The following is a 144,179-nucleotide window of genomic DNA, read 5'->3' as shown; positions in this document are numbered from 1 at the left end:
AACAAAATTATTTTAACGCATCAACAAAAACTGACCATATTTGCACTTTATTATGTATATCTGTAAAGCCACATAGTAAATCAGCAATATCTTGTTGTCAGGATGGATTGTATAACACAAATGACAGCAAAAGTGCAATACAATGACAACAAAAATTTGTCCTGATCAATCTAGATAGCCAGCATGACCTCTTTTATTCAAAATATTGTCTCGCAAGAAAATTTCAGTAGTTTTGATACCTCAGGCTGACTCGTATAGCAAAATTATTTTAAAGCATCAACCAAAACTGACCATATTTGCACTTTATTATGTAAATCTATATAGCCGCATAGTAAATCAGCAATATTTTGATGTCAGAATGGATTGTATAATACAAATGACAGCAACATTGCAACACAATGACGACAAAAAATATACCCATCAATTTAGATAGCCAGCATGTCCTCTTTTTAATTAAAATATGGTCTCGCAACAATTTTTCAGTAATTTTGATACCTAAGGCTGACTAGTATAACAAAATTATTTAAACGCATCAACAAAAACTGACCATATTTGCACTTTATTATGTATATCTATATAGCCGCATAGTAAATCAGCAATATTTTGATGTCAGGATGGATTGTATAATACAAATGACAGCAACATTGCAATACAATGGCAACAAAAATTTGTCCCCATCAATCTAGATAGCCAGCATGTCCTCTTTTTATTCAAAATATTGTCACGCAACAAAATTTCAGTAGTTTTGATACCTCAGGCTGACTCGTATAACAAAATTATTTAAACGAATCAACCAAAACTGACCATATTTGCACTTTATTATGTAAACCTATATAGCCGCATAGTAAATCAGCAATATTTTGATGCCAGGATGGATTGTATAATACAAATGACAGCAACATTGCAATACAATGACAACAAAAATTTGTCCCCATCAATCTAGATAGCCAGCATGTCCTCTTTTTATTCAAAATATTGTCTCGTAAGAAAATTTCAGTAGTTTTGATACCTCAGGCTGACTTGTATAACAAAATTATTTTACAGCATCAACCAAAACTGATCATATTTGCACTTTTAATATTATGTATATCTATATAGCCACATAGTAAATCAGCAATATTTTGTTGTCAGAATGGATTGCATTATACAAATGACAGCAACATTGCAACACAATGACAACAAAAATTTGTCCCCATCAATCTAGATTGCCAGCATGTCCTCTTTTTATTCAAAATATTGTCACGCAACAAAATTTCAGTAGTTTTGATACCTCAGGCTGACTCGTATAACAAAATTATTTAAACAAATTAACCAAAACTGACCATATTTGCATTTTATTATGTAAATCTATATAGCCACATAGTAAATCAGCAATATTTTTATGTCAGGATGGATTGTATAATACAAATGACAGCAACATTGCAATACAATGACAACAAAAATTTGTCCCCATCAATCTAGATAGCCAGCATGTCCTCTTTTAATTCAAAATATTGTCTCTTAAGAAAATTTCAGTAGTTTTGATACCTCAGGCTGACTTGTATAACAAAATTATTTTACAGCATCAACCAAAACTGACCATATTTGCACTTTTAATATTATGTATATCTATATAGCCACATAGTAAAGCAGCTATATTTTGTTGTCAGAATGGATTGTATAATACAAATGACAGCAACATTGCAACACAATGACAACAAAAATTATCCCCATCAATTAAGATTGCCAGCATGTCCTCTTTTTATTCAAAATATTGTCTCGCAACAAAATTGCAGTAATTTTAATACCTAAGGCTGACTAGTATAACAAAATTATTTAAACGCATCAACAAAAACTGACCATATTTGCACATTATTATGTATATCTATATAGCCACATAGTAAATCAGCAATATTTTGATGTCAGGATGGATTGTATAATACAAATGACAGCAACATTGCAATACAATGACAACAACAATTTGTTCCCATCAATCTAGATAGCCAGCATGTCCTCTTTTTATTCAAAATATTGTCTCGCAACAAAATTTCAGTAGTTTTGATACCTCAGGCTGACTCGTATAACAAAATTATTTAAACGAATCAACCAAAACTGACCATATTTGCACTTTATTATGTAAATCTATATAGCCGCAAAGTAAACAACAATATTTTGATGTCAGAATGTATTGCATTATACAAATTAAATGACAGCAACATTGCAACACAATGACAACAAAAATTTGCCCTATCAATCTACATGTAGATCATGTAGATAGCCAGCATGTCCTCTTTTTATTCAAAATATTGTCTCGCATGAAAATTTTAGTAGTTTTGATACCTCAGGCTGACTTGTATAACAAAATTATTTTAAAGCATCAGCCACAACTGATCATATTAGCACTTTATTATGTCATGTATGTAAATCTATATAGCCGCATAGTAAATCAGCATATAGCCGCACAGTAAATCAGCAATATTTTGATGTGAGGATGGATTGTATAATACAAATGACAGCAACATTGCAATACAATGACAACAAAAATTTGTCCCCATCAATCTAGATAGTCAGCATGTCCTCTTTTTATTAAAAATATTGTCTCGCAAGAAAATTTCAGTAGTTTTGATACCTCAGGCTGACTCGTATAACAAAACTATGTTAAAGTATCAAACAAAACTGACCATATTTGCACTTTATGATGTAAATCTATATAGCGCCAGCCGCATAGTAAATCAGCAATATTTTGATGTCAGGATGGATTGTATAATACAAATGACAGCCACATTGCAATACAATGATAACAAAATCTTGTCCGCTTTAATTTAGAGTGCCAGCATTTCATCTCTGTATTCGTTATATAAAACTGTCACTAAAGTCAGTATCAGTATCTGTATTTCCCACTTCCATGACTTCTGAATATGGACGGGTACATCACAGATTCCTTTTGGGCTATTGTGTGATGGGTTGGTCTGCGCATAAATTAGTCGTGCTTGCTGAGGTGTGATGATTTAAACTCAGTAGTTCAGGATGGTTTGTATAATAAAACTATTCCACCTCATCATCCAACAGTGTGACTGACATGACAGATTTCATTTGTACTTTATAATGAAAAGTATGAGAAGTTCTCTTCTAGGAAAAGTATACTGTTAGTATATTATGTCGGTTGGTTGATTTTGTTGGTGGCTAAATATCAAGTGGCAAATATTTCATTCCGTTTCACATAAGTATATTTTTTCGGACGTTCAAGATATCATTTATAATCCGTAAAGACAAATCTAACGAAATTGACGAGATTGTTCATAATTATACAACACCTTATGTGCTATAAAACTGTACAATTTTCCTTTGAACATTTTTTGGAAAACAGAATCGTAAATCCAAGGCAAACATAGGTGAATGACGATAAGATATTTATAAAGAGACTGTCAAAAGTGGGGAACGAAGCAACTTTAAAAATGATGTTGATAAACCGTGATATAAAAATACTGTTCCGATGCGTGGATAACCTTTCTATCCGCCTTCTAGTTTAAATAAAATCCTTTCTTTTATGATAACTGCATGTGATCACAAGTGTGTAATTTTAAAGCCATTGTTTAATGTAAATAAGAATATGAAAAAAAAAGATTTTTTAATATGTGTATATTAAATATATATGACATAGAGTCTAACGAGTAAAGTAATTTGCTTTACTGGGAAAAAAGAACAATAGGATTATTATTATTGTTTATGTTTACAATCCGAAAAATTAAAATAAAATGAACTTCGGTTTCAACCAATGAAATGTCGTACACCATTCATTCACACCATTCCCGATCGCACGTTTCACAATCACACCATTCCTCATACACCATTATACCATTCCCCTTACACCATACACCATAGCACCATACACCTTCTACCATTGCACCATATGCCATACACCATTACACCATACACGTTATTTTGGGAAGTTTACACCATCCAAGGACTGTATTAAACTGTTAATTTTTAACTTAATATACTCATGGTATCTGAACACATCATTAATATTAACTATTAACTGGTTACTTCATATAATCATAGTATGTAAACGCATCGAAAATATCATACATTATAACATATAATAATTTCAAAGCAAATAATTTCTTTAGTATTAATTTATTCTAAAGTATGAATTAAAATTAATAGGAAGAAACGGCAGAGACGGACGGCCTGGTAAGTTCATAATCAATATACCAAATTGTTTTCTTTGAACACATTGCATATTTTCACTGTGACTACAATTTAAGAAAAATCTTTTACATTCAATATATAACTAAATCATGATTTTGAAGCTTTGTTAACATGGTTTTAAGCTGATAGAGAAAATCTGTCTTTTTTTAAAGATATATTGTTTTATGATTAAATCTATTAAAAATGTGCTTTACTACGGCTGCTATCTAATGAAAATAACACGTTATAAATTTAAAGACAACCAGCAGTTCTATTGACACTGTGTCACAAAATCCGAACACTTATTACATTTTGGATTGATCATGGAACTTTTCATCTCGAATTTTCATCAACAGAAATACATCAATCTAAAATGATATAACATAAGAATTTAAAGGTATTTTTTGTGACTTGCTTTTTGTGATTGGTGCATTGTGCTTTGTGCTTTGAATTGATCCGAAACGTCAAGCCTTTTTTCAGCTGATTTTTAACACTTTGAACTTACGTTAAGCTATTACATCATAATTCCAAGAAAGGGAAGGAATGGGCGTTTAAAAGCATTTCAAACCACGTCACATTAAATGAATGTGCCTATCCAAAGTCATGATGCTTTAATTTAGTAGTTGTTGTGCTGTATAAATTATTTGTTTTTCGTTTATTGATTTGTATATACAAAAAAACATTCAGAAGCAGAAACTAAGATTGGAAAAATGGGTTTAACTGTAGTTTCAATGAACACATTTTTTTTAATACATTTATCAAAGAAACTGTTCGTACTAACCATTATCATTATATCTTTATATTGTTAGGACCGTTAGGAGGAAAAGGAGACAAAGGAAATACCGGTAAGTAAAACTACATAAAACATTTAACAGTGTTTTGTAACCTCCAATCTTAATGCAATGCAAGAATAATGTTTGGCTCCTCAATACTTTTCCACCTCGTAGTTTATTTGGCCTTTTTATCTTTTTTTTTATTCTCACGTCACTAATAAGTCTATTGTCTATGATGAGTTTATTATACAAACATTTGGTAATAGACAAAATAAGATCTTCTCGCATTCGTAGAGGGATCAAAATAAAGAAATTAGTTGTAGTAGGAGTTATATCAGCCTATTATTCAGAAGCTGCACACATTTCTCTAGTATCCTCTGGGGTGATCAATCGAACATGAGTGTATATCCTTACATTTCAGTTGATAGATTGGAGACCCTCGTAAAAAAATTATTTCTATGTTAATAATTATGCAACATTAAACGGATGTTAAAACTTTGTCAATGAATTTTTCGTCGTTACACATCTTATAAGAAAAAAAGGATCTTCATGATCTCTGGTTCGGAGAGCAACTTGTTTGTATAATTGTTGAGTTTTTTTAAAAAAGGTATCATGTCCTTTCTTATTCAAAACATTTGTAAATAAAATATTTTGAAAGTAAATTTTCTTTTAAAATGTGAAATATTTGTTTATTGCAAATTATGATTAGAACCGAGTTTACACTGCACAAAATCTGTCCCTGTAGTACTGTAATTTCAGTAAACAGACAAAGTTGACTTTAGATGAATTTGGCTATTTATTTAAGTTATTTTTGTCATATAGCTCTTCAACGGTTTCGGTACTTATATATTCTCGGATTTCAAATGTTTGGCTTTGAGCGTTCCTGATGAAGGTGAATCAAGAAAAGCGCTTTGGACGCATGAAATTATTAAACGTGTTGTTTTCAATATTTTACATCACTGGGTCGATACCTCTGCTGGTGGACTATCAGTCCCCGAGGGTATCATCAGCTCAGTAGTCAGTACTTCGGTAATGACATGATTTGACAAACTTTTCTAAAATTGTCCGTTTCTAAATTTTTGAATTATTAAGAAACTAAGTCTCAACTCCCTCAGACGAAGTTTACCTAAGATGAATTTGGCTATTCATTTTAGGTATTTTTGTCATATAGCTCTTCAACGGTCTCGGTACTTATACATTCTCGGATTTCAAATGTTTGGCTTTGAGCGTTTTTGATGAAGGTGAATCCAGAATAGCGCTTCGGACGCATGAAATTATTAAACGTGTTGTTTTCAATTTTTTACATCACTGGGTCGATACCTCTGCTGGTGGACTATCAGTCCCCGAGGTTATCATCAGCTCAGTAGTCAGTACTTCGGTACTGACATGATTTGACAAACTTTTCTAAAATTGTCCGTTTTTAAATTTTTAAATTATTAAGAAACTAAAGTTTCAACTCCCTCAGGCAAAGTTGACTTTAGATGAATTTGGCTATTTATTTTAGGTTTTTTTGTCATATAGCCCGTCAACGGTTTCGGTACTTATACATTCTCGGATTTCAAATGTTTGGCTTTGAGCGTTCCTGATGAAGGTGAATCCAGAAAAGCGCTTCGGACGCATGAAATTATTAAACGTGTTGTTTTCAATTTTGTTCAGTTAAAATCAAATATGTAGCATGCCCCTAGTTGAGCGATCCTGTAAATTTGCATCTTCTTTCAGATGATGCCTCTTTATTTATCCCAATAATGCATACGGGACATAAGTAACTCTAGCATAAGTATTTCAAAGCCTAATTATACATAACCCACAGTAGTTAACATAAATTAAAATGAGCGAGATTACAATCTCAATGATTTTAAAACCTTCTCTGAGTAGTATAATTACCAGAAATGGACGTATTAGATAATAGTCATATCCACCAAAGGTCAACTTTACCTGTGAATGTTAAAACTTTATCCGAGTACGTCGACTACGTAAGATATGTTTTCTCTCTTTCAGGACCACCAGGACCAACAGGACAAACGGGCATGACCGGTATGTATTTGTTGAAATTATTTGAATTTGATTTGCGTTTAAAAATTATTGAAAATTTATATCAATTAAACATATGTACAGAAAGTTTATAAATTTCAAAACAGGTTTGAAGAAGAAGGTCAAATTGAAAAGGAATCAATATCAGACATAACGATGCTTTTTAAAGATAAATTTTGAACGATGTCTTAGGCACTTTAAAGACGAAGAAACGTGTTGTGTAAGGAATATGTATTTTTGATATTCAAAAGAACGGAAGCAAAACTAAATTCTTCATCACTGGTTGAAAATCATTCTAGGGGGAATATGGCAAATATAAAGATAGTTTTGTCTTTGTATAAGCTATATATATATATATATATACAAGTCTAAATTGAAAACAACGTTCAAACCTATGAATGCGTTGGATAAAAACCGCAATTGTATACGTGAGCATGCGAAACAAATTTCTTGGTAAAGGGGTCTAAATACAGCACATACAACATTTTCCAAAAGACCAAAAAAGTGACAGAGTATATTTTAACAAAACGCATTTGACTAGCAGGTCGAACAACGGATGTTCTTAAACCCTGCTGACTGCCATTGGCGATTGCGAAATAAAATGATCACCAGATGTAACAAAATAGATCTTAAATATTAATTTAATATCAAACAGAAAACAATAAACTTGCGGAAAAGATGGTATACCGCAAACAAAAGGCGCAAAAATTAGTACACCATATCCGAATTTCGACAATCAATGTTTCTTCAGTGGTGTTAGGAGTCGAAACGGTATTTGGAAGGCCAGATAATTTACCTCAATTTAGGATAGACTCTTTAATTTTGACAGTCGAAATAGGATGAACAGATCATATAAACCCGAAGGCAAATATAATACAAGCCCAAACGAAAAAATATAAACAAATCTAAATTTAAAACAATGTTCAAACCTATGGTTGCGTTTGATAAAAACCGCAATTTTTATATGTGTGCATGCAAAACAAATTTCTTCTTCCGTAATGGCCGAAACGTATGGAAAACTGTGTTATAGTTTTTATTATAGACTGATATATTGTTTTATGAATTGATATATTACTGAATGTAATTAAGTAAGGCTGCTATATAATGAAAGTGATACGCTATAAATTTGCATACCACAAGTAGTGGTATTGACACTGTGTTACAAAACTTAAAATTTGACATTTTTTATCGATCATGAAACTTTTTATCTGGAATTATCTTCAACATACATACATAAATGAAAAAAATTATAACCCTAGAATATATAGACAATATGATTGGTACTTTTTGTAAGTTGTTTTTTATGCTTTTTGCTTTGTGCTCTGTATTGATTTGATGCGTCCAGCCTTTTTTTAACTGATTTTTTAGTTTGATCTTATGTTTAAATGTTATACCACAATACAATTTAAGGAAAGAATCGGACGTTCATTAACATTTGAAATCCCGCCACATTAAATAAATGTAACTATCCCAAGTCATAGGCCTTTTATTCATTAGTAGTCGTGTCTTGCTGTATAAATAATTGATTTTTCGTTTATTGATTTGTGCATACACAAGGCTGTTTGTTATGTTGTTTGAATTGTTTGACATGTTGGTCATGCCTTGAATAACTGGCGATTTGGTATGGGTTTTGCTCATTTCAAAAGGATGTGTGGTGATCGATAATTGCTCATGAATACATCATTTTGCAATCACAACTGCATATTCTTATATGTATATTGATAACATAAAAGACCACAATGGAACATAAATGAATTGACAATCGAATCAAACATACTATAACTTTCTATTGATTTGCTGTCATTGAATGTAAATGTCATCCTTGTTTATTTAAGTATAATTGTCTGTCAATTAACGTCACAAAAATACATTCAGAAGCAAAATAGTTTCAATCGAACGCATTTTCTTAATTTTTTTATCAAAGAAAAAATTCGAACTGACCATATTATCTATATACATTTAGGATTGAAAGGAGATAGGGGCTTTAGAGGATATCTAGGTAAGTAAAACAATATACAACATTTTAGCGTCACTGATGAGTCTTTTGTACACGAAAAGCCCGTCTAGCGTACACATTTGTAATCGTGTTATCTATGATGAGTTTTTTATACAAACATTTGGTAAGAGTGAAATTCCTCTAGTATTTTGTAGGGTGATAAACCGATATGAATATATATCTTTACATTACAATGGATAAATAGCTCGTAAGATAAAATTATTACCATGAAATAATTCTACAACATTAAACAGATATGTTATCTTAAAATTAAGTTATCTTAAGTTATCACAGATTCTAAAAAGAAATACGTATCTTTTATCTTCAGGATCTCCGTTTTGGAGATCAGTTTGTTAGAAACATTGTTGAGTTTGTTTCTCATAAATTGTTATACCCTTTTTTAATCAAATCATGTTTTGTTTCAAACAATTTTAAAGTATCTTCATTTAGAATTTTAGAATGCAAAATATACATATTTTAATTAAAGCCGAGTTTGAAGTGCACACACTCTGCCCCCTTCATTACTGTCAGTACAGTAAAAGTCAAATCGATAGCATGTTCCTAGTTGGGTGATCAGTAAATTTGGATCCCGACTAAGATACGACGTGGATGACTGTAATCATCAACATAAAGCAAACGAGGCGTAGGTAACTCTATTCAAAGCAATATAAAGCCTAATTTTACATTACCCACAGTGGTTGACAACAATTAAAAGGAGCGAGACTACAAACAGTTTTAATTATTAACTATATCATTAGAACTTGTAGGCTCAAATTGTTGCTATTTTCAATTTTTACCGAGAAAGACCTAGTTGAAATGTTCAATAAACGAACACGTTTAACAAACACATGCAGTTTGGAATTGATATGGTTATCAAACTGTTAATTTGTTTTTTCTTTTATTAATGGTATGTAACGACATCTTAAATATCAACTGTTAACTTGTTAATTCATATACTCATGGTACTTTATAGTCATCGAAACTTTCATAAAATATAGCATGTGCAAATTTTATACCACATTGTATTATTTGATAACATTGCATATTTTTAATGCGACTGCAGTTTTAGAAAAATGTTAATTATGGAGAATTTAAGATTAGTTCATTGCATAGCAAGGGTTGTAAAGGACTATTGTAAAGACGAACAGTCGAACGTCGATGTCTTCCTTGTTCATTTTACTAGAGTTATCTGCCAATAAAGCCATAAAAGCCTTATACAAATCAAAAGCTAATAATGTAAATATGCGTTCAAATGTGTTTCAATCGAATTTTAAAATAAAATTGAGAATTGAAACGAGGAATGCGTCATAGAGACAACAACAAGACCAACGAACAGAAACAGCTTAAGGCCACCAATGGGTCTTTAACACAGCCAGTACATTACACACCCATGAGCGGGCTTCAGCTGGCCCTTAAACAACGATTGAATTATATAAAAAAAACAGTTCGTTCGAACCGTTATATTTGTATAATTTTAGGATCGAAAGGAGACAAAGGAGACAGAGGTAAGTAAAACAAAGTACATGTAAACTGTATAATTATAGGTATATTAAAACCCTCAACATTCATAAATTGCAAACATAACGTTTGATACAGATATTTGGTCAACGACTTACACAATGTGTCATTGTCATATTCCTAGCTAGATCAAAATAAATGAATCGGTTGCAGTTGGAGTAGTATCAGGTTATTTCAAGAATCTTCACACATTCTTCTAGTATTCTGTTGAATTATAACTTCATATAGTTATTGTATGTACGGATATCGTAATTATCATCTGTTAACTTGTTACTTCATATAAGCATGGTATGTAAAGCCATCAAAAATATCAACTGTTAACTTGTAACTTCATACAATCATAGTATGTAAAGGCATATCGTAAATATCAACAGTTAACTTGTTACTTCATACGATCATGGTATGTAAAGGATATCGTAAATTCAACTGTTAACTTGTTACTCCATACAATGATTGTATGTAAAGGCATCGTAAATATCAACTATTAACTTGGTACTTCATATAATCATGGTATGTAAAGGCATCGTAAATATCAACTGTTAAACCGTTACTTCATATAATCATGGTATGTTAGGATATCGTAAATATAAACTGTTAACTTGTTACTTCATACAAGCATGGTATGTAAAGGCATCGTAAATATCAACTCTTAACTTGTTACATCATATAACCATGGTATGTAAAGGCATCGTAAATATCAACTGTTAACTTGTAACTTCATATAATCATGGTATGTAAAGGTATCGCAAATATCAACTCTTACCTTGTTACTTCATACAATCATGGTATGTAAAGGCATCGTAAATATCAACTCTTAACTTGTTACATCATATAACCATGGTATGTAAAGGCATCGTAAATATCAACTGTTAACTTGTTACTTCATATAATCATGGTATGTAAAGGCATCGTATATATCAACTGTTTACTTGTTACTATATATAATCATGGTATGTAAAGGCATCGTAAATATCAACTCTTAACTTGTTACATCATATAATCATGGTATGTAAAGGCATCGTAAATATCAACTATTTACTTGTTACTTTATATAATCATGGTATGTAAAGGTATCGTAAATATCAACTCTTACCTTGTTACTTCATACCATCATGGTATGTAAAGGCATCGTAAATATCAACTGTTAACTTGTTACTTCATACAATCATGGTATGTAAAGGATATCGTAAATATCAACTGTTTACTTGTTACGTCATATAATCATGGTATGTAAAGGCATCGTAAATAGCAACTGTTAACTTGTTACTTTATATAATCATGGTATGTAAAGGCATCGTAAATATCAACTGTTTATAAAACCTCAATATTATAACAAATCATCAAAACACAAGAAGGTCACATATCAGTTTCGTGAACAATGGACAAATTTATTATAATATAATCATTTAATGCTCTTTTCTCTATTTCAGGTTTTGCAGGATCACCTGGTAATTTTCATTTCTTATTTACGTGTACATGTGTTTTGTCAATTGTCACCTCAAGATTTTATACAATACGAAAAAACATAAATAGCAAACGCATATGTTATCTTCCATTAGTGACGTCCATTTTACAAAATGTATATAATCGTAATTTAGTTTGTTGTTGACGATGAAACTTGGTTAAAATTTAATAATCACAATTTGATCAGCTAACGTCTTCACCGAAAATAACTCGAATTTTTTTAGAATGTGATATAATTGTCGGTCGCCAGTTATAATCAAAGCTGAATAAACACCGCACAAACTGTGCCACCTACAGTACTGTAAGTTTAGTTCAAGTCAAATATTTAACATAATCCAAGTGGGGCGTTCATGGAAAATTGCAGCCTTTTTTCATATAACGCCTTTGTATTCATCCCTATAACGCAAACGAGACATAAGTAACTCTACCTTAAGCATTCCTAAATTTATACATATCCAGACAGTGGTTAACATAATTCATAAGGAACGAAACTGCAACAAGTTTGAATCATTTTTCTATTTCATAAAACTATTGATCTCAAATTGTTGCTATTTTCAACATGTAACTTCATATACTGATGGTATCTAGAGACATATCGTAAAAATCAACTATTAACAGCTTACTTCATATACTCATAGTATGTGAACGAATCGAAAATATCATCTATTTACTGTTTATATCCTATACTCATAGTATGTAAACGAATCGAAAATATCATACATTATAACATATGATAATGTCACAGCAAACAGTTTCTATAATATTAACATATCCTAAAATATACATTTTCATTAACAGGACGAGACGGCAAAGACGGACAGGATGGTAAGTTCGTTATCAAAATACCATATCGTTTTGTTTGAACACATTGCAAATTTACGCTGTGACTACAATTAAAGAAAAAGATCTTACATCCAAACTTAACTAAATTATAATTTTGACGTTTTGCAATAATGATGGTTTTAGCTGATAGAGAACATGTATGTATCTGTTTTGATACAGATATATTGTTTAATTATTAGATATGTTATTTAATGTGTTTAATATCGGAATTCCAATGGGGACTAACTGTGCACCACTTATTGCGGACCTTTTTTGTATTGCTATGAGTTACAATTTATGACAAAAATCAGCAAAGACCCATCGAAACAACATCTGATACACAAATTTAATAATACTTTTAGATATTTGGATGATATTTTGGCTCTCAATAATGACGACTTCAGTATGTATACTAAAGAAATTTATCCTGTTGAACTTACTTTAAATAAAGCTAATACAAACAATGACCACTGCCCTTTCCTCGATCTTGATATCTATATCATTAACGGAAAGCTTAATACTAAAATATATGATAAAAGAGATGATTTTTCATTTCCTATCGTTAATTATCCATTTTTAGATGGTGACGTTCCCTTGTCACCATCTTACGGTGTTTATATATCTCAACTTGTACGATTCGCTCGTGTATGTAACAATGTTTTAGATTTTAACGAGAGAAATTTATGTATTACTGAAAAATTATTACACCAGGGTTTTCGATATCACAAACTAGTCAAAACATTCACTAAATTTTATCATCGGTATAAGGACATCATTCGTAAATATAGCTCAACATGCAGACTTCTTATACGTTCAGGTATTTCACATCCAATTTTTTATGGAAATATTCTTTATAAAGCACAAAAATGTCAGTATTCACCTCTGAAGCTAACAAAACCTTTAAATAGACTTAATAAGAAGGGATATAGTTACGATACTGTTGTCAGGTCATTAATTATTGCATATTTTGGCGTTAATATTGATTCACTTATAGGGTCTTTGCATCGGCAATAAACACATTTATTTAAAAAACCAGTTGTTGGCATGACACGGGTTATGTTCTTCTCATATATGTTATGATGGTATGATACTAAACCCCTAACGGGAAAGATTGTGCCTGATATTCATATGATGAAGACAAAATCTTTCAATCAGTTTAATTGAAGTCTGGAGCTGGCATGTCAGTTAACTGCTAGTAGTCTGTTGTTATTTATGTATTATTGTCATTTTGTTTATTTTCTTTGGTTACATCTTCTGACATCAGACTCGGACTTCTCTTGAACTGAATTTTAATGTGCGTATTGTTATGCGTTTACTTTTCTACATTGGCTAGAGGTATAGGGGGAGGGTTGAGATCTCATAAACATGTTTAACCCCGCCGTATTTTTGCGCCTGTCCCAAGTCAGGAGCCTCTAGCCTTTGTCAGTCTTGTATTATTATTTTTAATTTTAGTTTCTTGTGTACAATTTGGAGTTTAGTATGGCGTTCATTATCACTGAACTAGTATATATATTTGTTTAGGGGCCAGTTGAAGGACGCCTCCGGGTGCGGGAATTTCTCGCTGCATTGAAGACCTGTTGGTGACCTTCTGCTGTTGTCTGTTCTATGGTCGGGTTGTTGTCTCTTTGACACATTCCCCATTTCCATTCTCAATTTTATTAAGTGCGATTACTATATAGAGAAAATAACATGTTATGAATTTGCAGACCACCAGCAGTGATATTAACACTGTCTTACAAAAACCGAAAGCTTACTTCATTTTGGATCGATCATGAAGCTTTTTATCTGAATGATTATAAACAAAAGTGAACCAATCTAAAACGGTATAACCCACTAATGTACAGACAATATAACCTGTACTTTTTGTGCTTTTTGCTTTTTGCTTTGTGTTTTGTATCGATATGATGCGTCAGGCCCGTCTCAACTGATTGTTAACAATTTGAACCTATGTTAAGCTGTTACACACCATCCCATGTAAGGAAAGGATAGGGCGTTCACCCGTCACATTAAATAAATGTAACTATTCCAAGTCATGAACTGCTTATTCAGTAGTAGTCGTGTCTAACTGTATATATATTATTGATTTTTCGGTTATTGATTTGTATAAAGCTGTTGGTTATGTTGTTTGTATTGTTTGACATTTTGTCATGCCTTTTATTTCTTGCGATTTTGTATTAGTTTTACTCTTTCAAAATGCTATATGGTGATCTATAATTGCTAACATTTACGTCATTTGGTCTCTGATTGATAGCTGTTGCATCTGTTTTAATAAGTATATCGATGACCTAAAGGATCACATGGGAACTTAAATGAACTGTCAATCATATAAAACATGCTACAACTTTCTATCGATATGCCGTCATCAGGAATGTTTTAGTACCTAAAATTGAACGTAAATGTCACCCTTGTTTATGTTACTATAATTATCTGGCAATTAACACCACCCAGAAGCAAAATCTAAGAATGTATTCATAATTTTTATTGTAGTTTTAGCCGAACGCATAATCTTTAATACTGTTTTTAAAGAAATAATAAGTACTAACCATATTATCTATATACTTTAAGGATCGAAAGGAGATAAAGGAAACAAAGGATATCCCGGTAAGTAAAACAATATATAACATCTGAGCGTCACTGATGAGTCTTTTGTATAAGAAACGCGCGCCTAGCGTACACATTTGTTATCGTGGTATCTATAATGAGATGAGTTTATCATACACATATTTGGTCTTTGTCTTTTAATCTTTCTTTATTTTTTGCCATGTCGTTGTCCTTTTATTTTCAACTAATTAGTTTCCATATTCAATTGTTATCTTTTGCCTCTCTTTTGCAGTTTGTCTACTTACTTGGATTAGGCAAGAGTTATGTGTAACATTTTGTTGAATTATGGGGTATATTGGAAAAAAGTAAAATCACAAAAATACTGAACTCCGAGGAAAATTCAAAAAGGAAAGTCCCTAATCAAATGGCAAAATCAAAAGCTCAATGACATCATACGAATGGATAACAACTGTCATGTTCATGACTTGGTAGTGTATCTTCATTACATAAAACGAATTTATATTCACTTGATCTTACTTTTTTTTTTATAGGAAAAGATGGTAAGTATCAAATTTCGTATTAAAGATGTAATTCGAAACCCTAAAAAAAAGACAAAAAAAGGTAATAGTAGGTAAAAGCAAAACATGATCGTTCAATGAAATCTCTTCATGCATCTCGTTTCATGTTACATTGCATTTTAGGAGGCACTTATTGGAATTTCAACTCAAAACCATATATTGCGTTAAGTAAAATAACAGATATGATATGTTACGGTTCTTTATTGTCTCGATACTTATATTTTGACATTGCACAAGATAATGTTGGTCTCTGAATGTTTTTGACATTTTTACTCTACATTCATTGGATATGTTACGCTTGTATTGCCGGTCTTAAGAAGACACTCTCAAACAACAGTAACTTTTTAAACTGTTAATATATTAATAAATTGTTAAATAAAAATATAAAATATTAATAACGTTTATATTCAATGAAATACAAATTAATAGGATGATTTATTGAAAAAAGAATTATATCATTTATTTTCAGTAAATTTCTCTTCTTATCATATTTTCAGGGAAATATGATGTACGTGTCCATTTGTATGGGAAGAATGGAAAGATAAGAAAAATAGACCAAGCTAGTAAATACTTAATAATTTTATAAAACCAATAAGAGTAAACGTATATGCCAATCTTTATTTTGGGAAAACATCATTTATTTATTTGTTAATGGCTTTGAACTACTCTTGTAACTACGAGTACATTTATATCAGTATTTTGTGTCTAATGTTTTATGTTAGTTTGTTGTAACTTGCGTGTGTTTCGTACCGATCCAATGATTTAGATCTTTTGCAACTGATTTTCAATGTTTGTTCGTTTGCTGCGCTGTATTTGTTTTTCATAAATTGTATTGTACAAATTATGTCTCAGTTTTCTCTTTTGAATTGTTTCACAGTTTTCATGTCGAGGCATTTTATAGCTACATGTTACTATAATGGAATTTTCTCATTGTTGAAGACCATACAGTGACCTTTGATTGCTTTTGCTTTTTATCGTTTTTGTTGGAACTCTGATTTTTGTCTCATTTGCAATCATACAACACCTCCTTAATTTTGTATTATGAAGGATGTTCCTTCAATGTTGATTTTAAAAGTATGAGAAATGTTCAAAAAGGGGCTGATGTCATTTGTATGTGATGAGTTATTAGATACAGTCATGACGCCTTCCATTAAAAAAAAACTCCAAGTAATTCGGCATATTCATACTGATAAGTAGGTTTTGTTCTTCGTATTGATAGATTTAATTGTAAAATACCAACAAATCACAAGAGTCGTGTATTAAACACACGTTTCGAAAGGTTTAAATTACTCAAGTGAGCGGCCATAGTCATGAAGATAAGAAAAACCGTATGTGATCTCCTTTTGTTGTGTTTTTTTCCCTAAAGTTTACACACACATTACATCTGTTTAATACATTTTTTAAAACTTTTGTTTACCTTATGATTCAATCCCATTCTTATCTTATTTCGTTCTTTTTTCAGGAAAATATAAAATAAAGAGTGCTGTAAAAGCTTTTATTTATAACAAAAATAAACATCCAGGGACAAAACAAACGCCAAGGTACTACAGATATGCCTATTGGAATAAGGAAAGACAACAACCTTAAAAAGTGACTCGTTAATGGAAGTTAACTATCCGTATTTGCCTGTTACTCATCGTTATGAAGAGAAGATGAAGGGATTTGTTAACTTATCATATTGAGTAAACTATTTAATTGTTAAAAATCACAATAATAAATGCATCGTAATATAAAAGAAGTAGTTTTTTTTTCTAATTTCTAAATGACAAAAAAGATTTATATGGTATATGTATCTGTTTGATTGATTGATTGTTGGTTGCTTAACGTCCAGTGGCAAATATTTAATGCATGCTCAATACAATGTAAATTCTTGAGAAATAAAAACTAATTTTTTGCTTAATCGTTTATACAAGTAAGGAATTAAAACAGAAACAGCTAAAATCTACCATCTAAACACAATTCTCTAAATACCCAAAACTCATTGTGACATGCACATGAAAGTGTGGCAAAGTTCACGAAGTAAGACTTTTTTAACAGAAAGTATAAATTAGATAATGTTGAGATAAACCAGTTTTCATCTAACAACAAAGCAAAATAAGTAATCTCTTGATTTATTCAAAACTTATAGAATATTGCATGGGAAATTATGGGCATAAAAATCAATGTCACAGCATCCTTACAACACGAGTTTAAAAGATCGCACAATCGACAAACGATGGCAATTATTTTCCAATAAGAGAAAGGCGAAAGATACTAGAGGAACATTAAAAGAAACCCTCATATATCGAAAACGAACTAACAACGCCAATATATGCATATTAATCACACACGACTTTGAATCAGACTTAAAAGCGATAGTGTAAATCGAAAAAAGACATGATGATTTTTCTTTCCCGATTGTTACTTTTCCTTTTCTGGACGGTGATGTTCCTCGGGCACCATCTTACGGTGTTTAAATATCCCAACTCATTCGGTATGCCCGTGTCTGTAGTGACGTTTTGGATTTCAATGAGCGTAATCTATGTATTACTGGTAAATTATTAAGTCAGGGATTTCGTTACCACACATTACTTAAAACCTTTACTAAATGTTTTCAAAGATACAAAAATTTGGTTTGTATGTTTGGATGTTCCTGTAAAAAAATGTACTTCAGACGGAATAGGACATCCTTAATTTCTCGGTGATGTTGTTTACCAAGCCCAGAACTTGATATACGATCCGGGTAAACTTATCAATCCTTTAGATAAACTTATTTTTAAAGGTTACCAATTCAAAGCTGTAATTAGATCTTTGAATATTGTTTTTACTGGTATAAATAATGATTTTGTTATCAGTCAATCAAAACCATACTAATAGTTTTATTATATATGTATGCAATTTAACGGTACTATAATCTGTCAATCGTTTGGCATTTTGACATTGCAGATATTTTCTGGCATTTAATGACGCCTTTACACTTAATCCTTTGGATGTTGGATGTGTACTGATATTTTAGTCTTAGATACATGACTTTTTTTATTAGTTTTTATTGGCTTTGAACTAACTGTCAGTAACTGCGAGTACTCTCAGATCTTTACTTAGTGCCGTTTTTGTTGTTAGGGAGGAGGGATGCATAAATATCCTGCCATGTCCGGTCTGTGTTTGTTTGATGTTGTTTTCTGCTTTGTATTGATCTAATGAGTTAAGCCTTTTTTAACTGAACTCTATCCAATGCAAACAGTCATGGTATCAAAATTTAAGAATGTATTTACCTTTGAACTGAGGAAAATTCTACTGCTTTGATAATTTTTAATAATCTTATTGAAATATATTCAATATGAGAATGGCAGTATGCTTTTATCAATGTGAAAATTGCATCGGGATAGGATTGAGGGAAAATTGCATTTTCCTGGATATTTGATTTCGTGGTTTTGCCAAAATCTGTATAAATGCCAATAGAAAATATATTCTTCGTTGAGCATTTAATTTCGTGGTTTACCTATACCAACGAAATCCACAAAAATTGGTACCCAACGGATGATAATGAATCCACAGTATATAAGAACAACAAAGTTTGAATCATCCAGAATGGCTGATAACTACGGAGAACTCTCATTGATTTTTTTTTTTACAATTGCAGTTTGAGCTATATGAACTGGTATCACTTAGCGTCTGTCATCTGTTGTCTGGCATAATCAGTTAATTAAAAAAAAAATCTTTTTCGAAACTATCTGACATATTTCAACTAAACTTAAACCACAGTCGTGCTTAAAAAATGTGTTCAGTGATCCAGCCTGCCATCAAGCATGACAAACATAACTAAAAATAAAACATCGCGGTATTGTCTATTATCTTGAAACCCTTGTAAATTAAAGATAGGGAAAATCTTACAATTGCAGATTCTGAAATGTTAAAAATGTCAAAATCTAAATACCATGCATTTTGTAAAAATATTGTCAGACGATCTTTTATAGGAGTTATTGCCATAAATGATGATTTTTGCCAATATGTTGCATTTTTGCCTGTTTTTTTTTAATCTTTTATTGTAGTAACTTTAAAACTACCAGCTGACAAGATCTACAAATATGTCACCATAGATGGAATCCTTGTTGAACTTTTGTTAGTCCAGTCTCCATGATGAAATTTTAAATTTACAGGCCCTGAGCTCATATTTTTGAAAATTTGAGTTAGATTCTGTTGGCCTGTAGAAATAATGTCCGAAAACAATTTTACAAGACTGTGCTGCTAGGCCTGTGGCTAAGCATGAAAACTGTTAGTTCAATAGAACTTTTCCACGTGTTATTTGCCTTATTAATGTCTCAAAATTTTAATCACAGACTGTTAAGCGTTAATGTTACATTTTGAATGCAAATAAATAATTCCAAAATCAGTAACATGAAAGTATAGTGCATTTACAAATATTTTACACGACAAATACTTACAGAAAGTTGGTTTGACTTTGACATCCTTAGCGATTGCATTACATTTCCTTCCTTTTGGATATGAAATACTGAACTGAGGTCTTCCCTGTGATGTCATGGACTGACTCCTACTATTAAAATATATGTTGGATTACAAATCATGAGGGTAGAATCCCATTATTTCATATAAACAATTTGAAGTTGGCTTCTCATGTATAAGCATGAAAATCAGACAGAAACATAATATATTTTCCAAATCATAAATACATGTATATCTTTGTCGAGAATCTAAGAAAAACAGGCATACAAATACTAAAAAAGGTACTGTGTGTCTTTTGTCTTCTTTTCATTTGGTTGTATTTTCTGCTATGTGCCGATCTCATGAGTCAAGCCCTTATATAACTGTCTGTTTTTATACCTTGTATTTGTTAGATTAGGCAGGGGGTGTTAAGGGTGTTTACCACTCACAAACATGATCAATTAGTATATGACTGTCTTTAGCCATGAGCCTGTAATTCACTGGTTAATAGTCAACTGTAGTCTGTCATATTTGACTTTAGTATATAAAGTTGCCCTTTTGTCACAGCAACTGAGGAAATGATGTTTACCCAATTATGAAAACATAAGATTTAGTCAATCAACCATTAAACAGTGCGTAAAATGACGTAAAATCTAATGAATCTGGTCTATATGTTTGTTAGAATACAATTTGTGTAGTATGCATGTACTTGTAACTTGGTAAAAGTATGCTAAAAAAGAATGAAAAATACGCGTTATAAATTTCATGCGTCCAAAGCGCCTTTCTGAATTTACCTTCATCAGGAACGCTCAAATCCGAATATGTGAAAGCCAAAGATGTATAAAAATAGAAACAATTGAAGGGTTATATAGCCAAACCAAAGTAGTCAATTTTTTTACAAACCTTGCCCTCATCTGCCAGAAGAAAACATGTGTTGAAGATTGATGCCAGATAGCAAAAAAAGTTGTAGAACGATTCCAACCTAGATGTCTGTTCTGTTGGAGATAACCTCTTCATGTCTTTTAACACAACATTTGCCCACAGATTACTTTCTCAAGTTCTTTTTACACAGCTGATTCAATATTAAAAATAAAACTGTTAATATTTATTAACAGTATTGTCATTCATATTTGAATACATGTACTTCCTTTTGCAGATGTATTAGATCTATAAGAAAGAAGCACTCAATTCTTTAAATAGTATTTTGATTGAATTAAAACAGGAAACAAACAGTTATTTCTTTTTAATATCCCCACAAAATTTGTCAAGCCTAGGTCCTCATTTCTTTCATTGATGAGTATTTATTGAGAAATCCAAAAAAATTATACCAACATGCAGGTGTCTGTGACGTCATCATTAAAGAATCCTTTATCATAAAAAAAAAATATGCATAATGCTTAATGCTGCTGCTGAGCTACATGTTTTAATATACGTTATACTTTTATATACGTTTATATGATTGGTCGAGAGGGCTTCCAGTAGTGTATCTTGAAGCAGGAACATATATATTGACATATACTGTTCCCAGCTTGAAGTTATCTATGTTTGGATAAACGACGTTGACGACTACTTTTTTTTACCAATGTAAACAAGATGGCGGCGATAATAACACAAACGGGCTGAACGTTTAAAAAATCTATTTTCACTTCGCTTTCATCGTTGAATTAAATAATAAACACAAAACATTCATTTGAATGATAATAAAATATTTTTGTAGCTATTTTTTCAGCAGAAAGCAAATTTCATGGAATACATTTTTTTTCGTTATCCAAAAGATATATTCATGGGCAAGGCCAATTCAATGACACACATATACAATTTACGCGTGATAGAGGTTACGGATGGGGAAATTAAGTTTACTATATCCAATTTTAAAGAATTAGAAGGATTAACATTTTTTTTGAAGGAATTAATTGGTGTATAAACTAGACCAAGTCAATTACAAACATATCATAAAAATCTTTTTATTTGTTTGTGAATGAATTAGTTCAGTTTATACACCATTACAAACCTGTTCGTGCATTTTTCATTGTTATTCAATGCAAAATAATTATCTAAAATACCTGGGACGATCTCATTTTTCATAAACAATCTCTTTTGTTTACTTATTGTACCTCAAACTTATTAACCCGGTGTAGGTCTTTAAATTGAGGTTCAATTTACTTAAAGTTAATCGGGCATGACTAATTAGACACACCCTCTCAGAATCAGGGGGTCCAAAATAGGATCGGGAAAAAAGCCAGCGAAATACCACAATTTACAATTTCAGAGAATCCACGTGCTTTTGATTGATTATCTCCGATCAATAATCAGACGGTGTTTGAGTGGAAATACAAACCTGTCCGAAACCGGGAAATGTTTATTTATTTTTTATATTTTTTTCTATCAAATTATTGTTCATCTTACATTTTATTTGGTCTTTCCACTTTTCTGTGGAAAGACCTATTGGTTTTCTTCTGATTATTATTAGGTCTTTCCATTTTTCTGTGGAAAGACTTATTGTATTTGTCTGATTATTAGGTCTTTCCACTTTTCGGTGGAAAGACCTATTGTATTTGTTCTGATTATAAGGTCTTTCCACTTTTCTGTCGAAAGACCTATTGTATTTGTTCTGATTATTACTATTATTATTTTTCTCAATTTTGACTTTTCCTTGTTTTTGCATTTTTTCCAACACTTTTAAAGATATATATGAAAGAACAAGTGCAAAATGTTTGTTTTATTGTAATGAAGATATGTTACATTGGTTTAAAAACAATCTAATGGCATCTTATAGGAGTAAGTGCCCCTGAAATGTCTAATTATAAGGTTAATTGATTATTACTTCATCTTGGTTCATTATAAAACCATATAACCTTTTACAAAAGGTTTGGTGATATATGACCTTGAAAAATGTCAACCGGAAGTGACCTTGAGAAAACCGGAAGTAGCCTTTTTTGCACTTTTTTCATAAAAAGTTCTCAGAATCCATATATTTTGTAATATAAATACATAAACTTATCACTAAAAACCAGAAGTGACTTTCGATAAACCGGAAGTGGCCAATTATCTCCTGTTTTACATAAAAAAGTATATAGAAACTATATATTTTTGGAATCAGTGTAAAAGAAGCTATCAAATGAGACCGGAAGTGATGTTTACTTCACCGGAAGTAGCACATTTTCTCCCTTATTTCACTCAAAAGTATATAGAAACCATTCATTTATTGCATCAGTTTGAAGAAACTTATGATTGGATACCAGTTTTAACTTTGAGTAAACCGGAACTAGCTTCTTTTCAATAACTTTGAAAATTAATGTGGAAAGACCTTCAATTGTTCTCTGAACAATTGGTTTTTAATTTTTCTTCTTCCGCCACATACGGTGCTTTGTGGTTTCGCAAGATGTCGCTTAGATTTTTTACATATGATATTGAACAGTTATTGCGCTTTTGAAACTGACCCTCTTTAGCCGTACTCTTTTTATTGTAAGAGTTATCTCCCTAAACACTGTTTTTTTTGTGTGCGCATCTCCTTCGCAACCGTTAAAGATTTCGACAAAATTATTTCACCAATTTGCTCGTTATATCCTTCGGATCTTAAACATAATTTTGACCGAAGCGATCTGGAGACTCCATATGAGAGTTATTTCCCCTTCTGTATTTAAAATAAGTAAAATGTAATTGTAACTGGTTAACCATAAGTGATAGAGACCTAGGGTCTTTTGATTTGAGGTCCTTGGTCCAAGAAAAGAAAAAAATGGTCAAGGTCAAAGGTCAAGGCCATATTCTAAATTTTGTTTTTGGTTTATTTTCACTATTTTCAAACACGGTATAAGGTATCGACAACATATATTTACTAAATTGTTAGTTGCGACATGTCGTAACACATACATTTCGGTTTAAAGGGTATGCTAACATTAAATTAGTGTTTTCTCCACTCGTGTATTTAAAATACGCGTATGGTGATATAACTCATTAACCATATATAATTCAGACCTCGGGTCTTTTGATTTGAGGTCCTTGGTTTATGACCTTGATATTGAGGTCATAGGTAAATTTGACGTTCTAGATTTTGACCTCGCTTTTACCTCACATGTATACATGATAAAGCCATGGGACTTTTAGCATTAGGTTGCAAGCCATTTGACCTTGGAAAAGCCAACCGGAAGTGGTGACCTTGTGTAAACCGGGAGTAGCTATTTTTTGTACTTATTTGATATAAAGGTATATAGAACCATATATTTTTGGAATCAGTGTCAAGTAAACATTCAAATAATTCTTGAAGTAAAAATGTTCAAACCGCAAGTAAAAAATTCTCTCCCTTATTCAAAAAAAAAAAATGTATAGAAACAATATATTTTTGGAATCAGCGTACAATAAGCAATCATTTGATGCTGGAAATGACATTTTAAACCAAATTTTTCTATTTTCATATCAAAATAGATCTTTACTGGTGGAAAGACCTTCAATTGTTCTCTGAACAATTGGTTTTTAATTCATGCTATGTTGTTTTTTTTTTTGTCACTCAATCATATCAGTAACCTTAAGGTAAAAATAAATTATTAAATGCCCAAAAAGGCGCAAGCCAGGGCCGATCGCGCAAGACCCTCACGGGTTAGGGGGGGGGGGGGGGGGGGGAGGGGGGTAAGAGTTTAACTTACGATTTTGATAATGGTTAATTTTTATTCTAGTACGGCATACGTTTTACCTCTAGCCAACGCTCTATCTTATAAAAATGTCGCTCTAAAATTAATATCATTTCCTTCAGGTCGATCCATTTTGCATCTCGTCGTGAACGTGCATGACATATTTGCCACTGGACATTAAGGGAGCAATCAATCAGCTTCATTTAGTGATGTACAAGCAATATTCTTCAGTTGATAATTGTCTCAAAATGTTTTTCAATTTTTATATATTTGATTTTTATTTATATTTGATTTTAAGTGTAAATTTTATCATTTCTCTCCTCTTTTTTCTCTTTGTATTTTTTTCTAACATTAAATAACATAATTGATAATGTCCACATCAGTGGTTACATTGGATCCTATCCAGACAAAATTGGAGGAAAGGAGTAGAACAGAAAAAAATCTTCATTGAGTGGCGATAACACATATCTTGAAGCGCACAACGACGGCATTCTCGTCTAGGTGACATAATTTGCTGTGTCGAGTTTTTTTTATATCCGGTATAATTGTCATAAAAGCAAAAATGGATAAAAAAATGTTGGCAACAATTTATAGAAGGATTAAACTTATTTTGGCCGTTTTATTTATTCTTTAGATATTGTCTTACTGGTAGCTTTTGTTATTTTTAAGTTTGTTTCTATCTTCAATTGTCCTTGCAAAAGACGCAAACAATGTGCTAAAATCAGCCATGCGACTTATTTGAATATTTAGCTGACCTTTGTTGTTGTTAAGAGATTTCAATCATATTACTTGTACGTGGATCGTATTTCCCCCTCAAAGAGTTATTCAAATGGTTCTTTAACGTATAGATAGCGTGAAACTCTCACTACACTAGGCAATGATATGCGACATTTCTATTCAAACCGGACAAAGCTGCGAATTTATACATCAGAACAGTCAAACGGACATTCCCCTGTAGCAAGGGTGAATGTTACTATACCCAAGTCAATCCTTTGGTTTTGAATCATAGGAGATAAAGGTATACATTAATGTGACAGCAACTCAACGACACAGACAAATCAAAACATTAAGAGTCAATATACAGTCTTTTGTAATAGAAAGATGGATATACAGAATAATAAGCTCAAAACCGAAAAAGCTAGAAAATACGGAGTAAATTTGAAAATATTTACCGTCAAAGATATGCTAACAGACACAAATGTTTGGTTGAATAATATCACCTGCTTTTTTTACTTTCGATCAGTGGATATTAAAGAAGGTGTCATATAAATCAGTAGAAGAAAAACATTTCACTGTTTAGTAACGATAAAATAAATGATGATAATATATGACGTCCAGCGGCAAATTAAATGCATATTGATTCAGGACGAAAACATGTAAATGTTATATGAATATTAATCCCGCTTTAAACAAGACGACACGCTGAGCCGGACTTTTTAACGTGTAACTCACAAGCTAACAGTTCACAGGAAAAAAAGTCACTCTACCCGGACACATTTCTAACTCCGAGCCGACCAGTCTGTGCTCTTACTCTGATATGCCGCGTGTTTAGCGTTGAAACAACAAATACCAATTTTAAGGGCTTTGTTTGACCTGGTGTGGATTCGAACCAACGACTTCCCGCTTTCGAGGCAATCACACTCCCATGAGACCAACGAGGCGAGCGGTAGTATAGAATATCATACCGAAAACTCAAATTCAATAAACAATAGTTTCACAGAATTATCACAGTTACTAAAGCGAGCTAAAAGTATCTAACCTTAATTAGATGCCTTAAATGATATTGGAAACTACATGTAAATACTGATGGCCGACTTCATTGATTTCATTGATCAACGCTCTCTGCAAATTAAAAATTCTTGTGCCAATTATTTGAGGGGTTCGGATGTTGCTAGCTGTTGCAAGGCTAATTGCTGTCCTTATTCAATATATCCTCATTTTCCAGTGATATTCCAAGTTTCACGTCCAACCTCACTGTCGACCTCCTATTGCAAGACCTACTTATTGTATTTAAAATTGATGCGTTCTCGTCATGAACATGCATGAAATATTTGCCACTGGACGTAAAGCAAACAACAATCATTTAATTTCATAAATTATTCCATGTACATGTTGCACGAAGACAAGAGCTTGTAAAATGTTGTAATGTAAAATTTCCATTCAAATCACTCAATAATAGTGCAAAATGTTTTATGTTTTTTTTTTGTTTGCCAATTTTTGCAATTTACTGCAGATAGAACACTTATATTTTTTTTAATATTTCTTTAATATGGTTCTTATCTTTTGTTTTATTATAATATATTACATATGGTCTGATGTTTCTTGATTCTCATTGGTATATTTGGTCACGTGTTTCCCAATATATTTTCAGACTTCGTCCTCGGTCAATATAATCTGACCAAGTCCATATATAACGTATCGACCTCGTAAAAAGCCAATATTGATAATTATAATATATGATTTTGTCAGGCGATTATAAAACTAAGCAAGGTAAAAAAAATTGTTAAAGGTGTTTATGCTTCATTTAGACCTGAAAAGGGAATGATGGACGACTAAAAAAATGGTATTTGTTTTCATATAATACATTGTATTTAAATTTAAGAATGATGATCAAACTTGCGAAAATATCTTTATTAAAAAAAAATCCATCTAAAACAAAATTTATCAATTAATTGGACTGAACAGTCTACACTAATTATTTTACATTTGCGTGTAACGTAGTGTAGGAAAATTACAGAATCAAAACCAAAATTAACAGTAACCTGAATATGGTGAAGGACCTTATGCATCTAGGTCTGTTCGATTAGAAGTTTTGAAACAAGCTAATTAAAAAACTTATTGTTAGAAGAGTTTACTTACTGTTTTCATATGGTCTGGTCTTTACGAATCTATTTTAAGATTACTGACAGATTAAAAACATCAAATTTATATAACAAGACTTTTTTGTACAGGACATTCAGTTACAAATGAGGTCTGTATAGGGTTTTGATTTACTCATTTATAAAATAAAAATCGTTATTTTAAAAAGTTGGAATTCAAAAATTTAGATTAACCCCTTAATTTCATAAAACTACTCTATGGTAGTATTTTGTTTCTTAACAAATTTATAATGAATAAATAGATAAATGATGTACTGCCATTTAATCGGTCCGTTTCCAATGCAATTTGGTAACTGTTAATTGTATATATCAGTCTGAGTACTGTTTAACTATTATTTAAGTTGAATATATTCAGACTTGTCTAATTCAGGGGAATTGCTCCTCTGCAAGTGTTTTTTACGTTCTTTTCTTATGTTTTTGACGGTTTGTAAGTCAGTAAAAGTTCAATGATTAAGTTAATATTGAAATTGAAAGACCTTCTCACAAAAAGGACTGCTTAAATACGCTCGCCCTGCGGGCTCGGGGGTCTCAACATCCCTTTTTTTCGGAAGTATTTTAATGTCAATCAATAACTTATCATTGAACTTTTACTATTACAAACATTCCTTTAAATAGGCATTTAATCCTATAATAGGTGCTTTATAAAGAAAAAGCCATGCACTGTACCAAAATAATGCTCAAAACAGAATAGAAATGCTTTATTTTCTAGTGTCGATCAATTTAATATTTTGATACACTCACATTTTACGAGATTCCATAAATTTATAAATTACATTGTAACTGTTAACCCGGTTTGATCAATTCTCTGTCTTCCAACGGTCCATATATTAAGCAATTTGGAAACAAGTCACCATGGCATTGTTTGTTTTTTTTTAGAAAGTTCAAACTTTTCAATCCCTCTTGTTCCATTACATAGCTATTTTTCACCTTATTCCTTTGAAAATATAAATAAATAAAATTTTAAAAATAAAAAAAAATCTAAATGTATTTGTACCATAATTAATATTATGATATCAATGTGACATTTGGCAAAATGTGAATTATAAATTTTATCAGTAAACATTGTTAATATGTAAAAAGTCCAGGAACTACTTATATGCATTACAGTAAAACAGATCAGGTACAAAGTTTTTCATTGTTTTGTAATAAATATAACGGCTTTGGTTAGTTAATGTGCTCAAAATTGATTGATTGATTGATTGATGTTTGCTTAACATCCAGTTGCAAATATTTCATGCATGTTCAGAACAAATTTGAACTAGTCAGTAAATATTGTACATGGTAGATGTATAGTAGCAATGGAATTTTCCCTAGTTTGGCTACGTGTCTATCAGGATTTCACATTTTTTCTTTAAAAATGACAGTTATGATCAAATAAACTCTGCCAGACAGACATGTTCACCTTACTATCATTACATATGGTAATTGCAATGATTTGTATACTCCAAATAAAGTTGACTTATTGCTCACTACTATCATAAGTGGTGCATAAAAAATGTTAAACGTTAAAGATGTTGAACAGAAAACAAAGAGTCACGACATAATTGTTTAAGCACGAATCAGTTATTTTCTTTTCTATTTTTATTTGTAACATTTATAGCTTGCCATATGAGTTGGCTCATTCTAAAAAGCTGTACATATATCCTTGTTGTTTTGGATTTGCATCCAATCTATTAAATTCCAACGTAGCGCATGTCAACCAACTTGCATACATTAGCTCCCATAATTAGAAGTACTATGATGAAATAAATCGAGGGAAAGTATGTCAGTGAAAAGTGTGGTAAAAGAGAGGCGAAAGATACCAAAGAGACATTCAATTTCATAAGTCGAAAATAAAATGACAACGCCATGGCCAAAAAAGAAATAGACAAACAGACAAACAATAGTACACAAACACAACATAGAAAACTAAAAACTGAGCAACACGAACCTTACCAAAAACTGGGGGCGATCTCCGGTGCTCTGGAAGGGTAAACAGAGCCTGCTCCACATGTGGTATACGTCGTGTTCCATATGTTAGTACAAACCCGGTGATAGGTCTAATTCGGTAGGTCACATTCGGATGAAAGGGGACGGGATTGTTGTTACGACAATTAGAACATATACGTTGTCATCGGTTAAACGGATATTCCGTAACGGACAACCAACTCGTGATTGCGTCCTAAAAATTTAAGAAGGGATGATTTCAACTTCACCACTTAGAACTATTGGTTTAATAGCTTCTTTGTAAGCAGCAACAATCTATCAAGGAAATCATGATAGGAAATACAAGCCCTAGAATATCGTATCAACAGGGAGATATGTAATCCGTATGCAGGCGCTGGAAAGTTGATGGAACAACGCTTTTGTTTGTGTTACTGGAGATTAATGTTTTAATTAAAGTAAAAAGTAAATCAAAAACAAAAAAAAAAAACAAAAAAAACAAAAAACAAAAAACAGAAAAAAAAAACAAACCGAACTCCAAGGAAATTTAAAAACGGAAATTCCTTTATCAATTGGCAAAATCAGAAGCTCAAGCACATTAAAAGAATGGAAAACAACTGTCATATTCCTGACTTGGTACAGGCATTTCCTTATGTAGAAAATAGTGGATTAAACCTGGTTTTAAAGCTAGCTAAACCTTTCACTTGTATGACAAGTCGCATAAAATTTCATTATATTGACAACAATGTGTGAAAAAATACAAACAGACATAACAGGTAAAAACGTCTAAAATAGGGATACAGCAGTCAACATTGTGTTATTATCTTAATCACTATAAAAACAAACAAACATATCAACAAAGAAAAACAAAATGGCACATAGACAAAGCACATAAGCAAAAGGTAAAGACAAGAATACTAACATTGACCATAGCACAATGACACAATGACGGGATGTATAAGTACCGAGCCACTCCAAAGGGATATTACCAAAAATAGACTAAACTGTAAAGGTAAAAATTTGCAAAGACAAATAAAAAAGCACTATAACAAGATGATAAATAACGTCAGTACCTAGAATATATACTTCAAGACCATCATGTATTATCTATGAAGTTGATACGGAATATTTATCAACACGGTCTTAGTATCTTCCGATGAACTTTGTTTAGAAAAAGGACTAGACGTTCTTTGACATAACCCTGGTTCATAACTTTCTGCTCAGACAATGGTGACGTTTTATAAAGTCTGAGAAGTAGTTGCAAGCTCTTGAATACCGAATGATTTGGAAAATGTATATCCCATATGCAGGTGAAGTTGGTATATTGCTACTAAGGGGGGAGAAATTGATAATTTCGAAATTAAAATCGTCTCGTTATTCATAGATTCTGGTACTGAGATGACCGCTTATGTCAAATTCGAGGTATAAGTCTAAAAATGAGACGGAGGAATCATATTCCGTTTGGCGTTCACAAAACTGAGGATCACCCAAACTTTCCAACTTGGAATCCTTGTAGGCAGCAATCCATTATCAAGGAAATCATGATAGGAATTGTTAGCTCTGGAATATCGAACACACTAGGAGATATGCCATATGTATTACCTGGTTGAAAATTGCTACATAAAATTAAGTTCTCTTATATCGGTAAATTGTATTTTTAGTGTTAGCTATGCTTTGTGTCGATAAAACCAGAGAAGTCCCTTTAAGCTGAATTTGATTTTTTTCCTTAAATCTTTTGTGCATTTACGTCATTGCCCCGGGTACAAAGAGGGTTTAGTGTCCGCAAGCATGTTAAGCCCCGCCTCGCTTTCAATGTGCTTGTTGCAAGTCAGAAGCCTGTTATTCAGTAAATATCGTTGGTTGCTGTTTTTTATATTTGTTGCTCGTTTGTTGTGCTGTACATTTATCAAGCCCTTGGTATACTTTTGAATTTGTTTACATTTGACCATGCCTTTTGTAGCTTGCAATACAAAAGGGTTTTGTTCATTGTTAAATACTGTAAGGTGACCTATAGTTGCTTTCATCTACGCCATGTTTGGTCCCTTGTGATGCATAATTGTCCCATTCGCAATCATACAACTTACTAGTAGCTAAATATGCGACAGACATGTATTGCCCAATGTATGTAAGATTTTATACAGGACATTTAGTGTTGCTTAGTTTTCTGCGTATTATGACCGTAAAATGTTGTTTATCTACGTGCATTTGTCTTTTCCTTTTGGCCATGATGTTGTTTCTATTCAAACCAATATTACTACTGCTCAATTAACGCACAAATAACATAGTAGATATTTAAAGAAACACTCTCCCTTCTTGCTTTTTGTTTTTGATTAAATGCTAAAAGTAATGCCTGTAATTCCGTATGCAACAGAAAGTTATATGCTGCAAACAAGCTAAACTCAGTGCATTAATTGATTCCATTTCGGGATCTGAAACAGCTGACGAGTTTGAAATCAAGCCTTTCCAGTTTTAAAAATGTAAATTATCTGTCGCATTTATCATAAATGGTTTGTTGATAGGTCTATTGTTAATATTTCAACTTATTTTATATATAGAGAGTTGCAAAGTATATTTGAGTTACTTCTGTGTTGGTATTGATATTCAGGTATTTTCACAGTTCTAAATCCCGACGATAATTGTACATGAGTATTGCACAATATCATATTTTTAGACAGCTTATGACGTTTTAACATTTAATACATTGGAATCGACTGCCGATCACTTCAGTCTCAAACATTCTTTAGTGTATTTGTTTGTTGAAATGAGACTTTGAACTAGTAGCTGCATGAACTATTAGATCGGTGCGTGATGTGTTTTGTCTTTTGATTATTTTTGTTTGTTTTTTAATCATGTTGACAGTACCACCCTGTTGTGTTGTTACAAAATTCAAATACAAAAACAAACCGCTTTATTTCTGGGTCCGAATAATGCTACTCGCAACCTCTTTACAAATTATCAACATCTGTTTTATAAGGTCTGAAACCCAGGCTTCAAAGTAACTCTATTCTAAATATTAAAAAAAGTTTAAGAAAGAGATAAATCATAATTTGTAGAACACCACTCTTATTCATGCAAAACAATAATTGATGCCGAAAACAGCAATATTTTTAAGTTTCTGATTGACATCATATTTGTTATGTTTAGAGGATGTGGTTTTGAACAGATAACCGGCAATCCTAATGGAAACAACTGTCCTCTTTTTCTTGCTTCTTGATTTGTTCCTTTATCCTTATTGTCACAATCACATTCTAATGCTATATTTCTCGATTACGATATCACCAAATTATCACTTATCATTCGAAATAAATAACTTGAGAGTTATAGCATTTGAACACTAGCAAACATCAACTTATTGATATTAACACACCATGTGAAATAAACTTTATCCAATTCAGAATTTCGTCAGTGGTTGTTGATTTTGTTTAAGTACCTAATAAATATATTGCCATTTGGGGAATTTGGTACCGTTTGCATATTTCATTACTTTTTGTCATATTTGTTAATATTTTCTAGACTGATTTTTGTAGAAAACCTTTGTTATACCGTAGATGTACTTTAGTTTTTTTTTGTGTTGTTGAATTGTTTTTAAGTGAAATATTGTTCTAATCAAGGGTTTTGTGTTTCGGGCAAGTACTTTATGTACTGAATTCAGCCTCGCTCTAAAGACTTTTTTCTAAACGTCTGCATGTACAACAACTCAATGATATCTATGTCAACAGTGTCATCGCACTAAATCATTAAAGATGTGTGACTATATTAAAAGACATAACTCAAGGATCTAGAAATAATGGATACTGCAGATACAGTTAAATTTGCCGATTGTATTTTGACCTTTATTTACAAATTGACAATGACGGATTATTATGTATTACTGATAGTTGAGATCAAAACAATACGACAAAAGAGAGGATTCCAGCTTTTCCGTTTTTATGTAGCTACATTCCCATATCACCTGCATACGGAGTATTTATCTTTCGATTGATGCGATATGTAAGAGCTTGCAGATCTTATAATGATTTAATTGAAATAGTTTACAGAATTTCATCCATTTTTTTTCGGTTGTGATATCACCAATATTGCATTGCCAAAGCATCTGCGTATGGAGTATTTAACTGTTAGGTAATGCAATGTGCCAGAGCTTGTCTTTCCTATAATGATTTTCTTAAAAGAGTTTACTGTTTTCAAGGAAGCCATTAAAATTCTAACGGTGAAGTTATAGTTAACCCTGCAATATTTTTACGGATTATGGAATATTTGTTTCACCAAGAATAATCTATGTTAAATTTGTCGCATTGAGAATCCCTTCCTCTTTTTCTCGATTGTGATATCACCAAATTATAACTTACAACGCGCAACACGACGGGTGCCTGCGGAGCATGGTCTGCATTCCCTTCCGGTCACCATGAGATTAACCCCAATTATTGGTAGGCTTTGAATTTCACAGTCTTTGATTTTTCGTGTGGTGTTGTGTAGACTTTTCACTTGAATGTATTGTTTTCGTCTACGTTCGTTTTATGCGCCGGATTTGTTGATTTCTTTTCGACTTTTGATTATCCATTTGGCTTATTTCGCCTCTATTTTATTCATATTTATTTTCTTCGACAATTTATTTTCTTCGACAAACAATAATATAAAAAATATCTTGTTCGTTGTCACAGATTGCATTTATTAATCAAACATCTAATTGTTTAACAAGAAAGTATTGATTCGAATAAATTACTGTTTGGTGTTAATGCACTTTTAATTTACGTACATGGGAGACCACCTTGTATTCACCCACCAGGAAAGTCCTTTTTGGAAATATCAACAAATAAACATTGAGAATTAGAAATTGTCGCAAAGACCGGAGATGATTAATGAAAATCTAAATAAGAACCAGAAGGCTATACCAAGTAGAACAAGGGTTTTTTGTACAAATCAAACTCATTTTTAGATACAAATGTCCATTAATTATCAATTTTGCAAAATGTATGAAAAGTTCCATACAATTTTTATAGAAATTGTTTGCGAATGCAAGTTGTAGGGATAAATGATATCTTGATTTTATGATATGACTGTAAATCAATGTAGTCAAAGTCCGAAGTTGTAAATAATTCGGGAGTTATAAAATAGTTGAATATCAATTTATTGATACTAACACTGCACGTCAAATAGATTACCAAATTAGGTGTGTTGTCGATAGTTGGTGCTTTAGTTCATGTACCTAGAAAATAAGTTGTCATTTGGGGAATTTGGTACAGATAGTAGATCTTCATTTACTTATTCTATATTATAATATTTTCTTGACTCTGGCCTGCTTTTGGTTGAAAATCTATGTTGCCCCATATTTGTACTTTGGTTTTTGTGTTGTTGGGTTGCTTTTTATGTGACATATTGTTCTTATAAACATCAGAGTTTAGTGACTGGATCAAGCATTTTATGTACCGAATTCAGCATCGCTCTGGAGGTTTTTCACTATGATTGTTACCTTCGCATGTGTACACTCTCACTGATAGCTATTGCACTAATGTCCTCGCCTTAAATTATTCAAACATTGGTGACTATGTTAAAAACATTTAACTCCAAAAAATTAGAAGTAACGGATAAAACAGATATAGTGAAATCTGCCGAATGTATATTGACCTACATTTACAAATTGACAACGAGGGAATATTTTTCATGGCCGATGGTTGAGAAAAATACAAAACGACAAAAAAAAAAAAAAAAATAAAATAAAAAACCTTCCTATTTTTTCTCGATTGTGATATCACTGAAAAAATACTCACAATCGAGAAAAAAGACGGGTGTAGCCATGGTCTACATACCCTTTTGGTCCACATGAGATTAAACCCAAATTATGATAGGATTTGAGTTGCACATTCTTTGATTTTGCATGAAGTGTTGTGTAGACTATTCACTTGTTTTTTGGTGTCTGTTTTCTTTTTTGTTCAACGGTTTTGTGGTATTTTTTTCCCTTTGGAATATTTCGCCTCATTTTATTTGTTTGTTTTTTTTTATTTTTGTCGAATAAAATTGACATGCAAATATCTTGTTCGTTGTAACAAATTGTTGTTCAAAAATTTAATCGTTTTTTACAACAGCGTATTGATTTGAAGAAAAAAACCTATTTGATGTTTATCATGTGTTAATACTTTTAATTTAAATGTGTGTGCGGAAAAAAAGTTAGAGTCAAAGATCCTGTATTTGCTCATAATATTATTTGACGAACAATAATATGAAAATATCTTATATATACAGTTTTTACACGAAAGAACTGATTTGCAAAATCTATTTGGTGTGTACATATGTTTAATTCACGTTCTTGAGCGAAAAAGTTAAAGTCATAGACCCTGTAATCACCCACAGGAATGACCTTCTGGAAGTATAACCCCCTCCCCCTCCCCCTTAACCCCGAACAAAAAAAATAACAATGAGCATAGTATGTATACTTCAAGGTCGTTAAAGCATATAAGTCATACAATTAAATAATTATTTAAAATTGTGATTTTCTACAGAGGATGAAAACAGCAATGTTGACACTGTTCGGCAGATTTTTGTTCGTTTTCACATATTGAATTTGTTAATCAATTAATAATTAATTGTTTTGTACAAGAAATAATTCATTTGCAAAATCTATTTCGTGTTACCTACTTTTAATTCACGAATGTGGGCGAAAAAAGTTAGAGTCAGAGACCCTGTTTTCACCCACCAGGAATGACTTTTGGAAATATCAATCCCCAATCCCCTCCCCGAACAAAAAAATAATGAGCATAATATGTCCACTTCAAGGTTATTTGGGTCACCCTCCCCCCCCCCCCCCCCCCCGCCATTTGATTGCCTCAATTTCCGCGTTATCTGTTCAATGGTTTATTCAAATGTTCCTAATAAATATTAAATACTCAATATCAGTAAACAAATATTATAGAAAAAGAAGACATATTTGCACATTTTATGTCAAGATAAGTATTAGTACATGTAGTAATAGTAGACCTATAGAAGTCTCAATTTGTGTAAAACTATCGATCCTAAGTTTTTGTATGCTGTTACACAGTATTCTAGCAAAAGAAAAAATATTGGCACCTTATATATTGATGCCGACAACATATTAAGCAATTTTTAACCTAAAATCCTTCCCGTCTTCATGGTAATGTCAAGCAATCCACACAGAGATATAAAAGAAAAGAAATTATCAGGCCATGCCCAAATATTAGGAAAAAAAAGAAGAAATATTGGCACATGTTATTGTAGTCGACATAACATGTCGTAACTTTAGACTTAAAGAACTCTAAATTTGTATATACTTTACAACCGGAGGTACCAAAAGAACAAAGTTTTAATGATGTTACATAATATTCTATCAAAAATGAAAATATTGGGACTGTATATTGATGCCGACATCTTAAAATCCTTGTTTTTTTTTGTGAAAAAAAATGTTGATGCCGGTACAGAAAAACCAAGAAAAGGGGAAAATACTGGCACCTTATATATATAAATACCACAAGTATAGCAATTTGTAAACTAAAATTCTTTCTCTTTAATGTCAAACAATACATCTTTAGGTACAAAAAGTACCCAATTATCTGACTAGTTCAAGAATTTTATATATATAAAGAAAGAAATATTGGCACCTTTTATCGCTGTCGACATATGTTTTACTTATCATAAACTTCTAGATCTCTTAATTTGTTCACAACTGTCCATCCTGAGGTACCAAAAAAACACAATGCTAATGCCGTTACATAATAATTAAGTGAAAGGGAAAATATTAGCACCTTTTTATGAATGTAGACAACAAATGTAGCAATTGAAACTAAAATTCTTTCCATTCTGTGTCAACTCATCCATCTTGAAGTATAAATAATACTCAATTATAAGGTCAGTACAAAAATATTATAAAAAAAATCGTATTTGCACTTTTATTGTAATATCCATATTTATTAGAAACCGTAGACTTAAAGAGATCTCACTTTATGTAAAACTGTCGCTCCCGAGGTACCCAAAAAGATGAGAATTGTCATGCTGTTGCAAAATATTCAAACAAATGGAAAATATTGGTCCCTCATACTGATACAGACAACAAATTTGCAATTTAAACCGAAATTCATTCCATTCCATGTCCAACATCCATCATTGCGTATAAAAGAACTAATTTATCAATCAGTACATGATTTTTATAACAAAAAAGAGAAATATTGGCACTTTTTATTGCTGTCGACATAATTTTCAATAACGGTAGACTTAAAAATTTCTCCATTTTTGTAAAACTATCCATCCTGAGGTACCAAAAGAATAGATTTGTAATGCTGTTACAAAATATTCTATCAAAAAGGAAAATATTTGATATGTGGACCTTATATTGACATGATTGATGTCGACAATTATTTTTACAATTTTAAACTAAAATGCTTCGCTTTCTGTGTCAAACAATCCATTCTGCAGTATACAAAGTGCTCAATTATTAGGCCAGTATAGGAATATCATAAAAAAACAAAAAATATTGGCACTTTTTATTGTTATCGACATAAGTATTAGTAATCGTAAACTTATAGAGCTCTTATTTTGTGTAAACTATCCATCCTGAGGTAATAAAAGAACAAAATATTAATGTTGGTGCATAAAAATCAAGGAAAAGGGAAAATATTGGCACCTTATATGAATGAAGAATTTTTTTTTAACAATTTGAAACTTAAAATCTTTCCTTTCTGTCTCAAACAATACATCTTGAGGTATAAAGAGTATTGCATTATTACAGCCAGTACAAGTATGTTAAACAGAAATATTGTGACAATTTTTGTTGTTATAGACATAACTTTTAGTAATCCGACACTTAAGGGGCTCTCAATTTATGTAAACTGTCTATCTTAAAGTATTTAAGAAAAGAATGTTAATGTTGTTGCATAACATTCAAACACCATAACATTCAACAAACTGGCACCATATATTGAAACAAACAACTAAGTTAGCAAATTTAAACATAAACTTATTTTGAAGTTACCCTCGTTATGAGTTAGAAATAGTAGGTCTTTCGTTTCTGGGTGTCTGGTAATTTGAGAAATCTGTAGATACCGTTTGGTCAGAATAACAGCAAATTACCGTGTTAGCTCCCATTTAATGGTAATTTCTAGTGCATATCAACCAAATAATATCTTCAAATACCAGCATTATTATACATTTTGAACTTAAATTATTGTAAACTTGAGCGAGTTTTTGTTTGTCATGATTTCACCACTGCCTGATTCTTAGCCAGATTTGCATTTAATTTTTAAAAACATTACATAAATTGAGGATAGACACTGAAGCAACTTTAACCCGACTGTTGCTGGACATACTGTTTAAAATTAGCAGTTTCAGAATATAATGGGTAATTTCATTGTTCGTACCAAAACAAATGAAATCATAGTCATGTCATCGGTTGTATTCAAATTGCTTGGGACGTTGTTAGCCAATTACGGTGTTCTGGTGTACGCTTTTGAAATTGATACTCAGAATGCATTACATTCTAAAACAGCTAATTACTCAGAATGTGAATCAAAGTTCATGTGTATGGCGTGATGTATAAAGCAGGGAAGGGATTGAAGATGCTGCAAAAGCTAGGTTTACTAGAGAATTACGGTCTATTGTCTTAGAAAGGGTAATTTGCATATTTCAGGTTCGATGATAGGTGTCAAGCATCGGTAGTAAGTAGTCCAAATGAGATTTTGTTACCATAAGACATTTACAGGTAAGCAGATATTCTTGAAAAATAGATATGTGTCTATAGCTATAGAAAATATCGAACTCAATTTATTTGCAACGAGTCGAAAATAAAGTATCTAGAAGACTTACTTTAAGAATTAGTACAAATATATTTAACGTGTCTTGAAATGTAAGTAACAGTTCCATTTCGGATCGGATATATATCTTAACATGGTGTCTGAGTGAATTTCTACTTAAACATGTTAAAGTTAATAATCATAAGTCTACTAACGATATAAAACATGTAATTAACATAATAAAGTGTAATTTACATAAGTTATTTTCATTTGAATAATATATGCATACAGCTGTACCATGTAAGTTGTTTTTTATAATATATGCATACAACTGTACATTACGAATTCTCTTAATTATTATAATAACACATTTGTAGAGTACAATTGTTCATGTACTTATAGATAGGTACGTAAGATATAGTGTTGTATTAAGTTACAATTTACCAATCATCATGATGCAATGGACCTTTTATAGGGGCAGGGGAGAGGGGATTGGTTGTAGGTCGTGTTGACCAGTTTTTAGCGTTCTCTGCAGTCATTTAAGATTGGCTTGTCATCCTTATTCCTTCGTCGCGGTTATGTTTGTATGTTCTCGACATATTTAGATTGATAATTTCGTAATAAATAAGAACATGCTGAGTAAAGATTCCTGCTCATTGAACATGGCCTTTTAACCTTTTTATTCGAGCGTAACTGTTGAGTGTTTTGTAAACGAATCCATGTCTGGTGTACAAAATGTATTATAAGCATGGAATCTTTGATAAGTGTTTTACACTTTTAAAATAATAGGGTGAACGAAAGGCATAAGACACAAACGGAATTCTCAATCTGATAAACCAAATATAAACTGAAAACGCCATGACAAAAAGAAAATGACAAAGGACAACATGACAGACAACAGTCTACAAAACATAACATAATATACTAATGACCGAACAGCATGAATCCATACAAATCCGAGGGTAATCCCAGGTGCTCTAGAAGGGTAAAGACCCTGTTCAAGATGAGGCACTCGTCACAACTGTCATTTAAAATATCAGCGTATAAAGCATTTTGCTCGTCATTTCTCACTTTGTTTGGTTCATTATAATATCTAATAAAGTATTTTGTTCTTTGGTGTAGTTTGGATCAAACATTTCTTTTTTTATAAATTACAATAAAAAAAAAAATGATCGGAGTAAAGCTTTTTACATTTAATATTGAAATAGTGAGTAGTTCACATCATAATCTGGCAATCGATTAACAATGACATGGCATTGCTAAATGTGTTGGCAACTGTCCTATCAAAATTATTTGCGATAATTCTCAATCTCAAGCCACTCGACTGAGAATGATTGATGTCGTTCGAATAGACTGAAAACACGGTGTCGTCATAAGCCATCTTCATATACTAAGTGATACACAGATTATGTACGGCCCTTTTACTCGAGGACGTTTATCCATTTACATCTAATTCGTTGGGAAATGTCCTTTGATGATATTGAAGCAGAATAACCATATCTCTATTAAACCTGTTAAAGAATAAAAAATAGTCTATAATTGCATGATGAACCAGCATCATCTGGATGATGAAGTTATAAAGGTTTGTTTTGCTTACAAGAAAAGTAATAAAAAAAATTACATTTTGGTGTCTTACATTCTACAAAGCCAGCAACCGTATCGATGTACTCTTTATTTTGACTAACTTTGTTCGATGAAACCACGACATGTAGCTATACATAGCCCCTTGTTACAGTTTTTGTGCGGTCCCATTGATACAATTATTACTGGAAACGACCGGTAAAATGCTTGTGAGTATTGGCAATTGTAATATTATTATAATCACAGAACATGTGTTAAGATGATTTTTCAAACAATTATATTGTCTTTCTTTCATATTTCTAATTTTAAATCTATAAACACTTTTTTCAGTTGCATTGCTAGCAATCGTTTTCACTTAAACGGAATATGTTATTTACTAAGACACCATCTGTTGCCTGTTTTAATACGTTTTTGTTAAAGTACTTGTTACTTAACCCACATGAATATCTTATTGGCTGATATGAGGACTAATGAAATGGCAACTTTTACGTGTCTAGCTAATTTTGAGGTATAAAATTAGCCACATCGTCATGATTAGTAGAGACAAAAGTATAACCCACTTTTAGTAAAATAACAACCAGAATATAATCAAGGCATGCATGTTCCATTTTCAGCAGTGATTTACGTTGCTGTAATATCCGGTCTATTGGATAATGTGATAGGTAAGGAAACTTATGATTATGAAGTTAAATTTCTTATATTAAAATGAAAATAATTAAGTAACGACTATATGTAGATGAAAAATTGTAACAACACTAAACACGGGAAAGTTCTTACCTCTTTCAGCAGCAAATCCTGCAGGCGTGATAAACTAACTAATGCAGTTAAATTTGTTCTTTTTTGTATCAAAATGTTTTATAATAACTGTTATAATGAGATGTAAAGAAACATGTTAAGTGTGTTACTGAATTGTATGCTTTCTAGAGAGACAGAATACAATACAAAAAAGATGAGTTCCTTGGATTGCTTCATGTAGAAACGAGTACATTTTGACCCCGATTTCCCCCAAAAAATATGACCTTTTAATGTTTGTTTCATATAAGTGTAATTATATAAGTAGCCGTTCTGAGGAGATGTTTTTATTTTACGACTCATTGTTTAGATAGACAATAGAGGAGCTTTATGTTCACGGAGATATTTTTACTTCTTTCGTCATGTAAATATGATGAAATATGCATCATAATGAATTTGCTTTGTTATGAATGTGTAACATCTTTAACAATCATAACAAAAATAAAACAATAGCTATAGATATATTCATTAGCTTTATCATTTTTGTTTCTATTCTTTTGTCTTTTAAGTTACATGTCAAGCTCGTTACGATATAACCCTTTTCTGCTGATGCGGTGTAAAACAGTCACCAATCAATCAATGTTACAAGCACCTTTATGAGTCAAAGTTTGGTTGAATTAAGTGTTCGAATTATTATTGCCCATGGTCAAGAAAATTAACTTTGTGAAAATCAGTATTTTACTCTTTTTTACCTCTATTATTTGTGACATACGACGCATCATATGAATTACATAGAATTATTTATGTCACGGTCGTATTGTTTGAACAATGCCCACACGGTCGAGGTATGTGTGCTTATAATCTGTCAACACGTAAGAAAATAACCAGGGTATGTCGTATGTGATAACTTTGATAATAATAGTGTGTATTTAAAATTGAAAAAGTCCTGGTAAAAGTTCGCAACTGGTATTCAGTCGAAATCATCTAAAGATTGACATATTTTGTAGACAATCTTATGTTGACGGCGTTTGATTATTTGTGTTGTTGATTTGCGTATCTATTGCATCTCCTTTTATTCATAGAGTGTTTACGTATATGAAAGCGACTTATTGTCATTGACACAGTATTTTAGAAAGACAGATAGATATACGATCGCATAAATCAAGGATAAAAGTCGTACACATTATTGCAATATAAGTTTTTCTGAGATCAACAGGTTTCATTTGTTGTTAAACGTGTTCAAATTTCTATAATCTATTTCAAAGAGGGTTAATGCATTTTTTGGCAGTTTAATATAAATTCTGGTTACTATTGACAGTGGCAACACAATAACTTTGATTTTCAAATTATCAGTGTTCAAGCATCATCGCACACAGGTTTGTCTAATAGGACAGCTGATTTGATAAAGGTGACGGATTGCCACGCCTACATTAAACTGATGTTTAATCAACTGCATATAGGTTACAATAAACTATTAGATTTTATGGGCGCAGCCATTTTATGAAGATAACATGGTATTCAGAATTAAGAGTATGGCTAATCCTGATTGGTCGATATGTGCGCCCGTTTGTTTTTATTATTAGAGACTTCGTGCACTCTGCATTATACCAAAGGCTAAATAAATTATTTTCCTTAGCCCTAACGGAACTGAGATGTCTTTTCAACGCTAGGATAAGACACGTGTTTTTAAGTGCAAAATAGATAGGCATAGGAGAAAATTACAAATTTCGTTAAGAAAAGCAACGGGAACCTATATTTTTTGGACCAAAAAATACTGTCCGAATAATTTGTCTTTAATTCTAGCAAGGTTTCGTTAAGAAAAATCAACTTTCTAAATCTGTATCTCGAACAAGGCTATCATTGTCGCCTATGGGAAAATTAATTGATTATTACAATCGTTAGAAACCTGTCAATAACAAAATTTATTCAAACACGGATGAATTAGAGATTTGGTTGCGTATTCGATATTTCCAAAAAAGTTTATATAGTAATTATTTTGTAATGAAAAATGTTTCAATATTAGATTGCGAAGGAAAGGTCGTGCACCACCCACCTCCCTTCTCTCTCACTCTGTAGCCTTTTCGGACTCTTTATTCAATCTAAGAAATGCAAACATATGACCCTATTGCAAGTTTGCGATTTTACAAGAAAGCGACTTGTGATTTCAAGGATCATCAACTTTTGAAGATTTGACAAAGCTCTGAATGAAAATGTTCACCTACCTAATGTAGTAAAAACCCACCAAATTAAATTATGTTTGAACACGATTTAGAATGGTTCTATATCCGTACTTAACATCATCTGCAATTACTTAAAAAAACAACAACACATCTTTCTTTTACCTGTATGCAATAGAAACGCAAGTATAATTTTTAGTCTTTTATTTATTTTTAATAGACGAATAATGCTCCTGGCTTTTATGGCAGTCTAAGGGTGAAATACAAGTGTGTACTACTATCTAGGGAAATGAGTTTTTCATAAAGTACTTATTTCTTAATTCACATCCGCTCATGTGCATGCACAACTCATGATTCATATTTGCTCTGTTCCTGAGAGATTATAAAAGACAAATCTTCAAAACAATAACTTCGATGGTGTTTGCAAAAATGAAACAAAAGATGTTTTTTTTTGTAGACAAGTAACAGATTGAATTTGGAAATTTGATGGAATGAATGAATGAAATAAGATTAAAAAAATAAGTGCTCATATTTTTTAATAAAGTTGCATAAAGCACGCAAATAGAGTTAGGTAAATGAAAAAATAATTATTTTGATGATAATTATAGTGCCAATTTTATAAATTAAAGGATTAAACTATCAGACATACGATTTGTGAGTTCCAATGTACATATATTAATACAAATTTATTTATTTTTATATATAAATTGCATTGGTGTTCGTCGTCCATTGTTGTTGTCTGTCGCTCTTTAACTTTTACAAAAATTTTCGCCTCTGAAACTTCTGGGCCAAATTTAACCAAACTTGGCCACAATCACATAATGGGGTATCTAGTTTAAAAACTTGGCTGATGACCCTGCCTGTCAACACACATGGCCAACATAGCTAAATAGAACAGAGGGGTAAAATGCAATTGTTGTGTATTATTTTAAACCGCTATAAATAGAGAAAATCTGACAGTGACACAAATGTTCAGAATGATAAGATCTACATTCTGTCTATTGACATCAAAACTGTCAGACGACTTCTTATAGAAGTTATATTATTACCTTTAGACGATGATTTTTACCAATTTTGTTTTAAATTTTTGCCCATTATCTTGAAAACTGTAACAAATAGACAAAAAAAATGATGAAAACGACAGCATCTATATATAAGTCAAATGATCGAAATCGTCAGTCGACACCTTATTGAAGCTATTGCCCTTTAATGACAATTTTTCCAATTTTTACAATCATGCGTATTATCTTGAAAACTGTATATATAGATGGAAACGTTTTGTATCGCAAAAATGATAAGCAGGACAAGATCTACAAATAAGTTATATTAATCAAAATAGTTAGTAGACTCTGCGTTAAAGTTATTGTCCTTTATTGACGATTTTTTCCAATGTTTTGTATTTTCGCCTTTCATCTTGAAAACTATAATAGATAGATAGAAACTTTAAACAGCAAAACCGATCGGCAGAATCTGATCTACTAATATGCCATAGTGGCCGAAATATTCAGTCACCTCCCACATTAATGATGATTGTTACTAAAATAAAAATAAAAATAGTCTATTTGGAATATGCAGCCTCTAGTTTTTCTATTGATTCCATACTGAGTTTACTGAAACCTTGAATTACGAGCTTTGATTATGATGTTGACCTAAGAGATTCATTGAACACCACATTTAAATCGCATAATCCAAATATCAATAGATCGATCATCTTCAGCTTGAAGTCATTACCCAAACATAAAATTAGGAAATGTTGTATGATTGCCAATGAAACACTTATCCATCAGAGACAAAATTAATTATATTTAACTATAGGTCACCGTTCGTACGGCTTCAACAACGATTGAAACCTATACCGCACACCAAACTATGAAATACGCATTCAAACTTACAAACAAATAACAAAATGCGTTCTGTTTATTGTTTTTTATTTATGTACGTCATGATTGATGAATCTATAATCCTTTGATCAGTAAATTAGATATAATATTCGGTTGCACCCTGTTGGTCATCTATCTGTCTAAATTCTTTACACATTCTACACATATTGTGTTTATTTTGCAATACAAGGCAGACGTAATCTGGTTTACGTATGTCATAATTACATGGATATATTTTTAGAGTTTAGAAATTTTTTTTTTATACATATAGTACATATAGAACTTAGTATGTTCTTTCTGAGATAAAACAAAACAAAGTATCCTCCTGTTTTGTTCGTATGTATAGGTCAACGTTTTAAGTCTTATGATTGTAAGACAATAGGAAAGTGTGAAAACAAGTATCGTTTTAGTTAAGGTGGTTCTTAAATTGAATTTGATATTTGTCAATTTATATTTATCAATGAAATTTTCTTAGTTCGTGCTTTATCTATTATCTTTTGTAACATTGTATATTGAATTAAAATAAATTTACAATATACCATTTCATAAAATGAAATGAACAGATGCTTACAACATCTTCGGATTTTAATGCAGTCAAATGCAGTCTGATATGGTTAACACAATATGTCGTTACTGAATGATATAATTTGTTACAAGTCATCTATCGGTAGAATTGCATGGGATTACACTTATAAACAAATAATTATTGGCATATGTGCCACTGTAAATTATGTCAGTGTTCATTGATTTCCTTTTCCTTTTATGAACAAAACCATTTCATTCATGGTTGTTGTCGCTCTTTGTGCATAAAGTGTATGTTCATAGAGATTGCTACAGTACAACATTGTTTATTGTTGTTCATCTATATAATCTGTCATTGGTAATCTGAGGGTTGTGAAATAATATAAATTCGTTTCCATCGTTCATTACAATGATATGTTATCTCAGTTAATAAACAGTAGACTCTTTTGACAGTCTTGCAACATAACTTTGGTTGTTATACCTTCAAATGTTTTTTTTTAAGTATTTGTCTTCTCCAACATTCGGGTAAAATAAACTTGATAAAAAAAAGTTATTTTAATACAAGAATCAAACGCTCTAAATTGATATATGTTTACATTAAACCATCTTCTTTAACTGTGATTTTTTTATGTGCGTTAAGCACTAAAGGTTGACTGGGGTATATAATCTGGTCATCCTTAACCTTCTTCTGTACGACGGTGAAACCTTTGCTAAATAGGGTGTCCGATTGGCTGTTCAGGATGTATAATAATTAAGTAGCTACCTATGGTCGGAAAGGGGACATTGAATCAGATGCTTACCGCATAGCGAGTATTACGCTCTGCACGTTCAAGAATTTTTGTAATGACTCTCTTAATGATTCGTAAGTGACCTGTTGCAAGGCTAAATTCCTGTCCCTTTTCAAGCATTCTTTCGTTTTCTAGTGGTATTTTCATTGTCAAGCAGAAATCAAATTCAACGCTAAGCATATTTCCCTCGTTTTGTGTATTAAGTCAATTACTGAGAAAATATTGAGAATGTCTTGATGAGAATTACAATATTGGCAATAGATTACAGGTAAAATCAAAGACGGTTGAAAAACTTATTTTTCGTTGTTGTTGTGGTTATTCTTTTTTGGTAGATTAACAACAGTTGAGGTATCAATTTAATAAATTTTCCAGCATGCAGAATTTTTTTCGTGCCAGAATAAAAACAAAGCTTTATTAAAAATATGCATACCATTTATTGTCATTTATTTTTGTTACAATAAATCAAACTTAATTCTGCGTCTGATATTTTTAGAAAGTGCATGTACATTTCCATCATATTTAATTGGTGAATGGACTGATGTGGCCAAAGGTGCAAGCATAACATTCCAGACAACCTCTCCAGAGCTACGAGGATGGGAAGCTACTGGGTGAAATTTTTGAGGATCACACATGTATTCACAGCACCGGAAACGTCTTTGTTTTTGAGTATGCATATTTATCAATTATGTCGCAATGCAATTCTTTAAACATACTTGAAAAAGGAGATTTTGCTTCATAGTTTTTTTTATTGTTATTCTTGAATTGACATATGTGAAATAATTTTTATAAACTGCTATATACATATAGGAAGATGTGATATGATTGCCAATGAAACAACTATCCGGCAGAGACCAAATGACGTAAATATAAGTATGCAATGTTTGGCTTATGTTTGGCTTGGCGAAGTTTATATGATTTTGTTTCTTTTCAAGTATCAAAGGGCAAAGGGCAGGCTTATTGTCCGAACTTCATACCCGCGTGTTAAGTTGTTTAATGTTATTGATGTTCGCCTACATGTTGCTATTCAATCAACAAGAATTATTCAGACTATTACAGGAAAGATAAGGATATTTGTAATAAAACTTATACTGATTTATATTAGCAATTATATTTAATAGTTTATATTTCTAGAGGACAATATTTTGATGCTAATACGTTTACCACACAGTACTACTATATGTGTATGAAGATCACAAGGTTATCTGATGATGAGCTATATTACTATCTCCTGTCAGGTAAGACTACTTAATACATTTGAAAACGAAAATACACCAATAACCAAGCAACACAGTCACATTCTTAATGTCAACATTCAGTGTTTAAGTGTCTATACTATACTCAAAATCCAAACAAGATAATAAATACAACGGAGACAAAATAACAAATACAGTTAGGTAATTATACAATGCTAAAATGAGCATCTAATAACTATGACTAACCGCGTATTATGTTCTGTTTAGTTAATTCAATATTGTGTATCGTATGTTTTAATATTTGAACACATTGAGACAAAACCAGACATTTAATGTCATTATACGTACGCAAATACCTAAAAATGTTTCCTTCATTCCTTAAAACATATTTAAGAAAGAAATAAACTTGGAAAATAAAGATTTTTTAAAAATAAAAAAAATTGAAATCTTGGCAAAACGGTGACTTGTGAACAGATGTTGATATCAGTCGACGAATACATCAGCTTGGAATTATTGAAAACAGTAAAACTTAACGAAGGAGATTTTCAAAAACCTTAAGTCTAATAAGTTAGACAAGTTGAATGCTCAGCATCATTATAAATAATACAAGTAAAAAAAGGAACTTTAAAAACTAGAATGTTGCGCAATTATTCCAATCAGAACCCTATGAACTCATATCAAGTAGGTTAAGTATACTGGTCCCTTTGCTTTATCTCTTTGGCTCTAAGGTTAAGCAACTCTTCTTCAATACTTACTTTAATTGCGTTCTTTGCAGCAAGTTCAGAAATTTATTAAACGCAACCTTCGGTAAATTAGGGGCAGAAAAAAAGTAGTCAGATCTAGCAGTCCAAAGATATCAAAATCACCATATCAATACATTAGCTTCGTTTTCAGCACTATAAGCCTTGCGCTTGATTGCAGATCCATAATGGATACTTTTACAATTGGAGTCGTATTGTCTAAATTGTTAGTTATCGTGCGAGTATCAATTTCTATGTGTGAGTCACGATATCAAACAGTTCTAAATGTTTATATGGTATTTTATATTCCAAGTGCAATGTGAGGCATTTGATTAACATAGTCATCAAACGACGTATTTTTATGTTAAAATACATTGTCAATGGCAAAGAATAATACAAGTTTCTTTTTATTTTATCGTAATAGGCTACTGTAAGAATCCGGCGTTTTACAAAATATGTATATATATAATATGAAGCTACAAAGAGAATCCCAATCCGTGTGGAAAATCACAACACGTTAGCAATACGTTATCAGCAAAAAAATCCACCGTATTGATGCTCTAAGTTCAAGATGACACAATTTTTGGTCTGCCCAGAAGCAAGCCGCTTGTACATAATGATCTGAATAAAACATGTTTGTAGAATATATTCTCTAAGTTGATAGAATATTCCAGAGCTTGTTGCTTACAAGAGAGGAGAAAGGTACCAAACAGACATTATAACTCATAAGTCGAAAAAAACTGACATTGCCATGGCAAAAAGAAAGCAAAAGACTGAAAGGCAAGCAACAGTATACAAAACACTACACTAAACACTGGGCAACACGAACCCCACCTAAAATCGTAAGCCGATACTGCTCCACATGTGGCAACCCCCGTGTTGCCTTTGTAAATATAGGAGTGACACAACAGGGGTCGCATGTGGAGCAGAATCTGCTCACCCTTCGATTGCACCTGAGTTCACTCAAAGGTTTTGGTAGGGTTTGCGTTGTTCATTTTTTAGTTTTCTATGTTGCGCTTTTGTATTGTTGTTTGTCTGTTGGTCTGTTGGTCTGTTTGTCTGTTTGATCGTTTTCGTTTTAGCCATGGCCTTGTTAGTTTATTTTTCGACGTATGGATTTGAATTTCCTGTTGGTATCTTTCGCCTCTCTTTAGGAACATATTCTGCATCATCTATGAAACAAAGAAGCTTTTGAACAATGGGTTTTTAGTAGTTAAGTCGAAGTCATCCAATTGAAAATTTACAGACGCCATCTGATCTGATTAATCGTAAGGACATATCTGTGTCACAAATGACCATTGATATATTCAAATGTATGTCTCCAACATCTTTTCTCTTTTCCTCGATTGTAACATAGCCAAGTCAGACTTATAACAAAACGACGGGTGCAACATATGGAGTAGGTACTGAATACACATCTGCAGCATCTGAGATAAACCACGGTTAATTATAAGGTTTGTGTTGCAAAGTCTTTGGTTTTATATGAAGTGTAGTAGACTGTTGTTTTTCTTTCGTCGTTTTTCTTTTTTTACAATAGTTTAGTAATTTTCTCTTCGCCAAAGTTGACCGTAACAGTTTTGGCTGCTAATAATTGTTTTTAATTTTGTCTCTGTAGAAATTGAATTAGAAGTGTCATGAACTTGGAAATCAGTACCATACGTTTTAATCAATCTTATTACCTTATGGCTACCATTAGCTTGCATGATTTTGTAGCTAGACTTGATTCACGCCGATCTCGGAAAAGTCACTTTGATAGAAGATCTGAGGCCAGGGTTTAATAGAGTCCACGAGTTTTATTGACCTATCATCAAGTATCTAGTAGAATGATATAGTAGATATTCAATAAACCGTAATAATTTTAGTTATAATAGTTAAACTACATATCATTATGTGTGGGTAAGAAACATGACAACTAATCCACCTAATTACCATTAAATTTTATTCATAATTTTGATTTTAGATACAAATCAAAACGCAAATTCTGAAAGAATTTACACACCGATCCCAAGGCCAGATGTCAGTACTACCCCGGCATGCGATTACTGCCAGTTTACACAGACGATACCTGACAGCGATTTCCGGGAACTAAGAAAATCTGGTATGGATTTATATATAAAAGTTAACAATTGGTACTCAACTTCAAACTCTTTGTGTGTCACAGTTTGTAGACATTGAAAATAGTCACAGACATAGTGATATATAACGATATGTTCCTGGTAAGCTTCTTAACATCAATATTAAGATTCGTAATACTATTCCTACTAAGGACAACTAAAGATAACTTCTATAGATTTTTGGAAGACACATGTGTATACTATCGCCGACAACTGCATCTATGAGATGAGAACAATTTTAAATATTTGTAGCTGGGTGCTTTGATGTTCTTTGACCCCTAAAGTTTTTTTAGTCTGTTTGGAATACGGATTTTTTTGTTATGCTATTGTGAACATCTTCATTTGTATACTGTCATAAGAAGTTTGGCCATTTTTTCCTCCATCTCAGTTAATTATTGATTCTGTGAAGTTCCTCTTAATGCTGGACGGGAGTTCATAAAATATCCACTCCTTTAAATTAGCATATGTGCTGTTAAGTACAAATATTACATAGTTCTTGATATCCAAACGTTGTTCTATCATTGAAATAAGTAGAATGGACTTCATATGTTTGTTCTTTATATACGACAGGTTCAAAAATAGAAAAAAGCTAAGAATTATTACTGTTAATCAAACAAATTCAGTCAGTAAACTTATGTTCTGATATATAATACATGAAGGTTTTAAGAAATCTTATATAATCACTCAAGAAAATGTAAACACATTTTTATCAATGAAATTTCTTTTTCATAATTAAAACAATACTACTGTCAATTTTAATAAAATTGTATATACCATGGCTTCAGTAAGAGTTCAATATAAAAGTTATAGTTGTAATTCTTTTTCTACTGTTTAAAGTTTTTGATTATTTTTTACCATTTCACAAAATCTCTACTTTATCTTAGCATAATATGATAAATATTTTACCAGAAAGTATTATGAGTCATATAACGCGCGTCTGGCGTACACAATTTTAACCCTGGTATCTATGATGAGTTTAACTAGTTTCTTACAAATAAGATTACAATGAGATGTGGGGTATGCACCAATGACACGGCATCTCAACGATAAAAAGACAATTTTGAAGTATTCATACACACAATCAAGCTTTTGCGGATGTTGGCTCCTATGTTTCAACTTAACAAGCTTTTTAAAAGGCTGTTCTAAATTGATCGTACACAAATAACGGAACTAAACAAGCAGAAAAAAATGAAGGATCCTTGTCCTTGTTTTCAAGATATTGAAAAAGTGGGTGGGAATGATTCTCTCTAGATTTTTCATATACATTGGCACCTTTTTTCTTTAAAAATCTTTGAAACAATATCAAGGACTTTGTTAGATTTTCAAATATAGCTTTTTAACATATATGTAATAAAATTATGAAACGTAAAAGTAGGGGTTAGCGGCCAACATTTTTAATGGCACTTCATGAATAGAACATGAGGATTCCGAATTTCTAACAAAAATTCAAAAACAAGTGAAGTTTGAACATCCTTAATCGACTCTAATGAAGAAAAATTATAAATTACAAGAAATATGACAGATTATCATATTTTAAAAGAAATCTTAAGTTGTATTTTGATGATATAGAATTGCCAAAAAAACAAAATATTAAGTTGGCTTGTGCAAGCGAAAAAAAAAAGATATTAATTTGGCTTGTGCAAGCGATTGGCATGTCTTTTTCATTCTTTCACTGAAATTATATTGTACAACCAAGTTCACTTTAATGTTATTTATTCAAGAGTATACGCTATTTTGTAAGATATTGTTATCCTATGTCATCTTTTTAAGGTACAATTGAAACGATAACCTCTGATCCTGAACTCTGTCTGCCATGTGAAGCAACGTGCGACGCAGGTAGGTTAATGCTGTTCTACGTTAATTTTGCTATTTACTTATAAAAAAATCGTAAAAATAATTTGCATTTTCGGTGTATTATCTTTAACAGCGCGGCAGACCTAAAAATAAAAGTAAATCAATGAATGAAAATAAAGTTGTTTTTGATAGATAAATATATAACATTTTATGTAATAGCTGTTTCTTTTTTAAGATTTGTCCTTTTCTCTTATAAAATAATATAGCTGACATACAATCCTGTCGTGCCTATACCAACAGTCAGCTTCATTGTCAATTTAAAAAGTATGAACGTCTTTTAAACAAGAAACAAAAATCTAGATATTTATAAGCTCCCAAAGAAGAAATATGCCAAATTTTAAAGTAATCAATAAGCATTAACGGGATGCGTCAATGCCAAGTTTATTAATGCATTATGAACAAGTCCTTCCGCGGCGACATCAAACCATCAAGATCCAAATTATTACAGTTAACGGTATCAAAGTGACAGTAATGAAATAAACGGTATTTTAATAACTTCTGACTTGAAATGAAAAATAAAATATATTAAAATATGGTATTTTATCATTTCTATACTTGAATGTCTCAATGAATTCTGAAATAAAACACTCTGAATACGAATAAAAAGGGGGGTTAGTCTTGAACTTATATTTCAAACTCCAGATACTTGATTGTAACGCTTTCATAAGCTCAAGTTTATTTTTAATTTTGAATAAAATTAACTTACTTATTTACAATAGTCATATGGTCTTTACGGCTTTTAGATGACGAACTGCAAAAAAAGTCTTTATAAAACAACAGATTTTCCGGATTAGAAAAGAAACCATATAACTGGACCTTCTGTATTGAAGTATAAAATACATTGAAATTAAAATGGATCAGAAAGCGGTCAAATGTGTAAAGGATCTTTTTAGAAACCATATCTGCTTTGATGTAGAATTGTATCATGTTAAATTTGAGAATGGAAATGGGGAATATGTCAAAGGGACAACAACCCTGCCAAAGAGCAGATAACAGCCGAAGGCCACCAATGGGACTTCAACGCAGCGAGAAAATCCCGCACCCGGAGGTGGTCCTCAGCTGTCCCCTAAATAAAAATGTGTACTAGTTCAGTGAAAATGCACGTCATACTAAACTCCAAAACATATAAATGAACTAAAATTAAAAACATACAAGACTTAGACTAACAAAGGCCAGAGGCTCCTGACTTGGGACAGGCGTAAAAATGCGGCGGGGTTAAACATGTTTATCTGTTTTATATGCATCATTAATCCATAGTATATTAAAGACATTTAATCAAATTATTTGAAAGCAAATTAATTGGTCCTGATTTAAAACTAACCAAAATAATATTTAACTAGGTAAATAAGAACTTGTTTTTATATTGTTATAAAAACCTTATTAAGAGATTTTCTAAGAGAGGTATAAATATTGGTTTATTTGATAAAGTGAAAACCTTAACTTCTTCAGTTCATTATCAGCATCAATTACGAAATACATAATGTTGATATCAAAAGTTTCATTAAATCTTCTGATTCTTCATTTTCATTTTCATCACACTTAAATGTCAATAGCATTGCTCTTATCACCATGTCATAGTGATATTCAACTGGTAATCTTTATTACAATCAATACAGTACTTTAAATTCTTTGTTTTCCATGAACCTCAATCATTGTAGATATATATCATCCTTTTAAGTTTCATTTGGTTTTGTACTTGACAAATCTGTATTCCTTAAATCTCTGCAAAAGAATAAACAATAGGAATAAAAGGAGACAAGATAAATATTGATAAGAATTAACATATCAAAATTTATATCATTTTGATATTTAGAACAAGATGATTTAATACTTTGCTAGAATGCATCAATAAAAAAAATGTTGAGGAACACTTTTTAGCTGATCAGGACTATACTATATTAACTTTAGTTAATATAGTATAGTCCTGATCAGCCAAACATTGTTCCTCAACATTTTTTTTATTTTTATCATTTTGTATCATTTTGATATTTAGAACAAGATGATTAAGTACTTTGCTAGTGTGCATCAATAAAAAAATGTTACGAAACAGTTTTTAGCTGATTAAGACTATACTGTTCAAACTTAAGTTTATATATTCAATTTCCTAAGGCAGATAATCTTTTTGTCTAGTTGCAATCCGTATACATCAATGATGTCTTAAGTCCCTTACTTTTATACTATGTGTGTATCACATAAAAAGGGTACTTTTCGATTTAAAAAGGTGCATCATTTGCAAATATAGTTATCAATGCTTGAAGCTGAATGTGAAACCCTATACTCAATATCTTCAGTGATAAAATTGAATTGGTATTTAATGAATGATGTTGTATTGCACAGTAATATTACGCGCATTATACATATATACAAAGGAGGTGAGACACTATAGGATACTATGATATATATATATCTTCCTGGTTATCCTTGATTTTTTTAAATCAAGTTATCTGTAAACTCAACTTCTTAGCAGACAATTTCCTGAAAACGATTCAATTAACAACAAATATAGTACTATTGGTCAGGGCTGAACTGTTCAATATTAACTTCATTTAGCTGTTAGTGGAACCTTTAATCGATCATCTTAATTGTTAAAATGTAATTGGTATTTAATGTATAGCCAGAACAATGCTCTTTTAACCGACAACGATTACTGTTTGCTACATTCAACATATAAAAATCAACTGTATTTTAAATTACAGGAACAACAGGACCGAAGGGAGATAAAGGAGACACAGGTAAAAACTAAATTATTCAAGTTTCTTTTATACTACAATTAAAGAAAAGATTGTAACACTTATTGGAGCAAAGACTAATTTTAAATTAACAGTATGATTCAGTAGTGACTATATTTCCTGTATCATGTGTATGAGAGAGATATTCTAAGCGACGTCAGAGCTGAACTTAAATCGTTATTTAATTTATAATGTTCAACTGAAGAGTAGCAATACATGATTTATTATGCATTCGATGTTTTAATTTCAAATAATTGCTACTTTTGTTATGTTACATATGATAGAATCGCCTGTATTTTCAATCACATAAATAAAAGGAGATACTGGTGAGAAATAAAATTAGTCAAGTTTGTATCATTATAAAAGAAAAAACACTATGGTCAAACATATCTTCTTATTTGTCCTTGCTTTATTAACCAAATAACTTATCGAATTAATTTGTTATCACATATTTTTCTAAAAAGGATTTATATAACAACAAACCTCATTTTATTTTATATCAAAACCAACAGAAGCGAAACTTAATATAAATGAAAAATCTTTAAAGACGGACTGCTTCAAGACAGTTTATATTAATGATTTCACCATTAGTCTTACGGGCATCAAGATAAAAAGAAAATCAGAGTATTATTTAGCTGGTCAGGACTAGATTGTTCAAATGTTTATCTTCATTTGTTTGGAAAAAGAATCTTTTTGGTAAATTTATCTAAAATTTATATATAAATGTTGAATTTGTTATCCTATATAATTCAAGATCGACTGTGTTTTCAATTACAGGAATGAAAGGAGATCCTGGTGAGAAATAATATTAGTCAAGTTGATATTATTTAACAACTTAACACACCAATGTACAACATATCTTCTTATCCTTCCTTTGTTTTTTTTAAACATTTTCTAAGAAAAGGTTTCTATAACTACGATCAATATTAGATTTTGATTTCAAAAAAAAAAAAAAAAGAAAAAATATACAGTAAAAAAGCTTCTGATTCTTCATTCATTAATTTTTTTTTTTTTTTATCACACTTCAATGTCAATAGCATTGTTCATATCTCCATGCCATAGTGAAATTTAACTGGTAGACGTATATCATCTTTTTAAGTTTCATTTGTTTTTGTACTGGAAAAATCTGTATTCCTTAAATCTCTGCAAAAGAATTTACACTAGGAATAAAAAGAAACAAGATAAATATTGATAAGAATTAACATATCAAAATTTTTATCATTTTGATATTTAGAACAAGATCATTAAATACTTTGCTAGAATGCATAAATAAAAAAATGTTACGGAACGCATTTTAGCTGATCGGGACTATACTGTTTAAACTAAAGTTATTATATTGAAAGTTTTTATCATTTTGATTTTAGAACAAGATAATTAAATACTTTGCTAGAGTGCAGCAGTAAAAAAATGTTGCAGAACACTTTTTAGCTCATCAGGACTAGACTGTTCAAACTAACGTTAATATATTCAATTTCCTCAATGAGATACTCTTTTTGTCAAGTTGCAATCCGTATACATTAATGATTTGTATAAATGAGTCTTAAGTCCGTTGCTTTTATACTATGTGTGCATCACATAAACGGTTAAATTTCCATTTAAAAAGGTGAATCATTTGCAAATATAGTTATCAATGCTTGAAGCTGAATGTGAAACCCTGTTCAATATTAACTTCATTAAGCTGTTAGTGGAACCTTTAATCGATCATCTTAATTGTGAAAATGTAATTGGTATTTAATGTATAGCCAGAACAATGTTCTTTTAACTGATAACGATTACTGTTTGCTACCTTCCACATATTAAAATCAACTGTATTTTCAATTACGGGAACAACAGGACCGAAGGGAGATAAGGGAGATACAGGTAAAAATTAAATTACTCAAGTTTCTATTATTAAAGAAAAGATCCTAACACATGTTGGAGCAAAGATTAATTTTAAATTAACAATATGATTCAGTAGTGACAATATTTCCTGTATGAGAGAGATATTCTAAGCGACGTCAGAGCTGAACTTAAACTGTTATTTACTTTATAATGTTCAACTGCAGAGTAGCATTAAAATTGAGAATGGAAATGGGGAATATGTCAAAGAGACAACAACCCGACCAAAGAGCAGACAACAGCCGAAGGCCACCAATAGGTCTTCAATGCAACGAGAAAATCCCGCACCCGGAGGTGGTCCCCAGCTGCCCCTAGCTAAAATTGTGTGCTAGTTCAGTGAAAATGGACGTCACACTAAACTCCAAAACATATAAATGAACTTAAATTAAAAAACTTACTAGACTAACAAAGGCCAGAGGCTCCTGACTTTGGACAGGCGCAAAAATGCGGCGGGGTTAAACATGTTTCGTGAGATCTCATCCCCCCCCAACCCCCCACAATACCTATAGCCAATGTAGAATAAAGAAACACATAGCAATACGCACAGTAAAACTCAGTTTAAAAGGAGTCTGAGTCCTATGTCAAAATAGGTAACAAAAGAAACTAAGCAAAATGACAATGATACATAAATGAACAAAGGATTACTAGCAGTTACTGACATGCCAGCTCCAGACCTCAATTAAACTGATTGAAGGATTATGTCTTCATCATATGAAAATCAAGTACAATCCCTCCCGTTAGTGGTTTAGTATCATAATATTACATGAGTTATAATGCATTCGATGTTTTAATTTCAAATAATTGCTGATTTTGTTATGTTACATATGATAGAATCGCCTATATTTTCAATTACAGGTATAAAAGGAGATACTGGTGAGAAATAAGATTAGTCAAGTTTGTATCATTATAAAAGAAAGAACACAATGGACAAACATATCTTCTTATTTGTTCTTGCTTTATTAACCAAATAACTTTTCGAATTAATTTGTTATCACACATTTTTCTAAAAAGGATTTATATAACAACAAACCTCATTATATTTTATATCAAAACCAACAGAAGCGAAGCTTAATATAGATGAAAAATCTATTAAGAAGGACTGCTTTAAGATAGTCTATATTGATGATTTCACAATAAGTCTTACGGGCATCAAGATAAAAAGAAAATCAGAGCATTATTTAGCTGGTCAGGACTGAATTGTTCGAATGTTTATCTTCATTTGATTGGAAAAAGAATTTTTTTGGTAAATTTATTTAAAATTTATATATAAATGTTGACTTTGTTATCCTACATAATTTAAAATCGACTGTGTTTTCAATTACAGCAATGAAATGAGATCCTTGTGAGAAATAATATTAGTCAAGTTGATATTATTTAACCACTTAACACATTAATGTAAAACATATCTTCTTACCCTTCCTTTGTTTTTTTAAACATTTTACTTGCCAACTTAATTTCTTATCAGATATTTTCTAAAAAAAGGTTTCAATAACGACGATCAATATTAGATTTTGATAAGAAAAAAAAAGAAAAAATATATAGTAAAAAAGCTTCTGATTCTTTATTCATTTAAAAAACGTTTTATCACACTTAATTGTCAATAGCATTGTTCATATCACCATGCCATAGTGAAATTCAACTGGTAGACATATATAATCCTTTAAAGTTTTATTTGTTTTTGTACTGGAAAAATCTGTATTCCTTAAATCTCTGCAAAAGAATTTACACTAGGAATAAAAAGAAACAAGATAAATATTGATAAGAATTAACATATCAAAATCTTTATCATTTTGATATTTAGAACAAGATCATTTAATACTTTGCTAGAATGCATAAATAAAAAAATGTTACGGAACACATTTTAGCTGATCGGGACTATACTGTTCAAACTAAAGTTAATATATTGAAAGTTTTTATCATTTTGATATTTAGAACATGATAATTAAATACTTTGCTAGAGTGCATCAGAAAAAAATGTTGCAGAACACTTTTTAGCTGATCAGGACTATACTGTTCAAACTAACGTTAATATATTCAATTTCATCAATGAGATACTCTTTTTGTCAAGTTGCAATCCGTATATATTAATGATTTGTATAAATGAGTCTTAAGTCCGGTGCTTTTATACTATGTGTGTATCACATAAACGGTTAAATTTCCATTTAAAAAGGTGAATCATTTGCAAATATAGTTATCAATGCTTGAAGCTGAATGTGAAACCCTGTTCAATATTAACTTCATGAAGCTGTTAGTGGAACCTTTAATCGATCATCTTAATTGTGAAAATGTAATTGGATATTAATGAATAGCCAGAACAATGTTCTTTTACCTGATAAAGATTACTGTTTGCTACCTACTACATATTAAAATCAACTGTATTTTCAATTACAGGAACAACAGGACCGAAGGGAGATAAGGGAGATACAGGTAAAAACTAAATTACTCAAGTTTCTATTATTAAAGAAAAGATTCTAACACATGTTGGAGCAAAGATTAATTTTAAATTAACAGTATGATTCAGTAGTGACTATATTTCCTGTATGAGAGAGATATCCTAAGCGACGTCAGAGCTGAACTTAAATCGTTATTCAATTTATAATGTTCAACTGCAGAGTAGCATTAAAATTGAGAATGGAAATGGGGAATATGTCAGAGACAACAACCCGACCAAAGAGCAGACAACGCCGAAGGCCAACAATAGGTCTTCAATGCAACGAGAAAATCCCGCACACGGAGGTGGTTCCCAGCTGGCTCCTAACTAAAATTGTGTGCTAGTTCAGTGAAAATGGACGTCACACTAAACTCCAAAACATATAAATGTACTAAAATTAAAAAACATACTAGACTAACAAAGGCCAGAGGCTCTTGACTTGGGACAGGCGCAAAAATGCGTTGGGGTTAAACATGTTTTGTGAGATCTCAACTCCTTTACCTATAGATAATGTAGAATAAAGAAACACATAGCAATAAGCACAGTAAAACTCAGTTTAAAAGAAGTCTGAGTCCGATGTCAAAATAGGTAACAAAAGAAACTAAGCAAAATGACAATGATACATAAATGAACAAAGGATTACTAGCAGTTACTGACATGCCAGCTCCAGACCTCAATTAAACTGATTGAAAGATTATGTCTTCAGCATATGAAAATCAAGTACAATCCCTCCTGTTAGGGGTTTGATATCATAATATTGCATGAGTTATAATGCATTCGATGTTTTAATTTCAAATAATTGCTGATTTTGTCATGTTACATATGATAGAATCGCCAGTATTTTCAATTACAGGAATGAAAGGAGATACTGGTGAGAGAAAAAATTAGTCAAGTTTGTATCATTATAAAAGAAAGAACACTATGGTCAAACATATCTTCTTATTTGTCCTTGCTTTATTAACCAAATAACTTGTCGAATTAATTTGTTATCACACATTTTTCTTAAAAGGATTTATATAAGAACAAACCTCATTATATTTTATATCAAAACCAACAGAAGCGAAGCTTAATATAAATGAAAAATCTATTAAGATGGACTGCTTTAAGATAGTTTATATTGATGATTTCACAATAAGTCTTACGGGCATCAAGACAAAAAGAAAATCAGAGCATTATTTAGCTGGTCAGGACTAAATTGTTCGAATGTTTATCTTCATTTGTTTGGAAAAAAGAATTTTTGGGGTAAATTTATCTAACATTTATATATAAATGTTGACTTTGTTATCCTACATAATTTAAAATCGACTGTGTTTTCAATTACAGCAATGAAATGAGATCCTCCTGAGAAATAATATTAGTCAAGTTGACATAATTTAACAAATTAACACACGAATGTAAAACATATCTTCTTATCCTTCCTTTGTTTTGTTTTAAACATTTACTTGCCAACTTAATATCTTATCAGACATTTTCTTAAAAAAGGTTTCAATAACGACGATCAATATTAGATTTTAATAAGAAAAAAAAAAGAAAAAATATATAGTAAAAAAGCTTCTGATTCTTTATTCATTTAAAAAAAGTTTTATCACACTTAAATGTCAATAGCATTGTTCAAATCACCATGCCATAGTGAAATTCAACTGGTAGACATATATAATCCTTTAAAGTTTCATTTGTTTTTGTACTGGAAAAATCTGTATTCCTTAAATCTCTGCAAAAGAATTTACACTAGGAATAAAAAGAAACAAGATAAATATTGATAAGAATTAACATATCAAAATCTTTATCATTTTGATATTTAGAACAAGATCATTTAATACTTTGCTAGAATGCATAAATAAAAAAATGTTACGGAACACATTTTAGCTGATCGGGACTTTACTGTTTAAACTAAAGTTAATATATTCAAAGTTTTTATCATTTTGATATTTAGAACAAGATAATTAAATACTTTGCTAGAGTGCATCAGTAAAGAAATGTTGCAGATCACTTTTGAGCTGATCAGGACTATACTGTTCAAACTAACGTTAATATATTCAATTTCCTCAATGAGATACTCATTTTGTCAAGTTGCAATCCGTATACATTAATGATTTGTATAAAGGAGTCTTAAGTCCCTTGCTTTTATATTATGTGTGTACCACATAAAAGGTTAAATTTCCATTTAAAAGGGTGAATCATTTGCAAAAATAATTATCAATGCTTGAAGCTGAATGTGAAACCCTGTTAAATATTAACTTCATTAAGCTGTTAGTGGAACCTTTAATCGATCATCTTAATTGTGAAAATGTAATTGGTATTTAATGTATAGCCAGAACAATGTTCTTTTACCTGATAAAGATTACTTTTTGCTACCTACCACATATTAAAATCAACTGTATTTTCAATTGCAGGAACAACAGGACCGAAGGGAGATAAGGGAGATACAGGTAAAAATTAAATTACTCAAGTTTCTATTATTAAAGAAAAGATTCTAACACATGTTGGAGCAAAGATTATTTTAAATTAGCAGTATGATTCAGTAGTGACTATATTTCCTGTATGAGAGAGATATTCTTAGCGACGTCAGAGCTGAACTTAAATCGTTATTTCATTTATAATGTTCAACTGCAGAGTAGCATTAAAATTGAGAATGGAAATGGGGAATATGTCAAAGAGACAACAACCCGACCAAAGAGAAGACAACAGCCGAAGACCAACATTAGGTCTTCAATGCAACGAGAAAATCCCGCACCCGGAGGTGGTCCCCAGCTGGCCCCTAACTAAAATTGTGTGCTAGTTCAGTGAAAATGGACGTCACACTAAACTCCAAAACATATAAATGAACTAAAATTAAAAAACATACTAGACTAACAAAGGCCAGAGGCTCCTGACTTGGGACAGGCGCAAAAATGCGGTGGGGTTAAACACGTTTTGTGAGATCTCAACCCCCCCCCCTATACCTATAGCCAATGTAGAATAAAGAAACAAATAGCAATACGCACAGTAAAACTCAGTTTAAAAGAAGTCCGAGTCCGATGTCAAAATAGGTAACAAAAGAAACTAAGCAAAATGACAATGATACATAAATGAACAAAGGATTACTAGCAGTTACTGACGTGCCAGCTCCAGACCTCAATTAAACTGATTGAAAGATTATGTCTTCATCATATGAAAATCAAGTACAATCCCTCCCGTTAGGGGTTTAGTATCATAATATTACATGAGTTATTATGCATTCGATGTTTTAATTTCAAATAATTGCTGATTTTGTTATGTTACATATGATAGAATCGCCTGTATTTTCAATTACAGGAATGAAAGGAGATACTGGTGAGAAAAGAAATTAGTCAAGTTTGTATCATTATAAAAGAAAGAACACTATGGTCAAACATATCTTCTTATTTGTCCTTGCTTTATTTACCAAATAACTTGTCGAATTAATTTGTTATCGCTTTTTTTTCAAAAAAGGATTTATATAACAACAAAACTCATTATATTGTATATCAAAACCAACAGAAGCGAATCTTAATATAAAAGAAAAATCTATTAAGACGGATTGCTTTAAGATAGTTTATATTGATGATTTCACAATAAGTCTTACGGGCATCAAGATAAAAAGAAAATCAGAGCATTATTAAGCTGGTCAGGACTGAATTGTTCGAATGTTTATCTTCATTTGTTTGGAAAAAGATTTTTTTGGTAAATTTATCTTAAATTTATATATAAATGTTGACGTTGTTATCCTACATAATTTAAAATCGACTGTGTTTTCAATTACAGCAATGAAATAAGATCCTCGTGAGAAATAATATTAGTCAAGTTGATATTATTTAACAACTTAACACACCAATGTAAAACATATCTTCTTATCCTTCCTTTGTTTTTTTTTTTAAACATTTTACTTGCCAACATAATTTCTTATCATACATTTTCTAAAAAAAGGTTTCTATAACGACGATCAATATTAGATTTTGATAAGAAAAAAAAGAATAAATATACAGTAAAAAAGTTTCTGATTCTTTATTCATTTAAAAAAAGTTTTATCACACTTAAATGTCAATAGCATTGTTCATATCACCATGCCATAGTGAAATTCAACTGGTAGACATATATCATCCTTTAAAGTTTCATTTGTTTTTGTACTGGAAAAATCTGTATTCCTTAAATCTCTGCAAAAAAATTTACACTAGGAATAAAAAGAAACAAGATAAATATTGATAAGAATTAACATATCAAAATTTTTATCATTTTGATATTTAGAACAAGACCATTTAATACTTTGCTAGAGTGCATCAGAAAAAAATGTTGCAGAACACTTTTTAGCTGATCAGGACTATACTGTTCAAACTAACGTTAATATATTCAATTTCATCAATGAGATACTCTTTTGGTCAAGTTGCATTAATGATTTGTATAAATGAGTCTTAAGTCCCTTGCTTTTATACTATGTGTGTATCACATAAACGGTTAAATTTCCATTTAAAAAGGTGAATTATTTGCAAATATAGTTATCAATTCTTGAAGCTGAATGTGAAACCCTGTTAAATATTAACTTCATTAAGCTGTTAGTGGAACCTTTATTCGATCATCTTAATTGTGAAAATGTAATTGGTATTTAATGTAAAGCCAGAACAATGTTCTTTTAACTGATAAAGATTACTGTTAGCTACCAACCACATATTAAAATCAACTGTATTTTCAATTACAGGAACAACAGGACCGAAGGGAGATAAGGGAAATACAGGTAAAAACTAAATTACTCAAGTTTCTATTATTAAAGAAAAGATTGTAACACATGTTGGAGTAAAGATTAATTTTAAACTAACAGTATGATTCAGTAGTGACTATATTTCCTGTATGAGAAAGATATTCTAAGCGACGTCAGAGCTGAACTTAAATCGTTATTCAATTTATAATGTTCAACTGCAGAGTAGCATTAACATTGAGAATGGAAATGGGGAATATTTTCAAAGAGACAACAACCCGATCAAAGAGCAGACAACAGCCGAAGGCCAAAAAAAGATCTTCAATGCAACGAAAAAATCGCGCACCCGGAGGTGGTCCCCAGCTGGCCCCTAACTAAACCTGTGCGCTAGTTCAGTGAAAATGGACAGCACACTAAACTCCAAAACATATAAATGAACTACAATTAAAAAATATACTAGACTAACAAAGGCCAGAGGCTCCTGACTGGGGACAGGCGCACAAATTCGGCGGGGTTAAACATGTTTTGTGAGATCTCAACCCTCCCCTAAACTTGTAGTCAATGTAGAATTAAAAAACACATAGCAATACGCACAGTAAAACTAAGTTTAAAAGAAGTCCGAGTCAGATGTCAAAATAGGTAACAAAAGAAACTAAGTAATATGACAATGATACATAAATGAACAAAGGATTACTAGCAGTTAGTGACATGCCAGCTCCAGACCTCAATTAAACTGATTGAAAGATTATGTCTTCATCATATGAAAATCAAGTACAATCCCTCCCGTTAGGGGTTTAGTATCATAATATTACATGAGTTATCATGCATTCGATGTTTAAATTTCAAATAATTGCTGATTTTGTTATGTTACATATGATAGAATAGCCTGTATTTTCAATTACAGGAATGAAAGGAGATACTGGTGAGAAATAAAATTAGTCAAGTGTGTATCATTATAAAAGAAAGAACACTTTTGTCAAACGTACCTTCTTATTTGTCCTTGCTTTATTAACCAAATAACTTGTCGAATTAATTTGTTATCACATAAGTTTCTAAAAAGGATTTATATAACAACAAACCTCATTATATTTTATATCAAAACCAACAGAAGCGAAGCTTAATATAAATGAAAAATCTATTAAGACGGACTGCTTTAAGATAGATTATATTGATGATTTAACCATTAGTCTTACGGGCATCAAGACAAAAAGAAAATCAGAGCATTATTTAGCTGGTCAGGACTGAATTATTCGAATGTTTATCTTCATTTGTCTGGAAAAAGAATCCTTTTGGTAAATTTATTTAAAATTTATCATGAATGTTGACTTTGTTATCCTACATAATTCAAAATCGACTGTGTTTTCAATTACAGGAATGAAAGGAGATCCTGGTGAGAAATAATATTAGTCAATTTGATATTATTGAACAATTTAGCACACCAATGTAAAACATATCCTCTTTTCCATCCTTTGTATTTTATAAATATTTTACTTGTCAACTTAATTTCTTATCAGACATTTTCCTAAAAAAACAAGGTTTCAATAACGACGATCAATATTAGATTTTGATTAAAAAAAAAGAAAAAATATACAGTAAAAAAGCCTCTGATTCTTCATCCATTTTAAAAATTTTTTATCACACTTAAATGGTCCGGGAACACAGTTATCGTCCGTTGATTTTCGTTGTCCACAAATATAGTCCCTAGTGTGGACAGTGTGTTACTTACCATTTGTTTTATACCTCTTCCAAATGTATTTCTTCATGTTTTATGCCTCGAATAGCACGTAGGGGGATGACATTAGTCTGTAAAAAAATTTGGGTCATGAATTTTAAAGTAAAGTATTGATTTGGTTCTGCTGAAAAAGGTTAAAAATTAGCACTTTGGAAGCTGTCAAAAGATTTCAAGACCCCGTTAACATGAAATTGTCTATATTTTGAGTTAGAGTCGATGAAGTTTTCTATAATTTTGATACAATTTGTCCAAAAAAGTAGTACAACACACTGCAAAAATATTATTGAGAAAGCGCAGGTTGGATTTTTTTTTATTTTCATTTATTGTCTAAAAGAAATGCACTACGAAATAACTGTGTATTCGGACCAAATGGCAATATCATTGTTCATATCACCATGCCATAGTGATATTCAACTGGTAATCCTTATCACAATATATACAATACTTTAATTCTTTGTTTTCCATGAACCTCAATCAATGTAGACATATATCATCCTTTTAAGTTTCATTTGTATTTGTATTGGAAAAATCTGTATTCCTTAAATCTCTGCAAAAGAATTTACAATAGGAATAAAAAGAGATAGGATAAATATTGATAAGAATTAACATATCAAAGTTTATATCATTTTGATATTTAGAACAAGATGATTAAATACTTTGCTAGAATGCATTAATAAAAAAAAAGTTGCGGAACACTTTTTAGCTGATCAGGACTATACTGTTCAAACTAAAGTTAATATATTCAAAGTTTATATCATTTTGATATTTCGAACACGATAATTAAATACTTTGCTAGAGTGAATCAGTAAACAAAATGTTGCAGATCACTTTTTAGCTGATCAAGACTATACTGTTTAAACTAACGTTAATATAATTCAATTTCCTCAATGAGATAATCTTTTTGTCGGGATGCAATCCGTATACATTAATGATTTGTATGAATGAGTCTTAAGTCCCTTGCTTTTATACTATGTGTGTATCACATAAAAGGAAATATTTCCATTTAAAAAGGTGAATCATTTGCAAATATAGTTATCAATGCTTGAAGCTGAATGTGAAACCCTGTTCAATATTAACTTCATTAAGCTGTTAGTGGATCCTTTAATCAATCATTGTAATTGTGAAAATGTAATTGGTATTAAATGTATAGTCAGAACAATGTTCTTTTAACTGACAACGATTACTGTTTGCTTCATACCACAGATCAAAATCAACTGTATTTTCAATTACAGGAACAATAGGAGAGACAGGAGATAAGGGAGATAAAGGTAAAAACCAAATTACTTAAGTTTCTATTATTAAAGAATAATTTAATTTTGGATGTAACGCGTCTTCTGATTGGCTGACGTTGTTTTGTTTATCAGCTCATAGACATAATTTTGTCATGTGACCGTGACGTCATCAACGTTTTTTCATGGTTTACTCCGGTTTAAAATGGAATTTAGAATTAAATTATAAGAAATGACTGTAATATTTTTCTGTCTATTCGAAATAACATAAAAAATGTGGTGCACACTTTAAAATAACGCGCTACGCGGGTTATTCAGTGTGCACCACATTTTTGATGTTATTTCTTCATAGACAGAAAAAATATTACAGTCATTCCTTAAATAGATTGAAACACTATTGGAGCAAAGATTAATTTTAAATTAACATTATGATTCAGTAGTGACTATATTTCCTGTACGAGAGAGATATTTTAAGCAACATCAGAGCTGAACTTAAATAGTTATTTAATTTATAATGTTCAACTGCATAGTGGCATTACATGAATTATTATGCATTCGATGTTTTAATTTCAAATAATTGCTGATTTGGTTATGTTACATTTTATAGAATCACCTGTATTTTCAATTACAGGAATGAAAGGAGATACTGGTGAGAAATAAAATTAGTCAAGTTTGTATCATTATAAAAGAAAACACACTATGGTCAAACGTATCTTCTTATTTGTCCTAGCTTTATAGTGTTAATATTGCTGCAAGCTATGAATGAAACCTTTACTCGAACATCTTCAGTGCAAATATATACTCGGTATTTAATGCATAACCAGAACTATATATTAACTCAAATTGATTGCTTTTTATTACATTTCACATCTTAAAATCCACTGTGCTTTGAATTACAGGACCAACAGGACAAAAGGGAGATACCGGTAAGAAGTAAACTTTTTCAAGTCAATATAATTTCAAAATTTTGGAAAAAATCGAAAGCAATTGGGTCAAAGTTTGAATTTAGATTTAACAATGTGATCCTTTATATTTCACAAAAAGTTACTATATCTCTTCCAAAATGCATGAGATAACTATTCTCTGCGACTTCAGAACTGAATTTATCGTTATATATCCAACTAGAACAATGTATTAAGTATGATAAATGCTGTTAGTTACATTAAAATTCTGAAAATCCAATGTTATTTAAATTACAGGATCAGCCGGAAGTGATGGAAGTCCAGGTAAGAAATAAAATTATTTAAGTTTATAAAATATGCAATTTAGGAAAAGATTGTAACAACTATAAGATCAATTAAAATACACCTGTGACGGAAATCATTTGTTCAAACTCTCCATTATTTTTCAGGAATGGAGAGCTATTTTCTATTGTTCATCTTCATTCATCCAGACGGTTTGTCCTTTGAATATTTCCATGGGCACTTTCTTGAAAAGTTACTAAAGCTTCATTATTATATACTTTTTAAGAAAAAACTGCTGGCCAAAAAAAAAAAAACATTTTTTCTAAGATGGCTGCTGTTTCCAGGTCGAAAATACTTATTTTTCTTGAAAACTGTTTTTCTTTAACATCCTTTTATTAAAACATTATCAAGTTTGGTTGCTACCTTCCTTATATACTAGAAGTGAATAGCTGACAAATTCAGGGTTTGCGCATGCGCGAAAATGTTACAAAATTCACACAAAAACTGTCAAACTATTGGCTATTAGTGTTTTTGTATTTTTAAATATATAAAAACCGATTTGCGCACACTACTATGCAGGGTTTACTGATGGTTTTACACGGCATGGGGTCCATTGTTAGCTTTTATTCTAAAGTTTCCCAAATACTTTATAATTTGCCCCTTAGTTGAAGCCATAAAGTCATACCTGAACCGACAGGATGTGCCAACGCGGGATAGTCGAGCCAAGAAGGAATGGGCATTAATCCTCCGGATAGTGTACAGATCGCACGAGTTAAATGGCAGTGGATGAACGATCGGGCTGGGTGAAAATACAACATCAACGAACCCAGTCGAATCCCATACATTAAAGTGCAGTTTCAGGTGGTAAAAGGGTAACCCCTCTGCTTGTTAACAGTATTTTTCCAAATATTTCTATAGTGACATTTAGAAAAGGTTTAATTTTGATTTGTCAGGAAGACACAGTTGAAGCGTTAAAATCAAATGCCGATGGTTAACAATGTTGGCTACAAACATTCCTAAGTTTCACGAAATGAATACATATTAGAGACTCAAAGAAATAGTGATGGGGCCAATACATTTAGGCTTGCAGATCTTGCAAATGTGTATGAAAGAAGAGTTCAGCAGTTGAGTGAGGGTTCACATCCAATACACAGGACACGACTCAAAGAAATGCTTCTTGTAAAGATACCAGATCTTCAATCATACACTTAAGGTATAGAGGTGTTGTTGGCTTTTGAAAAAGATGTTTGTCCAGCAATAACATTGGCATTTAATTAAGACGACACCATACATATTGGAAAAACCACAGTTATTATTGGGGCACAAATAAGGGAATACAAGACAAAATTTTCTGGTTCATTTTCTGCCGACGAAATTCAATCAAGCATCCCCCATCACTTGAACTAGTGTGTATGATTGAACATGGCCTATATTCAATCCCAAATAGAAAACAGTGTATGCAAGTCTAATCTAGCCATTGCTCAGCTGGTAATGTACACCTATCATGCAAAAACACCGAAAATATAGGAACAACAGCGGCATGCAGTAGATCGTGAAACTCCTTTTTGTATCTATCATTGTCTATATCTGTCTTTTAATTTTTGCAAGGATCAGGAAGCGTCAATTGATCGATACCTTATTTCAGTATGGTTTATGTATTTCATATCACCGGGTATTAGAAATATCAACTCATCTAGGAGAGGCTGTGGTTGAACGCTTTTTGTCCGAAGGTTTAGTATGTCCACCTGTTTTAAAAAAGGGCTTTTCACTACAGCTGCTGTTGACAATATTGATCACAACCATAGTTCAACAACTGCAAAATCATCCTTTCATGGGACGGTAATTTCTTTTTCTCAGCACCCGTCGGATGACAATGGTGGGGTTGAACGTGGGGACTTAATACTGAGAAATAGACCAAGTTCAAGGCAAGAAACTTCTCTTCCAGATACAAACGCCAATATCAAACCTGCCTACTTAAAGACTAAATCTACACCTCCAAATACCCCTTATACCATACTAAAATTACCAGATCAGGATTATCTTGGAAGAAAGCCTCCAGTGTGAATATGAATGGCTATACGTAGTTCATCTAAAAGACGAGTGTTTGGATTTCGAAAACATACATGTATCTTGGTCGTCATTTCATTCCTCTGAAAATCGAGGCCCTTCTTTTCAAGTAAGTTAAACTTCTTTGATGCCACTGTTTGCAAAACAAGCCCATTCAGTTGCAATGATCAATCATTCGATAAATAAGGTGAAAGAGATGGTTAACTTTCTTAATCCCGAACAAACGCCAGTTATAACTGCAGATCAGCCACTTTTTGTTTTGGCAAAGCAAATTCAGTGGGAAATGGCCAGACTTCTACGGAGAAGATAAGTTTATCGTCATGTTTGGTCATGTTTACACATTGAAATGGCTTGTTTTATTTTGCGTGATAGCGGATGGACAAGTGCCCTCACTGAAGCCGATATTGCAACACCTGGAACGGCAGATTTTTTTCTTCTATGTTCAAATATACCTAGGTCTAAACACGCGCATCAGATAACTGCATGTGTTTTGTTTGAATTGTTAATGTCGGCTTATGAAAGCATAAACGCAGCAAATATAGCTGATGACTCTGTGACGTTTGATAATTTGATAGACTGATGTAAGGAAAGAGAGTCATCTCGACCACAGTTTAATTTCTGGCGTTCAATTTTGAATTTAGAACTCATGATCTGTCGGTAGTACGCTCATTTCGTGAGTCAGATTTCGTACTGTACAAAAAGTCCATATCAAGCATACTACCGAATGTTTGGTCTTGATCGTGTAAATTATGCTCGATGGTTACCAATCCATCTCCGAGATATGGCTTCCCTTCACGAACATCACCCTCAGACGCCAATGTAATTTGCAAATGGTAATTTCACTGTACGTAAGACCAGCAAGTTGTTTTCTAATATCGAAATTGATTAGGCACATGAAGAGAATAATGCAATTGTGAAGTGCCATGGTGGTGCCATGGGTTTAACCGAAGATCCCACAGCTTTGAGACGATGAATGGTAGCTGAACCAAAAGTCAGTAGACTGGTAGATGAATTTGAAAGATCAAGTGGTTTGAGTCACAACAGATGAAAGACACCAAAAAAACTTTCCGAAAACACAAAAGGATTTCTTCGAAAAGGTTCAAAGGCTTTCTAAAGTGATGAATGTGTTTGGAAATCAATTTCTAGAGGAGTCATCTGATTTGTACAAAATTGACTCTAAGGACATTGTTGATTCGGAAGCAGGTAAGATATGTAACCTCTAAGATATTTGGTTTAAACAATACGAAGATCTTTTGAAACAATTGCAAAACGAAGAAGAATCGGTTTTTTTTTACCCGATTAAACAGAACAAGTTCCTATTATTTAGCCGAAAAACGAAACCGGAAATGTTTTTTGTCAAAAACAAAGCTAAAGAACCTGCGATCTCTTTTCTAGACTTTTCATTTCATGTCAAAGTAGACAGTGTGACTTGGAAGATTTGTTTACCCATGAAATCCAAACTGCTCCACCGTCTTTGTCTCAGGATGGCAATTTAAGCAGGAGTATTAAGTCGCAGCTAATGGATATACTTCATTCATTCTGCGATTTAAAAAACATTTGATGATTATGCAAATGATGTCATACTACCATACATAAAATCTTGCACCGATAAGAATTCAAGAGTAGACATTATATTTGACGTTTACTTGAAGAATAGTTTAAAGGCCGTGACGAGAAGAAAGCGAGATGCTGGTGCTAGACGGAAAGTTGTTGGTTCTGGTAGAAAACACCAAGGGTTTGGAGTAGTTTTCGCCGTAAAGATGGGAACAAAACGGAATTTTTCAAGTTTCTCGCAGACATAATTGCTTCTTTAGAGACTAATAAAAACGTTTATGTTACTCAAGGTGAAAATGTTCTAAGCAATTTCAATACGGATACTTCCAAGCTATTCCCTTGTAATCATGACGAAGCAGATATTTATATTTGGAAGGAATGAATACTTTTGATGGTTTCCTGTACATTGACATATCAAATTCGGTAGGTCCTCGTGTAGCTGCTTTTCCTTTCTTCCATGCATTCAGTGGATGTGACATTGTGTCGGCATTTCGTGGGAAAGGGAAGAAGTCCGATTGGCAGATATGAGAAGTTATTTCAGATTTAACGGCCGGTTTCCAGCTTGAGTATGACACCAAACTCTATTGAAGACACAGACATGGACATCGAAGAAGCATTTGTTTGCATTCTGTATGACAGAACAACAACATTTGACAATCGAGGCACTATTTGAATTGTTTGCCAGGAAGTAGCGGCCTTATGATGCCATTCAGCCTACCAGAGTTACCTTTCTAAAACTCACCAAAAGAGCAGCATATCAAGGCGGACATGTTTGGGCTCAAACGGATATATGCATTCAACAGGTAACAAGTCCTGAACACTGTAGTTGGATGAAAGAAAAAGCAATGACAGTTGTAAACCAAAATGGACTTTATTGCCTGCTGTCACATCCTCGTGTCAGGAACTTTTGAAATGCGGATGCAAAAAATCCATCTGTGTTGGTAACTGTAAATGCTACCGTTCTGGCCTTCTTTATACGGGCTTATGTATATGCAACTGTCAGTTAGATAAATATTAGATCTAACCAAATTAGACATTTGAACTGACAAAAATAAGTGATATCTCTTGTTAAGTTGATGGAAATGATAAAAAATGACATTTTTGCCATATTTGCCGCCATTTTGGAACCGGAAGTTACTTTTTATCTTAATTAACGTATTGTATCATCGTATTTTAGGAACTGTAAGTTACTTTTTATCATAACTTACATTGGATTATACCTATAACACAGCTTTCAAAGGATTAACGAAATGTAGCCAATTTGAAATGACTCCATTTGCAAAATGAGCGGTGGCAATCTTGAAAAAATGATTTTTTTTTATGGCCAGCTGTCTTTTTTAACCTAAAATTTAGTCAACCTTTATATCAAATTTCATGCTTGTATCACGATTTGCACAATTATTTGCATAATATCCCCCACTATATTTAATGATGAAAATTAGAGAAAGATATATTTCACTTTAAGATTTCTTTTAATTTTACCGTTAAAGATTTCATTTCCTTGAAATGTAAAATTTTGTTTTTTGATTTTGAAAAATTACTCGGATAGTTTCTACAATAATATTGTGGTTTGATAAAATAAATTGTGGTCTTAGAAACTTAAATGTTCAACATGGCGTATTCGGTATATTATTTGATTATGTGTTGTTGTAATTTGAATATCGTACTAATGAATAGAATTTGAGGGGGTATGGATAACATTTGAATAAGGCTTGTGTAAAATATTGGGCGAGGTTTTTATTCAGTTTTCAACATAATCGAATTCATTCACTGTTGTTATATGTCCAGTGGCAAATATAACATTTATATCGACAGTGCAAATGACGGCGTTAATCTTGAAATGTTTAAATGAAATTAAAAAGTACTTAAGTTAAAGACATACAAAACGGAATCCAAAATTTGTTTTTAATCAAGCGGTCTTTTTTAAGACTGTTTTGCTTCTTTTCTCATATCAGGGAAAAATACTTTCAGTTTTCTTGTATTGACTCATCTGAAAAATGAATGACATTTGTGTTCGTTGAAATGAGCAAGGGAAAGAAAAATGATAGGTTATGCATGAAACACGGTTGTATTGTTTAATTTCATTTCATCTAATAGAATGGTTTGAAATATAGAACTACATTTTGTTTCCGATATGACTTATAATTTAGCACACCTTATTAGTAAGATAACATAGAATAGAATGTAACATACCTGGACATTTATTCTAGTTGTACCACTTTATTTTTCTTAGACGATTTTACATCCAATGTTAATCAAGCGAAAAATGCACATAATCCAATGATATATATGCATAGATACTTGTTTTTTTTTTTATTTCTCTCCCGAAATACCACTTAAAGACACAACTAATTTAAAAATGCTTTAACACACACTACAAGAAAGACTTGCGTATCCAGTGACTTAAAACTTAAATATGGATAAACTTTATTCACGATTTCTTAATAGTAATAATTCTCCTGTTCATACATATGTCGTTAAGTGAGTAGATGGTCAGCTTGATCTTAAATTTTGCCTGCGGTTTATCGGGTACAACGCGGAGAAAACCATTTCAAAATGGAATAAAATTCTATAAAATGTTGTATTCCGAAGTTGCGTTCTCAATATTTATGGACTGTTATTTGGACTTTTCTATAACAGATTAGTTTTCAATTCAGCAGTATCATTTTTTATATTCCAAATATAGGTATTATATATCTTCCAAAATGCATGAGTTGAATTTTATCATCGATTTCAGAGCTGACATTGTATCGTAATATATATATATTTATGGACTGTTATTTGGACTTTTTTTCTATAACAGATTAGTTTTCAATTCAGCAGTATCATTCTTTATATTCTGTAAACTCGTGTGTTTTCACTTTATTGTGTAAGAAAAGATGGAAAGTAGTATGATTTTCAAATTTCGATTTAAAACAATATAATCATTGATAGGCGTGAAACGTAGAGCAAACATGACGGTCTACCAAGGCTGTTACTACATTGTTGATGCATTGCTATTTCTTACGTTTTGTTAAATGTAGAGTACACGACAAGGTATCTTGTTGAAATAGGTGTTTGTAAACTCACATGTTTTCACTTGGTTTGTAGGAAAAGATGGTAAGTAGTATGCTTTTCAAATTTCGATTGAAAACAATTCAATTCGACACAGTGAAAAAACATTTCTATGATAAGCATGAAACGTAGAGCAAACATGGTCTACCAAATCAGTGCCTACATCGTTGTTGAATGAAAATATCCCTGTATAAATTGTCTGTTTTCGAAACGCTTCTCTGATTAACCTTCAACATGAACGCTTTAACCCAAACATTTGAAACCAGTGATGTATACATACGTATATATGCAATACATGCTGGTAGTGGTTAAGCAGTAAATAACAATTATTGCAATATTTAACAAGTTAGATGTCAAATTATCTTAATGATATTTCGTTTATGTACATGTTTTTCCAATAGGTTTTGAATAACTTTAACGTACATTTGATTACACCTGTGATTAAACAGTTCTATCAAATGATTTCTAAGGTATGGTGAGAAAAACTAATAATGAACGCTTTGTAAGTTATATTGAATCGCCCATTGCAAATTTTACTTTAAAACACAAAAAGCACCAGTTTAAATTTTTAGTCTGCACTGAATTCTGATAGTCACCTTTAATTTTTAAATTTTTTTATAACTTTTTCAAATCAGCTTGGATTTTTATCAAACTTTTCAGGTATCACTTTATATATTTATTTTACAGAATGGCAGGTTGTTTTGTATGTTGGTGTATTGCTGTCAAATTTAAGGAAAGGACTGAGTTAATAGGTATAAAAAAGCTAAAATTTTCAGTTTTGACTAAATTCAGATTGATACCTATAATTTCAATATTTAAATTTGACAGCAATAAACCAAATTACCAAATAACCTTGTATTTTGTAAGATAAATATATAATGGAGATAGGTGTAGATTTTGATGAAAATCCAAGTTGCTTTGAATAGTTTAAAAAAATTTGAAGATGAATTTAGTCCGAACTGAAAATTCTAGCTTTTTTAACCTTGATTAATTAATATCAGCAATATGCCAAACAGCATAACAACCTAGGATTCAGTAAGATCAATATACAACTGAGACAGCTGAATAGTTTTATGAAAATCCAAGTTAATTTGAAAAAGTAATGAAATACTTTAAAGTGACTATCTGAATTCAGTCTGAACTAAAAATTCTAGCTTATTTAAATACCTATCAATCAAATCTTTACATTTGACAGCAATAAACCAAAGTACCAAACAACCTGGCATTCTATAAGATCAATATATAATTGAGATAGCCGTATAGTTTGATGAAAATCCAAGTTGATTTGAAAAAAAAATTAAAAGATGACTATCTGAATGTAGTCCGAACTGCAAATTCTAGGTTTTGTGACCTAGATTAGTTAAATCCTTAAATTTGACAGCAATACACCAAACTACATAACGTCCTGGCATTCATTAAGATCAATATATATAACTGGGATAGCTGTATAGTTTTATGAAAATCAAAGCTAATTTGAAAAAGTAATAAACAAATTTAAAGTTGACTATCTAAATTCAGTCCGACTGAAAATACTAGCTTTTTACCTATTAATTAAATCCTTAAATTTAACAGCAATAAATCAAACTACCAAACAACCTGGCATTCTGTAAGATCAATGTATCATTGAGATAGCTGTAGAGTTTTATGAAAATCCAAGTTGATTTGAAAAAGTTATAGAAAAAATTAAAGATGACTATCTGAATTTATTCAAAACTGAAAATTCTTGCTTTTTTTACCTATCAATTAAATTCTTTAATTTCACAGCAATGAACCAAACTACCAAATAACCTGGAATTTTGTAAGATCAATATTTAATTTAAATTAGATGGGCTGATTCAGACCAGTCAAGACTAAATTGAAGGTCAAGACTAGTCGAGGCAGGTCGAGACTTGTCGAGATTGAGTCATGACTGGTCGAGACAGGTCGAGACTTGTCGAGCCTTTGTCGAGACCATTTCAGACTATCCAAGATTATAAAGTACTGAATCAGGTTTATTAAGTAAAGTTGAGTACAGATAGTACAGTTAAGTACTGTCGAGATAATGTCGAGTCTAGTCGAGTAAAATCTGTGCTCGACTTTACTGGTCGAGCACAAAATATGGTCTTTTCAGACTCTGAGCAGTATGTAGTGTATGTGTAATCTTTCAAAAAAAAATCAAAGTTAGTAGCGATTGAAACAATATTTAAAGATTTTACTACTATATTAAATTGATAATCGGCAAGATACGTTTATTTAAAGGATCAGTTAGGTATCATGGATCGTATTCAAATTAAGCCAGTTTGTGACTGCCGAAAAGAAAAGTTGAGGAATAATCATATCATATTTGTTAATGGCGTTATTGAATAAAAATGGGTGAATAATTTGTTTCTGTTAACTCATGTATTTTCACTTTGTTTTATAGGAAAAGATGGTAAGTAGTATGATTTTCAAATTTCGATGACAACAATTCACTTCGAAACAGTGAAAAAAAAAAATCATTGAAAATGGTGAAACGCAGAGTAAACGTTGTGTACCAAATCAGATCCTACATTGTTGTTGAATGAAAATAAAACTGTATAGACTGTGTTTGTTCCAAACGCTTCTCTGGACTAACCTTCAACGGGAACGCTCCAACCCAAACATTTGAAAGTCAGCGATGTGCAAATACGTATATATCTATTATGTGCTGGTGGTTAAGCAGTAAATAACGCATATTGCATTATTTCACCTGTAAATTAACAAACCCATCTTTCAAATGATATAAAGTATGTTGAGAACAAATAATAATGAAAGCTGTAGAACGTAGAAATTTAAGTATTTATATATTTTGTAATTTGTAAAATATCAAGCAGGTGTTATTTCCAACCTATAGTTGGATAATGGGACAACTTGAAATGTATCAATCGTCTTTGGCATTAAGCATTTGTAGATTCATTTGGTTTACCCTTGTTTTGTAGGAAAAGATGGTAAGTAGTATGAGTCACAACTTTTAAAACCATGCATTTCAAAACAGTGAAAAACACAAAAACACTTGGATAGTGCCGAGAAACTGAACAAGAACGGTTTGCTAATCTTTTCCTACATATGTGTGAATACTATTTTGCATTTTACTAGTCAGGTTTACAGTTTATAGTTGCAAAACCATACTTTGCATGCAGTAAGTAAAACATTTTTCGTTGATTTATGTCACCTTTCACGAAATGGCAAACAGGGATGTTTATTAGATACAAACTATCCATTGCTATACCAAAACGTAATTAAAGACACAGTAATTTATCTGGCCAAACAAAAGATTAGTTTTAAAATACAATCAATATACGTATATATAAGTTGCACGTCTGTACATATAAAAAATAAAATTTCCACATTAACTCATTTTATTCCTACGACTGTGCCACTTTTACTTTGTAGTGTCTTAAAAAACCATATCATGTATTGAAAAGTTCATAAAAGTCAAAATATTGCATTGTACATTTACCAGGATGTTTAAATTCATTTTCTTGCTATAATTCAAATGTTGCTGACTATGTTAACTGCCTTTATCCCAATGCACTGAAGCACAAGGATATACCACATTGACAATCAAGTCTACCCTGTTTCTAGATCCACATATAGACATTTATCTTGCCTCGATATATCAATTTGAGTAAATGCGACGTAAAGCAATTAACAACCAATCAATCTAGACATTAATCATCATTTCGGTTCGGCTGACAACTAAATTTCACGACAAAAGCAATTATCTTCAATTTTAAAGTATGAACAGTTTTATATTCCTGTGTAGCAGTGTATGGGTATCCCATATCCTTTGTTTTTTCTATTATGTTTATTGAATATATAGTTCCCAGTCGAAACGATATTCCAGGAATTGCGTTTCTTATCGTCATTTCATTGGTCGAGGGTTACTGCTTACTGGAAAGCTATTGAACTAATCATTCCTAGTGGTAAAGTTTCAGTCATCCCTTCCACAGTTTTTCAGACGCCATCATAATTGATTGACCCTTATGGAATACATTCGTCACAAGTGGCCACGGATATGTTCCTTTGTAAACTGAAAATGAAACTTGATAGATTTGGTGCATTCTTAGAGGTTTTGTGTAAATTCTTTTGTCAGGAACGCTTAAATTCCAAAAATTGAAAGCTACGGATATTTAAATAAATGATCCCTTGAACAACTGTATGACCGAAATAGACCTAATAAGATATTCCAAATTCATCTATGGTCAACTCTGTATTCATCTTTGTTTCTTAATATAATATAAAAATAGCAAAGCAAATTTTAGAAAGGTATGCTATAAACAATGGCAATATCGACTACTGAGCTGATATAGTCTCGTAGACTAACAGTCCACTAGCTGTGGAAACGACCCAGTGTTAGAAAATTAAAATAGCATTATGAATCTGGAAAATATATTTGCATTATCAAGTCTCGTGTTAGAATTTATATTCCAAATCCATACAGTGCGCGGAGTATCAAAGGATATTGTTTACAATATAAACTTAATGACGTCCATTATCACTGAACTAGAACACATATTTGTTTAGGGGCCAGTTGAAGATCGCCTCCGGGTGCGGGATTTTCTCGCTGTGTTGAAGACCCATTGGTGACCTTCGGCTTTTTTCTGCTCCTTGGTCGGGTTGCTGTCTCTTTGACACATTACCCATTTCCATTCTCAATTCTATTTATTAATTAGTTTATTAATTATCATTATTTACCAATTTGACTCCGCGTCAGAATAAGTTTTATTTTTTTTTTTATGTAAAATCGTCTGTAACATGTATAAGTAGACATAATCATCGGTCTTGTAAAAGGTAAAAGTAACATTTCAAACGGTTCTTGTTCATAATGATTTTTCCATACGATTTGAATATTATGAAAACTTATTCTGCATATATATGTAATGAAGTAAAAAGCAATCAGATTGTTCATAAAAAAAAGGAGTTCATCATTGATGTTTATCTAACTTCTCTTCTCAATCTTTTTTCAGGGATATTTGATGTACGTGTTCATTTGTATGTGAAGAAAGGAAGGCTTAGAATAGGGAAAATTAGTATGTACCTATTAATTTAAAAACAAACATTTATACATAGGCTTATGACTCCTTACCCATCATTATCATCTAGCAGGATATTTACCAATATGATGGAATACGTTAATATTTACCGCATTTATTTATGTTTTGTTCATGATAAAAACCACAGTACGTTTGTGCTTTCTTGACATATTTTAACTGCAAGACAGAAGAGACCTTGATGAGATTGTGTAAAACTGATCAACGTCAGTTGAAACATTTTGGCCTCGAGTATACGTTTGTTGTCGATGTTATAAAGATCGATCAAGGCATATTGTCCTTAAAAGCTATATGCATTGTTTTTTTTAAATGTATCAACACGCGAAATTCAAGAATAATCTTAATTATGTTAATATAAAATACAAATGCAAAGATCAAATATTTTTGTTAAACCCTGTCTACCAGAAAAAGACTCATATCCAACAGGTACTCACACATATAAATCTGTGTCTATAAACATATAAAAAATAACAGAACTTTTGAATTTAGAATTGAAAAAGGCGTGTAAATGAATTAATTAATTCATCAGAAACAACTTTTTATGAATTTTAGTTGAGAACATACCAACAAATCAGTTATTTAATAAAATATATTTTCGACAAACAAACCTAAAACTAAAACAAACCCATTAACGATCATTTAATCAGAACAATTATGCCTTAACATCTAAAATACCATACAGAGCAAGGTGTATAAAGTTTAAGGCATAACAAAACCCTCAATCTGAAAGAACACTCAATATGTTAAACATTGTAACACTTGCTAGATTACAAGTAAAACCTTTCATAAAGCTGTTCTGACTTCAAAACCTACGACTGTATTATTGGTGATATGTTAGTAAAAGTAACAAACTGGTGTTATGTTAGTAACATTAACGCATTGGTGTTATGCTAGTTACATTAACGAAGAATGCAACTATTGTGGTGAAATGTTAATCTTGCTCTTTGGTCTCATTAACGAATTGTTTTCAAATTCGATAACATATACCCCTTTGAAAGTACAATACACATCTTTCAACTCAGAAAGGTTGGTAACATTTAATGCATGTATTTTTCAAACTGAGTCTATTGAAAATGTTTACTGTTGCTTAGTGCGTTTTCCAGTACATTTAAAATAGCAGTATCTTTTGGAATAAATTTGACATCTGAAAGTATTTCAACAGTAATGTCATCAATTAAAATGTCCTTCCAAATTATAGACTAAAAAGAATAGATAAGAGTATGCCAGAAATTTCAGAGCTTTTAAAAAAACAAAACATTCTTATTTTATCACCAAATGTTTTTCTGACTTTCGGAAATGTTTTTATGGCAGTTATTTTTAGAAAAGACACAAAAGTATATGTTGCAATTCAGACGTTTGATTGGACATTACATTTTTTAAATTATTTCATCAACATGGACCAAAGAAGCGTGTAAAAATATAACATGACACAGGACAAGATAATTGTTTTTTTTTAAGTTTACTGTCTTACTGACACACATTACATCTATTTAATAATTTGTTCGTCTTTTTTGATTGTTGTATTTATGACTATACACCATGAACTTTTAAACGGAGTTTGTCTCTTGTGCTGTGTGGAGGCCGTAGAAAGTTTCCTCATGCTTGATAGGTATGCTCTTCTGTAGTTTAAATGTTATGGTGTATTTATTCCTGAGATAAATTCTCTTATGTATGCCTCATCATTCTACCAATTTTAGGCAAGTTTGTGTACTAAAATTTGGATAAGACGCACACCACCTCTTCGTGGCCCTTATTCCTATCAACGTTAAATTTTTCACTTCTAAACATGTTAGGGGGGATCAATACACCGTTATTTATACACCAGACCGTACTGCTTACCGGCAATTGGGATACAATAAACCAAGTACTTTACATCTGAGAAAAAGGCATTATGTGCCCTCAATTTTAGAATTTATGTTTGTATTATTCAAAATTATCAGTCAATATATGTTCCACAAAGATCATCAGTCTTTCACCTTTTATCTGATATCTTGAATACTAAAACATATTCTGCATAGTTTTATATTTTCACCAATGCGTAGACAATATTTTGTTTTAAATATGAACTACCTACCAGTGTGTTTTTTTTAAACCCGATGTGGTGGTGTTACGTCTTACAGAATCTATCCAAATTATTTTTGTATAGACTTCCGCTCACGCATAGGGGCCGTCTCATCTTGCAGTGAGCTGAGAGTTTGCTCAATGTTGAAGGCCTCACTGTGTCACATATCGCATATCTTTTGGGTTTTTTTTCCTATTATTTAAACGGTGTTTGTTTCTCATGCTTGGTAGACGCAGTAGAAAGTTTCCCCGTCTATGCTCTTCTGTACTTTTAAACTTATGGTGTATTTATTCTTGAGATAACTTCTCTTATGTGTGCCACATCATTCTCTCAATTTTAGCATTCCAGCAGCGCTCGCATACGGAGTTTTTATCTTCCAGTTGATACAATATTCTAGGGCTGGTATTTCCTATCATGATTTTCTTGATAGAGGGTTGCTGCTCATAATGAAGGTACTAAACAAAGATTTCCAAGTGGTGAAGTTGAAATCGTCCTTTCATAATATTTTAAGGACGCGGTCACGAGTTGGTTGCCTGTCATGGAATATCCGTTTCACAAATAACAACGGTTATGTTCCAATTGTCGTAACTACAATCCCGTCCCCATTTCTCCCAATGTGACCTACCGAATTAGACATATCACCGAGTTTGTACCAACATGAGCAACAGGACTGTGCCACATGTGGAGCAGGATCCTTCCGGTGCACCTGACATCACCCCCAGTTTTTGGTGGGGTTCGTGTTACTCAGTCGTTGGTTTTTTGTGGTGTTTTGTGTACTGTTGTTTGTCTGTTTGCATTTTTCTTAGCCATGGTGTTGTCCGTTTATTTTCGACTTATGAGTTTGAATGTCCCTTTGGTATCCTTCGCCTCCCTTTTAAGCCAGTTTATGTATTTCAATCTTTATAAGACGCACACCACCTATTCTTGGCACTCTTTCCTATCAATATTAGATTTTTTATGGGGTCGAGATGAATATACCGTTATTTATACATCAGACTGTACTGGTTATCGGAATTTTGGATACACCAAACCAAATACTTCATATATGCAAAATAGGCAATATATATTTCTTCAATTTTGGAATTCATTCAAACATTTTTGCATTATTTAAATTTATCAGTCAATATGTGTTCTAAGAGGATCACATGTCCTTCATCTTTCATCTGATACGTTAATTATTAAAATATATTCTACAAAGTTTTATATTTACACCTGTGCGTAGGAACCTTTTTTTTTAAATATGTTCTATTCCTGTTTTTGGTGAGGTTCGTGTTGATCCTTTTTTTTTTTTTTTTTCAGCCATGGCGTTTTCAGTTTTTTTTCGACTTATGAGTTTGAATGTCCCTTTGGAATATTTCGACTTTCTTTTCTAGTATGTTCTTTTTTGACCGGGCCCGATTTGGTGATGTTACGTCTAACACAGTCTATCAAAATTATTTTTGTAAAGACTTCCGCTCAAGCCGGTGCTAGAGTCCGTCCTAAACTTGCAGTGAGGTGAGAGTTTTTTTCTCCATGTTGAAGGCCTCATTGTAACTTTGAGATGAAGAAAAGCAATACAAACGCTGTTCCTTATGTTTATGTGTGTTTTTGCTGTGCATGGATGAATACCCCATATCCTTTGTTTTTTTTTTATTATTAATTTGCAGCCGCATCTTTATCCTATCTTGTTCTTTTTTCAGGAAAATACAGAATAAAGAGTGCTGTAAAAAATTATATTTACCAAAATTATTAATAATAAAAGCATCGTAACATAAAACAAGTAGTGTGGTTTTTTTTAATGACAGAAAGACATATAAAATATATATGAATGCTTAATTGATTGATTGTTGATTGCTAAACGTCCAGTGGCAAATATTTAACGCATTTTCATGCAATGTTAATGTTTAAAAGAAAAGAATTATTTGCTAAATCGTTTATACAAGTTTGGAAATTCAACAGAAACAACTTGCAAAATCTACCATCAACATACAATTCTCCAAATAACCAAAACTCAGTGTGACATGCACATAACAATGTGGCCATGTTCACGAAGTAAGACACCACTTTAAACGTTCTTATAACAGAAAGTTTATAATATATAATGTTGAGATAAACCAGTTTTCATCCAACAAAAACCATAATTAGTAATCACTTGATTCATTCAAAACTTATAAAGTATGGTATAGGTAATAAAAAATGTGCACCCTTACAGCATTGGTAAAAAAGATCGCGTGATGGACAAACGATTAAAATTATTTTTCAATAAAAGAGAGGTGAAATATACCAAAAAGAACATGAAAGAAAATCCTCATTTGAGAAAACGAACTGAAAACGCCAAATGTATAATAATCACACACGACTTTGAATCAAACTTAAACGCCATAGAGTTAATAGAAAAAGTCATGCAGGGACAACGTCAACAATTAACGATATCATATGAAGCACATGCCCATTGAGTTTGTAAACAGGATGAAAATAGTCGATGAGTGAAGGAACGTTTCACACCAAACAATTCCAATGAAAGGAAAATCCAATAAAACACAGATTTACACTATGTATTTCGACTCCATAAAAATTAAGTTCATGCATATGCATATCATAGCGAAGTGCATATATGTTTGTACAATTTGATAAAACCGATGGTTAACAATATTGAAAAAGCCGTCATCTCTTTACTAGTCAGTTTGAAATTTACATTCACTGTATATGGATAGAAAAAAACAAAAAATAACCAAAATATATCTAAAGGCCAACATAAAGTCTTCATCATTAGAAGCATTTCACCAGGTTTGTACTTACAAGAGCACCACTATGGGTGCCACATGTTGACCAGGATCTGCTTACCATTCTGGCACAAGCGTTCCTGTCCGGTTTTTGATGGGGTCGTGTTGCTAAGTCTTTCGTTTTCTTTGTTGTGTTTTGTGTCGTTTGGTCGTTTTGTTGTTTTGTTTATGGCATGGCATTGTTAGTTTTTTTGACTTTTTTGTTTGAATGTGCCTTTAATATCTTTCGCCTCTCTTTAAGAAGGATGTCATTAAAATATGTCAAGATCTTTATCGTCAGGATCAACATAAAGGTTCATGATACTTAAACAGAAATAATTAATGATCAACTATCATAACAAAATTCGCCAAACAACATATGACATTAGACAGTCACTGGTGATGATTATTTGTGTCATTTAGTCGTTTTGTTGTTTTGTTTTTGCCATGGCATTGTAAGTTTGTTTTTTGAATTTTTTGTTTGAATGTGCCTTTAATATCTTTCTCCTCTCTTTTAGAAAGATGTCCTTAAAATATGTCAAGATCTTTATCGTCTGGATCTCATAAAGGTTCAAGATACTAAAAACAGAAATAATTACTGATCAACTATCATAACCAAATCCGCCAAACAACATATGACATTAGACAGTCACTGGTGATAATTATGACTCGACACAGGCATATCAAAAGTTTTTTTTCAATCAAATAAACTTTATTAAGACATTACACGTGTCTAAAAAAATCCAAGAATTTATCAAGCATTTTGAAGACGTATTCTAAGAACTTTTTTCACTAAATCAACAAAGACCACAACTATTTTAGTTTTTACGTTAGATTTTCCCGGTACAATACGATATCTGGGGGGTACCATGTAAAACACGAAATTTAGAAATTCGTGACCACGGGATGTTACGATGACAATCATAATTGTAAACTATAATGATTTTCCTATAATTTGCAAAAGCATTCAACATTATGTGACTCTGTTAACTTAAACTCGTTAAATAGGGGCCTTGCTGACACTAAGCACCCTACTATATATGTCAGGCATGGTGCCGTTGATAATCCCATTGGGACACCAACTCTCTGCCTTAAAATATTTTTATGAAATTCAAAAATATTATTTGGAAGAATTATTTTTAGTAATTCCATCATTTCTGTTTAAGGAGGAAGATGGATTTCATATTCAAATTTAGTTTTTTTAAGCCATGCACGATCCAAAGCCTCCATTATTTCTACTTGACGCATATTTGTATACATAGAAGAAATATCAAATGAAAACATAAGTATCTCATGAGAGCTGTTACATAATAATAATTTGGTCTTCCAGTAATATTAATATTGTCTAACCACTCTTTGTTTGCTCTTAGTTTACCTCTTTCCTGGTCAATCCTTTGTGAATTTTAAGTAGGAAATATAGTTTTTCCAGTCTTTTTTAGGAATTGATAGCTATTTCAGATTAATATCGTCAAAGTAAGATTGCCTGTACAGATTGTTTAATTTGTCCTTGAAAATCCTAATAAGTGCATCAAAGTCAGGTTTACCCACCTGTTGATTATAAATTGGGTCGTTCAAATGATCCATGTCTAATTTGTTATATGTTTCTCTGCCAAGTATCAACGTTGTTGAGTTTTTGTCTGCTTTTTAGGTCTTTCCACTTTTCTGTGGAAAGACCTATTGTATTTGTTCTGATTATTATTACTAGGTCTTTCCACTTTTCTGTGGAAAGATCTATTGATTTTCTTCTGATAATTTTTTCTTTCTTCTACCGCCACTTTTATTTCTTGCGTATACATTTTGTTTCGCAAGATGTCGCTTAGATGTTTGGTATATGATATCGCACAGTTTATGCGCATTTGAAATTGACCCTGCTTAACTGAATACTTTTCTTTGTAGGAGTTATCTCCCCGAACACTGCTTTGTGAGTGCATCTGCTCCGTAACCGTAAAAGATAGCAACACATTTATTTTACCAAATTGCTCGTTATATCCTCAGGATGTTTTGTCCATTTTTGACCGAAGCGATACGAAGACTCCATATGAGAGTTATTTCCTCTTCTGTATTTGACATAAGGGATATACAAATGTTCACCATGAATGGTAAGTGATAGAGACCTAAGGTATATTGATTTGAGGTCCTTGTTCTGGTAAATGAAATTGAGGCCAACGTCAAAGGTCAAGGTCATATTCTAAATTTTGACTTTTCCTTGTTATTTGATCTTCTTTGTCACTTTTAAAGATATATATAAAAGAACTAGTTCAAAATATATGCCTAATTGTGATTAAGATATGATACATTTGGTCTGGAACAATCCAATGACATCTTATAGGAGTTATTGTCCCTGAAATGATTCAATTTAAGGTTATTACTCCAACTTGGTACATGATAAAGCCATAAGGTTTTATGCAAATTGTTGGTTGACATATGACCTTAAAAAATACCAACGGAAGTAACCTTTAGTAAACCGGAAGTAGCCTTTTTGCCCATATTTCATGGAAAAGTACCTAGAAACTATATATTTTTTAAATATGCATACACAAACCTTTAATTAAAGACCGGAAGTGACCTTAACAAAACCGGAAGTACCTAATATCTCCCTTATTACAGGCAAAAGTATATAGAAACCATATATTTTTAAAATCAGTGTAACTAAAGCTATCATGTGAGACCGGAAGTGATATTTTCAACCGGAAATTGACAATTATCTCCCTTATTTCAGGCAAAAAATATATAGCAACATTTATCTATTGAATCAGTATGAAGAAACCTATGCTTGGACGCCAAAAGTAACTTTGAGTAAACCGGAAGTAGCTTCTCATCAATAATTTAGAAAATTGATGTGGAAAGATCTTCAATTGTTCACCGAACAATTGGTTTTTAATTATTATTATTTTTTTTATTTTTTCCTTCTTCCGCAAAAGCCTTTTCTTGCGGTATAAAGTTGTTTCGCAAGATGTCGCTTAGATATTTTGGATATTATATTGAACAGTTATTGCGCGTTTAAAACTCATCTTGTTAAGCCGAAGACATTTTTTGTAAGTGTTATCATCACAAACACTGTTTTTCTTGTGAGTGTATCTCCTCCGTAACCAAAAAAGATAATGAGAAAATTCTTTTTCATATTTGTTCGTTACATCCTCAGTAGTTTTTGACTGATTTGGATCGAAGCGATTCGGAGAAATCTTATAGGAGTTATATACCTTTACCAAATGAATTTGTCGTTATGATTTTGTAACTCATAAACCGTAAGACGTATAAACCTACAGTCTTTTTATTTGAGGTCCTTGGGTCCTATCTTAGAAAATGAGGTCAAGGTCAAAGGTCAAGGTAATGTTTTCAATTTTGACTTTTGCTTGTTTTTGCATTTTCTCTGACACTTTAAAAGTTATATATAAAAGAACTAGTGCAAACTGTTTGTTTCATAGTGATGTATTTATGATATATTTGGTCTGAAACAATCCAATGGCATCTTATATGAGTTATTGCCCCTGAAAAATCTATTTTAAGGTAAATTGATTATTACTACTGATTGGTACAGGATAAAGCCATATTGTCTTTTGCAAAATGTTTGGTGACATATGACCTTGAAAAATGTCAACAGGAAGTAACCTTGAGTGAACCGAAAGTAGTTGCACTTATTTCATGGAAAAGTACCTAGAATCCATTTATTTTTTGAATGGACATAAATAAATCTATCATATGAGACCGGAAGTGACATTTTAAAACCTGAAGTAGCAAATTATCTCCCTTATTACCGGCATAAGTATAAACAAACTATATATTTTTGGAATATGTGTGAATAAAGCTATCATATGAGACCGGAAGTGACATTTTCTTTACCGGCAGTAGCCAATTTTCTCCCTTTTTACAGGCAAAAGTATATATAAACCATATATTTTTGGAATCAGAATAAATACAGCTATCCTATGAGACCGGACATGACATTTTCTTAACCGGAAGTTGGCCATTATCTGCCTTATTTTAGGCAAAAGTATAAAGAAACCATATATTTATTGAATCATTATACAAAAACCTATGATCAAACGCAAAATGTAACTTTTAATAAACCGGGAGTAACTTCTTTTCTAAACAAACTTTTCTAAATAATTGATGTGGAAAGATCTTCAATTGTTCTTGGGTCCTAACTAAAAAAATGAGGTCAAGATCAAGGTCACGGTCAAGTTCTCAATTTTTTGCATTTTCTCTGACACTTTCAAAGATATATATAAAAGAACTAGTGCAAAATGTTTGCTTCATAGTGATGAAGATATGATATATTTCGTCTGAAACAATCTAATGGCATCTTATAGGAGTCATAGCCCATGAAATGTTTAATTTTAAGGTAAATTGATTATAACTCCAGATTGGTACATAATAAAGCCATAAGGTCATTTGCAAAATGTTGGGTGATATATGACCTTGAAAAATGTTAACCGGAAATGACATTAAATGAACCGGAAGTAGTAATTTTTGCACTTATTTCATGGAAAAGAACCTAGCATCAATATATTTTTGTAAATTGGCATACATAAAACTATTATTTTAGACCGGAAGTGCCATTCTATAACCGGAAGTAGCAAATTATCTCTCTTATTACAGGCAAAAGTATATATAGACCATATATTTTTGGAATCAGTGTAAATACAGCTATCATACGAGACCGGACGTGACATTTTCTAAATTGGAAGTTGGCAATTATCTATTTCATTTCAAGCAAAAGTATATAGAAACCATATAGTATTTGAATCAATATTAAGAAACCTATGACCAAAGGCCAAAAGTAACTTTAAATAAACCGGAAGTAACTTCTTATCAATTATTTAGAAAATTGATGTGAAAAGACCTTTAATTGTTCTCTGAACAATTGGTTTTTACTTTAATTTTGATATTCTTGCTTGTCCTCAGAGTCAATAGTGATATCTTTTCATTATGCACAGGGCACGTTTGATTTGATTGTTTTAGCATTTAGTTCTCCAATTTCAATGTTGGAAGCAAAAATGTAGTCTTTAATTACATGATTATTGAGAGAATTATATTCTGTTATCATTTGAAATGGATGAGTGATAAAATTATTTGATTCGTCGTCAAACTGATATTTGTATCTCATTTTTCAAGCTAATTCTTTAAAATAAATGAGTGGACTAGAAAGAGATTCCAATCCGTAACAAGGACTGATATTTCGTTATCGTTTTATTTTTGTTTAGTATGCATATCAATATATTTTAATTTATTTATGCTTTTAGCAGTTGCTTTTAGGTTTTTTATGTAACATTTTCTACGTTTGTTGTTTCTGTTTTTCTTTTGTTTGTTTTTCAAAAATTTCCAGTTCTTATCATAATGTCTCAGTCGTCTTCCTTTATTAATAGACATTTAACTATATTCTATATAACTTTGTATAACATAGCACGGATGTGCACAAGCCTTTTCTCAAAATATTCAATAAAACTAATCGAGGATCAGTACTCAAATCTAAAACAACTGAAAAAAGCTTTACTAAAACATAACATAACATATACTAGATAGAATTAGAAAAAAAGGGATCCAAATCCCTTTGAGGCCACTCAAATTATACAGTCATCTTCTTTATATTAAAAATGCTGAATGCAGACTAAGAAATGCTAAATCAACGCCTTACCATCGAGATATCAAAGCTCACATATAAGAACGATTTAATTATATTATGTGGATAAACTTTTATTCTAAGGTTTTTTTCAATATTGTGTTGCTCTTTTTCCCATTTTCAAATGTTCCTTGGTTTCTGTGTAGTGTTTTTTGTTGTTAATAATTGCATGTTTTTGTATTTTGGTCTGCTATTTGTCATGATTTCATCTTTCTCTCTTACATTTTTTTACTGTCCCTATTATTTACCTTTTTATTATCGTATTAAATGGATGATGTACTTTATCAGTCATAACTATTTGGTCTGGATGTTCGTGAATATTTTCATCTGGACATTTAAAAAGTACATATATAGTACGAATATTAAGATGAAACAACATTGAATGATATAACAAGAAATAAAACCCGATCTTTTCCTGTCTTAAAATTACGGAAAGGGTTTCATTAAAACTTTGTTTCAGTGTTGATAAACTACCTTGCATTATTGGTTCTACTTTCTCAGAGAAGTCATTCAATTGGTCGTCTGAGACACAAGAAAACATCAATCATTTATTTTTGTAGAAAATACCAATTCAATCTATCCAATGCAAACAGTCTTGGTGTTGATATTTGTAAATGTATAGCACCTTTGAAATGTGTACAATTCTACTGTTTTGATCACTTTTAACAATCTTATTGAAATATATTTCACATTGAGAATGCCACTTAGAGGCAGTATGCTTTTATCAATTTGAAAATTGTGACGGGATAGGTTTGAAAACATAATGATATATATTTCTGTATCGCATACCGTGTATCCCACCTCTCGTATCGCATACTCTGTATTTCATCACTTTTGGAGCACATCGAGACTGTTGTCGGAACTCCTCGGTTGTTATCCGCTTGAAATTAAAAAAAAAACGACAATGTCGAACATGTTAAACCAGAGTCCGAGGACGGTAGAAATGGGACAAGAACTGATTACATCTAACTCGAGTTGTACTTGATGAATGAGTTACACCGGTTGACGTGGGGTCATTCGGTATAAATGACGTCATGGAACAATCGCTTCTAATTGTGACGTAATGACATAAGCATTGCGACATAAGCATAGGAAATGTACAGAATAGTGCACGAATTCGAAAGATGTCTATTCATTTAAACCATTTCTAACATTTGTTGACATCAGACTTCGGTTTCCTGACTGGGTTTGCATTATTAAAACTAAGAAGAAAAACTGGTGTCTCAGAGTGAGAAACTGTTTTTTTTTCCTTCTGTTTCCGCTCAAATGACTGCGGCCTAACATTGACGAATTCTAAACACTTCGGCACCGAGACAAAAAAATACGAAGACAGTTCGGCACCTGTGAAACACATTTCGTCACGCGAGAAAGACAGTTCGATATCAAGAAAAATCGGCACATAGGCAAATCGGCGGCACCTCATAAAGCTTCTTTTTATACAAGTATTCCACATGTTCCACCGTTGAGCTTTTAGACCTTTTTTATTAAGAAACTTACATGGTGGCTTGATTCTGATGTAGGCGTACTTAGATTTGATATACATGTTTTCGATTTGGAAATTTTGTGAATTGTTTGGGGTCAGTAAAAGGAAATGTTCTGTCATTTGAAATCTGTTATGGGTATTAAAATAAGGAGATGTGGCATGTTTTGCATGAATGTACAAAATTATAGCCAACCGTGTAGCCTTCAACAATGAAAAAAAAATCCATACCGTATAGTCGGCCATAACATGAACCGACACAAAAAATATAAAACAATTCAATTGAGAAAAACTAACGGTCAAATTTATAATAAAAAAGTTTACGAAAAACAAATATGAAAAGTATGAACCAACGACAACCTCTAAACTCCAGGCTCCTAACTTGTGACAGTCAAATACGGAATATGGCAGGGTTAAACATGTTTGAGATCGCCAACCCTACCCCTTACCTTGGATAATGGTGCAAGAACACAAACACAAACTACACAAACAATAAACGAAAAGCAAATGTGAGAAACAGCAATTAACGAAAACCATTAGATTACAGGTTCCTGTCTTTGGACAGGCGTAAATAGAATGTTGCTGGTTCACACAGCTGGAGTACATCTGGAGTACATCTGTGACTAATATGTGTTATATTAGCCTTAGAGTATATATTTATAATTTCGTAATCTATATGTTCCTTAACTGTAATTTGGAGAAGTTGGTGTTGCTGGCAGATCTTTTCATCAGATTTGTTTCACCATGCATGCAACAATTTGTTTGTTAATGTATACTGGTAAATTTCATCTATGGTGATATTCATGGATCTTTAAGTAAATAACAGAATAAGTAACACATTTATTTTATCAAAATAATACATGAAGATTAAAACGAAGCACTGAGAACTGATACTGTTTATTACATAATTACATATAATTACATAATAGTTTTACTTGTATACATTGTTATGTTGGTGATGGACCATGCACACTCACACATTCATATAGGAGCTTGGATGCAGAGATGGTGTTATTGCAGTACTGGTAAAGTTCCAAGAGTGCTGTGTCCCTGGGTCTGCCTACTCTGTGTTGTCAAATCTAGATGGAATGCTATGTCAGCCCTCAACTAATATAATTTTAAACGGAGACTTCAACTTGGAAAAACTAAAGTCCTCTCTTTAGATATATGATAAAGTGATTAAAACATAATAAAATGTGTATTGCATGCTATATCCCCATCGACCAATGTCAGATCTCAGGCCTTCGGTTATCTTGCTAATATTGGTTACTCGGGTTTATACAGAATATGATACGGATTTTACCATGTATTGTTTTTTCTACTTATCATTTGTATAGTTAAATGCTTCTTTCTATTGCAATAGATGGTTAAAAAAAGTTTCTTAATTCTATATCCGATGTTTTGTCGTCATCTTTATGCATTTTATTTTTACAAACATTTAAGGTAACAAAAGAATTTTCTAATAATTTGTCAAAATGTAGAGTATATCATGCTTTTTTTCAAAAATATAATAAAAAGTCTTAGCGTTCTAGTAAACTGTTCAAGAAGTATATTCCATGAGTCAGTTATAAAAGGATGAAGTGTGTCTTATGTGGTTATAAAATATTATATATGTGAGCAAAGTTCTTGTTGTTATTTTGAAACCCAGAACAATCATTCAAATAAAAAAATGAAACAGCAGGTGACCAACTGAATAAAATTCAGCCACAACTGCTTTCAAAGAGTTACGGGTAAGGTCAATTAAAATTAATTGTTTGATTTTCATCCCAATCTGCCCTCTAAAAAATCGTCCCGCCCCGATCTTTTTTATTTTTGAAAATTTTCAATATCTTTTTCCGTTAACCCCGCTAACAACTTCGTTTCATTCAAAAATTCCTGGTGCAAAAATTCGGTTTTCCCATTACTTCGAGTAATAAAACCGAAATGGTTCGGTCAAAATATTCCGAGAACAGTGATTAATTACAGGAAAGGCCTGATATATTTGGATATGAGTGAAAAGCGTAGTCAAAGAACGCAAATCGTGGTATGTCACAAATGTCAGGGATCAGAAAAACGTGAATATTTTTTATTTATAATAAATTCAACGCGTAAGAATCGTGACACACACAGGAACGAAAACATGATTGGGACAAAGAAATTGACTCAAACACGATTTTGTGCGATACAATTTACACTGTTTTGGACTGTATATTGACTACAAGTATTGAGTTCAAAAAGTCGGCCTGATCCTGATTCTTAGGTCAAAACTAACACAACTTGTCTCTCTGTACTATTTTGTTTCGTCTTATGGTACATCGTTGATCAAGGTTATTCCTCACAGTACTTAAGTATACCTGTTTATGCACAGGATCGGGATTCGGGATTCAGGGCATGTCAGTTCTGGAAAGTGGCCCTGATCTCGGCCAACGTACAATGTATATAGCAAGATTTACCCCAAAACCGTCCCTTTTTGTTGACAAACATCAAACACCCGTTAGCTCTTTAACCCCAGCTCCTAAATAAAGTCACTAAACAACGTCTTGGTTAAGTTCATATATTTACATTTATGTTTATAACATTAACAACATTACATTTGCAAATTGCATAAGAATCTTAAAAGCATCAACCCTAGTATTTTCAACACAGTTTGAGTTTTCATTTAGTAGATATAAGAAGATGTGGTATGAGTGCCAATGAGACAACTCTCCATCCAAGTCAAAATTTATAAAAGTAAACCATTATTAGCTCTACTCATAATACTTGTGTTTTATAGCAATGCATACATGTATGCTTCATTTTATGGGCACAATCATCGAAAGGCTAGCTTAGAAAGCAGCATCAACTTGATGATGGTAGTCTAAAAGAGAGCATTTCTCCTCATTTTTTGCTATTTACGGAAAATAGGTTTCTAAAGCAATTAGAACAGTGATCTAATCAGAAATATGTACTTTATAATTTAAAAAAGTGTGTAGAATTTTCTATATAAAGATGACATTATTACCCTTGCATTTGAAGAACACATAACGAAAGTGTTGCCAAGTAAATAAAAATCAAGAAATAAAATCTTCCCATCCGCCCAAGTTTTTTTCAAAAAGCTGGATGAAAATCTACTAATTGATTTTAGTTAGCCTTTACATGAAATGTATGTTCAGCTATGCTGTCAGGCGATATAATGAAATATTTGAATATCATAATGCTATTTTATAGAAGTAGGGGTAGATTGATTAGAACCATTTTGATCTATTTATGGGTCAGAATGGATTCCGTTTATTATAATTCATTTTGTAAAACACATCATAGATCTTGATGCACTTTTGTAAAACGGGCTATAACATGTATAAGTCACATGTTTTAACCCCTAATTTGTTGAAATTGATGTGTTGCCTTATTAAATTCCTTTCTAGACTTTATTAAAGTGTCTGAGCATGAGGTTTTTATGGTTTCTAATTTAAGGAGTTTTTTTTAATAGTTCATGAGAGGATTTGTTCATACGGTCTATTTCTTGGGTACCCTTTACATTTCTCAATAAACATGTTGTACATTCACCATAATGATATATAAATGTTCTTAAAAACACGGATAGACTGACAAGGCATTTCTTCATCAATTGACCTTTTAAAATACGAAGTACGAAAATGAAAGGGTCATTCAGTTAAAAAGATTCATATTTAAAAAAAATTTCATTTTTTTATTCACCTCTAACAACCTTAAAATATGTTGTAATTTTCTGGGGTTTTTTTTCATTTGTCTTAAATAAGGTCACAGTTGTAATGTCTACTTAAGTTCAAGTGGAGAACTTCTAACTATTATATAAAAAAAACCAATGTTAACAAAGAGATATTTATTGTAAACAATTTAGAAAAAGGTATAGACAAATAACAAGAATGAAGCATCTATTTTTAACTTGTGTACAACTGATTTTGTTTGTCTGTATATCTTCTGTAGACCCGCCAGCAGGTAATTTATTTTATTTTCAGTTATTTCACTTTGTATTTCTGTTTTAGTTCGTGTGGTCCAAGATGTTTTAATATATTTCATTTACATATATGGTATAGTGTTTTTGTCATGTACACCGAAGGCTTAGATTTGAAAACTGTGGCTAATATGATTCATCGGTTTACTGATTTCAAACCGTTGTACCAGGTTACGAATGTTTGAACCTGCAATTTTATATGTGTTCTTCTGTAAAGGAACATGTAGTTCAATGGTTATCCATTGTTTGCCTTAGTTGTTTTATTTAAATCATCCTAACACTCCACATCTCCTTTTTATGTATCATAAGTGTTGTCTCATGCAGTATGTCGTAGTTCTGTTAATATGTGTGTTTTTTTTATTTTGGTGGGTTTGTTTATATATCTATTGGTCGCTGTTTAAAAGGGTAAGTTCTGATGATAGCCGACTTCAAGAGATCCATGTTGTGTACAATTTGATATATGTTGTGACTTTGTACGTTGTGGTATTTTCAACTTACATGGTGCTTTTTAACCCTTTTATTGTTATCAATATTTGTGGTACAGTTTGCTACGCAAATTTTTTTAATAAATTATGGTACATTCAACTGTATACAGAATGCTTGTTATAAATGAGGGTACATTTAACTGAATACTCAAAGCTTGTTATGAAAGGGGGTATATTTAACTGTATACATAATATACAATAAGGATATGTGGTATGATTGCCAATGAGACAACTACCCACCCAAGTTAACATGAACTGGATGTAAGCAATTATAGGCAACCGTACGGCCTTCAACAATGAGAACAACCCATACCGTATAGTCGGCTTTAAAAGACCCCGAAATGAAAAATATGATACAAGTCAATTGAGAAAACTAATGGCCTAATTCATAACAAAACAATTTACGAAAAACAAGTATGACAGACATGAACCAACGACAACCACTGAACTACAGGCTCCTGACTTGGGACAGGCACTAATGAATGGGGTGGATGAATCATGTTTGTGAGCGATCAACCCTCCTTCTCACCTGGGAGAGTGGTGTTACAGCACAACAATAACACAAAACTATAAAAATCAGGTGAAAATGGCTTAACTCATCAGATCTGTACAAAGCAGGAACATATCTAAAAAAAAACACCGACCGGACCTAAAAGGGTATTTATACATCCCTCACAACAAAAAAGTACACAAAGTACATATCTGAGAGTACTTGCAGTTACTGACAGCTATTTCAAAGCCAATAACAACTAATAAAAGAAATCATGTATCTAAAACTAAGATATCAATCAGTACACATGTTACATTCAACGGATTTAGTGTAAAGACGCCATTAACATTTCAAGAAAAACATGATCTTGTTCAATGTCAAAATATAAGTATCGACAGATTGTAGTGCCGTTAAAGGGAATATGTGTAGTGAAACAATACTGTTTAGTATTACTGATACAGAATCAATATTTATACCAATAAATCAATATTGAAAGATATAATTACAGTGTTGAAATGGTAGCCTTTAAGAATAAGTTTATTACCCGGATCATATATACATTTCCGGGCTCGGTAAACAACATCACCATAAGTTTTTTGACATGTACAGGCAAGCTTGCAAACAATTTCTTTGTATCTATTGAGGATTTTTAAAAATGGACCATTGGGTTCGTGTTGCTTAGTCTTTGGTTTTCTATGTTGTGTCATCTGTACTATTTTTTGTATGTTTGTCTTTTTATTTTTGGCCATGGCGTTGTCAGTTTGTTTTCGATCTATGAGTTTGACTGTCCCTCTGGTATCTTTCGTCCCTCTTTTTTAATTAAATAGGAAAACTTTTGTTTGATAAGATTGTGTGAAAGTGTAGTATAAAGAGTGGAAAAGTCAAAACTGTCAACCGAATTAAAAGGACCATCAAAAGCACATAATTTATCTAAAACATCCAAAGAAATTTTTACACTCCAGCAATGGTTAATTCCACTATTTTCATGTTCTATCACAGAAATGAATGATAAGTTCTTTGACAGTAGTTAAGAAACTCGTTAAAAGCACTGAAGTTGTAAAAGAACACTTACTAGAGTTCGAGATGAAACGATATTTTACGACTTTGTTTGTGTAGTTGAAGTAACCAATAAACAGTGGAGACTTTCAAATGTTCAGAGGGGGCCTAATGCTGAGCTGCGGTAGTGACATGCTTATTTACTATATGACTCTCTGTGGAGCGTACGGCCTTGAGTGTAGTTGAATGTATGATTTTATTGTTAAGGACTTTCGTGTTGTATTTACATCATACCCCCACCACATTGTTGGCTGCTTTGGTGGCCGGTATCAACACAAAACGATTTACAAGTACTCGAATTATGTTCTTAATTATTTTCGAAATGTGATATGCAAATATCAACAATATTCAGACATCTAATATTTAGATAGGAAATAGTGACTATTTGTCAGATTTCTTCTGTTTACACATTTGTTTACAATAGGATGAAAGAGCATCTTTGATCACCTGACGACACTATTTCCAATTTATTTCCGATGGTGGACGATATGTTTGTCCTTTTTTTTTCAGAAAGTTTATAAACTCTTGGTCTTGAACGAAGTTGAGGTCCCTTATAATTACATGACCATAGGGATCATATCTACATCTGGATGGTTCACAGACTCATGTCGAAGGAGCATTATTTTCTATACTGACGTCTGATGAAACGTATAAATAAAAATTAAAATCTACTAGGTTTTTTTCATACCAATATGAAATAAAAGGTGGCTCAGTGTTACCAAAATATAGTGGTATAAAGTCTGAACGGTAGAGTCATAAAAAAAATAGACAAATTAATAAAATCAATATCTCTATTTATGATCTCCAGGTTTATAAATTTGAGGGAACCGTCTATGGCGACAATAAGCTGTAATAATACGTGTACTCTCATATTTTGAATTGAAAAACGATATTGTATCACACTAGATATAAATATCATGTAATATACTAATTGGCATTTGACCCAATCGAATAATAAATGATGTCTACCATTGTATTTGAAGGTAAATAAAAAATCATCAAGTGTAAAATTAGAACGATTTATATTTCGTTGATTGCCGTCAATGCGATTGCCATGAGACATATGATTGTGTTGTCTTTCATCAACAATAGTAATGATATCAATAGAGGAAGTTTTGAATATGTTCCCTTGGCCAATGATATTGTCATTTAGACCTAGGGAATACGATGTCTATAGTCGTTTTATCTAAGACCGTTCGCAAAGTTTACGGGAATCTTAAATTTATGTGATTGTCTTTGTTGTTTCTGGACGGTTTAAAGTGGTTGGAATTTCATAAATTTAATATTGTGTTAACTTTGTGTTTTTCTAAATGTTGGTAATATAAAATTTTGAATTTCTTGGGTCTGTGAAGCGGTATAGATGTTCTAGTGATCGTTTGAAAAATTCACGTCCAGTTTTCCCTTCATATCGAATACTGCATTTTTATTTTGTTCGTGTAACAAGGAGTAATACATGTACCATCATTGTTTTCCCTTATTAGTCTTTGTTAAATTTGCACTTTTCAAAAAATTGTGCAGAATTTATCTTTGTTTCAAATGAAGAAATACTTGACAGGGGAAAAGTTTTATCTTGTCCAGTACTACATTTCACATAATATTTCATTTCATATATGATTATAACCATCACTGAAAGTTAACCAATCAAATTGTCACCCCTTTTTTCATGTTTACAACTTTAGTAAACATGTAACCTCAACTTTCCAAAATATTTTATAGAAACACCAAATAAAAAAAAAATGTTTTACTGCAATGACATGTAGGATAAATTTCCTACAATTGTCAAATTCAAGGGAATATTTTTTTTCGACCCTTTTTAGTATGCAACCGAATGTGACGTACTATAATTTGGTGGTATTACACCTACAAGATATATAAGGCTTCGTTATAAATGAGGGTACATTTAACTGTATACACAATGTTTGTTATAAATGAGGGTACATTCAACTGTATACACAATGTTTGTTATAAATGAGGGTACATTCAACTGTATACACAATGTTTGTTATAGATGAGGGAACAGTCAACTGTTTACCCAATGCTTTTTTATAAATTAGGGAACATTGAACTGAATACACAATGCTTGATATATTATACATGAGGGTACATTCAACTGTATACACAATGTTTGTTATACATGATGGTACATTCAACTGTATATACAATACTTGTTATAAATGAGGGAACATTGAACTCTTTGCCCAATGATTGGTATCAATGAGGGTACATTTAATTGTGTACACAATGCTTGCCAATTAGCATATGTGGTATTTTCATCGTCACTTCTAAAAGTTCAATTACACACCGAGTTACACTTTATCAGCGCGAAAACATATACCTTAGACGGTATGAACTATCAACTACAAATATTTTTTCTATCTGCGTCTTTGTCAATTTACTATCACCTACAAAAACTTCTTTGTTGGCGTCTGTTTCAAATTTAGTATCAACAACAACTTTTTTGTTAACGTCTTTGTCTGTTTTATTTGTATGTTTGTTAGAATTTTTGTCAGATGTGTTGTATGTCTGTGGTGCTGTTTACTCACTTTTGGCTACTAGATCCTAATTATTGTCACAATAACCTATTATGTCTGTTTGGGTTGCTCACCAAATTTTACTATTATAAACGGAACTATAGACTACTGTCTACAAATGAGAGGTTAGGCTAGCTATAAAAACAGGTTTAACCCACATTTTTCTTCGGAAAATGCCTGTACCAAGTCAGGAATATGACAAATGATTTCCAATAGTTCTGTTGGTTGATAACAAATGATTTTGTCAGTTTTTATGGACTTCACCTTTTTGAATTTACCTTTAGAGTTTTGTATTTTTGTTTTATATTTTGACAACAAACGTTCGAACGTTGTACGCATGGTTTATTTCAATCCAGTTTAACCAATGATTGATTTTAAAGGATATAAACCGATCTTAAACTTCTTGTTTAAATTATTTACAAATAATTTGTTCTAAATCTACTGTGCAGTTTTAACTATTTACAGTACTTGAACAATGTATCCCCATAATCTATATAAAGTTATGCCTGTCTGACACAGCTCATATGCTAGTTACTTCATTTACAGGGAGGTAAAACTTCTATGAATGGTATCTTCCTCGTTAACAATATATAACATGTTGAACATTGAGCTGCCACTATTGCTTGTAGGCAACTTGGATACAAGTAGGTCAAAGCCAGTTTAGTTAAATATTATTTTAAAGCAATAAACACTGCCACATATTAGCAAATAAGATTCACTTGCAGGGTACATTCAGCATATAAGGCGAGGGTGAGCTATTGTATCAATTTGCGCCTGTAGTTCTCTATTAACATGATTACGGTTATTATTTCAATTTTCTGTCTAACACTCTTAACAGGTTTCAAAACACCCTATATGTATATCCTTATCTTTCAAGAGAAAGAGGTTAATGAAAAACTATAGGAAATACTGATTTCTTGTTTATTGGAGCAAACTATCTCAAATGATGTCATTGATCCATTAATCTGTGAAAGGATGAAAATAATTTTAATCCATTTTTTCAAAGTGAAGTTAAACTTTTTCTTTCTTTTTTTTTAAATACATTGACAATTGACTGTCCCAAACCCTAATTGGTTGAAAAAAATCAATTGAAAAGTATATTAAAGTTACGTTAAGCTTCTTTGCGGGTTTAAATGTTTCCAAATTAAGGAATTTAAAAGCCTTTATAAGATGCTTAGTTCATACAATATATTTCTTGGTTTCCCTTACATCAATGATGCACCATGATGTACAAATGTTCAAACAAGTACGGATAATCTGACAGCAATGCATTTCTTCATCTATAGCATTTTGGAATACGAAATACGAAAGGGTCATTCAGTTGAAAAGATTCAGATTTAATTATATTTTATTTTTAAATCCCCTTTCACGACCTTGAAATGTGTTGTCATTTTCTGTTTTCCTTCCTTCTTTTTTTTTTATATATATATAAGGAAGAGTGAATTTATTTTGTATTCTAATGTTTCTTCATATCATTAGCTAAAATAGATAGATAGATAGATAGACAGATAGATAGATAGATAGATAGATAGATAGATAGATAGATAGATAGATAGATAGATAGATAGATAGATAGATAGATAGATAGATAGATAGATAGATAGATAGATGTAAAACTGAATAAATGAATAAATAGATAAATAATTAAATAAACTGTTTTAGTATTTGTTTATGATACTTCTGTTTTAATAGTGAACTTTTCAGGCGATGAACGAAAAGCCAAAAATGATATCCTTAATACAACACTTATTTTTCTACTTTCCGATTATGTAATGCAAAGCCTTTTTATAAATGGTTGAATGTGAGGCAAAAATGTATCCGGGCAGGGTACCATGTCTTTTTCCCTTGTTACACTGTGATAATCAGCTAACATGACCTTTTTTTGTTAGAAATCAAACTTGATGTGTCAGCTAAGGAAAAAGTAAAATATCGACATATTACATTAACACAATGATTAATGTGGCATTTACCGATTTTTTTGTAGCTGAACATTTACCAGCAATCAGTCAATCAATCTTAAGCTAATGTAAAAAACAAAGAAAAAAAACGCCTTGGAACTTTAATAAACTTGAATGAATCAGATATTTCTAATTTGGTGGAAACGGTGAACTATGTAGCTCAGCAATCTTAGACGGAGTAGACCTAAATATATAAAAAAGTAAAAAAACAAAAATACCGAATTCCAAGTAAAATTCAAATCGGAAAGTCCATTATCAAATTGCAAAATCAAAAGCTCAAACACATCATACGAATGGAAAACAACTGTCATATTCCTGACTTGGTACAGGCATTTCCTTATGTAGAAAATGGTGGAGTAAACCTGGTTTAATAGCTAGCTGCACCTTTCACTTGTATGACATACAATTCCATTATATTGACAACTATGCGAGACAAAAAAAAACCAGACATATTAGGTAAAAATGTCAAAAATAGGGGTACAGCAGTCAACATTGTGTTATAATCTTAATCACTATAAAACAAACAAATATGTGAACAAAGAAAAACAAAATGTCAATTAGACAAAGCACATACGCAAAAGTGAAGGACAAAAATACAAAAAATTACCACAGCACAACAACACATTAGCGGGATGCATAAGTACCGAGCCGCGCCAAAAGGATATTACCAAAAATGGACTAAACAGAAAAGGTTAATACTTTTACAACGACAAATAAAAGACCACTATAACACGTAATTAAGATGAAAAACAACGTCAGCACCTAGAATTTATTCTTAAAGACCATCATGTATTGTTTGTAAAGTTGATACGGAAAATGAGGTTTTGGTATCTTCCGATGAACCTTTTTAGAAAAGGGAAGAGATATAATAATAATGTATTGAAAAGTTAAAAAATATATATATTTCTATTCACTTAAACGTTTCACTTGATAAAACAAGTGTCAACTTATGTTCAAAAGATCAAATTTTGAATGTATATAAAAGGCTAATATGAACAAATTATAAATAAGTTAATAATTCATATTTACTTTGTCTCATATCCCTCGTCCTAGCTAGCCTTGTGTCTTTTACTTTTCTTTTCTAGTTGATCTCAATATTGTAGATATGGATTTGACATAAACTGTAACGATTTTCTTGATCAACTATCAAATGCATACACAAGACAAAAGGCTTCACCAGGCACGCCATCTTCAATTTTGGGGTACTCCCTATCGTAACTTGGGCAGGCAGCAGTACGTTACATATTTTGTTTTGGGCTTGATAAGTATTTTGGCCAAATATATTATCGTTCCCAAAATTTTCCTGAGTAGTTATGGTGCCTACGTCCCTTAACGAGGAATAGGTCTCATCTTGATTGCTCAGCAGCTCTATTTCACGCCGGTCTATGCCCACCTATATCTACTCTAGTGCGGTACCACGTGAAAAATCAAGTTAGGCTATACCGCTCGGGAACTTATTGCTAAAGTACTCTGGTACAAGTAGGTATTGTAGTAGTACACATTATCTGTACTCACAAACCCCTATGGTGACGTATTTCTGATATCCAGCTAGCCCAGGCACGGTATGTTAGCGACACATTATGCCTTATTAGTACTTTAACTTGTACATGCTGCGTGTAGTTTGTTATTTTATTACTGTACGGTGTAAATTAGCAGTATATAACTTTGCGTACAACAAGGATTGAAATCCTACATAATTCCTTGTATATATAATAGTAAAACAGACACTCTTATAGTAAAATCAGCTGCGGATCTAGTTGGCGTATATGGCCTTTGATTGCAAAAATAATGTTCATGTTTCTCACAATCTATAGCATCTGACTTTATAGCATAAAATCAACCAGACAATACGACGTTTTATGAAATTAAGTCCCCATTGAAAAATCCAAGATCCGCCTCTGAAAATAGATCATTGTTATGTATTACATGTATTACATGTATGCAAGTTTTTCTGTCGACTCCAACATAAATAAAAAAATACATTTCTTCAAAATAGTTTATTTTCTCGTTTATACTGCAAGCTGTTGACATAAATGTAGGCCTTTTTGTGATTTTCTTGTAGGTTGACAAACTAATTTGCATTTCGATTCACAAAACATGAAACCTCAAAAGTTCTACAAACAATTGATGAACCAATATCCCTTGACGGACTGATCGTACACATATACCGGAATGTAATGACGCTGTTAGCAGTTTCGTTCTGAACAAAGAAAGAAGTACATTCACAGATACTGTACTACACATGTGATTGTGACAAAAAAAAAGAAAAAGAATGTTCAACGAATTGATAAAAAGTAAATATGAAATGACAAATATAAACACACAAGAGACATATTATTCGGTCTACACATGTCTGTATTGAAAATGCAAAATATGCTTTTCATTGTTGAAGGCCGTACGGGGACATGCATATAATTGCTTATATGTTTGTCATTGGAACTCTGGTTGATAGGTGTATCATTGGCATCATAACATATCTCCTAATTTATATTTTGAATAAGATGTCACTGCCAGTGGTCGTTTATGATGAAGAATGATATTAATAAACTAATGTGTCTGTATACGTAAAACCAAATATCAACATATGGTCTTACACCAGACAGTATGAATTAATTTACACATTTGTTTGAAGCTTCCATTTAATTGCTCTTGTGTTGTGTTTAATTTGTTCTTTTGGGTGAAAATCAAAATAAAAATAAATAAAATTGTTGCGGTTTTTACTTGGCAGTTATTTTGTTCGGATAAATGAATAAATGCCTAGTATGTACACTTTTTATTCCACGATTAGACTATATATTAAGAATATATATGGTGTGAGTCAATAAGACAGCAACCCTACAACAACAATATCCAGAATACATTGTGAGACAATTATACGGTCAATAACAGTAGACTGGTTTACCCAACAGTTGAGAATTAATCTATCGGAAACAATCGAAGACCTGCCATCAACACCAGACGTTAAGCAATTATCATTCGATCATTTTTATAAATGACATATTGTTTTGAAGCTCAAAGTAAATATATATTTATGTATATTCGTGAAGCTGTGATACTGTGATATTTTATTTTTAAGAGTAAGAGATTCTTTTTATAAATTGATTGAATTTCTGCTAAAAATGTTTGAAAAGAAAATGCTAGTAAAGAATCTCTAACTCAAGTTGAACATGTTTGCTCATCAAGAACTGGGTATTATATGAATTCATTTAAGAAATGAGTGTCTTAAAAAAGTGTAACTTTAGGGTGGGATAATTTCAATTTGGCAAAAAAACTATAACATCTATTATAAGATGTTCAACATTTGCTTGTTTTATCGATGCAAAAAGGCTGTCGATTCTGTAAATAGAGAGATGATGTGGTTTGAACTGACGTCATTAGGCATAAAGATGCAAAACATCGTCTACTAAATAACTAAATGAAACATTTATATCGGCGTTTAAACATACCTGTTCCTAAAAGCAATTTGCTGGAAGACAGTTGAATGCATATTTTAATTTTTTATTTCCCCCTTCAATATGTTCTTAAGATCGTTTTTCTGTTTCATAATAGTTTCAGAATGTATCATAACATCCTCATGATAAAAAAAACAATTGAGAAAGGTGAATTGTGATCAGGATCTGCTTACCCCTCCGCAGCACCTAAGATGACCTCACCCAAATTTTTTATCAAGGTTAGTGTCGCTTAGTCTTTAGGTTGCAGTCTTGTAATTCACTGCTCCATAGGCGTACATACAAAACAGCTGATCTTTGAATTTTTTTTAAAAATAAAATGCTGCATAGAAAAAACAATCATGTATATATCATGCAATTAGTTATGTGAAAATCGTGATTTAATGAAAAATAAGGGTCATGCCATTAAGAATAAAAAGGTATCTAACCCTGAAGTCAAAACTTTTTTTATCTACTTTCCTGGTTTGATATCCCCAAAAAGATGCATTTTAATTTATTCTATATTACATGTTTCAATTGAGCATGAACTTTTAATCAAACAGAAAAAAATTGAGTCCAGAAAAAATGGACTATTTTATTTCACTCCATTTATTGACATGCACCGGAAGCTGGAATTGTAATAAAATACTGGTAACTATGACTATTGAACAGCGGTATACTACTATTGCCTTTATTTCTTACCTATAACAGTAATGACACGCCTTAAAAACATAAATCTTTTACTTTTTTTTATTTGGTAGCCATAATTGAACATGCAAAATACCATTAAAAGAATAGTTTTGGTTGTATTATCAAATACTGTATAATCCCATTATTATAAGAGTACCCTTTTCTGAAACAAGGCAAAATTTTGAAATAAGTTATGTCTATCAAATGATTGGTAAATCTCATTCTTGTTTAATTTTATAAATGTTTACTAAATATTTAGATACTTTGAAGCTAGGGGAGATTGTATTTTTTTTTCTTCATTTTCCTTCGCTTTGATCAAACCATTTACAACATTTTAGCCCTCCTCCTGTTTTCCATGATGTCTATCCAAGTGGGCCTCTTGTTGTAGTCAAATTGAAAAACTGCCTCAAAACTTAGTCATAATGCAAAATTTGTTGCAATACAGCTTTATAAAGACATATACCTTTCTCTTTTTGGACTACACATATGCTCATACATGCCTACTATATCATGGTTGGTTTTTTTCTGTACTTCACACACCTATGCATATAAAATTTGCAATAAAATCATAGAAAAAACAAAATGAATACTCAAGTTGGTGTTTTTGGTAAGAATATTGATTACTTGTAACACCTAAGCACAAAAATCATTGTCAGCATGGATAGTTTTAGAAAATTTCTACCTTTTAAACAAATGTTTAACCCAAATATGGAATTTTCATTTAACACTGCAGTGCCGCATACAGGAAAAGAAATCATAGTCTCTTGTTAAGTGAAAATTTTGTAAATTTTTTTCACCAAAAGTTTATTTTATATTTATTCAACCTAAATGTCAACAATTGAGCCATACAAATAATAACCCTAAAGAAATTTTTCAGTTTTGTTTGTGACTGTCTATTCAGCTTTACACTGACGTTTTCATGTGGAAAATAATCTTTCTATGTTCTTTTTTGATTGAAAATCACATATGTAATGTTACCAGAATCGCATTCTACCTCAAACTGTTGTGCTTTATATCGTTTTATACCAGCCCATTAGTCAGCGCCAGCCCAGTAGTCATATTTATAAATTAACTGTTTACAAAACTTTTGAAATTTTGAAATACTAAGGCTTTTCTACCTCAGGAATAGATTACCTTAGCTGTATTTGGTAAAACTTTTAGGAATTTTGGTCCTCAGTGCTCTTCAACTTCGTGCTTTATTTGGATTTTTTAACTTGTTTGGATTCGAGCGGCACTGATGAGTCTTTTGTAGACGAAACGTGCGTCTGGAGTAAATACAAAATTCAATCCTGGTATCTATGATGAGTTTATTTATACATTTGTATGGTGTCTTGCATAGAAAAATCATAACTATTACATAATTTCAGTTTTTTTAGTGTAATTTTCTACCTTATATTTTTTATTTTTCAGAATGTACTTGAATCATGATGTTTTGTCATTCTGGGCACACAAAAGTCCACATGAGCTACTTCCTTGCAGAGAACATATGCGAAAATATCCCTAAGCAGGTTGCAGTCTTGTAATTGACTGCTCCATAGGCTTACATGTAAAACAGCTGATCTTTGAAATTTTTTTAAATAAAATGCTACATATAAACATTTTTTCATGTACATATCATGTAATGTGAAATTGTGATTTAATGGAAAAATTGTGGGTCAAGCCACGAAGAATAGAAGTTACGAAAACCTACTTTTTTCTACTTTCTGTTTGCTGTTTTTACTAGGCCGCACCACTTCCAGTAAACACGATATCCTTCCACTTTCCTGGTTTAATATCCCCCCAAAAAATGCATTTTTTTAAAATCTTAATACATGTTTCAATTCAGCATAAACTTTTAATCACACAGAAAAAATTGAGCCCAGAAAAAAATTCAGAAAAAAATTGACTATGTTATTTCACTCCATGTTTTGACATGCACCGGAAACTGGAGTTGTAATACAAAACTGGTACCTTTAGTTTTCTATGTTGTGTTTTGTGTACTGTTGTTTATCTGTTTGTCTGTTTGTCTGTTGGTCTTTTTCTTTTTATCCATGGCGTTGTTAGTTTATTTTCAACTTCTGAGTTTGAATGATCCTTTGGTATCTTTCGCCTCTCTGTTAAATATATCAAACAAACTGTTTACTGGTAAACACAAAAACAAAAGTGGTTTCATTTGATAAAAATGTTCTTCATAAAAGTCCATACACAACTAACATAATTTTTATTTATTCAGCTATCGACTACTGTGACCCCAATATGTGTCGCAATGGTGGTACTTGTATTAATGATAATGACGGTTTCACTTGTGATTGTGACGCAATGTATGGATTTGGTGGGCCGACCTGTGAACAGAAGTTAGGTTTGTAACGAGATTTGAAATACAGATATATGAAAAAAGTAAAACAACGAAAATACCGAATTCCAAAGAATGCATTTTCGGATGTATAAAATCGTGGATTAAACCTGGTTTTATTGCTAGTAAATCTCTCATATGTATGACAGTCGAATATAACAATGTGTGAGCAAAACGAACAGACAGAATAGGTGAAGATGTCAAAAATTGCGGTACAGCAGTCAACCATACAAAATTGACTTCCAATGACAAAATTTATGTTTCTACGAAACTATTGTTGTACAAATTAAGTTTTTGTTCGAGAATCTAAATTTTTTATAAAATCCTTTTGTTAGAATTGTAATAAGATTTGATATATATATATACAGTATACTATTTCAAATTGATTTCATCTACTAGATTTGCAGTAAAATCTAGTATTTGTAAAGAAATAACACATTTTCAGATAATGTTCTTGGATTTTAATTAACATTGATAAAAGGTATAATTTTTTAATTCAATTTTGACTGCCTATCTACATATTATCCATTGAATATAGAATACGAAGATGCTGTGTGATTGGTTTTGAGACAACAATTCACTAAAGACCAAATGACGAAGTTAAAATTATAGGTCACCGTACGGCCTTCAATAATGAACAATGAAAAAAACCATATAGACTAGTAGGCTATAAAAAGCCCCTAAATGAGAGATTGAAAAACCCAAATTTTAATTAGGGTCTATTATATATAGAATATAAACTGTCGAAGTTCATATTATTAAATGGGAAACTCAGAACAATTATTCAAATAAAAAAAAATGAAACAGCAGGTGAAAATGCAGTAGTTGAACATTAGAATGCTATTAAATAGAAATAGATTGAATAAAATCATTTTAATGTATTAATGTTCTAGAATTGATTCCGTTCTCTATAATTCATTTTATAAAATAGATCATAGATTTTGATGCACTTTTGTAAAACGGGCTATAAGTCACATGTTCCAAACCTTGATTGGTTAAATTTGTTGTGTTCCCCAAGAAACTTTCCTTTTTTAACTTCGTTAAAGTGTCCGAGCTTCCTTGCGGTTTTTCAGGTTTCTAATTTAAGGAGTTTTCAATAATTTATAAGATGGTTTGTTCGTAAAGTCTACATCTGGGGTTCTCCTTACATTAATCAATAAACATATATTTTTTGTACCGTCACAATGATCATATATAGATGTTCTAACAAACAAGGATAAGCTGACAGTAACGCATTTCTTCATCAATGGACTTTTTAAGATACGAAATATAGAAATGAAAAGGTCATTCAGTGAAAAAGATTCATAGTTGGTTAAATTTCATTTTTCATTCACCTCTCACGACCTTAAAATATGCTGTCATTTTCTTTTTTTTTCTGGGCTTTTTATAGGTCCCAGTTGTAGTGAGTTCGAAAGTTGGAAGAAAGATGGATTTACTATATATCGATTTTTCTTCCTATCATTAGCTGAAATGAATAGATAGATAAATAAATGAATAAATAAAGATACAAATTATTTGTTGATGAAAATACTTTTTAAGGGATGAACGTCTTTAGGCGATGAACAAAAAGCCAAAATGGTATCCTCAAAACATCACTTTTAGTTTATTACTTTTCGATTCTGTTATGCAAACCCTTTTCATAAATGGTTGAATATCAGGAAAAAATGTCTTTTTCCGATTGTTACACAGTGATAATCAGCTAGCATGTTACAAATCCGACATGATGTTTCTTTGATTAGGAAACAGTAGAATATCGACATATTAAATTAATATGACATCAACCGAAATTTCTGTCGCTGAACATTTAGCAGCAATCAGTCAATCAATCATAATTAAGTAACTAAAAAAGTGCTTTCGACCTTTTATAAACTGGGACAAGTCAAATATCTAATTTGTCATCCTGCAGAAAAATAATTGAAATAATTGTTAGTACCTTATTACATAATAGTACATGTATAGTGTTCACTTAGCTTATGTCGAGAAACATTACTTTTTAAAAAAAAATAGGTACTATAGAATAAAACATTACATTCACATCATTTTATCAATACGGTTAATTACATAGATCAGAACTCTTACACGAAATAGAATTAATTATAAACTATAATGTTTTGAATAGTAAAAAAAAACGTAATCCTATTCACTCAAACTTTTCACTTGATAAAAAAAAGTGTCAACTTAAGTTCAAGAGATAAACTTTTGACTTTGTATATAATAAGCTTATATGAACAAATATATATTTATTGTAAAATTATCGTAAAGAGGTGCAGACCTAGAATTACAAAAATGAAGAATCTATTCTGGACCTGTTTTCTGCTGGTTGTGTTATTCTGTATATGTTCCGATGCAGGTAATTTATTTTATTTTCAGTCATTTTACATTATATTTATGTATAAGTATCGAACTTTGAAAAAAACAATGTACACTTTCTTTGAGATTATTAAATTTGTGAGAGCTTACTAATTATCTCCCTGACAATGTAAACAATGTGTACACAGAATTGACCAATACGACGAATGATCTAGTTCATAATGAGCTTTTCCATTTCAAAAGAATCTATTTCTCTACAGTAGTAGAAATTAATGGACAATTGATAACATTTTGTGTTCAACCGACCCTCACTGTCAATTTCTAAATGTAAATCAAGATATAAGGCAGGTTAAATCTGTTGTATCCTGTATTTCAAGTTCGATGGGATACATGGACTATTGAGAATCATTGCCTAAAAAAGAACGGGTACTACAGTACAAAATATCACATTTCACTAACAGTTCTTTCATGTAAGATCGCGATTTTGAAGGTATGTGTCTTCAATCAAACGCAATAAACTGAACGAAATACAATCAATAATCTGCATTCTAACTGCAAATATTTTAAAGATGGCTTCAAGAAAGCACATTTAGTTTTAGGAATTATATCTTTTTTTTTGTAGTTATTTAAATAATTGAAAATGTAACGAATATTTCATCCTGCAGAAAATAAGGGAAATAATTGTTAGTACCTTATTACATACAAACTACATGTATAGTGTTCACTAAGCTTATGTCGAGAAACATTACTTTAAAAAAAAAAATAGGTACTATAGAACAAAACATTACATTCACATCATTTTATCATGGAATAACCGTTTCACAGATGATATCGGATATGTTCCTTATGTCGTAACTACAATACCCTTCCCTTTTCACGAATGTGACCTACCGAATTAGACTATTTACCGGATTTGTACTAACATAAGCAACACGACGGGTGCCACATGTGGAGCAGAATCTGCTTATCCTTTCGGAGCACCTGAGATCACCCCCAGTTTTTGGTGGGGTTCGTGTGGTCTTTAGTTTTCTATGTTGTGTCATCTGACTATTATTTGTCTGTTTGTCTTTTTATTTTTGGCCATGGCGTTGTCAGTTTGTTTTCGATCTATGAGTTTGACTGTCCCTCTGGTATCTTTCGTCCCTCTTTTATTAAATAAATAGGCTATGTTGTATTTATTTACGATATAATATATCATGGAAAGATTCAGACGTATCACGGCATATGTTTTTATTCTAATTAATAAGACTATCTCTCAAATAAATGTTAAAATTTTCGATATATTCAAATTTCAAACAAAACGTCTGTTTCGGAAACAAAAACAAATGTTTAACTTGACTCGAAGAAAATCAGATGTAGTTGCTACATTTATCTTATAAATGAAAATGATAACATAAATAAACAAAGGACTATTACAATTACTGATATGCCATCACAAGAACCTCAATTTGACTGACAGAAAGATTATGTTTTCATCATATGAAATTACACAACTCATCTTTTTAATGCCTTAAATAACAGTTTTCCATATATCTTTTCAATTCTTAATCCACTTTAAATGTTTTGTTGCATATTGTGGAAAATAACTAATACGGAACTCTTCAAACAACTATCACTTATAACATTATTCAAATTCTTCAAAAACAAATATATCTGATTCTTTTATAATGAAGGCATCTTTTCTATTTTTCAGACCCGCTCCAGTCATGCTTCAGCGATTCCCAATATAATTAACCAAATGTTTCCCCAAAAAGGGGGGCCTTAGGCCCCCTCCCCCTAAATCCGCCTCTGGGCTCAATACCAAAGGGACAGGCACATTAAACTGTATTGTCTGAGCTTAATATAAAAACTAGGAGATGTGGTTTGATTGCAAATGAGACATTTATCCTCCAAAGTTCAAATGAAGTGGATGTAAGCAATTATAGGATACCATACCACCTTTTACAATGAAAAAAAAACCCATATTGTATGGTGGGCTATAAAAAGGTCCAGAGAAGAAAAATATGAAACAATTCAATTTAACTAAGGTCCTAATTCATAACAAATACAATTTAGAAGAAACAAATTTGACAGTCCTCATGAACCAACGACTAACTCTGAACTATAGACTCCTGACTTGGGACAGACACACAAAGAATGTGACATGGGTTAAACATGTTTCTAAGCACTCACCTCTATGCCTAAACTAGGATAGTGGTGTAGCCGTAAAACATAAGAACAAACTAAATCAGTAAAAAAAGGCTAAACTAAACAAACATGTTTGTAAGTGCTCAACCCAACACCCTAACCTGGGACAGTGGTGAAACTACACAACATAAGAATACACTGTAAAAATCATTTGCAATTGACTTCAAAGGGGGGGGGGGGAGGTTTATGGGTTTTTTCTTGGTCAGAATTCTTTTTCAAGCATAGCGCAAACAAATTTATTTAGTTTTCCAACACAATCATTCATAATTTTTTTACTTAATTTAACACTATAAGGTATAGGGGGATTTTGCATTCAGGGTTTTTGTCTTCTGATTGACCAGAACATTTTTTTTTCATCAAATTGGGGATCAGAATATTTTTTTAGAAAAAAACCATAACCCCCACCCCAATGAAGTTAAATGGTCATTCCCTTATAAATACAAATAAATAGTTAAAATAAATCAGAAAGCAAATTAAAAATATACATATACTTTTTAAGTAAATGAATAGTGTGGATGTACTATAAATAGAAGGTTATACATTCTCGATGAATATCATGAATATACATTGATATAGTCATAGATAAATTTCTATATAAATGGTCACATAGGTCATCCTATTGATTCTGTATATAACAGTCTAATCAATATAGATTTACTCATACAGGGTTTGGAGGGGGTCCAATTTTTGTGTAATTCCTACACATTTAAGATCATGTTCCAATTCTTTAATTTTTTAGCCCATTATTCTCTAGTCTTTATATTTTAGCATGAAATGACCTATTGTTTTCTATTCTTTATATTGACAATTATTCTGCATCTGCACAGTATGCCCATGATTCTCTATTCTTTAAATCTTATCCAGACCATCACACACTTGCATTTGGTACTATGGATACATGTACATTATATGTAATGGTAACTCAAATATAATATATAATTCTTAAATGCATGAGTGTTTTATGCAGAAAACCATGGAAGTAAAATGAAATAATTACTACTTCCATGATCAAACATGTAATAATTGCAAACTGTGTACATGTATGATGCTGAAATTCCTGTACGAATTGAGACTATACATTGTTTTAAACCATGTTTTTATTTTATGCATTAGAACAATAATGACTGACAAGAAATACAAAATGAAATGCACGTTATGTACCAAGTTGCAGAAAGAAAGGTTAGAAAAGAAAGGGTATCAAAATTAAAACAAAACAGTTCATCGGTTTATGCAGCTGTTTGAAGTTTATTTGCCGGTACAGTACTGTTATGTAAATCGGTCTCAAGCTGTCCAATTGGACGTTAAATTTATTAAGAAGGACAAAGATGCAAACATGATAATACATATAATAAGTATACAGTTTGTATAATTGACTGTGCCTCGTTTGTCAACTTCCGTAAAGAGATCGGCCAAGGGTGTCTTCGTCGAAGTCCGCGTTTGTCACATGTAAATATTGCGGAGTTCGTTTCATATACGAATTTTAAATATATATGTATCCGTCAGATCCGTGCATAAAATTAGAGAACGGACTGATCGATGACCGTTGTCACGGTAACTCTCACATAGCTTATTTGACGTATCTGACGGATCCTATGGGTCATCGATCACCGTTCATTCATCGATCAGTCAAACATCCGTCACCGATCATTCACCGATCAGTCAAGTTCGCGTCAAACAGTAACGCCTAAGGTTGCAAGTACTGTATACATGATGGTACATTCAACTGTATATACAATACTTGTTATAAATGAGGGAACATTGAACTCTTTGCCCAATGATTGTTATCAATGAGGGTACATTTAATTGTGTACACAATGCTTGCCAATTAGCATATGTGGTATTTTCATCGTCACTTCTAAAAGTTCAATTACACACCGAGTTACACTTTATCAGCGCGAAAACATATACCTTAGACGGTATGAACTATCAACTACAAACATTTTTCTATCTGCGTCTTTGTCAATTTACTATCACCTACAAAAACTTTTTTGTTGGAGTCTGTTTCAAATTTAGTATCAACAACAACTTTTTTGTTAACGTCTTTGTCTGTTTTATTTGTATGTTTGTTAGAATTTTTGTCAGATGTGTTGTATGTCTGTGGTGCTGTTTACTCACTTTTGGCTACTAGATCCTAATTATTGTCACAATAACCTATTATGTCTGTTTGGGTTGCTCACCAAATTTTACTATAATTATAAACGGAACTATAGACTACTGTCTACAAATGAGAGGTTAGGCTAGCTATAAAAACAGGTTTAACCCACATTTTTCTTCGGAAAATGCTTGTACCAAGTCAGGAATATGACAAATGATTTCCAATCGTTCTGTTGGTTGATAACAAATGATTTTGTCAGTTTTTATGGACTTAACCTTTTTGAATTTACCTTTAGAGTTTTGTATTTTTGTTTTATATTTTGGCAACAAACGTTCGAACGTTGTACGCATGGCTTATTTCAATCCAGTTTAACCAATGTTTGATTTTGAAAGGATATAAACCGATCTTAAACTTCTTGTTTAAATTATTTACAAATAATTTGTTCTAAATCTACTATGCAGTTTTAACTATTTACAGTACTTGAACAATGTATCCCCATAATCTATATAAAGTTATGCCTGTCTGACACAGCTCATATGCTAGTAACTTCATTTACAGGGATAAATTGTCAGGTAAAATTTCTATGAATGGTATCTTTCTCGTTAACAATATATAACATGTTGAACATTGAGCTGCCACTATTGCTTGTAGACAACGTGGATACAAGTAGGTCAAAGCCATTTTAGTTAAATATTATTTTAATAGGGTAAGCTATTGTATCAATTTGCGCCCGTAGTTCTCTATTAACATGATTAAGGTTAATATTACAATTTTCTGTCTAACACTCTTAACAGGTTTCAAAACACCCTATACGTATATCCTTATCTTTCAAGAGAAAGAGGTTGAGGAAAAACTATAGGAAATACTGATTTCTTGATTATTGGAGCAAACTATCTCAAATGATGTCATTGATCCATTAATCTGTGAAAGGATGAAAATAATTTTAATCCATTTTTTCAAAGTGAAGTTATCCTTTTTCTTTCTTTTTTTTTAAAAACATTGACAATTGACTGTCCCAAACCCTAATTGGTTGAAAAAAATCAATTGAAAAGTATATTAAAGTTACGTTAAGCTTCCTTGCGGGTTTAAATGTTTCCAAATTAAGGAATTTAAAAGCCTTTATAAGATGCTTAGTTCATACAATCTATTTCTTGGTTTCCCTTACATCAATGATGCACCATGATGTACAGATGTTCAAACAAGTACAGATAATCTGACAGCAATGCATTTCTTCATCTATAGCATTTTGAAATACGAAAGGGTCATTCAGTTGAAAAGATTCAGATTTAATTATAAATTATTTTTAAATCCCCTTTCACGACCTTGAAATATGTTGTCATTTTCTGTTTTCCTTCCTTCTTTTTGTATATGTATATATATATAAGGAAGAGTGAATTTATTTTGTATTCTAATGTTTCTTCATATCATTAGCTAAAATAGATAGATCGATAGATAGATAGATAGATAAATAGATAGATAGATAGATAGATAGATAGATAGATAGATAGATAGATAGATAGATAGATAGATCGATAGATCGATAGATCGATCGATAGATAGATAGATAGATAGATAGATAGATAGATAGATAGATAGATAGATAGATAGATAGATAGATAGATAGATAGATAGATAGATAGAAAAATGAATAAATAAATAGATAAATAGATAAATAATTAAATAAACTGTTTTAGTATTTGTTGATGATACTACTGTTTTAATGATGAACTTTTCAGGCGATGAACGAAAAGCCAAAAATGATATCCTTAATACAACAATTATTTTTTCTACTTTCCGATTATGTTATGCAAAGCCTTTTTATAAATGGTTCAATGTGAGGCAAAAATGTATCCGGGCAGGGTACCATGTCTTTCCGATTGTTACTCTGTGATAATCAGCTAACATGACCTTTTTCGTTAGAAATCAAACTTGATGTGTCAGGTAAGGAAAAAGTAAAATATCGACATATTACATTAACACAATGATTAATATGGCATTTACCGATTTTTTTGTAGCTGAACATTTACCAGCAATCAGTCAATCAATCTTAAACTAATGTAAAAAACAAAGAAAAAAAAAACGCCTTGGAGCTTCAATAAACTTGAATGAATCAGAAATTTCTAATTTGGTGGAAACGGTGAACTATGTAGCTCAGCAATCTTAGACGGAGTAGACCTAAATATATAAAAAAAGTAAAATAACAAAAATACCGAATTCCAAGTAAAATTCAAATCGGAAAGTCCATTATCAAATGGCAAAATCAAAAGCTCAAACACATCATACGAATGGAAAACAACTGTTATATTCCTGACTGGGTACAGGCATTTCCTTATGTAGAAAATGGTGGATTAAACCTGGTTAAATAGCTAGCTGTACCTCTCACTTGTATGACATAACATTCCATTATATTGACAACTATGCGAGACAAAAAAACCAGACATAATAGGTAAAAATGTCAAAAATAGGGGTACAGCAGTCAACATTGTGTTATAATCTTAATCACTATAAAACAAACAAATATGTGAACAAAGAAAAACAAAATGTCAATTGGACAAAGCACATACGCAAAAATGAGTGACAAAAATACAAAAAATTACCACAGCACAACAACACATTAGCGGGATGCATAAGTACCGAGCCGCGCCAAAAGGATATTACCAAAAATAGACTAAACAGAAAAGGTTAATACTTTTACAAAGACAAATAAAAGACCACTATAACCCGTAATAAAGATGATAAAGAACGTCAGCACCTAGAATCTATTCTTAAAGACCATCATGTATTGTTTGTAAAGTTGATACGGAAAATAAGGTTTGGTATCTTCCGATGAACCTTTTTAGAAAAGGGACGAGATATAATAATAATGAATTGGAAAGTCTATTCACTTAAACGTTTCACTTGATAAAACAAGTGTCAACTTATGTTCAAAAGATCAAATTTTGAATGTATAGAAAAGGCTAATATGAACAAATTAGAAATTAGTTAATAATTCATATTACTTCGTCTCATATCCCTCGTCCTAGCTAGCCTTGTGTCTTTTACTTTTCTTTTCTAGTTGATCTCAATATTGTAGATATGGATTTGACATAAACTGTAACGATTTTCTTGATCAACTATCAAATGCATGCACAAGACAAGAGGCTTCACCAGGCACGCCATCTTCAATTTTGGGGTACTCCCTATCGTAACTTGGGCAGGCAGCAGTACGTTACATATTTCGTTTTGGGCTTGATAATGTATTTTGGCCAAATATATTATCGTTCCCAAAATTTTCCTGAGTAGTTATGGTGCCTACGTCCCTTAACGAGGAATAGCTCTCATCTTGATTGCTCAGCAGCTCTATTTCACGCCGGTCTATACCCACCTATATCTACTCTAGTGCGGTACCACGTGAAAAATCAATTTAGGCTATACCGCTCGGGAACTTATTGCTAAAGTACTCTGGTACAAGTAGGCATTGTAGTAGTACACATTAGTACCCGTAGTTCTCTATTAACATGATTAAGGTTAATCTTACAATTTTCTGTCTAACACTCTTAACAGGTTTCAAAACACTATACCGCTCGGGAACTTATTGCTAAAGTACTCTGGTACAAGTAGGCATTGTAGTAGTACACATTATCTGTATTCACATACCCCTATGGTGACGTATTTCTGATATCCAGCTATCCAAGGCACGGTATGTTAGCGAAACATTACGCCTTATTAGTACTTTAACTTGTACATGATGCGTGTTTTTTTTTATATTTTATTACTGTACGATGTAAATTAGCAGTATATAACTTTGCGTACAACAAGGATTGAAATCCTACATAATTCCTTGTATCTATAATAGTAAAACAGACACTCTTATAGTAAAATCAGCTGCGGATCTAGTTGGCGTATAGGGCCTTTGATCGCAAAAATAATGTTCATGTTTCTCACAATCTATAGCATCTGACTTTATAGCATAAAATCAACCAGACAATACGACGTTTTATGAAATTAAGTCCACATTGAAAAATCCAAGATCCGCCTCTGAAAATGGATCATTGTTATGTATTACATGTATGCAAGTTTTTCAGTCGACTCCAACATAAAAAAAAAACATTTCTTCAAAATAGTTTATTTTCTCGTTTATACTGCAAGCTGCTGACATAAATGTAGGCCTTTTTGTGATTTTCTTGTAGGTTGACAAACTAATTTGCATTTCGATTCACAAAACATGAAACCTCTAAAGTTCTACAAACAATTGATGAACCAATATCCCTTGACGGACTGATCGTACACATATACCGGAATGTAATGACGCTGTTAGCAGTTTCGTTCTGAACAAAGAAAGAAGTACATTCACAGATACTGTACTACACATGTGATTGTGACAAAAAAAAAGAAAAAGAATGTTCAACGAATTGATAAAAAGTAAATATGAAATGACAAATATAAACACACAAGAGACATATTATTCGGTCTACACATGTCTGTATTGAAAATGCAAAATATGCTTTTCATTGTTGAAGGCCGTACGGGGACATACATATAATTGCTTATATGTTTGTCATTGGAACTCTGGTTGATAGGTGTATCATTGGCATCATAACATATCTCCATATTTATATTTTGAATAAGATGTCACTGCCAGTGGTCGTTTATGATGAAGAATGATATTAATAAACTAATGTGTCTGTATACTTTAAACCAAATATCAACATATGGTCTTACACCAGACAGTATGAATTAATTTACACATTTGTTTGAAGCTTCCATTTAATTTCTCTTGTGTTGTGTTTAATTTGTTCTTTTGGGTGAAAATCAAAATAAAAGTAAATAAAATTGTTGCGGTTTTTACTTGGCAGTTATTTTGTTCGGATAAATGAATAAATGCCAAGTATGTACAGTTTTTATTCCACGATTAGACTATATATTAAGAATATATATGGTGTGAGTCAATAAGACAGCAACCCTACGACAACAATATCCAGAATACATTGTGAGACAATTATACGGTCAATAACAGTAGACTGGTTTACCCAACAGTTGAGAATTAATCTATCGGAAACAACCGAAGACCTGGCATCAACACCAGACGTTAAGCAATTATCATTCGATCATTTTTATAAATGACATATTGTTTTGAAGCTCAAAATAAATAAATATTTATGTATATTCGTGAAGCTGTGATACTGTGATATTTTATTTTTAAGAGTAAGAGATTCTTTTTATAAATTGATTGAATTTCTGTTAAAAATGTTTGAAAAAAAAATGCTAGTAAAGAATCTCTAACTCAAGCTGAACATGTTTGCTCACCAAGAACTGGGTATTATATGAATTCATTTAAGAAATGAGTGTCTAAAAAAAGTGTAACCTTAGGGTGGGATAATTTCAATTTGGCAAAAAAACTATAACATCTATTATAAGATGTTCAACATTTGCTTGTTTCATCGATGCAAAAAGGCTTCCGATTCTGTAAATAGAGAGATGATGTGGTTTGAACTGACGTCATTAGGCATAAAGATACAAAACATCGTCTACTAAATAACTAAATGAAACATTTATATCGGCGTTTAAACATACCTGTTCCTAAAAGAAATTTGCTGGAAGAAAGTTGAATGCATATTTTAATTTTTTATTTCCCACTTCAATATGTTCTCTAGGTCGTTTTTCTGTTTCATAATAGTTTCAGAATGTATCATAACATCATCATGATCATAAAAACAATTGAGAAAGGTGAATTGTGACCAGGATCTGCTTACCCCTCCGCAGCACCTAAGATGACCTCACACAAATTTTTCATCAAGGTTAGTGTCGCTCAGTCTTTAGGTTGCAGTCTTGTAATTGACTGCTCCATAGGCGTACATAAAAAACAGCTGATCTTTGAAATTTTTTTTTTTAAAATGCTGCATAGAAAAAACAATCATGTATATATCATGCATTTAGTAATGTGAAAATCGTGATTTAATGAAAAAAAGTGGGTCATGCCATGAAGAATAAAAAGGTATCTAACCCTGAAGTCAAAACTGTTTTTATCTACTTTCCTGGTTTTGATATCCCCAAAAAGATGCATTTTAATTTATTCTATATTACATGTTTCAATTGAGCATGAACTTTTAATCAAACAGAAAATAATTGAGTCCAGAAAAAATGGACTATCTCATTTCACTCCATTTTTTGATATGCACCGGAAGCTGGAATTGTAATACAATACTGGTAACTATGACTATTGAACAGCGGTATGCTACTATTGCCTTTATTCCTTACCTATAACAGTAATGACACGCCTTAAAAAAATAAATCTTTTACTTTTTTTATTTGGTAGCCATAATTGAACATGCAAAATACCATTAAAAGAATAGTTTTGGTTGTATTATCAAATATGATCCCATTATTATAAGAGTACCCTTTCCTGAAACAAGGCAAAATTTGGAAATAAGTCATGCCTATCAAATGATCTGTAAATCTCATTTTTGTTTAATTTTATAAATGTTTACTAAATATTTAGATACTTTGAAGCTAGGGGAGATTGTGTTTTTTTTTCTTCATTTTCCTTCGCTTTGATCAAACCATTTACAACATTTTAGCCCTCCTCCTGTTTTCTATGAAGTCTATCCAAGTGGGCTTCTTGTTGTAGTCAAATTGAAAAACTGCCCCAAAACTTAGTCATAATGCAAAATTAGTTGCAATACAGCTTTATAAAGACATATACCTTTCACTTTTTGGACTACACATATGCTCATACATGCCTACTATATCATGGTTTTGTTTCTGTACTTCACACACCTATGCATATAAAATTTGCAATAAAATCCTAGAAAAACTAAATGAATACTCAAGTTGGTGTTTTTGGTAAGAATATTGATTACTTGTAACACCTAAGCACAAAAATCCTTGTCAGCATGGATAGTTTTAGAAAATTTCTACTTTTTAAACACATGTTTTACTCAAATATGGAATTTTCATTTAATACTGCAGTGCCGCATACAGGAAAAGAAGTCATAGTCTCTTGTAAAGTGAAAATTTTGTAATTTTTTTTCACCAAAAGTTTATTTTATATATATTCTACCTAAATGTCAACAATTGAGCCATAAAAATAATAACCCTAAAGAAATTTTTCAGTTTTGTTTGTGACTGTCTATTCAGCTATGCACTGACGTTTTCATGTGGAAAATAATCTTTCTATGTTCTTTTTTTATTCAAAATCACATATGTAATGTTACCAGAATCGCATTCTACCTCAAACTGTTGTGCTTTATATCTTTTTATACCAGCCCAGTAGTCAGCACCAGCCCAGTATTCAGCACTTCTGTGCTGACATGAATTATCATTGATATGGTCATATTTATAAATTAACTGTTTACAAAACTTTCGAAATTTTGAAATACTAAGGCTTTTCTACCTCAGGAATAGATTACCTTAGCTGTATTTGGCAAAATTTTTAGGAATTTTGGTCCTCAATGCTCTTCAACTTCGTGCTTTATTTGGATTTTTTAACTTGTTTGGATTCGAGCGGTACTGATGAGTCTGGCGTAAATACAAAAATTTAATCCTGGTATCTATGATGAGGTTATTTATTACATTTGTATGGTGTCTTGCATAGAAAAATAATAATTATTACATAATTTCAGTTTTTTCAGTGTAATTTTCTACCTTATATTTTTTATTTTCCAGAAAGTACTTGAATCATGATGTTTTGTCATTCTGGGCACTCAAAAGTCCACATGAGCTACTTCCTTGCAGAGAACATATGCGAAAATATCCCTATGCAGGTTGCAGTCTTGTAATTGACTGCTCCATAGGCTTACATGTAAAACAGCTGATCTTTGAAAATTTTTAAAATAAAATGCTACATATAAACATTTTTTCATGTACATATCATGTAATGTGAAATTGTGATTTAATGGAAAAATAGTGGGTCAAGCCACGAAGAATAAAAAGTTAGGAAAACCTACTTTTTTCTACTTTCTGTTTGCTGTTTTTACTAGGCCGCACCGCTTCCAGTAAACACGATATCCTTTCACTTTCCTGGTTTGATATCCCCCCAAAAAATGCAACTTTTTAAATCTAAATACATGTTTCAATTCAGCATAAACTTTTAATCACACAGAAAAAATTGAGTCCAGAAAAAAATTCAGAAAACAATTGACTATGTTATTTCACTCCATGTTTTGACATGCACCGGAAACTGGAGTTGTAATACAAGACTGGTACCTTTAGTTTTCTATGTTGTGTTTTGTGTACTGTTATTTATCTGTTTGTTTGTTTGTCTGTTGGTCTTTCTCTTTTTATCAATGGCGTTGTCAGTTTATTTTCCACTTCTGAGTTTGAATGTCCCTTTGGTCTCATTCGCCTCTCTTTTAAATATATCAAACAAACTGTTTCCTGTCACAAAAACAAAAGTGGTTTCATTTGATAAAAATGTTCTTCATAAAAGTCTATACACAACTAACATAATTTTTATTTATTCAGTTATCGACTACTGTGACCCCAATATGTGTCGCAATGGTGGTACTTGCATTAATGATAATGACGGTTTCACTTGTGATTGTGACCCAATGTATGGATTTGGTGGGCCGACCTGTGAACAGAAGTTAGGTTTGTAACGAGATTTGAAATACAGATATATGAAAAAAGTAAAACAACGAAAATACCGAACTCCAAAGAAAATTCAAAACGGAAAGTCCCTTATCAAATGGCAAAATTAAAATTTCCAACACATTAAACGAATGGAAAACAATTGTCATATTCCAATCCTAACTTGGGACAGGCATTTTCTGATGTATAAAATCGTGGATTAAACCTGGTTTTATAGCTAGTAAATATCTCATATGTATGACAGTCGAATATAACAATGTGTGAGCAAAACGAACAGACATAATAGGTGAAGATGTCAAAAATTGCGGTAAACCAGTCAACCATACAAAATTGATTTCCAATGACAAAATTTATGTTTCTATGAAACTATTGTTGTACAAATTAAGTTTTTATTCGAGAATCTAAAATTTTGATAAAATCCTTTTGTTAGAATTGTAATAAGATTTGATATGTATATATACAGTATACTATTTCAAATTGATTTCATCTACTAGATTTGCAGTAAAATCTAGTATTTGTAAAGAAATAACACATTTTCAGATACATTCGTTCTAGGATTTCAATTAATATTGATAAAAGGCATATTTTTTTTAATTCCATTTTGACTGCCTATCTACATATTAACAATTGAATATAGAATATGAAGATGCTTTGTGATTGGTTTTGAGACAACAATTCACTAAAGACCAAATGACGAAGTTAAAACTATAGGTCACCGTACGGCCTTCAATAATGAACAATGAAAAAAACCATATAGACTAGTAGGTTATAAAAAGCTCCTAAATGAGAGATTGAAAAACCCAAATTTTAATTGGGGTCTATTGTATATAGAATATAAACTGTCGAAGTTCATATTATTAAATGGGAAACTCAGAACAATTATTCAAATAAAAAAATTGAAACAGCAGGTGAAAATGCAGTAGTTGAACATTAGAATGCTTTTATATAGAAATAGATTGAATAAAATCATTTTAATGTATTAATGTTCTAGAATTGATTCCGTTCTCTATAATTCATTTTATAAAATAGATCATAGATTTTGATGCACTTTTGTAAAACGGGCTATAAGTCACATGTTCCAAACCTTGATTGGTTAAATTTGTTGTGTTCCCCAAGAAAATTTCCTTTCTTAACTTCGTTAAAGTGTCCGAGCTTCCTTGCGGTTTTTCAGGTTTCTAATTTAAGGAGTTTTCAATATTTATAAGATGGTTTGTTCGTAAAGTCTACATCTGGGGTTCTCCTTACATTAATCAATAAACATATATTTTTTGTACCGTCACAATGATCAACAAACAAGGATAAGCTGACAATAACGCATTTCTTCATCAATGGACTTTTTAAGATACGAAATACAGAAATGAAAAGGTCATTCAGTGAAAAAGATTCATAGTTGGTTAAATTTCATTTTTCATTCACCTTTCACGACCTTAAAATATGTTGTCATTTTCTTTTTTTTTCTGGGCTTTTTAATAGGTAACAGTTGTAGTGAGTTCGAAAGTCGGAAGAAAGATGGATTTACTATATATCGATTTTTCTTCCTATCATTAGCTGAAATGAATAGATAGATAAATAAATAAATAAATAAAGATACAAATTAATTGTTGATGAAAATACGTTATAAGGGATGAACTTATTTAGGCGATGAACAAAAAGCCAAAATGGTATCCTCAAAACATCACTTTTAGTTTATTACTTTTCGATTCTGTTATGCAAAACTTTTTCATAAATGGTTGAATATCAGGAAAACATTTCTTTTTCCGATTATTACACAGTGATAATCAGCTAGCATGTTAAAAATCCGACTTGATCTTTCTTTGATTAGGAAAAAGTAGAATATCGACATATTAAATTAATATGACATCAACCGAAATTTCTGTTGCTGAATATTCAGCAGCAATCAGTCAATCAATCATAATTAAGTAATTAAAAAAGTGCTTTCGACCTTTTATTAACTGGGACAAGTCAAATATCTAATTTGTCATCCTGCAGAAAAATAATGGAAATAATTGTTAGTAACTTATTACATACATAGTACATGTATAGTGTTCACTAAGCTTATGTCGAGAAACATAACTTTTTTAGAAAAATAGGTACTATAGAACAAAACATTACATTCACATCATTTTATCAATACGGTTAATTACATAGATCAGAACTCTTACACGAAATAGAATTAATTAAAACTTTTATGTTTTGAATAGTAAAAAAAAACGTAATCCTATTCACTCAAACTTTTCACTTGATAAAAAAAAGTGTCAACTTAAGTTCAAGAGATAAACTTTTGACTTTGTATATAATAAGCTTATATGAACAAATATATATTTATTGTAAAATTATCGTAAAGAGGTACAGACCTAGAATTACAAAAATGAAGAATCTATTCTGGACCTGTTTTCTGCTGGTTGTGTTATTCTGTATATGTTCCGATGCAGACGGTAATTTATTTTATTTTCAGTCATTTTACATTATATTTATGTATAAGTATCGAACTTTGAAAAAAACAATGTACACTTTCTTTGAGATTATTAAATTTGTGAGAGCTTACTAATTATCTCCCTGACAATGTAAACAATGTGTACACAGAATTGACCAATACGACGAATGATCTAGTTCATAATGAGCTTTTCCATTTCAAAAGAATCTATTTCTCTACAGTAGTAGAAATTAATGGACAATTGATAACATTTTGTGTTCAACCGACCCTCACTGTCAATTTCTAAATGTAAATCAAGATATAAGGCAGGTTAAATCTGTTGTATCCTGTATTTCAAGTTCGATGGGATACATGGACTATTGAGAATCATTGCCTTAAAAAAAAACGGGTACTACAGTACAAAATATCACATTTCACAAACAGTTCTTTCATGTAAGATCGCGATTTTGAAGGTATGTGTCTTCAATCAAACGCAATAAACTGAACGAAATACAATCAATAATCTGCATTCTAACTGCAAATATTTTAAAGATGGCTTCAAGAAAGCACATTTAGTTTTGGGAATTATATCTTTTTTTTGTAGTTATTTAAATAATTGAAAATGTAACGAATATTTCATCCTGCAGAAAATAAGGGAAATAATTGTTAGTACCTTATTACATACAAACTACATGTATAGTGTTCACTAAGCTTATGTCGAGAAACATTACTTTCAAAAAAAATAGGTACTATAGAACAAAACATTACATTCACATCATTTTATCATGGAATAACCGTTTCACAGATGATATCGGATATGTTCCTTATGTCGTAACTACAATACCCTTCCCTTTTCACGAATGTGACCTACCGAATTAGACTATTTACCGGATTTGTACTAACATAAGCAACACGACGGGTGCCACATGTGGAGCAGAATCTGCTTATCCTTTCGGAGCACCTGAGATCACCCCCAGTTTTTGGTGGGGTTCGTGTGGTCTTTAGTTTTCTATGTTGTGTCATCTGTACTATTATTTGTCTGTTTGTCTTTTTATTTTTGGCCATGGCGTTGTCAGTTTGTTTTCGATCTATGAGTTTGACTGTCCCTCTGGTATCTTTCGTCCCTCTTTTATTAAATGAATAGGCTATGTTGTATTTATTTACGATATAATATATCATGGAAAGATTCAGACGTATCACGGCATATGTTTTTATTCTAATTAATAAGACTATCTTTCAAATAAATGTTAAAATTCTCGATATATTCAAATTTCAAACAAAACGTCTGTTTCGGAAACAAAAACAAATGTTTAACTTGACTCGAACAAAATCAGATGTAGTTGCTACATTTATCTTATAAATGAAAATGATAACATAAATAAACAAAGGACTACTACAATTACTGATATGCCATCACAAGAACCTCAATTTGACTGACAGAAAGATTATGTTTTCATCATATGAAATTACACAACTCATCTTTTTAATGCCTTAAATACAGTTTTCCATATATCTTTTCAATTCTTAATCCACTTTAAATGTTTTGTTGCATATTGTGGAAAATAACTAATACGGAACTCTTCAAACAACTATCACTTATAACATTATTCAAATTCTTCAAAAACAATTATATCTGATTCTTTTATAATGAAGGCATCTTTTCTATTTTTCAGACCCACCTGGACCAGTTGGTATGTATCACCATTGGTGTATATTTATCATTTTGATTGCAATTGATCTAATTTGTCATTAAAGCACATACTTGTATTCAAGTTAGAAAAAATTTTTTTTTTGAAATTTGAATCAAACTTTCCACTCACTTAAAAATATTTTTACAATTAACAAAAATACACAAATCTAAAATGATATAAACCAAAAATGTATTGACAATAGGATCGGTACTTTTTGTGAGTTATTTTTTTTAAATTTTTTTTTGCTTTGTGCATTGAGCTTTGTGCATTGAGCTTTGTGCATTGAGCTTTGTGCGTTGAGCTTTGTATCGATCTGCTGCGTCACGGCCTTTTCCATCTGTTTTTTTATCAGTTCGGTCTTTTGTGTGTCTGTAATACCACATTCTAATGTAAATGAAGGATTGGGCTTTCACAAACATTTAAAACTCCGTCACATTTAATGAATGTGCATACCCCAAGTCAGGAACCTTTAATTCAGTAGTTGTCATGTGTTGCTGTATATATTTTATCTTGCTTTCGTTAATTGGTTTGTACATACAATAAATTAGACTTTGTTTTGTCGTTTATAATGTTTTACATTGTGTGATGCCTTTAAAGCCTGAGTTTTGGAATGTGTTTTGTTAATTTCAGAAAGCCGTAACATGATCTATATTTGCTAACATCTACGTCATTTGCTCTCTGGTGGATAATTGGTTCATTTGCAATCATAATGCATATTGTAATATGTATATTGATGACGTATTGGACCACAATGGACCTACAATAAATTTTCAATCGAATCAATTTTCTATCGATTTGCAGTCAGGAATGTTTAAGGTTCAAACTTACACGTCAATGTCATTCTTTAATTGTAGGTTCAATCGAACGCATTGTCTCAAATATATTTATCGAAGAAACAGTTCGAACTAATTGTTAAATCTATTTTATTTTAGGAGAGAAAGGAGACAAGGGAGAAAAGGGAGAAAAAGGAGAAAAGGGCAAGTAAAACAACATGCAACATTTAAACTTTATGGAATACACGTATAATGTTTGGCTCAACAATGTGTTTCGTCTTCGTACTGTTTTTGACCTTTGTAAGTTTTTTTAATTCGAGCCTCACTGATGAGTCTCGTGTAGACGAAACGTGCGTCTAACGAACTCATTCTTAAGCGTGGTGTTCAATTGGGAGTTAGATCAGGCTAAATTCCAGAAGCTGCATGTTTTACAGACATTCCTCCAGTTTTATCTAGGGTGATCAACCGAATATGAGTATATATCCTTACATTTCAATTGATAAATGGGAGACCATTGTAAGATAAAATCATCACTATATAAATAATTTCTGCAACATTAAACAGATGCTAAAACTTTTGGAATGGATTTTTGGTCGTTAAACTAAAGTTAAACCTTACGTTATCACGGATTCTTATACGAAAAAATAAGTATCTTCATGATTTTCGTTTTGAAGGTGAATTTCTTAGAATAATTTTTTGAGTTATTCCTGGTGAGTAGCATGTCATTTCTTAACAAAAACATTATTTACTTCAGAGATTTTTGCTTTCATATCAACAGTTATACTAATCGTATTAAAGATTTGTGGAAATTTATATCGAAATTGTAATTTGTAATAAAAAATAAACTGTATATGACTATTTAACAGAGATGATCTCATGAATAGTATAGCAACAATTACTCCTTTTACATTTGTAATGCATAACCGAAATTAATCATAGTGTTCAGGTTTTGCAACAATGATGGATTTAAGCTGATACAAAATGTCTGTATCTGCTCTCATAGAGATATATCGTTTTATGATTTGATCTATTATTAAATTGCATAAGTACGGCTGCAATATAATAACAATATCACGTTATAAATTTGCAAAACACCAGCAGTAGTACTGGAACTGAGTTACCTAAACAGAAACCTTATTTTGTTTTGGTTCAATCATGGAACTTTCTATCAGGAATTGTCTTTAACAAAAATACATAAATCTAAAATAATATAAACCAAAAATGTATAATCAATAGGATCGGTACTTTTTGTGAGTTATTTTTTTTTTTTTGCTTTGTGCATTGATCTTTATGCATTGAACTTTGTATCGATCTGATGCGTCTCGGCCGTTTCCATCTGATTTTTATCAATTCGGTCTTATGTATGTCTGTTATACCATATTCCAATGTAAATGAAGGATTGGGCTTTCACAAACATTTAAAACTCCGTCATATTTAATGAATGTGCATATCCCAAGTCAGGAACCTTTAATTCAGTAGTTGTCATGAATTGATGTATATATTATCTTGTTTTCGTTTATTGGTTTGTATACATTGTGTGATGCCTTTATAGCCTGAGATTTGGTATGTGTTTTGTTAATTTCAAAAAGCCGTAACATGATCTATATTTGCTAACATGTACGTCATTTGCTCTCTGGCTGATAATTGTTTCATTTGCAATCATAATGCATATTATAATATGTATATTGAGGACGTATTGGACCATAATGGACCTACAATGAATTTTCAATCGAATAAATTTTCTATCGATTTGCAGTCAGGAATGTTTAAGGTCCAAAATTAAACGTCAATGTCATTTTTGAATTGTAGGTTCAATCGAACGCATTGTCTCAAATACATTTATCGAAGAAACAGTTCGAACTAATTGTTATATCTATTTTATTTAAGGAGACAAAGGAGACAAGGGGGAAAAGGGAGAAAAGGGCAAGTAAAACAATATACAACATTTAAACTTTATTTTGTAACCTTCAGACTCTATGGAATACACGTATAATGTTTGGCTCAACAATGTGTTTCGTCTTCGTACTGTTTTTGGCCTTTGTAATGTTTTTAATTCGAGCTTCACTGATGAGTTTTGTGTAGACGAAACGTGCGTCTAACGAACTCATTTTTAAGCGTGGTGTTCAATTAGGAGTTAGATCAGGCTAGATTCCAGAAGATACAGACATTCCTCCAGTTTTATCTAGGGTAATCATCCGAACATGAGTATATATCCTTACATTTCAATTGATAAATGGGAGACCATTGTAAGAAAAAAAAAATCACTATATAAATTATTTCTTCAACATTAAACAGATGCTAAAACGTTTGGAATGAATGTTTGGTCGTTAAACTAAAGTTAAACCTTACGTTATCACGGATTCTTATACGAAAAAATAAGCATCTTCATGATTTTCGTTTTGATGGTGAATTTCATAGAATAATTTTTTGAGTTATTCCTGCAGAGTGGCATGTCCTTCCTTAACAAAAACATTATTTACTTCAGAGATTTTTGCTTTCAAATCAGCAGTTATACTAATCATATCAAAGAGTTTTGGGAATTTATATCGAAATCATGGTAAATTGCAATAAACATAAACTGTATAAGACATATCCTATGTATTAATAAAAACGACTGTTTAATGTATAAGATCTTAATGAATAATATACGCACAATTAATCGTCCAACATTGGTAATGCTTTTCTTTGACATCGAAAACTTAACGAAATCATAGTGTTGAGGTTTTGCAACAATCAGGATTTGCAATACATATTGATGTAAATATTATTTATTTTTCATTTATTGGTTTGTACATAAATTAGTCTGTTGGTTTTTTCATTTGAATTGTTTGACATTTTGTCATGCCTTTTAAAGCTTGCGCTTTGTAATGGGTGTTGCTCATTTCATAAGCCCGTATATTAATCTATTATTGCTAACATCTATTTTATTTCGTCTGTGGGGGTTATGGTTTCATTTGAAATCATAATGCGTATTCCTTTAAGTTTTTGAAGACCAATAGGATACAAAGGCACCTTAAATATATTGTCAATCAAATCAAACATTCTTCAACTTTCTATTGATTTGGCACCATCAGGAATGTTTAAGACCAAAAAATTGAACTTAAATGTCACTCTTGTTCATTTAACAAGAGGAATCTGGTAATTAACCTAATAAAAATATACCATCAGAAGGAGAAGCTATGAAAATGTTTAATTGTAGTTTCAATCAAACGCATTTTCGTAAATACATTTATCAACTAAACATTTCTTACTAACCAATGTTTTTTTAATTTAAGGTTTGAAAGGAGAAAAGGGAGACATCGGATATACCGGTAAGTATAACAACATACAACATTTCATCTGTATTTTGAAGTCTTCAACCTTCATTTAATACAAGTATAAGGTTAGGCTCTTCAATGGATTTCAACTAATTTTGTGCTTATTTAAAAAGCCCGTTTGTTGATCTATTATTGCTACCATCTACGTTATTTTGTCTGTGTGGGATTATGGTTTCATTTGCAATTATAATGCATATTCTTATAAGTGCATTGAAGACCAATAGGACCACAAAGGGACTTTAAATGGATTGTCAATCAAATCAAACATGCTTCAGCTTTCTATTGATTTGGCACCATCAATAATGTTTAGTCTCCAAAATTGAACGCCGATGTCATTCTTGTTCATTTAACATAAGTAATCTGGTAATTAACATCATAAAAAATGAACTATCAGAAGGAGAAGCTAAGAATACGTTTAATTGTAGTTTTAATCGAACGCTTTTTCTTAAATACATTTATTAACGAAACATTTCGTACTAACCGTCATGATGGTTTTATAATTTTAGGTCCGAAAGGAGGAAAGGGAGAGACAGGAAATAAAGGTAAGTTTAACAGCAGTTTGCTTCTTTCGAAAGGCCATATGGTGATCTATTATTGCTATTATCTACATCATTTAGTCTCTGGTGGATAGCTGTTTCATTGTTTCTATAGGACTTCAATGGACTTTAGATGAATTTTCAATCAAATCATTTTAGTCTAAGCTGCATGATTTTTTTATTAGTTGTAATTGGCTTTGAACTAGCTGTCAGTAACTGCGGTTACTCTCAGATCTGACTTAGAGTCTTTTTGTTGTGGGGATGTATAAGTACCTAACCACGTCCACTCTGTGTTTTTGTTAGATGTATTTCTATTTGTATCCATCTGATGCGTTAATCCTTTTTCAACGGATTTTTATAGTTTGTTCTTATTTTGTACTGTTACACTACTGTCACAGGTTAAGGTGGGTTGACGCCTTTAAACTAGTTCAACCCCACCACATTATATGCCTGTCCCAAGTCAGGAGTCTGTACTTGAGTGGTGGTTGTTGGTTCTTACTGTTTATCATATTTGTTTTTCGTTCATTGTTTTGTATAGTGTGTTCTTATGTTGTGTTGTTTCACCACTGTCCCAGGTTAGGCGAAGGGTTTGGCGCCATCTAAGTAGATTAACCCCGCCACATTCTGTATGTGCCTGTCCCAAGTCAGGAGCCTGTAATTCAGTGGTTTTCGTTTGCTGCTGTGTAGCATATTTATTTTTCGTTCAATATTTTGTACATAAATAAGGCCGTTAGTTTTCTCGTTTGAATTGTTTTACATTTGTCATTTCGGGGCCTTTTATAGCTGACTATACGGTATGGGCTTTGCTCATTGTTGAAGGCCGTACGGTGAACGATAGTTCTGTGTCATTTGGTCTCTTGTGGAGAGTTGTCTCATTGGCAATCATACCACATCTTCTTATTTTTTTATTCCACGTTCTATTGATTTTCCGGAAAGTTAACGTCCTCAATATGAAACGTCAATGTCATCCTTTTTTTTTAACTAGAGTTATATGGCAATAAAAGTCATAAAAACCCATACAGAAGCAGAAGCTAATAATGTGAAATGTAGTTTCAATCGATGTAATTGTTTTTAAAATACAAATTACGTACATACCTTTATATCTATACAATTTTAGGATTGAAAGGAAATAAGGGAGACACAGGAAATTATGGTAAGTAAAACATTTGTAAAACAACATACATAATTTAAACTGTACTTCATTTTGCATTTTTAATTTTTTTGATTCGAGCGTCATTGATGATTCTTTTGTAGACGAAACGAGTGTCTTACGAACACAATAAGTGTGGTATTTATGATGAGTTTTTTTTACAAATATTTGGTCAAAGACACAATAAGATCTTGTCACGTTCCAACTAGGATCAAAATAAAGAAATCAGTTACAGTAGGAGTTATATCAGTCAATTATCCAGAAGCTGCACACATTCCTCCAGTAATCTGTAAGATGATCAACCGAACATGAGTATATATCCTTTCATTTTATTTGATAAATTAGAGACCCTCGTAATATAAAATCATTACTATCTGTTGTCCTTTCTCATCAAATAAGTTTGTGAATAAAACATTTTGAAAGTAAGTTTTCTTTTAGAATGCGAAATCATTGTCAATTGCGAATTATGATAAAAGCCGAGTTTACACTGCACAAACTCTGTCACCTGCAGTATTATAAGTTCAGTTAAAACCAAATATATAGCATGGTCCTTGTTGGCCGACCCTGCTAATTTGCATTCACTTTCAGGTGATGCTTCTGTATTCATCCCCAAAACACAAAAGAAACATAAATAACTCTAGCAAAATCATTGCATACCTAATCACACATAACCAACACGTTAATAATTAACATAAATTAAAAGGAACAAGATTAAAATCTCAATGAAAGTCTTTTTCTGACCAGTACAATTACCAAAAAGGGACGTAAAGATGATATAGTCATATCCAACAAAGTTCCACTTAACTTTTGAAGGTTTGAACTTTATGCGAGTACATACACAATAGTATGATATATTTTCTCTCTTTCAGGACCAGAAGGACCAACTGGACAAAAGGGTCCGACCGGTATGTATTTGTTGCAATTAATTGAACTTATCTACATTTAAAAATTGATTAAATCCATATCAATCAAACATATGTACTAAATGTTTATGGATTTCAAAACGTATTTGTAGAAGAAAGTCAAAATTGAGAAAACAATACAATTTCAGATAAAACAAAAGTATGGAAATAGAAATAAATTCTTCCACACTATTAAGATTTTTTTCAAAAGGAACATGGAAAATACTATGAGAGCTTAGTCTGTGTACATAGCTATATAATTATATAGATGAAGCTAACTTGTCCATTTGTTCATCAGATTTGTTAGTTCTTATTGATTTCAACAACTTCGCAGCTTCAAGTAATGACAGCTAGATTTGAAATACATTTTTCAAGGTTCTATATAATGTAAATACTTCATTTTATTAAGTGTTAAACGAAGGAAACTGTTATTATTTAAGTCACTTCAGAGATAGTTACTTTTCATATCAAAATCTAAAGTCATATAGCAGTTATCCTTATCATATGAAAGAGTTTTGGGAATTGGTATTGCAACTGGAAATTGTATAAAAGAATAAACTGTTTAAGACATATAATAATGTTTAAAAAGAAAAATATTGAATGCATATGTTCTATATGAATAAACGGTGCACTGTTAATCGTCCTACATTTGTCATGCTATTCTTTCACATGCAAACCTTAATCAAATCATTGCGTTGAAGTTTAAAAAGATGATGGTTTTTAGATGATAGAAAATGTCTGTATCTGATTTCATATAGATATTGCTCTATGATTAGATCTATTATAAGATGTGATTCAGTCAGGCTGCTATACAATAAAAATAAAACGTTATAAATTTGTAGACCAACAGCAGTGGTATTTACACTGTTACAAAAACAGAAAACCTTTTACATTTTGAATCGATCATGGAACCTTCTATTTGGAGTTGTCTTCAATATTATTACATACATCTAAAACGACTGTCAAGACAATAGGATGGGTACTTTTTGTAAGATTTTTTTATGCTTTTTGCTTTGTTTCTATCTGATGCGTCAAGTCCATTTCAACTGATTTTTAACAGTTTGATCTGATGTTCAGCTGTTCAACCATAATCCCATGTAAGGGAAGGATTGGGCGTTCACCAACATTTAAAATCCCGTCATGTTAAATAAATGTGCCTATACCAAGTCATTAGCATCATTTTCAGTAGTTGACGTATCTTGCCGTATATATTATTTATTTTTCGTTTATTGATTTGTACATCAATATGGTTTTGTCATTGAATTGTTTCACATTTTGTCAATATGAAGTAGAAGATGTGGTATGGGTGCCAATGAGACAACTATCCATCCAAGTCACAATGTGTACAAAGTAAACAATTATAGGTCAAAGTACGACCTTTAACACGGTACATTGACTCACACCGAACAGCATGCTATAAAGGACACAAAAAGACTGTGTAAAACAATTCAAACAGGAACACCAACGGTCTAATCTATATAAAAACGAGAAACGAGAAACACTTATGAACCACACCAACAAACGACAACCACTGAACAACAGGCTCCTGACTTAGAACAAGTGGTGAATAAATATGCAGCGGGTCTTAACGTTTTAACGGGCGCCAACCTTTATCCTAACCTGAAATAGTGGTATAACATTACAACATAAAAAGACACACAATAAAATATCAAGTAAAACGGCTTAACTCGATCAAAAAGACAATTCACAAAAACAAGTAAATATACACTGAACGAATAAGTTTGATCTTTGACCCAATATAAATAAAAAGGATGTTTCAATGTCAAAAAGACAACTTTGACTTAGGACAAAATGGCGTTAAATAACGTACACAGATAAATTGAAAACAGATAAATTGAAATATAATAATTTTGTTTTGTTAGGAGTACAGACACATTTTTTACAAAATAAATGTGTTATTCATAGTACGAGTAAAAAAGTGGAAATTCTTTCGTCATACTAAACATGCTACATACAAATTTTTCCTTTTGTACGGGGTTTGCTCATTTCAAAAGGCCGTATGGTGTTTTATAATTGCTAACATCTACGGCATCATGTCTCTGATGGATAAATCATGCATTTGCAATCATAATGCATAAAATTGCAACGTCATAAAAAAAAACCATTCAGAAGCAGAAGCTGTTAATGAAAATTTACGTTAAGTTGTAGTTTAATCTGACGCATGTTCTTAAATACTTTTATTAAAGAAATTATTCTTACTAACCGTATCATCCATATGATTTTAGGATCGACAGGAGATAGGGGAAACATAGGAGATCGCGGTAAGTAAGACAATATACAGCATTTGAGCGTCACTGAGGAGTCTTTTGTAGACGAAACACGCGGCAAGCGTACATATTTGTAATCGTGGTATCTATCATGAGTTTATTAAAAAAATATTTGGTCAGAGACACAATGATATTTTGTAGCATTCGTAGGGGGCTTATAATGAAAAATTCCTTTGCTGTGGAGGCTATGTCAGGCTTTTATCCAAAAGCTTCACACATTGAACATGAGTATACATTCTTACATTACAATAGATAAAGTAAAGACCCTCGTTAAATAAAACCATTACTATATCAATCAATCATTCTACAATTAAACAAATGTGTAAACTTTTTCAAACGATATTAGTCGTTAAACATTATTGATCATAACGTTATCACGGAATTTTTATATGACAAAACTAAATATCTGTAGGATCTCCCTTCCAGAGAGCAGTTTGTTAGAATAATTCCCAAATTTTTTTTTTTTCCATAAAGTATTATGTCTTTTTTTTCCGAATCATTTTTGTATCAAACAATTTTAAAGTATCTTCATTAGAAATGCGAATTATTCAAATTGTAATTAAAGCCGAGTTTACAGTGCACAATATCTGCCACCTTAATTACTGTCAGTTCAGTAAAAGTTAAATATATATCATGTTCCTAGTTGGGAAATCCTGTTAATTTGGATCCCCATTCATATGAGACCCGGGTTCCTCCGACATCATCCACATCAAACAAACGAGGCATAAGTAACTCTGGCATAAGCATTTTAAAGCCTAATTTTTCTTTACCCACAGGGGTTTACATAAATTAAAAGGAACGAGATTATAAATAAATAATTTAAATCATTTACTATATCATCAAACTTCTTGGCTCGAATTATTGGTATTTTCAATTTGTACCGAGAAAGACCTTGTTAAAATAATTTAGGAACACGTTTAACAAACAAATGAAGTTTTGTATTGCTATAGGTATCAAACTGTTAATTTGTTATTTCTCCTACTCATGGTAGTTTTTTATACTAGTCTAATGATATGTAAAGTCATCTCAAATACCAACAGTTAAATTGTTCCTTTATAAACTCGTGGTATTTTATTGTTATAGTAACTTTCATAAAATATATGTAATGTATAATTGTATAATCAATTACTGCTGCTTTATCTTTTTCAGGACCTCCAGGACTAAAGGGTAATTTCTTAACTTATTGACGTGAACATGATTTTGGCAATTTTTACGTTTAAAAAAATATATAAATGATATGCAGATGTTATGATAAAGACTAAGGACTTAATTGAATATACAAAATACGAACATGACACGCCTATGTTATCTTCCATTTGGTGACGTACACAAAAGCGTCATAACTTTTACAAAATGTATACTCACCGTAACGTGTAACGAAGTTCGATGTTGACGATGAAACATGGTTGAAATTGTATTACCTTCATTTTATCGGCAAACATTTACACCAAAAATAGCTTGCATTCTTTTAAATGTGCAACAATTGTCAGTTGTGAATTATGAGTAAATCCTATCAAACACTGCACAAATTCTACCACCTGCAGAACTGTCAGTTCAGTTAAAGTCAAATATATGGCATGCGCCTAGTTGATCGATTATGGAAATTTGCATTCTCTTTTAAATGACACCTTTGTATTCATCCCATACTGAAATAAAGACATAAATAACTCTACCTTAAGCATTCTTAAACTTGTCTATACATATCTGGACATACTTCCACTGAAAAGAGACTACAAGAAGTTTGAATCATTTTTCTATTTCATCAAAACTATTGGGTTCAAATAGCTGCTATGTTCAACTTGTAACGGTAAAGACCTTGTTGAAATTGAATTAAGGAACACGTTTAACATATATAACAAACGGATGCAGTTTAGAATGGATATATAACTGTTAACTTTTATCTTAATATACTCATGGTATCTAACGACATCGTAAATATCAACTGTTAACTGTTTACTTCATATACTCATAATATGTAAAGGCTTCGAAAATATCATACATTATAACATATGATAAATTTACTGCCAATAATTTCTTCAGTATTAATTTATCCTAAAGAATGAATTTACATTAACAGGAAGATACGGCAGAGAAGGACGGGCTGGTAAGTTCAGAATCAAAATACGTCACTGTTTTCATTGAACACATTGTGCATTTACTACAATTGACGAAAAATCTTTTAAATCCAAAATTTAACTGTATCATGATTTTGAAGCTTTGTAATAATGATGATTTTAGCTGATAGAGAAATGTCTCTATCTGTTTTGTGTTTTTTTAAGATATATTGTTTTATGATTAGATTTTTTAATAGATGTAGTATGGCTGCTATATAATAAAAATAACACGTTATTAAATTGCAGACCACCAGCAGTGGTATTGACACTGTGTCACAAAATCCGAAAACTTATTAAACTTTTGATCGATAATTGATATTTTTATCTCGATTTGATCATCAACAAAATAAACGATATAACACAATAATTTGAAGACTGTAGGTTCGGAAATTCTTGTGTGCTGCTTTGTGCTTTGTACCTATCCAATGCGTCATGCCTTTTTTAACTGATATTTAACAGTTCGATCTTTTGTTAAGCGGTTACATCACAATCCAAAGAAGGCGAAGGAATGGGCGTTCCAAAAATTCAAACCCCGTCACATTAATGAATATTCCTATCCAAAGTCATGATGCTTTAATTCAGAAGTTGTCGTGTGTTGCTGTATATATTATTTATTTTTTGTTCATACTTTGTATATACAAAAACAAACAACATGAAATATGGATTTAATTGTAGTTTCAATCGAACGCATCTTTTAAAATACATTTATCAAAGAAACTGTTCGTACTAACCATTATCATTATATCTTTATATTGTTAGGACCGAAAGGAGGAAAAGGAGACAAAGGAAATACCGGTAAGTAAAAATAACATACAACATTTAACTGTGTTTTGAAACCTCCAATCTTAATGCAATACAAGAATAATGTTTGCCTCCTCAATGCTTTTCAACTTCGTATTTTATTTGGCCTTTTTAGCTTTTTTTCATTCTAGTGATACTGATTAGTCTGTTGTCTATGGTGAGTTTATTATACAAACATTTGGTCATAGACACAATAAGATCTGCTTGCGTTCATAGAGGGATCAAAATAAAGAAATTAGTTGTAGCAGGAGTTATACCAGGCTATTATTCAAAAGCTGCACATTTTCCTCCATTATTCTCTAGGGTGATCAATTAAACATGAGTGTATATCCTTACATTTAAGTTGATAAATTGGAGACCTTCGTAAGAAAAATATCATTACTAACAAATAATCATACAACATTAAACGGATGTTAAAATCTTTGTCTAGGCTTTTTTGGTCGTTACACATCTTATTAGAAGAAATAAGGATCTTTATTATCTCTGTTTCGGATTTCGGAGATACATTTGTTTGTATAATTGTTGAGTTTTTTCAACAACAAATTATGTCGACTACAGTAAGATATACTTACTCTCTTTTAGGACCAACAGGACCAACAGGACAACAGGGCATGACCGGTATGTATTTGGTGAACACTTTATTTAATTTAATTTGCTTTAAAGAAAGAATGAAAATGCATATGATTTAAATAATGAAATATATGTACAGAAGGTTTATAAATTTCAAAACGGGTTTGAAGAATAAAGTCAAAATTGAAAAAGAAAACATTATCAGATTTTCCGATGCTTTTTAAAGATATTTTTTAATGATTGTGATTGATGTTGATGTCATTGATTTTAAAAACAATCATCGCAGATTGAGAAATTAGAGACAAAAACTATATAACCCTATAATGTAAAGACAATATGATTGGTACTTTTTGTGAGTTATTTTTTGTGCTTTTTGCTTTGTGTCGATCTGATGAGTCCCGCCCTTTTTAACCTTTTAAACAGTTTAATCTTATGTTCAGATGTAATACAACAATACCTTTAAAGAAAAGGATTGGGCGTTCACCAACATTTGAAATCCTGTCGCATTAAATGAATCATGGGCCTTTTATTCTTTAGTAGTCGTATCTGGCTGTATATATTTTTTATTTTTCGTTTATTGATTTGTACAAAAATAAGACTGTTGGTTATTCCGTTTTTATGTCTTTGATAGTTTGCGATTTGATAGTGGTTTCTACTCGATTAAAAATGATGTATGGTGATCTATAATTGCTATCATCTACATCATTTGTTCTCTTGTTGACAAATCTGGCATTTGCAATAAAAATGCACAAATAAAAGACCACATTGAAACTTAAATGAATTGTCGATAAAATCAAACATGCTTCAACTTTCTATTAATTTGCCGTCATCAGCAATGTTTAAGTTGAACGTAAATGTCATCATTATGTATGTAACTACAATTATATAGCAATTAACGTCATAAAAAAATCTTTAGAAACAGAATTTACGAATGAAAAATTAAGTTTAATTGTAATTGCAATCAAATGCATTTTCTTAGATAATTTTATCAATGAAATAAAACATATTTACCATATTATCTATATACTTTTAGGATCGAAAGGAGACAGGGGATACACAGGAAATACCGGTAAGTAAAACATTTGATCGTCACTGATGAGTCTCTTGTAGACTACACAAAATGCGCGTTTAGCGTACATTTTTGTGATAGTTGTACCTATGACGAGTTCAGATACACACTGATATTTTGTTGCGTTTGTAGCAGGCTCAATATAAAAAAAATCATTAGCATTGGGGGTTAACTCAGTGCACTCACTCTTCCACCTTTATTACTGTCAGTACAGTAAAAGTCAAATCAATACCATGACGTGGGTGGCTCTGTAATCATCCACATTTAGCAAATGAAGCATACGTTACTCTAGAATAAGCATTATAAAGCCTAATTTTACATTACCCACATCGGTTAACATACATTAAAAGGATTGAGACTACAAACAGTTTTAATTATTTACTATATCATCAAAACGTGTAGGCTCAAATTGTTGACATTAATAATTCTTACCGAGAATGACATTGTTTAATAAAGGAACACGTTTAACAAACAGATGCAGTTTGGTATCACTATGGTTATCAAATTGTTAATTTGTTATTTCTTCTACTCATGTTATGTAAAGAAATATCAACTGTTAACTTGTTGTTACATATACTCATGGTATTTTAGAGTCATCGAAGCGTTCATAAAATATTGCATATACTGTTTTACTTGATAACATTGCATATTTTAAATGCAACTGCAGTTTTAGAAAATTGTTTATTATGGTGCATTAAAGATAAGTTCATTGCATAACTAGGGTTTTACAGGACTATTGCTAAGACGAACAGTCGAACGTCGATGTCATTTTTGTTCATTTAACGAGAGTTATTTGCCAATAAAGCCATATACAAATCAGAAGCTAATTATGTTAATATGCGTTTAAATGTTGTTTCAATCGAATTTTTAAATAAAATTGAGAATGGAAACGGGGAATGCGTCAAAAAGACAACAACCTGACCAAAGAGCAGAAAACAGCCATATGCCACCAATGGGTCTTCAACACAGCGAGAAAATCACGCACCGGGAGGCGGGCTTCAGCTGGCCCCTACAAAATAATACATTTATCATAGAAACAAAACCATTTTATCTGTATAATTTTAGGATCGGAAGGAGACAAGGGAGACAGAGGTAAGTAAAGCAAAGTACAACATAAGCTAGCTATATGCTTATAAATATATTGAAACCTCCAACATTCAAACATTACAAACATCACTTTTGATACAGATATTTGGCCAACGACTTACACAATGTGTCCTTGTCATGTTCCTAGCTTGGTGAAAATAAATGAATCGGTTGCAGTTGGAGTTGTATAATGTTATTTCAAGAATCTTCACACATTCCTCTAGTATTCTCTAGGGAAATCAACTGAACATCAAAACATCATCTTACATTCTAGTGTAGTAAAAAGGAAGAGCATCTTAAGATAACATCATCACTATGTAAATATTTCCATAACATTAAACAGATGTTAACACTTTTTCCCTGGATCTGTAGTCGTTAAACCTAGTTATACTTACATTATCATGAAATCTTAAACGATAAAAAAAGCATCTTAATTATCTCTGTTTTGAAAAGCAATTTGTTAAAATAATCGTTAAATGTTTGTCTTGCAAAGTAAGATGTTCTTTTTTTAACCAAAGCAAGTTTATATGAACTAATTTCAAAGTATCTTCATTTAGAATGAGAAATATATGCCAATTCCAAATTTTAATTAAAGCGGCGCTAACAGTGCACAAACTCTGTTACCTTCATAACTGTCAGTTCAGTAAAGGTCAAATATATGGCATAGTTCCAAGTAAGGCGATAAGGTAAATTTGCATGCCCTTTCAGATAAGAAATGGGTGCCTCTGTATTCATCCTATACCACAAATGAGGCATAGAGACCCTTACATATGTATTGTAAACATAACCAACAGACATAAATTAAAAGAGTTCATACTGCAAAACGTTTTAATCATT

At 31.6% G+C, this 144,179-nt stretch overlaps 1 protein-coding gene and 2 long non-coding RNA genes across 5 annotated transcripts; 2 read left to right on the top strand and 1 right to left on the bottom strand.

The window, feature by feature from the left end:
• Positions 1–287: 287 nt before the first annotated feature.
• Positions 288–1,787, bottom strand: LOC127714606 (uncharacterized). The gene is made up of 2 exons (XR_007987818.1): positions 1,528–1,787; positions 288–1,009 (listed from the first exon to the last, which is right to left on the bottom strand). It is a non-coding gene; the product is annotated as an uncharacterized LOC127714606 (long non-coding RNA).
• A 10,129-nt stretch (positions 1,788–11,916) lies between these two features.
• LOC127714601 (uncharacterized) lies at positions 11,917–17,611 on the top strand. 3 transcript variants are annotated; one of them, XR_007987813.1, is made up of 5 exons: positions 11,917–11,936; positions 12,751–12,777; positions 15,340–15,375; positions 16,391–16,456; positions 17,356–17,611. It is a non-coding gene; the product is annotated as an uncharacterized LOC127714601 (long non-coding RNA). The 3 variants fall into 3 exon arrangements; XR_007987812.1 differs by lacking the exons at positions 11,917–11,936; positions 12,751–12,777 and adding an exon at positions 15,225–15,239; XR_007987811.1 differs by lacking the exons at positions 11,917–11,936; positions 12,751–12,777 and having other exon boundaries at positions 15,232–15,375.
• A 23,405-nt stretch (positions 17,612–41,016) lies between these two features.
• LOC127715941 (collagen alpha-2(I) chain-like) lies at positions 41,017–141,874 on the top strand. The gene is made up of 30 exons (XM_052222048.1): positions 41,017–41,052; positions 43,102–43,159; positions 47,644–47,758; positions 48,282–48,385; positions 51,044–51,181; positions 52,968–53,033; positions 55,748–55,783; positions 60,050–60,085; positions 62,483–62,518; positions 64,780–64,815; positions 65,681–65,698; positions 67,741–67,776; positions 68,345–68,386; positions 68,637–68,663; positions 68,937–68,963; positions 75,633–75,641; positions 77,998–78,006; positions 78,533–78,541; positions 124,507–124,632; positions 128,719–128,736; positions 129,669–129,713; positions 132,785–132,820; positions 133,333–133,368; positions 134,480–134,515; positions 135,382–135,417; positions 138,852–138,869; positions 139,780–139,806; positions 140,576–140,611; positions 141,200–141,235; positions 141,819–141,874. The coding sequence occupies exons 1-30, from the start codon at positions 41,017–41,019 to the stop codon at positions 141,872–141,874; spliced, it is 1,344 nt and encodes a 447-aa protein (XP_052078008.1).
• The last annotated feature ends 2,305 nt before the right edge of the window (positions 141,875–144,179 follow it).

The sequence above is a fragment of the Mytilus californianus genome, unplaced genomic scaffold (genome assembly GCF_021869535.1).
Source record: "Mytilus californianus isolate M0D057914Y unplaced genomic scaffold, xbMytCali1.0.p SCAF_9, whole genome shotgun sequence".
NCBI lineage: Eukaryota > Metazoa > Mollusca > Bivalvia > Mytilida > Mytilidae > Mytilus > Mytilus californianus.
Note: the sequence above shows the minus strand (reverse complement) of the source record. Positions and strands in the feature narration are given on the sequence as shown.

Bases quoted from the DNA above. Each gene is read 5' to 3' on its own strand.
- LOC127715941 (XM_052222048.1), top strand. From the start codon at position 41,017: ATGAACCAGCATCATCTGGATGATGAAGTTATAAAG. The intron at 60,086-62,482 runs GTAAAAACTAAA...TTTCAATTGCAG, and splicing joins GGGAGATAAGGGAGATACAG to GAACAACAGGACCGAAGGGA. The intron at 139,807-140,575 runs GTAAGTTCAGAA...TTATATTGTTAG, and splicing joins CGGCAGAGAAGGACGGGCTG to GACCGAAAGGAGGAAAAGGA.